We start from the raw sequence: 124,429 nt of genomic DNA on the forward strand, positions 1-124,429 counted from the left end.
CTACATTTAACTGAGACTAGTAACCCTAAACGATCTTTCAGCTTCATTATAAGGAAATTATCTTAACAAGTTTCACCCTTGTTGAAACAAATTAGCACTGTGCTTAATTGTAAACCTTAATTCTCATGAATATGTACTTTAAGTGCCCTAAATGTATTAATACTGTAATCATCAATGATCTATAATTTAAAACCACGAGTACCAACTAATACCATTAGCTGTAACTTAATAGGGTCTTTAAAAAGAACAGTTAGGTTGGACAAACTTTGTGTACTGGCTTTCTTGTCAAGGGTTAAATAAGAAAATCGATACTCAACTCTCAAACCAGTGTTTTCCCAAAAAGTCCAACTTTTCCTTTAAGTGTATAATAAGTTGTGCCACGTACATGTCTTAAATAAACCAAGTTTTAAAATTGGTATATAAAGAAACAGTTCAAGCACATAAATCATTTGAGTAACAAACCTTTGAGTACAATCACTATATATTTTTTACAATTTTATTTGAAAACAACCTAATTTAACCTTAATCTTCACCTTTCCTGAAGCCAATCTTAATTCTTTCTCTAACCTTAAACCCAAACCCGAGACTAACCTCTTACGGAAGTGAGGGTCAACAACGAGTCCTAATTTGGAAGGATTTTCAACCACGTAAGGTACCTTGTAATAAAAGAGCACACACCCAGTTGGAGGCTCCTAATGAGACCTGTCCTTGATAATGGAGGTAATCAGTGCAGCCTATCTGGCCTCTGCCCCTGCTGACATGCTGCCAGCCTTGTCGTGGTTTATTTATACGCGCCTGATCTATCAGCACTAGCGCAGCTTCCCGAAATAGAAATAATTAGAACAGGGCGGAAAAGGAGGAAAAGTGAAAACGTGTCTAAAAGCGCATAACCTCCAAGCAGACCCCCCACCCCATCCTCTCCATCCATCCCAGCGACTCCAGTGTCTCCACTTCTGCTTTGTTTTCTGGAGACAGAAGGCAGCAGGCAGGCAGGCAGGCCGGCGGGAGGAGGAGGGGTGGAGGGTGTTGTGTGTGGTCTGGATTGGGTGGTGATGTGCTGGTGAAGTCGGGCGAAGCAGAGTCTGCTAGATTACCACACACTGGGGTCCTGATAGGATCTCAGAGCTCTCTGTACGTGTGCTTTTCTTCAGGTCCTTTAAACCAAAACAGACTCAATTAGTGCAGAAACTGAATACTGGATCAATTGAGGAGTAAAGTGACTTCAGTTTGGGTGGTAAATCAATTGTTTATATCTTTACCACTTATCAATTATAAGATGCCAGATACATAGTTCCCTGCTTTTTTTTTTTTTTTTTTTTTTTTTCATACAAAGAGATACAAAACAACTGCAAAGACAAACAAAACAACTACAAATACAAACAAAAGAACTGCAAAGAGACACAAAACAACTGCAAAGACAAACAAAACAACTACAAATACAAACAAAAGAACTGCAAAGAGACACAAAACAACTGCAAAGACAAACAAAACAACTACAAATACAAACAAAAGAACTGCAAAGAGACACAAAACAACTGCAAAGACAAACAAAACAACTACAAATACAAACAAAAGAACTGCAGAGACACAAAACAACTGCAGAGACAAACAAAACAACTGCAGAGACAAACAAAACAACTGCAAAGACAAACAAAACAACTACAAAAAGACACAAAACAACTGCAAAGACAAACAAAACAACTGCAAAGACAAACAAAACAACTACAAAGACAAAACAACTGCAAAAAGTCACAAAAACTGCAAAAAGATGCAAAACAACTACAGTTGTATAAAGAAACAAAACTTTGAAGAAAGAAAACCCCAAAGAAACACAAACCAACCGCAAAGACTCAAAAGAGACAGAAATGTATGTCGTTCAAAGAAATGCAAAGTAAACCAACAGACAACATTGTGAATCTCTTTCAGTCTCGATGTCTCGCTTCCATGTTGGAGGGTATCTGCGTGCAGACACGTGTCGATGACCTGCTGCCTTACAATGATAAAAAAAACAAACTAAAAAAAAACATTTGATTTTATGAATGTTGTTTATGTTTACCACATTGTGATACATATTCTTTTATTCATATCGGGACGTTGGTTTCACTAATATTTCCCATCCTTAATTGAAGACAAAACTGCCTGCATCAATGATGAGGGGATGAAAAAGGAAAAGTTCAAACCAGCTGAAACCAGACGGAGGGTGATGGCTGTAAACAGTACAACATCCTCAGCAAAGTGGCCTTATCACGCTCCCATCTGTCCTCAGCGGCTACAAGGAAAGTGGAAGAGGGCGTGGGTGTGGGGGTGGTGGGTGGGTGGGGGGGCAGGGGGGGGCAGGGGGGGGGGGGGTAATGTGTATGTGCAGATGTATGTATGTATGTGTGTCACGGCATGTTGTCAGCACTTACAATCTCTTAAGAATGGCTTTAGATGTTTCACACTAATGATGACAATGCTGGGCAGCAAGGCGGCAGATGTAATTGGCGTGTCTGAGGTCACCGTCTTACACACACACACACACACACACACACACACACACACACACACACACACACACACACACACACACACACACACACACACACACACACATAGCCTAAACAGACACATAATAGTCCCATAATATAAACCCACCCTAGATGGTTGGCTACAAATACCCTGCACACCGGTTTAACAGCAGCTCAGAGTTGCAACCGAGATCTTTGAGGACAGAACTCCACAGAGAAAACAGGAGATTTAAGGTGAGCAGGTGGTTTTCTTTCCTTTTCTTTTCCTAACAGTGAATCAGAGGTTGAGCAACTAACTGTTCCCTGTTGTACTCTGCTCAGATGTTTTGTTCCAGGTGGATGCTACCTTTCCTGGCTGTGTACCTGCTGCTGAAGGAAATATCTGCTGCTGTCTTGCCATTCAAATTCAAGGACAAAAGGGTAATAAGCCTTTTACTCTCATCACCCTTGTCACCTCTTTGGCAAGCCAAGCAAACAGCTGATTGCTTTTAATCCTGTGCCGTCTTTGAAGGATCTGGATTTTTTTTTTTTTTTTGTCCTCAGGAAGTCAACTGGCTGGACCAAGAGGTCTTTTCTCACCTGTCTGATCGCACTGAAGCGGACGACCTCTCTGTGGGTGATGCCGGAGACATGGGCAGGGATGTGAACCATCACCCCTCTCACTCAGAGACTTTCATCGCCCCAACAGAGCACCTTTCTGTCCAGCGCCAGTACCAGAACCAGAACCAGTTCAACCGCAAAGCCAGTGAAAAGAGGTGAGGACAAATGAGTTGACCTCAGACTTGTATGGGATCATTTTTACAGTCACATATTGTAACATAAATGGAGGGAAAAAAATCTTGAAGGAATAACTGTAGCAAGCTCAAATAACTTTATGTCGGCTATCCTACCTGATATTATGGTGATAATTAATATTAGATGTTATATATCACCATGTAATGTAGTTTTTTAACAACAAATGTGTCAAAATTCATAAATATCAAGTAAAAAGTGAGACAATCTAGCAAGAAAAGTGAATGTTTGTTCATACTTTTGAAGATTTTGTAGTTCTTTTGAGTAAAACAGGTGTTAACGTCAGCAGCAGGACTGGAAAGATAAACTACAGAATGAACGACTGTAATCTAATCACATCTCCTGTCCATCTCAGACGTTACACGCCTGTTGAATTGAGCTCGTTTTTTTTCTCTTTTTCCTGCGTCTGCAGGAGGAAAGTCGCTCCTCTGGATTCCATCGGCAGCTTTCAAATGTCCAGTTCCCGAAACCGAAAGGTGAGAAATAACAGGAAGATTTCACTGGTCACTAACATGGAGAGAAGGTGGATTTATTCTCAAATGAAGGACTCTTATATCGCTCGCTTCCCGAGCGAGTGACCTGCAGCATAATGCCATTTTTACAGCGTTAATACATACAGAACACGTATAGGCCCGAAGCAGTGAAGGCACAAGTGTCACAGCTTTAATGATCAATTTAAATTTGTGTTTAAATTTTACAATTTAAATAGCAGACTTGCATTTTTCTTTCGTCATTGACTTTTATTTCCTGTCAATTAAATTTAAAAAAAAAAAAAACATCATTGCATTGCATGGCTTGACCATAGCATGACACCGGGAGTCATTTCTCGTCACTAGAACACAACAGAGGTCATTAAGGATTCATAAAGACTTTGTTCTCGTCCGCCATGAAAACCGAGCATTTCCATTTGTTCTGCAGGATCAGCCGGACGTCTCCAGGGAAAATTACAGGAACTAAAAAAGAGAAACTCCAACAACTGCACTCCCCTGTATTTGTTTAAAAATGTGTGAACTTCGTTTGTCTTGATATTTATTCATCAGCTCCGATTTAACGAGTGAGATGTCTGTCAACCATCGCCCTCTAGTGGTGAAAGACAAACATGACAAACACTTTGCAGTGTGCTGCCAACATTTAATAAAATCTGACAAATATTGGTTTCAAGTCTTCTTTATTTTAAAAGGGTCTTTTCAATAAGAAATAATTCAAAATGCGACTTTTAAGTTCCCAAAGACTTTTTTTTGTTTTATTTTTCAAGCTACAATTAAAGAAAACAATATCAGACTGCAGAAAATATAGAATTTGCTTGGGTATTATCTCTCTTCACTTTCACATATGTACAGTTGTCAAAGAACAGGATATGTACACAGAATTGAAGTTGTACAGAGAGTGCAACTGCTACTGGAGACTTACCAACACTCTCCCACCGACGAAAGAAAAAGCACATGGTAAAACCAAATAACAAACGAATGCCAACAACCTACGCAGCCTCAACTTATTGTCTGTACACTACAACTTTTGTTCTCAATGTCAGACAGTCTCATGTCCTTTCTCTGATGCGGGCGCATCTCTAATCCCGCCTTTCAGAAAGCTAAGAAATAAACAATGACATGAAATACAAAAGAAAAAAAAAGAAAAGAAAAATGAAAACCGAGATATTTTACAACCATTCAAAAACAAGCCTAAGCGCCTTTTTACCGTAAAGCACTGTAACCATTCGTCTTACAGCAACATTACCCCCATTGTATAAGATGTCTTGAATACAACAGAAAAAAAAAAAAAAAAAAAAAAAAAACACAAAACAAAAACATCAAAATTTTACTTTCAATGTAAATGTTGTTCATGGTAAATGGCTATCAATGATTGATTAACGAGCCCGACAGCGAGAAACATTAAGCATTGGATGGTGACTGTACAGTCGAGTACAGATTGAACCACCTGTAGCTCATCACATTGCCCAACTCCACCCACCTACGCGGCGGAGACGGTGCTTCCAAAGTTCACGGCTGAAAGAATTGTGTGTGTGTGTGTGCAACTTGAAACTACTCGGATGCATTTGCAGATGCAAACTAATAAATCCTAGCTGATTCTAGGAATTAAATTTTTTTTTTTTTTTTTTTAAATAACAAAATCGTGTTTGTCGCAGGAGGGAGATCTCCACAATTTTAAGCTCAGTGATCACCACTGACGACCAAAAACAAACTGCCAGAATACGTTCCAAAATAAAACGAGCTGCCCGTCGAGCATCATGACGTACTTCTAAACAAATAACAGGAGTGACACGTTCCACCTCTTAAGCTATACAATATATAAGTTAGACTTTAGTCAACGTGGAAATCTTGCATTGATTTAAAGTTGAGAAGAAATGGCTATCAAAACTGAGATTCGTACTCTTTCCTTTGTCACTGATTTGTCGACGTCCTCAAGAAATAATTTACAAGTCAAAATGCACCTTCAGTGAATGCATCAACAGCACAGTAAAGCCAATTAATGTAGGAATATATTTATGACACATAAATGAGTCTCAGCCGTCACTGTCGCCTTCTGTCCAGTTCTTCACAGTAGCCAAAGGAGGAAGAAATAATACCAAAAAAAAAAAAAGAAAAAAAAAAAGACGTGAGGGATAAATAAGAATGGTTGTGATTGTCAAAAAAGAAATCCTACAAACTGACAATACAGTTGCCGTCCAGTTGATAATTTAGGCTGTTTTGGCTGTAGGCATCAAAGAAAGTAAATGTCAGGACAGCAGAAAAAAAAAAAAAAAAAAAAAAATCTGGGTGAATATTCCTTGTCACTTCTAAGTGTCTTTTTTGTGGCCTGACCGCCGCACGTCCCTGCACTTGTGGCAGTAAAAGATGTCGGGAACGTTTGACTTCTTGATCTTTGCGCACGACAAGTGCACCCATATGCCGCACTGGTTGCACTCGATCATCGGCCGCCCCGCGAACGGCTTCCCACAGTAACAGGTGATCAAGTCCCACGAATCGTCCCCTGTGTTGACAAAGAAGTGAGAGTTAGAGGACGTTACAGCCGATAAACACACGTCAGTCGGTGCATTGAAAAAATAAAAACAAAAAAAGTTACGCATTAAACGTGTACATGTTAGAAAGCGCGACGTCATACCTGACTCCACCATGATGTCTTCGTCGGCGATCCAGGTCTCGCCCTCACTCGAGCTCATCTCCGCTTCCCTTAAGGATTCGTCGGTCTGCATCTTCCCCAAGCCCTGCATGCTGGAGGTGGAGCCCCCGTGCGCCGTCAGCTCCTCCCTGCCGGCTCGCGCCTCCGTGTGTGTACTCCGCGCCTCAGAGTCTGTCTCGCTTTGAGCGGCCGAGCTCTTGAGCTTCTTCGCTTTCGGCTGTTTGGAGTTTTTGCTGCGCTTGATGCGGGCCCTTTTCTCGCCCTCGCTGCTGCCGCTGTCCGCTGCCGCCATGGCAGAACCCAGCGACAGCTTTTTCAGCTTCTTGTCCTTCTTGCGCTCGACCTTCGTGCTGGCCTGGCTATCGTACAGCGAGTCTTTGAGGCGCATCTTGTCCAGCAGAGTGCTGTCCGAGTGCATGCGACGAATGTTTTTGCCCTTGTTTGCTCGGGCTTTGCGGACGAACGTGTGGATGGTGTGGATGTCGGAGCTCCCGTCGGCCCAAGTGGAGCTGCTGCCTCCGCCGCCTCCGTCTGCCGACAGCCCCGAGCTGTGTGCGGAGCTGGATGATGTCGGGGACCATGAACTTTCCTGCAAGATAAAACCGTATTTTCACAACTTGAGCAACGCGGGCAATAAACAGTAATAGCGCATTCTCTCATATCAACCATGAGATTAAAAGCAGCTTACCTCTTTTGGACTGGGGATGTAACCTGCATAAGCCAGGACGAAGCTGCAGAACTTGTTGAAGTCCTCTACGGTCCTCTTTTTCCTCTCTGGGGGCTACAGGAAACATGTGTTTTAGTTCAATAGGGTGAAGCTCATCTAAACGAGCCGACGACATCACCAAACAATTGGATGAACTACTCGGGGTATTCAAAGCAACACAAAGTGCTCACCAGAGGTTCCGTCTTGCACGTCAATAGTGAATCTGGTGGAGAACAAACACAACAACACGCGTGATCAGTCTCGATTGGACGATTACATTATCACAATCAAATCAGTGTAACTGCGTACTTTTACACAGGTACGGTCCTTCAGTAGTGCAAATTCATGGTACTTCCACTTTACTTGAGTATTGTTATTTTACACAACTTAATACTTTCACTGCTGCACTTTTTCCTCCATTACATTTATCTAACAGCTTCAGTTACTAGTTTCATTTAAAATTAGTTTTTACAACCGACATATCTCAAAATTGGTTGATTTTTTTTTTTTAATTTGAAAGTCTCCGCCAAACTAAACACTTAAATGTTCTTTTGCGGATTACAAAAACTTTTTTTTTTTTTTTACTTTTTCAGCATAAACAACCACCAAACATTTAAAAATCCTCTCGGATCGGCAGGGAAAATAACAGCGTCACAAAGCCGTTTCACTGTGTTTTTCTTAGCTTGTTGACTTTCTGGATGTACATAAACAGAACATAAACAGTACACACACACACACAATGAGCTAGATAAACTAACCATCAACACATAAAGCGACAAAAACATGACACGTGTTGGGGAAAAGAGCATTTTGATGCACAAGGTGTACTTCAGATACTTTTAAATGCATTTTGCTGATAATTACTTTGCATACTTTTACTTAAGGTTTTAAAAGAAAGAGGTTTTTGTTTTTTTTCTTGCAGCAGAGCACCACAGACTAACAGCACCCCCGTTGCAAGAAACCCAACGGATTTACTAACACGGCTCAGGGTCGATAATTTAATCTGGATTATTAGTGATGAGCATGTTGAGCTGATTCAAGAGCAAGTGTTAGTTGAGGTACGTTCATTTATCCAACTGGGTTTTATTATTATTATTTTTGGGACCGATGACGGCGGTTGTCCGCGTCCCACGGCAAACCGCAACCGGTGTGTGCCCCCCTCCTGCCTCCACCCCCCCCCCCCCCCTGAACACCGAGTGAAGTTTTTGCACTCATTCTCGATATCTAGGCATCAACCACGCAGGAATGCACGACAGTTTATAACCCGAAAACCCGAAACAAACAACAAAAAAGTTGTAGTTGTTGTTGTGAAAGCCTGGTTTGGCGGAGCTCCCCCCGTGCTAACGTTTAGCTCCCGTTCAACAACACGTTCTGCAGTTAAAGCAGCGCTAACGGAACAGATACGATTTGAATCCGAGAGTTTATTCGCAGCTTTCCGACTCGAAAGCCGGTTGTAAAAAAAAAACAAAAAAACTCCCGGACTCGAGTCCGACTCTCCGAGAAAAGTTAAACTTTTTTTTTAAATCGGCGGTTAAATCCACGCTAAGTTCGCCTCGAAATGGAAGTGGGAGGCTCGTTAGCCGAATTAGCTCCAGCGTTAGCACGTCCTTACAGTTAATCGGGCGTGTCGTTGTTTTTGTCCGTATTTTAAAAACGACGTTTTGCAGCCGACAGTCGAACTGATTCGTCTTAAATAAATGACGAGTTACAGATTTGTTTCTTTTGCACGACGCGTTTTGGTTTTGTTTTTAGTTGTTTTGTTTTTTTTAGGAAGCGTCCCGATACCCACGGCTACCACTTAGCTTCGAAGCTACAGCGGTTCGGCGCGTTAACTTGGACCCTCCCGGAGAAACACGTTCACATCCGCCGATAAAACACCAGAAACACGGCCGGAGCTCCACTTTAACGCGACTTTCGCGACAGTTTAACGAGATATTAATAACAGCAATTTAGCAATTTAACCCCCCTCCCTCCCCCTCATCCCCCTCCTCCACTACAAAAAAAAAAAAAAAAAAAAACACGCAGGGGCTACAACGTTAGCGGGTAACCCGCACATCGGAGCTCCAACGCCCGCAAAACGACAGTTAGCATCCCCCCCCCCCCCCGGTCTGTCCGGAGACACACGCCGACAACCAAACCCCCTCCGGACTGAAACGTTTACCTTGGTGTTCCGACATTACGTCGAGCATTGTCGCCTCACCGACGACGACGACGGGCCTCGATGGAAGAAGAAGAAGAAGAAGAAGAAGAAGCGGGCAAGGCGAGCTAGCCGGAGTGGCGGCCGTCGCTCTGTGCCTCTCTTCTCCTCCTTCCCCCCCCTCCCCTCCTCCTCCTCCCCCGGCGTGGCTGCGACTCACCGCCGGGCAACTTTTAGCAACAAGGACAAGAAGCCGCGGGGTGTTTTGGTCGGTGGTGGTGGTGGTAGGAGGAGGAGGAGGAGGAGGGGGGGAGGACTCTCGAAGTTGTAGCCGCACAGCCTCGATTGTTTTGGGGGTGGAGGAGGGTGGTGGTGGTGGTGGTGGTGCTCCGTAACCGAGGCTCCGAACTCTTCTTGTTGCCCCGCTACGGAGCTATGGAAGCCCGGTAAATACGAATTCCTCTGCCGCTTGAAGCTCCTTTCTTTTTTTTCTTTTTTTTTTTTTCTTTTTTTCTTTCTTTTTTTTTTACTCCGTCGATGCAATTATATAACCGTTGGTCCAGAAATATATATCCGAGAAAAAAAATGGAGGGAGGAGGAGAAAAAAAAAAAAAAACACTCTCCTCAAAACGAGCGCGCGGACGAAATGCGGTATCCGTTAATAGCAACTTGTTCTCGGGTGAAGTTTCTCCGAGTGTTCGCGGAACGACGGGAGGTGGTTGTTTTTTTTTTTTTTTTGGGGGGGGGGGGGGAGGGAGGGAGGGAGGAGGGCTTTTTATACCGCACGGTCCTCTTCTCCGTGCGCGGCAGAAGCCTCTTGAAGCTGCCAGCGAAGTGTTGCCTGCGGTGCATGCTGGGTAACGTAGTTTATGACGGTTGCCGTTCGCCCCCGACGACGGCGCCGAGTGACGGACGTGATGCACTACGTTTCCCTGCGATGACCCGCCAATTGCGGCGCCGGGGATTCTGGGATATGACGTTTTGTTTTGTTTTGGAGGAGGGGGAGGAGGGGGGATCACTTCCAACGCTAGCTACGGAAACATGCTGGATTCGGACCGGTCAGAGACGGCGTTATTTCCTGTGTAAAATAACTTTCAACGACTTTAGGTGCTCGTCAATCTACGTTTTGAGAGAGTTTAGTCTTCCCCTTTCTAAACTGGTGTGATTTATTCTCATAGTTTTAAATAAGGGGGGGTGTGTGTGTGAGTCAGAAGCATGCTAACTAGCTGAAAGCTACCTTGATTTTCCCACGGTTTACGTAGTACCATGCTGGCTGAACTACTGCAAGGCACTGAAACTGGAGGATTTCTGTTAATAAAAGGTAAAGGACCGTGCACGTGGCAGAAGTTTACGTCTAAATTGCAAACAATAACGCAACTGAAGTTGTGTAATTTCTTCCTTGCACTCAAGATTCTTGCAGTTATTCTGGTCGACGCCTCCTGAGGAGCTTCATCAAGGCTGCATTGAACAGGTAGGCGATTTAAAGAAACGGGGAGTGTGTCTTTAAGTTGTGTACTTTATAAAAGAATGATTAAAACAAAAATAAATAATAATAATAATAACAACCAACTGCTTGTACACGTGTTGTGACTTCAGGGAGGAACCTGTCCATGTCCTCGGTTTTGAGAACAGTGAGGAAGAGCTGAAAGATGAATTGAAAACCACTCAGAGGTAATTATATTAGTGTTAAAACAAAGAGGTTTTAAGTATCATTGCGTTAAAATACAAAGGCAAAAATACACAAAAGCGTATATAAGGCTAAATCTGCCCGAATTGCAAAACATTCTGTTGTGCAAAGAGCTCAATTTAAAAACAAGTTTAGTCCAGTTGAGTGTCCACAGTCTGCTATCACCTGGCAAGAATTACTTCCTGTATCGCTTGGATCAGCCTGCTGCTGACGGTGCTCTTTTAATATATCCAACATGTTGGGATGGGGGGGCGCATTGTCCGTGATTGTTAGCAGCTCTGCCAGCATCCTGTCGTCAACCACCTCCTCCAGCGCGACACGCTTCAGGACCAACAACAGACAAATGGAGATTTCTGTTTCAGAGTACAAGAACGATTAATAGTTTTGTCACACACACACACACAAAAAAAAAAAAGATTATTTAACCTGTAATTAAACTGACCAATAATCATGTTTGTTTGTTTGTTTGTTTGTGTTCCTTAAGGCTACACTTTCACAATGCTTATTCAGACCCTCTCGGCTGGACTGATAACCCAGCGTTCACAGTTCAGCGGTTCTGTTTTGAAGAACTCACACGTCTGGTCAGACAAACATCTCACCCCAAACCAGCCACGTTAGTAATCGACTCTCTGTCGTGGATACTAAGACACGTGGGTCCGCCTGCTGTCTGTCGGACTCTTCAGCAGCTTAAAAAAGGTGATGCGTTTTCTTCTTCTGTGTCAACGTGAGGAAAAGGCTTCAATGTACCACTTTAATGGTTTTTATCTTTATTTATATTTCATGATAAAATAAAATGTACATTAAAGCTTTTTCTGTGCGCACCTTTCATTATCAAACACACATTGTTGGTTGACTTATTTTAGTGTGAAGCGGATGCGTAAAACCGTGGCAGCACTGCCTGTGCTCAAGGATTATTTTCTGTGTTTTCATTAGGGGGAGCTGTGAGAGCTGTTATTGGTCTGCTCCATGCAGACGTGCATCAGAGGGGCACAGTGGGAAGTGTCTGCCACTTGGCCACTTCAGTCATCACCGTGGCACCTGGAATGAAGGGAGATGAAGCGGTGGCTAAAATAACGAGGCGCTCAAAATCGGGGAAAGTTACGCAAGATGTACGCGGCGTTTTCACCGGGACGACTCCCAACTTTTGTGTTCCAGCGCTGGTAGGCCTGATTGACAGTTCTGCTTTTTGTCCTTAGGGGGAAATATTCAGCATCAAAGAGGATCTTACAGTCACGGTACAGACCAAGGCCAGCCATCCTGCTCACAAACAGACCGACCCCGAGGAACAGCAGGTGCAATAGAACGACACGACACGCAGATGAACAGAGGAAAGAGAGACAAACATGGCCGGGCTGAAAATGTTCCTCTTTGTGTTTCTGTAGACGGACCCAACAGCTAACTTGACCTTCAACCTCAGACTGTCTGTTACAGAGCGTGAAGCCAAGGAGAAACTCGCACTTCCCTTTGTCTTCAGCAAGGAGAAGTCAGAAACTCATATTTTCACTGTTTACATTCTAGATATATATATTTTCTTTTTCTTTTTTACAAATAACCTGAAAACACTTTCCCCTTTTCATGATACAGGAAAACTGCTCTGCTCCACTCAGGCCAGGGATCAGGACAAATTCTGTACGAGCCAGATGCCAACGACGACTTTGACCAGGAGGACCCTGATGATGACCTTGATGTGTAGGGTGAAGGCGAAGAAGATCAACGTTTCACTTCCTTTACATCATCTTATTGAACTTTGACGATGTAAAATAATGCCCAATATGTCTGTAAGATATCTATAAAAGGGTTTAATCCAAACGTTTTTCTTAATATTACTGATCACCTCATTTTTTTTTTATCATTTTTTTTCTTACTGAATAAAGTTATGCTTTTATCTTACTTTTACTTTAAAGTACACTTTGCTTGGTCGTAAAATTGAATTTATATTGCACAATTTCATCCGTCGGACTCTTTACACAATGATTTATTGCAGCGGTCCAAACACACACAAAAAAGGGGTCACAAACATGATTAAAGTGATAAGGAAAGCAATCCTTTTATGTTATACAAAACAATATTCACTCTTTCGTATTGTTTTTCCAACTCTTTTTGTAACACGAGCGTCTAAGAATCCCACAGCACAAATTAAACGATCTGAGAGAAAAATACTGCTTACAACAAAAACATAATCACTCTAAAGTCAATCTGGACCTTTTTATAGCGTGACTGGAAGTATCATGACCTCTTGAAATTAATTTATGAGTACAATTTTCACATAATGTGTCATTTTAATTTTGAATTATGTTGATTTCCTAATGGGTTTCTTCATCACTTCCGTACTGATTGTTCAATTAACGCCTTAGGTCTATTTGCACAAAATGATAATTAGTTCCCAGTGACACCATTTCATATTAGAAACATCAATGGCATTGTCAGGGGAGATTTATTAGTTTCCTAAAAGTTTGTAATGATTAATTAGGTGGAAGAAACTTTTTAGCATTAATTGGCAGTTGTAATGCCCACGTGTCTAAATAAAGCTGCCAAATACTGTCTTATATGTGGCAATTGGTTTGGTTTTGTCATCAGAAAACCCCACAGAATAGTAAGATAGATAATAAAACAAATAAAAATAAAGTGCCTATAAAGAGTATTTACCTTCTCCCACGTTATATTGTTTTACAACGTTGAATCACGGTGGGATTATGGGGGTTTATTGACACCAATTAAAGCCACTGTCAACATCAGGAAAAAAAAAAAAAACCATTTACGTAACGTTAAACATACATTTCTTCATACATGTCCTGTTTGCGTTAAACTGAACGAGAACCGGCGGCCAATTTAACGATATACAAACGATAATATATGTGTTTAATTTGAGCAGACTTTTATGGGGCCCCGTAGTCGCTGTTTGTTTCCTTTCCACGTGGACGTGCTGCGCGCGACCCCACAATTCCTTGCGGAAGTGACGGCAAAGCGGCGATGGCGGCTCGCAGTTTCATTCCGGATTTCCACTGGACTACAAACTGATTTTTAACCGGGCCGGTTCGACTTTTTTTGGGGGCAACTTTTGCACACAACCCCCTCCCCCCCCTCTCCCCTCCCCGGTCTCTCTTCGGACGTCCGAGTCGCGTTGAGCCCGGTTGCTTTTGTGAGCGAGGCGGGGCCCCGGAGCCCTTTTCCTCGTTTGGGGGTGTTTTTTTTGGTTTTGTCCAAGGTTCAAGGTGGTCACCCCGTCGAGCTAGCGGTTAGCTCGGCGGCTACGAGCTAACGGTAGTTAGCGCACAACGAGCTGCGCGTTTCGGGTCCGACGACGGCGGCGGCGGCTTTTTTTTTTCTTTTTTTGTGTTATTATTTTGTTTTCTTTCGGAGACCGCGTCTGTCCGCCTTCCGCTGCGATGCGAATGCGCTCGATTTAACGCTAAATCGCGCCACAAGTGTGCAGAGCGAGGTCCTCACACACGGTTCGCGTGGCCTCCGGCTTGGTGTTTGAATCGCTAGTTTGGCGGCTGCGGCTAAAAAAAAAAAAAAGACGGGTTTTTGTTTTTTGGGGGGGGGACTCTCCACCTCCACCTCCACCACCTCCTCCTCCTCCACCTCCTCCTCCATCTCCGTGTGTGTGACCTCCTTGCGGTGGCCGCGGGGGGTCTCTGCGTGCCCGTCAACATGCTGAAGACCCGGCAGTGTTTACTCGGCATCCGCACTTTCCTCGGCGTAACGTCCAGAATATGGGGCTTCATCATGTACATCCTCAGGAAGCACCTCCGGACGGTGAGGGGGACACGACAAACAACAACAAACAACAACAACAACAACAAAAAAGTGATGTTTTGTGTCTGTGACAAGTGAACTTGAAGTCTTTTACGTTGCCATGACTCCCCATCTGCCTAAAATAATCTTTTTTGTTTTTAGATCACGTGGTTGGATTACCTGTGTTTCTCACCTGGGCTTTTTTTTTATTATTTTTTTTTTTTTTTTTTAATCTGTCTCATCACGTGCATGTTACAATAATTTTGCCAAATAATCTGTTAAAAAATATATATATAATCCCTCTGCCTGAGATGCCTCAACCTTCCCACTCAACAACACATCAACGTGTAATGTAATGCTTCATCATCCACAACATCTTTGCAAACTGTAAACACGTCTGCAACGAAAGAAGTTCGCAAATAATACCCCAAATTGTGCAACTGCCGATTAACCTTTTTTTTTTTTTTAATTAATTTTATTCACCGTTTTGTCTATAAAATATAAGAAAGTAGTGTAGTTCTTTTTTAAAATCTGCCAAATAGGTCATTTTGCTGAACAGTCGAGGATCTAAACGGACACCGAAGTCTCAAGAAAACCTAAATTCAAACAATGACGCTATTAAATCATAGAATAATTGGCATGTTGTTGCAGATTGTGTTTTCTTTCAGGCCTCAAAATAACACATCTAGCTGTCTTTTTGTGTGATAAGATTGCGTGAATGAACGGCTCATCAGGTGGAAACCTCCTACATTTAAGGAGAAAGGCTTAACGCAAGCCTGCAAGTCACCTCACAAATGCTCCCCCACGGTAAACATGGCATTTAAAGGTGGCCGAAGCCCCCCACAACCCCCCGCTTGTAACTTAGACATACACGCAGGTGTTTGTGGAGTCGTTAATAGACGTGCGTATGTGGTGTAATACGAGTGGACTTAGACTCTAGCTCCGAATCAGACCAACAAAGCTTGGACGAGCGCCCCGGTGTGCTGTAATCGTCTTGCTGTTTCGAGGTTTGTCTGCAGTTTATTGTGCGGCAGCAACACTTGCGGGTTGTCAGCGGGCCCTGAGAGTGAGTCGTTCAGTCCACGTTATGGCTGAAGTGAGAGGGATTATGTCAACACAAGAGAGTGCACTGTTCTCTTTCTCTCTCCCTCTGTTTCTCTCATTCTCACTCGCAGTTTAGCTCTCTTGTTTACTGTCTGTGATGCACTGGGACAGAGTCATGATCCGCCGAGTGCTCGCGTTCCCACTCATTGAAATGTCCATTACCCGATGGACAAACATGACAGGTGTGTTGAGGATGATCAAAAATATTTCAAGTGAGGATTTGAAGTCCTAAAATCCGTTTTAGTACCTTTTTAAGGAAGTAATAGCTATACGTGCCGTGGCTTGATACAACTAATTTATGTTTATCATCATAACCCCTTTTTATAAATCTATTAATCCCCTTTGTAACTCTCTCTGGTCAAAATCCCGTGCACACTACTCTGTGTCAACAACTGCCGAGATGGTTGCTTATCAATCTCACTGCCATCAGTGGTACATGACGGCTCTGCTTGTTATCCTGCAAGATATATTAACAGTGTGAGGTCGAATGTGGTGAAACAGTCAGCTAGTCGACACAAAACTCCCAACTTTAAGAGCTTACGGGGGAACGGAAAGGATTAGTTGATTAATCAACATTAATCTGCAACAATTTTCTTTAGTTGTAATTTGTTTCAAACCAAAATGCCCAACATTTTCTGACGTAAGCTTCTCAGTTTGGGGAAATCTACTGGCTCTTAGAAGTTCTTTGTTTCTCGGTACAGTCAAAGTGATGTATTTGGGGTTTTGACTTTTGGTTGGCCAGCGTGGGTTGTGGATCACGCAAGTATTTATCACACAAGTATTTATTTAATCAAGAAAGTAAAAGTGTTTGTTTGAGCTCTAGTATCTGATAGTTTATTTATAGGCATTTATTATGTTGTCCTGTTTACAGCTACCTGCTTATCTCCATTATGAACTAAGGATTTATGTTTTGGGTAATTGAAACATTAGTTGTAAAAACTCTGCGGGAGGCGTAGGACTCCATCTCAGTTTGCATGTTAGGGGTCCAGATGGACGTACAGAGAGCCGAGTCGAGGGTGAGGTCCCCCCGTGGTGCCCAGCAGCTGCTGCCCCCCAATAGGCTTCCCCCGAGCTCCCTCTGCCAGGCAGCGCTGGGAGGGGACACCGAGGGAGGCCCCGTCCAAGGGTTAGGTACCAAGCAGCAGCAGCAGCAGCCCAGGCTCTGTCAAAGTCACCCTGCAAGTCTCTCTTACTATGTGTGCCCCGTGCTCCGCTGACACCCGCTGACAGCTGGGGGGATAAAAATAGCCCCGTGAAGAAAAGTGTAGAGCCCCTGGGCGAGAGGATCCTCTGTAGTCACTCTGAGTGGAGTTAGAGAGGAAGAGCCGCGGGGCGGACACAACCGACTTCTTTTCATTATTTCAAAATTGTGTCCTCCTCTGTTCCCTTTTATTGATCTGGTTTCCGAACAATTCATCGTCTTAAACAGCTGAAATATGAGTTTTTAATCAACACATCGGGTTTTATAGAGCCTTCGTCGGGGTACTAGCCATCTTTCTGGCCCAAGTCATCCACGGCACAGTTAAGTTTTAGTCGTGATCCTTTTTAATGCCGAAACAAGATAACGGAAAGCAACTTTTCTTTGTGCCCCAAAGCATTTCCAAAAACACTTATATAAAATCCCACAAAAAGCTTCTGACTTGGAAAAGAACAGAAGCACTCATAGAGGACAGAAGCAAATGAAGCCTCTCGTGTGCCCGGTGTCAAAAAAAATGCAGTTTGGATAGTTTAAAATCTTGTCACGGCACAGTTATCTCATTATGGCTCAGTGTTTTGCATTTACCTTGTTGTTTTACGAACGTCCCGATCTGTCGAGGTTTGCCTGACTGTCTCATTTGCATTTTTTCATTTGCAGATAATCCAGTATCAGACGGTGCGATACGACACTTTGCCCCTGTCGCCCATCTCCAGAAACAGACTCAGTGAGTACACAATGGTTTTCATGATGTGACCAGACAGGAACCTTGTGAGGACACGGGAGGGGATATTAGCATTGGAATCGAAACACATTTTAATGTAGCGTAAGAACAAGTTAAAGGAGTTTGTTGAGCACAAAAGAGAAGTAAACCTTTCCAGCACAGACACTCTTCAGAGTTCATGACCACCAGTTCAGACAGACTTTATACCTATAATACTGTGTACGATGAGATAGCTCGGACATCCTGTCAGAAACGGTCATATATGTGGCTAAAGCTGTGTATGTTTATCAAGACGGATCAGATGTTACATGCACAGTTGTCTTGTATTTCCTTTCTTACTTGTGCCAGTAAACTTGTTGGACTACAATGTTGGCTGTTGTGTTCTCTCTGACTTTTTGCCAACAAAGAATAGTTTGCAAACAAAGAATAGTTTGCAAACAAGGTGTTTGGCTGCAGCATGGCTCCTCGACATATATTGAGACGTCATTACAATTGAAAGCCAATTATATTGTATGTATACGAAGGAGGACTTTGCTCAGAGTAAACCTGAATTTCCCCAAGATCAGCATCAGCCCTTTAAAATAAACCTCAGTGTTTAGCGCAGCTTTAAATGTGCAGAGAGAAACTTCAATAAAGCACACTAATAAATAATAAATTAAGTGTTCATTGCTAAAAATGCAGTATGAACACTGTCTAATGTAAACAATATCTGACGTTATAAGTTGCTTTGCACACCGAGCTTTTACTGAAAAAGAGGCAGCGTTCAGACTGAAGTGTTTCTCCAGAGCTCTAACCACAATGCTAAAATTAAAAGACTGCTTAATTAGGCTGGAGATGGTTAACCACCATGCTAAATAAACAGCTACTCCCCCCCCAAGAAACATCTACCTAAGAATAATAGCAGCAGGTAAAGTCAGAGGCTACTTAAGATGATGGCATGTTTCCGACCCTAAAGTAAAGTGCGACAGGACCTGCTCATGGTGATGGAAGTGGAGAGGAAATGCAAATGTTCAAAGGCCACGCTTGCAATAGTGAGTCAAGTGGTTTGTGTGCGCCGAACGAACTTCCTCTCTGCTTTTATCAGCAGACAGCCCGACGTAGAGGAGGGATTGTGTTTCAGTTTTACTTTACCTGCCTGGCACTCGGTCCAGAAGCAGAAGCAACGGTGTGAAAGGTCTTCTTTAAACATTCGGTTTCACATTGCTCACAATCTGCTCAAAGTTCACGAACAGAAGTTTAAGAAGAGCTCTCAGTATTATGATGTCACTATCTGTAATCGGCTGAATGTTCCCGCAAGAGCGTAAAGTAGCTTCAATTAGCCCCAAGAGCTGGAAATGTATTAAAGCAACGCATCAATTATGGTATCCGTACAGAAAGAGATGAGATAAATTGACATATGGAGGAACCCGTGTGATGGAAAATGTAATTTACATCGTTTACAAATGACAATGTGCCGTAATATCCATTATTTTCTTGACCATAAACCCAACTGTGAGGTCCCATTTACGTCCGAGATTGTTCCTGTTGACTATCTCCTTACCGGCAGTGTGGACACTTTGCTGTTTCTTTATAATGCACCTCACTGCATTTATTTCCAATTTAAGAGCAAGAATTTTGGTATATCGCATTACACACAGTGGTCTCCCCTTGTATTTAATGTCAAAGAAAGTGAAAATGGCATTTAGTAGCCTCTTTAAGTGTGAAGAAGTCGTTTCTGCTCCGAAACAGCTGATGATTTGCACACGTGCTGCGAGAAAATCCTGCGCTCCAGAGCCTCTGCTTTCTTTGTGCCGTCGAGATGTCCTGACTAAATAAAAGGGCTTAAAATAGCAAATCCTGGTTTCAAGATAAAGTCAGGAGTTAGAGAGAAATCTGATGATTTAATTAGGTGTATTGTATAATAGTCAGGTCACTTCAGTGCATGCGAGTTCATGTTATGAATTCCCATGGAACCAAATATCTCTCAATGATTTGAGTATTGTGTTGTTTGTAAATGCACTGAACGAATGTCCGAATTGTCCCGTAAACTCCAGATGCAGTAAAGAGGAAGATTCTGGTTCTGGACCTGGATGAGACGCTGATCCACTCTCACCATGACGGGGTCCTCAGGCCCACAGTGAGACCGGGCACGCCGCCGGACTTCATCCTCAAAGTACGTCCACAGTCGGACACACGAGAGCGTCCGTGTCTAAATACCGTTTTGGTGTAAATGAGCTGCGTCCATCTGTTTCTTCTTCTCTCACGCAGGTCGTCATCGACAAGCACCCAGTCAGATTCTTCGTACATAAAAGGCCGCATGTTGACTTCTTTTTAGAAGTGGTGAGTGTCGGTCAAACGAGCTGCTGTGATCAGTTTTACTGTCTGTGTGTGTTTCCATCTTAAATTAAAGCACACGAACATCGCTGCTCCGGTCAGGTCCATCTTTTCCATCCATCTCCGTTGCACTCTCACTCTAACGGATGTCATAAAACTGTATTTGTTCTGTATGGTGATTCTTACTGAGCACAGACTGTAACCGCTCTACTACTATTGTGTTTCCAATACACTGTGTGTGTGTGTGTGTGTGTGCGTACAGGTGAGCCAGTGGTATGAGCTGGTCGTTTTCACAGCCAGTATGGAAATCTATGGCTCGGCAGTGGCAGACAAGCTGGACAATAACAGGAACATCCTGAAACGCAGATACTACAGACAGGTACGTCTCTGCACTGTGTTTCTAAAGCGTGCGTTAAAGCTAATATTAAGCCGGTGACGTCTCTGCGTTCCCGCTCTCCGCTTTGTCTGTGACTTTTTGTGGTTTTCTTTCTTTTGCCAGCACTGTACATTGGATCTAGGTAGTTATATTAAAGACCTGTCCGTAGTACACGATGACATGTCCAGTATTGTTATCCTGGACAACTCGCCTGGTGCTTATCGCAGCCATCCAGGTAAGACTTCTGCACATCACGCTAACCGTTGTGTTTTACACTCTCGTGTTCAGAGCGGTGAAGTTGTGACTCGTTTTCTGAGATTGTGTAACCACTGTGGCGACCACTTCAATTATAATAGTTGAGTTAACGATGTATAGTCTATTTTCAATGGTCCTTCTCATCTAAAGTGTTATTGTCCGATTTAAGTCACAACACAGTCCTGCAAATATTTCACAATAAAAGCCTTGGTAAGAAATAAAGCTACAAGGCTTTTAATTTGAAATATATCCATGAAAGCGTAATGTGGTAACCTCAACAGGGCAAACGGGAGCAGATCAAAACGAGGCTTTCAGTTGACTTTGTCATTCAATCCATACACCCTTGTGTCAACATGACAACTTCAACCATTCCCATTGTTTTTTATTGGCTCTCTTACGTGACATACTTTAGAGATAATTGGATCTTCAAGCAATTAAAAAATGTAAATGAATTTCAACTTCATCAAGAAAACTGAACATTTTATTTATTCAAGCGGCGGAGCGTCGAGAAAATTCTCCACATACATTTTAAATATCCCAAATACTGTTTTTATTGTTGTTCATGTATTGTAATGTCGAGCTTCCACATCTCCACCTTGTAGTCACACATGACGGGAGGAAAAATGTGCAGAGAAACTTCAGACACCTTTTTTTTTTTGTATTTGTCAAACGCAGGTGTAACTTATCAGCTAACGAGCTGCTGATTGCGTCATTAGTGTTACGTCCACCTGCCAAGAACAAGAATCAAAAAGGGCCTCGCGAATATTATGGCCGTTTGGTTTATATGTTGTTGTTTTTTTATACTCCAGTTTCAGATCAAAACTATGAAGTTTAGAGTTAAAGCTTAAACCCATTCATATTGGTAACAGGTTTAAGTTTATTTTTGGCTGCTTGTATTCCAGTAACATTCATCCTCCTTGTGATGAGGCAGAAAAGAGTACAAATAACAGCAGTGGTTATTTTCCCAACAAGGCCTGTATTGTAAATGTTTTTACAATATGTTGAATGTGGAGCTCCTCGAACACTCGGTGACCTCCTTTTTAAAACGGCAGCAGAAACGTCTCAACCATGTCCGTTTCACCGACGCGACTGAATGCCTGTTTTCTGCCCTCCAGACAATGCAATACCCATCAAGTCCTGGTTCAGCGACCCTAGTGACACAGCACTTCTTAACTTGCTGCCTATGCTGGATGCACTAAGGTAAAAGGCATTATGAAGTTGGCACAGATGCAAATACACAATGTGAACACTTCCACTCGCGTCTTGCCGTCTCCACCGTTTAAAGTCACATTCAAACTTCCTGAATTCAAATGATCTGCGGTTGTTTAAGAGGACGGCCACAGCAGACCAACACGATTTATGTTGTCGGTACATGTTATCACCTGTCCTGATCCTCATTCGGCTCCGTTTAAACGGAGTGCATGTAACACCTACGAATGACACGGTAATTTAAGGCTGTTGACTCGTACCCCGTCTGGCTCACATGTTGCAACCACAAAATACTTGAAGGCACTTTTAGGAAAACAAAATTCCGAACACTGTGCCTCCAGTCGCTCTAAGGAATAGTTAGATGTTTTTGTAAAGAAAAATATGCTTGTTTACTTTATTTCTAACAGTGAGAAGATCAAAATTGCTGCAGCTTTCACGTCTATTCAGAACAAGACTGGAAGCAGCTGCAAACAGCTGAACAGTTTGTAACCCGCATAATTTTGTGTACATATATTTTTGTTGAAGTAGGGGTTAAGCAAAAGAGACGCAAAATGTTTAATAGTGAGCTTTTGAAGTATAAAAAGGTTTAGCCTTTAACTTGTGGGAGAGCTAGAATCGTTGTTCCACCTCCCAGAAGTGGGACTGATCTAAATCTTCTCATCTGGCGCTCTGCAATGAACTAAGCATATTTCCCATCGTGTTTAATATACCTTTAAAAATATGATATTATTACTATTTGATTTGTTGTTATAGTTTTATGTTACTCTAGGTTAACCCACATAATTATGTTGCATGGGCAGTAATGGAGCCCATGTGTCCGGGACAAGAAGGAAGGAAGGAAGAGGTTGGATCACAATTTGGTAAAAAAAAACAAACAGTGGAAAACAATGTTCTTGTTTAATGAAAGACAGGTGGGATACTTTCTGTAAGATCATCAGGGAGAAGCTCAGGAGGATGTATATTTAAACCTGTATTTGGATATTGATAAATAATGGAGGCCAGAACAGACCATTGCCTTTTTTTTTTATATACAATGTTTGAGTGTATAGAAAACTACAAATCTGCTATCCTTAACAAGAAGCTGCAATCTACTGGAATAGCTCACACAGCTTCTTTAAATGTCTGAGACGGTCGAGTCCAACTGTCCATCTCGCTCCTTCTCGCAGGTTCACTGCTGATGTCCGCTCCGTCCTCAGTCGAAACCTCCACCAGCACCGGCTTTGGTGATCGGCTGACAGCAGAGGGACGGGGCTTGTTGACCGGCCTCTTCCTCTCCGCCGGCCTCCATCCTGCCCTCCAGTCCCACGCAGACGACCCACCAGCCCTCTCTGAGCCTCTCAGACGTGTCCTGAGGAGACGAGGGTTGGGGCGAGCGCCTAACACGGGGATGAACAGTACGGGATCACCCAGAACCCACAAACTACTGGGGAGGGAGGGGGGAGCCAGCTTTTTTTTTTTTTTTTTTTTTTTTTTTTTTTTCTTTCCGTTTTTTCCTTCTCGATTCTTTATTTGTATTTTTTTTTTTTTTCCAAAACAAACGGAGCCTCTCTGCCTTATCGCTCCTGATACTGACTGTGCGTATGGAGGTGAGCTTGTGTACGTGAGTCGGAGTATGCTTGCTGAGTTCGTTAGTCCTTTTTAAACTTTTTTGACGATTGGGAGAGAGGGGGGGGGTGAAAGAGGAGGATCAGCTAAGCAACACAGACAATTCTACATTATTATTTCTTCTTCTTCTTCTTCTTCTTCTTCTTCTTGTTCTTATTCTTCGCCATCATCACCGGACATTAGACGTCAGCAGACAACTCAACAATTTGCCGTCTTAACCTCTTGGAACAACGGAGTTGGAGAAAATAGAAAACTGCGTCGTCTAGATCAACTTCATACCCCAGCGGTGATTCATTGATTCCTGAGGTACTTTGTATTTTTTTTTTTTCCTCCCCCAGCAAGAACGGATCAATTTAAATGATGTAATTGATGGACCTTGGCTTGCAACGTACCATCCACAGGCATTTTTCTGGACAAATAGCCTTGCAGTCAGGTTGTTGTTTTTTCCCCCCCCTGCCATAACCATCACTGTTTGCCCAAAGCTCCTCATGGGACTCAAGACTCGACTTCAAATTGTGAGAAAAGAAAAAAACCGAATGGCTTGTAAAGATATGTGGACTGCCGTGCCGCCTTTCCATATCTGATTGTTTCTCTGTCACCATAATATATGATAATATGACTTCTGCATACCATGACATTTTGCTCTCCCCTTTTTTGCCATTTGATGCCATCCTGATTTCATCTAATAGGAATTGCACTTCTCTTTTTTTTTTTCCCCCTTCTGTTTTTGTTGTAGTTGTTTTTTTTGTATTTGATTCAAACTTGCAGCCTTCCCCGTTCTGTTTTTACCCAACCCCCCCCGCCCCCCCCAACCCCCTTACTGTATGGGTTCAACTATTAAACCCTCCATCTTTAAATGCCTTCTGAACAATGTCGGTCTTGTCAAGGCTCACAGCGGCTTCTTATTGGCTCTGTCTCCAGGTCTGTGTTACTAATAAAACACTTGTCAGTATCGACCAGTTACTATTCAGCTTGTTTTTATTTTAATGCCAATAATTCTGCAGCCTTTTTGTTTTCCCTCCCCTCATGTTTGACACGTAACATTTTGTCTTAACTTCACTGTGATGAAGAACTGAAGGTCTGTTTCTATGCGAGGCACCCTTTGGCTTAATAACCTGCTGCCACCATGTGGTGTAACGGGAAACTATCAGTTTACTCCCCTTTTCTTTCTTCGTGAGTCAAAACTATCTCTAATTCAGGTAAGCCTTTTCTGAGCTAGAATAACCTTTTGCACACCAAAGCTACAGATTACAGGTTTTTTTTTTGTGTCATTGATGTCGTAACCTTCAGATCCAGACAAAGCCAAACGACAGCAAATGTACTTGTAGTTGTACTATGAGGCACTTTTCAGCACTGCTGCATATCTTGGCATGTTTTTTTTTTGAATGCGTGAGCAATATCTAAATTTTGTTTACATACTTTTAGTCGACAAAACAACCTCGCATCAAGATCCAATTATTAATCATACATGATCTTCAGCAGTGGTTGTCAGGAAATTGTGTATTTTTATATTCACCATTTTCTGAACGTTTTTAGCAGAGCTACAAACTTTCAAAAAATGATTTCCTGACCGGTAAATGTTGTGGACTTGCACCGTGATGGTCCCGTATACAAAAAAAACATACCGGCACGTCTCGGCGTTCACTGTTGGTGCACATCTCTGCATGTCATTTTTATGTTGGAGCAGTTTTTCAACAATTCAATTTTAGACATTAGATTTTAGAGGTAGCTGTGTCGTGTTTAGCCAGGAGTAAACTGCAATTTATAGAATTACCTAGTGGTTCCCAGCACGCCTCTGGTGATGCTGTTGTTTGAACTAAAAGACTACTCAGGCTTTCACTCCCACCTTCCTTGTGAAATCTCCCTCCCCCGTGTTGTCTTTGTCAGCAGTTCCTCAGAAAAAATGGCTCCCGGGGAAGACTGTTTCCTACACCTCGCTGTTGAAATCTATTATGCTGCAAGATAATGGTATGAGGAACACAATCTCCTCTAAACGGGAATGTTGCATGCTGGGAATCCCACAAACTTGTTGTCCTTTCTTATCGGTCTGTGGTCATTCCACAAATGCTTTTGTCCAGACAGCTCAGTTGCAGCAATATAAACAAATTCAGAGTGCTGCAACAGTATAGATAAGATCATCATCATCATAATATTCACCACAATATTATGGCATTGAAATCGAGTTTTAGATCAGATGGAGGGTTTGTGGTAGATGTTACTTTTTTTGTTTTTTCACTGAAGTTGGGAAAGAGGACGTATGACTTGGGCTAGAGAGAACATAACGCCCGGGCCACCCCACGCTCCTCGGTCATGAGGAAATTATTCCGAAGAGATGAAAGACGAAGAGCATGGTGCAACGGAAGCTGGTGTGTTTCAGATTAAAAAAAAATAAAATCTAAAATACATCTTTTGAACTCTGGGATGAGAAAAAAAAAAAAAAAAATCTCCACAACTGACTCAGCAAATTTAATCCCGTAGAAATTCCTTATACATGAGACTATAACGGTGCAGAGGTGTCACATGGGCATATGCAGAGTGAGTCACAGAGACCCACAGCTCTTGTGCAAGAGACGGCTTATTAACTTTTCCATTCTGGAAATGGACATATGAATGACAACCTAGCACTGAATTTGCTTAGAAAAGGTATATAAAGTAAAACAAAAAAAATAATAATAAAAAAAAGTAGTTATCTTAAAACCAGTATACATTTTTTTAGACCATTAAAGTGGTTTATAAAAAAAAAAGTCAGAAGCTTCAAGAAAATTAACCCCTTTTGATCAAATATTCTTGAGAGGTGTCCTTGAATTTAATTAAATCTATAATGTCAGGCCTACCTATCAAACTGATTGATTATTGTTCTATATTTAGCCGATGTTGTGACCACTTAATCATGAAACTTGAGACCCAGATTAGACTTTATTCATCTCGGATGGGTTCGGGATAACAACTGTCTAACATTTTTGTTGAATATCTTCAGCCGAGTTTGAATTGACCTTAGATTAAATCAGTAAAAACCTAATTTAACGTAAAAAACGTGGCATGTTTTCGAGTTTGCCGTCTGCGGCTCGGAACTACTGGGCCTCGGTCATATGACAAGGACAGATGCCTTCTCACTGCCCTGCCACTCGTCTGCATGCGCGGCGGTTCATAAAAATAAAATAGTTCCGCAGAAAAAAATGGCCTCTCAGACTCTAAATTTGCCCAAACACGTCTAACATTTCAAAGAGGGTAATTTTAATTCAAGTAAATACCGATTGTTAATGCGTTATTTACGTTAATATAGTCTAAACCGGTGAGGGAGTGTGGGGGGGGGGGGGAGAAGTACGCCCTTACGGACTAGCCTCCGCTCCACGTCACGTTGTTATTGTATCCATCCGCCGCAGTCGCACTAGGAAAACAGCTGTGGAGAGCTAGCGCTAGTTAGCGTCGTTCGTGTTTGTGTGTCAAACGCTTCCTCCCGCAAAAAGGAAAAAGAAAAAGACTGTATAACTCCGGAGTGACCGACTAGTTGTCAGTCATCTCTCTTTTTTTCTCCTCCCCACGATGAAGTTCCAGTACAAAGAGGAGCATCCCTTCGAGAAAAGGCGGTCCGAAGGCGAGAAGATAAGGAAGAAGTACCCGGACAGGGTTCCGGTGAGTAGCTAACGCGGCTAGCGCCTTTTCACGGCGAGCTGCCGCTGGAAGCGACGACGCTGAGTCGCTTGTGAGAACCGGACGAGTCAAATCGAAGCGTCATCGATAAGTCGTATCAAACACGTATTTGTTTGTTTGTTTGTTTTGTTTATTTTGTTGTGTTCCCGAACAGCGCGGCGCGGTTTAGCGAACAAGCGCCTAGAGGTTAACCGAGCTCGGCCTCACTGGGACGGGCCAATTATTGACAGCTTCCGCGTCTCGTTTATTTATATTTATATTTATATATATATAAAGCTTAAAAATAATAATAATAATAATGTGGAATCGGCACGAGGCCTCGCTGCTGGTGTTTAAACAGCTGTTATGGTCAGCTGGAGTGAAATACGTAGCACAGCTGGGTGTTGTTTTCAAGCCTGGATGTTGAAACACCTTCTTTCTTTTTTTTTTTTTTTTTTTTTTTTAAATAGTTGTCAACAAATATTTGTTTACGTATCTTGGAGACCGTTTAAAGTCCCACAGCTGACCTGGAGAACACCGTCCGGGCTCAGATCTGTCGTGACTTTGTGCCTCATTTGTGTATAAAGTGTGATTTCTCAAACGATCATTAATTAATTTAGTTTAATTAATTAATTTAGTTGTTTCTCGATTCATCAAACGCAAATTAAGACTATTAATTATAAGGAAATAGTCAAATAAGATAACAAGTGAAGATGGTATTTTACAGTCGCGATTAAACCACTAATTAATTAATAGGTCATTAAAAATAATTGCTGATTGATTTTCCATCCATCAATCAATGGTTTCAGCTTGACGTGTTGGCAGGTAGTATTTTATTAGTTCTTTCTATTTATAGACTGAGATACTTTAAATAGTTTTAACTTACTGATCCTTTCAATCCCCGGCTAAACCCCGGGGCACAATTGTTAACTATACAAATACTAGTTTCTTTCTAATAGGGATGCAGCTAATAATTATTTTTTTTTTATTATCTATTAATCTGTACACAAAAAAAAAAAAAATCTGCATAAATTGATAAATTGGTGTTTAAAATGTCCAAAGATGGTTTAAAATGTGTTTCCCATAGACAAAGAAGCTGCCCTGAAATGTATATTTAATATATTCAGTTTATTATCGTGAGGGATTAAAAGAAGCGGAAAATATTCACAATTAAGAAGCTGGAGTCATTTTAGTATTATTTTTTTTTCCCCCCCATTTTAAATATGACTCAAAACATTATCGATCGATTAATTTTCTCTCCATCAACTAATCGTTGCAGTTCAACTTTTCAACGACGAAATTCTCTTTCGAGGTTTCACAAAACTGGAAATGAAACACTCGCATTTGCATGAATATATTTCAACCCTCGCTTGACTGACATTTTGGTAAATTCTCAGATCCCTTTTTCTGAAATAGGTGAAACATACCAACACGCGCAGCCTTCGTTCAATGGAAAAAAAAATAAAAATGTGATATGTTAATTTGTTTAAAGACACACAGAAAACTTTCTTTCAGGTAATTGTGGAGAAAGCGCCCAAAGCCAGAATAGGAGATCTGGACAAGAAGAAATATCTTGTCCCCTCCGACCTGACAGGTAAACACCGCACTGTGTGAAAAGCCGCTTGACATTGAGAAACGTGAGTAATGTTACATGTGAAATTTGCTCTTTTTTTGTGGTTTTTTTTAAACCAGTGGGCCAGTTTTACTTCCTCATCCGGAAAAGAATCCACTTGCGAGCTGAGGACGCGCTCTTCTTCTTTGTAAACAACGTCATTCCACCCACCTCCGCCACCATGGGACTGTTGTACCAGGTAAGAGCCTCGCTCTGCTTCTCCCTCACTGACTCAACCAGTATATTATATATTGTTTAATTGTAATTTACTTACATCAAAACTGAGCCTCTACTTACATTTTTAATACGATAGTATTTAATGTGATTTTCTCTCTCTTGTTGTCTTTTATTTTTATTTTTTTAGGAGCATCATGAAGAGGACTTTTTCCTCTACATTGCCTACAGTGATGAGAGTGTGTACGGGAACAACCAAAGGGAAATCTGATCCCCCCCCCGCCCCACCCTCCTCCACCTCCCCCAACCCAACCAACCCCACCCTCCTCTCCACCCTCCAACCACTACCCACCTTTCTGAGACCTCCACCATCCATTCATTTAAATATTAAATCCAGCTCAGCAGCTTAGAGTTCCCAGAGTAAATATGTCAAATGCACTTTCACCGCCCCATTACATTACCCATCTCCCATCCATTTATGTCTTTATTATTCTGCAGTCTGAATTGTATTTGCCTCCCGCTTTTTTTTCTTTCCAATAGCAACTTTGGTTCAATGGTCTCGTGGCCAGTTTATTTTTCTGGTGTCATGTGATGATACTTTACTGGGAAAAAAAAACAACAACACTGAGAAACAATAATTAAATAATATTTAGAACGAGGCCATAACTATAGTTACTCCAGAGTTAAGGGAAAACAAAAAAAAGGCATGATATTTGATTTCACATCAGCTCTTATTGACAACGAACATGATTATTGGACGTCTAGTTTTGAGTTTAGGATAGAAATAAATAGCTTTCACCGGGTACTTCAGTCCCTGGCAGAGTAAAGAAAAACTTGTTTTGCAGCACTTATTTTCCGAGAAAAAAAAAAAAAAATCTAAAGTGGCTAGTGCTTTTTTTGTTTTAATTCACCAGCCAATAAAAGCCTGAATGAGAATTTAGCTCCCCCGCATCCGACCTTAGCACGGAGTTCAATAGGATTCAGACTAAACAATCATCCTCTGCTTTCAGTGGTAAGAATATTATGTTGACTGCTACTATAATTATTGTTGTTATTTTTGTTAATTTTGGATTGCTTACTTTTGAAAGGTATTGTAAAGCCGAGTACAATTTTTGTTGTTTTTCTTTTTTTCTTTTTTTTTTAAGTTTGTCTCCTTTTTTAAAAAACAACAACAACAATTTGAACTCTGTATACAGCTGCATTACTGGCTCTTTCTCTCCACTCATGACCATACATGATAAAACGTGATGAAAAGCTATCGGAGTTTCTTGTCTTTCTTCAATCTTACGGGATTACAAATGCCTCTTTTGTTTTTTTCTGGTTTTTGTCTTCCTTTTGAGCAGTTCATCTTCATTGTTTGCCATCTCGGAGGGCGTTACAATCTGCACAACATACAAAACCCTGAACTAGTTCAGCCAGCCGATCTATGTTTTGTTCCTTTATTTGCAGGGGGCTGCTTTCTCTTTATCAGCTACCGTGGCTGCGCAAATAAAATGTGCCGAGTCATGCTCGTACGCTTATATATATATATTTTTTTATGTTGCTGGTTTGATGCGACGTAAAATCTCCTTTTATTTTCCCATCAACTTATTTCAAGCATTACAAAAAAAAAAAGCAACTGGGTGGAAAAGGGAGCAACAATTGAATTAAAGAATTAAAATACTGTTTTTAATATAAAATTGCAACTGATATTCAAATTTTTTTTTTTTTTATCAAGATCTAGTTGATATGAATGTGCAAGAGACAACAAAGATTTTGTAGGAAGTAATTATCAAAAGTTTTTTTTTGTTGTTTGTTTTTTTGACGAGGAAATCGGAGCTCTGTTACGTCACGCGGAGAAACTACAAATCCCAGAATTCAATTCGGAGGGAAAAGTCGGGCGTCGTCCTTTTAAACCGGAAGTGCAACAGAAAACATTTCCGTCTGTTTATATTTTGATGAGAAGTTTTTTTTGGGGGTGTTATTTTTTTTTGCGGCCTCGTTGAACTGCTCCGGAAACAGCTACGTCGCCTCAATTTTGAAAACCTTCTTGTTAAACGACTCCTCAAGCACTAAAAGTAAGTTTCTGTGGATTTTTTTTAATATTTAAAGTAACAACAGATGACATAAAATTGCGTAACGTCGTTTAGCAGCTTAGCTGTCACGAGCTAACGTTTACTCTCGGGTATATATATAAAAAAATATATATATTTTTTTTACCACTGCTGCACATATTTAACCTCCACAAATCTTCAACTTAAATACTATACTCACACTTTTATTTATTATGACGGAAACAGACACTCTACAGCGAACAACGCTGACTTAGCTCGTTAGCAGCTAACGTAGCGAGGCCTCGGGCCGCCTCAACTATGAAACTCGCTGATTTTAACACACGTAGATTTATTATTATTATTATTATTATTATTATTATTATTTTAAATGTGCTTAAGATTACCCCACTCCCTTCCTCCTCCTCCTGCAACCTTGTAACCGGTCCACCCACACCAGCTGGCCCCTCCGCTGCCCGTCACCATGCCCGCCCTGCTGGAGAGACCCAAGCTGTCCAACGCGATGGCCAGAGCCCTCCACAAGCACATCATGAGGGAGAGGGAGCGCAAGAGACAAGGTGCCCATATCTTTATGTTTCTACATTTTAACTGTTGCTTTATTTATTTATTTTTTTCCCTGAAAGCTGTGTCAAAACCTCATGGTTTCCTTTTTTTTTTGTTTTTTTTTCTCTGGATGAATACATCGTGTTTCAGAGGAGGAAGAGGTGGACAAAATGATGGAGCAGAAGATGAAGGAGGAGGAAGAGAGAAAGAGGACGAAGGAAATAGAGGAGAGGATGTCGTTGGAGGAAACCAAAGAGCAGGTCGGTAAAGCGATGAAAAAGCGATTAAAAAAAAAAAAAAAAAAACACGGCGACGTGTTTTCTGAACGCTTTCCCGACTTTAATGTCAACATCAGGTCATGAAGATGGGAGAAAAACTTCAGGGACTTCAAGAAGAGAAACATCAGCTCTTTTTGCAGCTCAAGAAAGTTCTCCACGAAGAGGAAAAGCGACGCAGAAAGGAGCAGAGGTAACGTTTCTATTTATATACCTCCTTTTTTTTTATTGTGCTGGTCGTTGCGTTCATGCGCCTCTCCTGCCGTCTTCAGCGATATCACAACGTTGACATCAGCCAGCTACCAGGCCAGTCTGCCCATGCACACGGGACAGCACCTCCTCAGTATTCAAGGTGAGATACCTCATCTGGTTCTTGTGAAATATCCTGTTGACGCTGGTAGTTGTGGTCATTTATTTATTTTTTTTCTTCTGCTTTCTTATCTCAGGAAATCCAGTCGGCCACAGTCGACCGGGTCAGCTGCTCCAAGAACGCAGCAAACAGCTGTTCCCAGCCGCCGTGCTCCCTGTAAGTAAAAGGGGTGTTTCACTCTGAGAATTAATGTGTTTTCATAAAACATCTTCTTTTTTCTTTTTCTCCACAGATACTTCTTTGTAGCTCACATGTTTGAGTTTGAGACTTTTTTTTTTTACAATTTTGCCGATAGTCCTCGTCTTACACTTTTTAAACCATGAGCATTAGCAGAAGCTGATTGTAGACACCGGTACTGTGTATTACAGTGTTGACGCCTCCACCTCGTCCTCTCTCAGGCGCGTCACTATCAGACAGCCGGGTTCAGCTCAGGCTCCGCAGAGCATGGACAGTTCAGCGGAAGCCAGGGGGTCCATGAGACCTACGGGGTGTCTCAGGCCCAGCATCCCTCCACCTATGCCGCTGGACCTTCTGTGCCTGTCAGTTTCGCAAGCAGCTCTCAGATCAGAGGTAACGGATGTGTGCGTGTGTGTGTGTGTGTGTGTGCGTGTGCGTGTGTGTGTGTGCGTGTGTGCAGATCTCAAGTGCTTAGAACATTTGTTTTCGTTAAAAGTCGGACGGGCGAAGTTCTCATTGTGAACACGTCAGGTGGAGGTTTGAAAAGTGTCAGAAACCCGGCGATTGATCGTCACAGTGGGATGCAGTGATTGCATTGAGCTTCTTTCTTCCTTTTTCTTTTTTTTTTTTTCTTTTTTTTTCACACATCAAGGTGCGTCTGCATTTCAAGCAATGCAGTACCTGCCTCACCAGCAGGCTGGGTACCCCGTCCACAGTCACTTCACCTCCCAGCCAGGTGAGTTACATTGCTGTCATTGTCTTCATGCCCAGAGCTGTTTTCAGTCTTTTTACATATTAAGTTCTTCTGCCACAGACTCTCTAGCAATTATTGATAATCGTCATCCGCAGCCAAAATACATCTTAGAGTAAGTGTTAAGTAGCACAAATGGAGACTTTCCAGTTGCTGCACGTTACTGTCTGATTTTATGTAATTACCGGCATGTTGTGTGTGTCCTGCAGGATACATCCCTGGAGCAGGAATCCCGCTGCAGAAGCAGCTGGAACATGCCAACCAGCAGTCCGGCTTTACTGACGCCGTAAGAAAACTTCACTGTCAGATGCTCCCATGTTGTCATGGTTAAACCTGGAAAACAGAATATCAAGAACACGGATATACATCACACAGTGCATTAGCTTTATCTATTGTTGATGATTTTGATTTCTGACTTTTAACTATGACAGAAACTAATTGTTTCCCAAATCAAGCGTTTTCCAACACGTCACTGTTTAAATCGTCGAAGCAGCTCGACCTGCCTCCGTCCTACTTCCAACAATCGCTTCTTTTATCTGATCTCGGTTTTTTTTTGGTTCCGTGTCCCGTTGATGTTCTCTCAGGGAGCTCTGAGGCCGATGCACCCCCCCGCCATGCATCCCTCTGCTCCAGGCCTGCTGCCCACGCCATCAATGGCAGTCCAGATCCCCACTGCAAAGGTGAACGCCCAAAGCAAACACGCACAAACAGCTGTTTCCATTATCCCTGTCATTGATCTCCATCATTTCCTCCATGATTTGGAGCCGTCTAACTCCACTAAGCTGTCATTCAAAGTGGAAGAAAGAGTGGCGGTGTGTTTCTTTACTGAGCCTGTGACTTGTCTTTAGATTGTCATATGGCAGCATAACATTTCCTCTGGCGCCGCCCGGAGGTTAATTGTTTTAATACATTTGTCCCACTGAGGACAGACTGTAAAAGTTGCACGTTGCACAGCGGTTTTATTTTGTGGTGTAAAGACCTCTACAACCCGACAGGGCTGCGATCATGGCTGCCGACCGTCGAGCTGAATAACAACCAAGTCGCTGTTTTCCTATTTAGGAAGTTATGACGCTGCGCTGACCTTTCAAAGTGCGTCCAATCAGATTAGAGCTGAATGAAGAAGTTTAGAGATGGACTTGAACTGAATAATATGTTCATCTATTTCTTAAATAGTGTATTCTGGCGTGTCGTCACGTGATAACGTGCGTGAGGCTCAACTGGAGAATTTATTCTTCCAATGCTCTTAACGTTACTATTTCTATGCTGCAGCCACGTGTTCATAATGTACTCTTCATTTCCTGGAAGAAAAAAAAAACAAACCCACTGACTGTCGTCTTTTTGTTCTATCTCTCCACCATCAGGCCACGTTTCAGAGCTCTCCCCAGGGCGCTCCTCGTCACAGCTTCCTCCCCCACAGCCAGAGTGGGCAGAGGTTCTACCACCACAGCAAGTAGCTCGCAGCCACGTTTAAAAAAAAAAAAAAAAGTCACTGTCGCTGAGGTTTCACTGCTTCGCTCAACATTCTTGGACATCCTGATGGACGACTTTAAAAAAAGAAAAAAAAAGTGTTTTAATTCCTTGTATAGTATCTTTTCTCGAGCTTTGGTTCGACTTTGTTCATAAGTTCATAAGCAGTCCTCTTTATGGAAACCTACCTTTTGATTTTTTTTTTTTTTTTTTTTTTTTTTTTTTTTTTTTACAAGACTTCAAATCATATTAATTTGTAAAAGAGCTTTTTGTTCTGCCAACACTGTGAAGCCATTATGGAGGTGCTTATGTGCACAAAATTAGTATCTTCACCCACCTCAACATCGGCGGTGGCTCGAGTGTCTCTGCAGGGACTTTGTTCACTAAAAAGTACCGAAAAACCCTTCAGGAACATTTAGTGGGTTGATTGAAGAGTACGTGGATTAAATCACTGATTCTGGTCACACACATTGATGAACGCTGGTTCTGATTCTAGTTCAATGTGTTGCTGATTTCTAGTTAATTACATTAGACCCATTAGGATTGGTTAACACAAATAAGTGAAGATGACTAAAGCGGATGGAGGATTTCCGGTGTTTTCTGTCGTCCTCTGCAGCTGAAATCAAGTTTAGGTCTGGTCTCATTTTAAGCGTTTGATTAAGTGTTGCTCAATAAACAATAAGCCACATCCAACAGTTTGTGTCATCTTTATTTCTTTCGGCCATTGAGACATTCTGCTCGGTTCGAAGTGTCTGTATTAACACAAAGTTAAAGATGCCAAACTGCCACAGCCCGTCTTGCCTCCCGAATCGCTGCTCAAACTACGGGAGTTTCACCAAATAGTTCCCCCCGGTCTTTTTCTCTAAGCAGCTCCGTACGAGGGATTTAAAAATGAACCACTGAAGTTGAGTTGTAGTTTTAAAAAAAAAAAAAGAGAATTTGGACGTTCTTTAGCAGTTTATTTTAGTTTCTCTATCACAGCTTTCAACAAACAGAAACTGAACCTCGGTGTGCCGTGTTGGTGAACTGGACAAGTTTCAGGCGATAAAACGAAACAGCAGAAAGGGGGAGGGGCTTGTTCAGATCAACCGCACCAAAGAGTAGCACCATACAGAGATACAAAAATCGTGTCATGTCTTCCATCCCGTATGGCACACGCTGAACAAGCCTCGACAGGACAGTGCAGAGTTGAAGCCCTTGGAAAAAAAATCGGGAACATATTATTCAAAAAAACAAAAAACAACACCAAGCAGTTGTGACTTTATCAAAGGTTTCCCCCTGAAGGCAGGCAGCTACAGAATATTTGGCAGATCTAGCCGATCCTCAGCGAGACCTTCCACCACACGTCTTTCGCATCCGTACGCCCGCACTCACGTGTGGCTTTATCGTAAATGTACGTAGAGGATGTTTGGATTTTTTTTGTACCGTTTTTATATTTCCAATTATTGATGATTAAAGTTCTCTAATCGAGCCCCGAGGAGGGTCGGACAACAGAGAGAGGGAGAGAAAAGTATGAAAAACAAAGAGAAAGGGAAAAAAAAAAAAAGAGAAGAGCATTGACGAGGCAATATCCCCTCCTTTTCCTCAGGTCCGGTGCATCTCCATTCCCCCTGAAACAGAGTTACAAGGGGAGGGAGGAATGAGGAGAAAGAGGAAGGAAAAGGTCAGGAACGACAGGAAGAAGATGCTCAAAGAAACCACCAGATAAATATACTTTAATGAGCGTTTTAACTCGCCTCTGCAGAGGAAACATTGCAGCTTTAAAACATGTCTTTTTTTGTTTTTTTTCTTTTTTTTGTGTGGACACTTTGTTCCACAGTTTGCAGGTAAAGTGCAGGAAAGAAAAAGTGCATAGCACAGTTTGACAGTTTACAACGATCGCTGCAGGCGGTTTCTTAGAAACACGAGAGGGCTGGAAAAATGAAGCGCAAACCCACAGAGAAAAGACGGCAGCGCTCCAAAAATACAACATGAACCATGAGCTCTCATTTATACTCCACCGTGCGACATCGAAATATGATACACGCGCCTCATAACGGCGTTAAGGACGTTAAGGGGCAGGCAAATCCACAGTGGCACCGTCGCTTCATACAATCTGTTTCATTTTGAAATATCAATGTTGCATTTCAATTTTGACGTCTTAAAATTTCAGCTTACGCGTCCCAAATTCAAACTTTTCTCTCCACTCGTGAACGATATCTGTACATGACATCACACACACACACACACACACACACACACACACACACACACTCCTCTTCAGGCAGGCTTGGTGCAGGTGGGGGTGGGGGGGTGGGGTGGTGAGAGATCAGCTGCGTCTCTGTATTTACCTGCAGTGGTTTATTTACCCAAAGCTTTGATGCCAATCGCAGCTTCTTCATCCATCGCATTTAAAACGGTGACCTGAAGAGAAAAAAAAAACAGGTGGTTTATGTACGTCACACGGAAAAAAGATTTAGACTCTCAAACTACCAACGAGACAAGTTTTCTATGTATAAAATGATTTTTTTTTTTCGTATTAAATGTAATCATGTAAAAGTTACAGGGGAAAAGAAAAAAAAAAAGTAACTGTGGCTCTCCGCCCCGGTCTCCAGACGGAGAAGGACGGACACGTCCCCCCCCCCCCGTCCCCTCCCCGTCCTCACCAGGATCTCCTCTCCGGCTTCGTTCTTGCTCTCTATCTCTTTCCCCAGGTCTCCGTCGGGGATCTTCAGGTCCTCTCTCACCTCTCCGCTGTCCTGGAGCAGGGAGAGGTAGCCTTCTTGGATCCCGATCAGCTGGGAGAGGGGAGGAAACAGGCAGAGAAGAGCCAGCAGATACTCAGAATTACAAGAAACGACCGCGTGATATTTCATTTCCGTATATTCACACTAAACTACCTGCTCGTTTTCTCGCAGGTGCTTCATACTTCAATCTTTGTAAATCTATATATATATATATATATATTTTTTTTATGCTCTTCGTTTGAATGACGCAGATCGTTGAAGCTCTTATTGCTCGTTCAGCCCCAAACTATTTCCGTTATTATACTTTAGAGATTCGATGCTGTGACCTGTGTGGACTGAAGTGGGGGGGCTGAAGGGGGGGACGCTTTTTAAATGTGAATGACTGCAGACATGAACTTCCTCACATCAGTTATATGGGAGCATTGGGACTTTAAGTTTTCAGCTCTGGAGGAAATCCTGCATCGTTTGCTGGTGGGTTTAGTTTAGGCCACCTGGGGTTCAACGGAAAGGAGCTCGTTTTGTATTCAAATGTTTGTTTAACTTCAGCTGTGAGAAAGAGACATCAGCTCCATGTTGGGCTTGTTGATGCCTTTGGCTGGGCACTGTGCATCCATGAGTTTAGGGAGGAGGGGAGGGGGAGGGGGGCTAAGCTTTTGAAAGAGCACTGAAGTGAAGGGTGTGTTTGTTCAGCTGAGTTTTTAATATCAACAATGTTTCTAACTGAATTTCAGATTTCACCTTTAACTTATAATCATGCTGTTTTTAGGGATATCATTTTTTTTTAGCATCTTAAAACACGAGCGAGGACAGCGACAGTGAGCGACGGTTTTTTTCAGCATTTTTAGTTGTGATTAAAAACATTAAAAAAAAAAAATTAAAAAAAAACGAGTGTTGGGAATTTGGAGGCATCCGTGGGTGCTTCAATAAAACACCCAGGGGGCTTATGCAAATGAATGCAGTGAAATAGAGACAACACCCCCCCACCTCCTCCACTGTCAATTTCTCTGTCAGCAGCGCTCTCATTCAGAGATGATGGTGTCGTCTCTAACGAGCAGAAAAACACAAAACTGTCCCGCTGCATGTTCTCAAACTGCCCACGTGCAACCTGACAAGGAGCCGGATCAGCGAAACACTTTCATTTCGTCCCGAGTCTTTGTTTTGGACTTCGGGCTTGAAAAAGTAACTGCGCCTTTTATTTGTCTAAATATTCTGAGTATCGGTGCGGAGCTCCTCCGTCTCACCTGGTAATCCATCCTCTTGATGTTGGGGACGTCCATGTTGTGGGTGGAGGGACAAATATCTTCATACTTCTTGCCAGAGAAGATGTCGATCCCGACCAGGTGAACCTGCGCGAACACAAAAAACACACACGAGGAAGAAAAGTTCAGAGATTAAAAAAAAAAACACAAAAAAAACACGACTACGGATAAAAGTACTCGAGCTAAATAACATGAATGACTGTAACCTTGTGTCTGTTCCAGAGAACGGATGGAGAGTGCAGCGATGACTCACCCTCCGTCTGTGTTCCCTCTCAGGTGAGGCCGGAGTGAACGTTTTTATTTAAAAAAAAAACTGCACTACATTTTAATTATAAATTTACCTTCCCTTCATCAGCTTGAAAAAGTTTTGCGTCACAACAACCTGGACAATCAGCACCTCTTGTTGTCGGTGACCGACTGACCTTGGCGTGGCCGTGCTTGCCGGTCTTGGAAGTGGACATCTCGACGATCTTGCAGGGTCGCCCTTTCAGCACCACGAACCCGTTTTTGCGCAGGGCCGAGCACTGCATGGGGTAGGTGGCGGACGCCCCGGCGTCACCGGTCTGGAAGTCCAGCTCTGCATCTGCCATGCCTGCTGCGGAGGCCGAGACAACAGGACACACGGGTTCATATCTCCAGATGGGTTTATTTCATATTCAACCATGAGTGATGCTTGGATTCCCCCCCCTCCCCCTCCCTCCCCCCATTTTGCTGCTTCATTACCTACTTTCTTGTTTCCGACTGCTGTCATTGATATATTCACCCACGGTGACACTCATGATCAGGATAACGTTTTTTGTTGTTTTTTTTCCCCCTTCACACGACGTCACCGTAACATGAGCCTCGGTTTGGACTTTTCAGGTGTGAAAACACACTTAATGACGTCATCTCGCTGCAACCTTTTTCTTCCGCTGCAGTTTAATGGCACGTGAGTGGAAAAGTAACGTCCACCTCATTTCAATGAGCACCAGTTCTACGTTAACTTTACGGCTTCCTCCGCTGACCAGTGTTGGCTGGGCCCGGGTGAACTTGACGACCTGTCAGGTCAGATCCTGCTCTATTGTACGGATCTATACTTGGTGTTCCTTTCACGGATACTGAGTTTGGATCTAAGTTGGTCCATGAGGACAGACAAGCAGCCAAAGCTGCCTGCGGATTGTCACTATCTCAGCAGAACAAGATGGAAATGTGAGAGTTGGCTGGTGGTACCGACTATTACTTATGGAGGGGGGGGGGGCAATTCAATTCGGTGCTGATGACCACAGAGAGCAAAAAACCAGACTGTGCTAGATAAACCAACAGATGCATGGCACCTTTTCAACGGAGTCCAGGTCTACTGTAAAAAATAATAATCAGTATTTGTGGGAAACTATAAGTCACGACCAAACTTTTTTGCCACGAGTCCAGTGTAACTGACAGTTAACTACTAAGTTAGCCACGAACTCACCACAGCCTGAGAAATAAACACACTTTTTTTGTTTTATACCTATAACTCTAAATTGTGGGCTCGACTCCTCAATTAGGATGACCTGTCACCTGGTTAAAACTGGGGGGGGGGGGGGGGGCTAATCCGCACTAATAACTTCATATAATCTAATTTAAAGCGAGCGTGAGCTATTGACAGCCCCCAATGTTGCAGAAGTGATGATGAATAATTGAGAGAAGTATTGCGGTAAGTCACGCCCGGGCTGGAGGGTGTGGAGGGGTGTGGAGGGGGAGGAGGGGGGGGGGGGTGCTTTGGGTTTAAACTATGTCCGCAGTGTTGAGAGGACGCGTCCGCCTTGGTGACTGCTGCGGCCTAGTGCGCGCAGAGAGGGGACGTCTGACGGTTCGGTGTCCCCGTGTCCATGCGCACTGACTTGCACTCGGGCCGAGGCCCTCTTGTTTCAGGAAAGTCCAGCTTTACGAGGCAGAATTAGGACATTTAATGAACTTAAGAAAACAACTCTGTGACGGTGCCGCGTAAAGTACGCCGGTAACGCGCCCACGGACGCGGGGAGCGATTGAATGTCGGCCCGCTCCGACAGTAATGACTAAGCTAATACCCGCGATGGCTACGGCGCGCAATGAGGAGACAATGTTGATGAATCAAGTTGCGCGAAAGTCCTTTTAATTGGAGAAAAAGGACATTGCAGCCACGTCCGGCCAGCACCAGGACACTTAAAAACAATGATGAAGGCGAACGAGACTCTGGGTATTTTATTGGGTTTTTTTTTCCCATTTTGAACTAACTCCCCTCGTGATAAGTTGAAGGATGTGGAGGTCCTCGGATGTGGAGGTCCGTGGATGTGGAGGTCCGTGGATGTGGAGGTCCGTGGTGGGCGTTTAAAGGGAATATGTCACAATACAGCTTCAGCCCAGACATGTGCAGAGGATAAGTCACCTGCTGGGGCGCAAACACGCCCCGTGTCTTGGATGTTTTGAAAAGGAAACTTACCCTGGTGATAAAGGGTCTCCTTCTCTTGTGTTACTTATCAGCCTTTCTCCCTTTAATTCCTCTTCTTTTAGCCTCTCCGTGCAAACGGGGGGGGGGGGGGGGGGTCGTCTGGCCGGGGTCTGTTTCCTCCTCGGTTGGAGATGTCGCGCCCCCCTTTTTTTGTTGTTGTTGTTGTTGTTGTTTTTTCTTCTTCTTCTTCTTCTTCCTCCACGCTACCAGCTGCGTCTTTTATTCCTCCTCTTTCATCCCAGTCGCCTCTCCTCCTGTCCCCGCGGTGTCAAAATCCACAGTGCGGTTTACACCTCGTACACAAAACAAGGTGAAAGTCAGCCGCCGATCAGAGCCCTGAACCCCGCTGTGTCATGCACCGTCTGCACCCTCCACCTCCTGCGTCTCTCCCTCATCCAGCAGCTCCTCGCCGCCGGTCAGGACGTGAAAACGATCCGAACCACCGACTTCCCATCGGAGCTGCCACAATAAAATCCTCATCTATTTAAGACGATATTAAAATGTTATTATCATAATTATTATTATTATTATTATAATTATTATAATAATTATTATTATGATTATTATTATTATAAATGCAGCTTTCCTGGGATGGGAAAAAAAAAATTGTTTGACTACGAAAAGAAAAAGAAAAATGTTTCAGGGACTTTCAACAGGAGTTTCCGCGGTTGTCATGGAGACAGACGATGAAACCGACTGTCTGAAGCAATAAACATATACATAGGCCACATAAACAGTTGATAAGAATCGATTATTAAATAATTGTGACCGAGATTAGTTTGAGTGGGAAATTTTCTCTTTTCTCTTGTGGATAAATTATCTAATATTACATGTAAAAAAAAAAAAAAAACAATCTTAATGTGTGCTTGGCATTTCTGTTCAGCAGTTTACTGGCTGATACAGAATATATAGGCTGTATGGTACTCTACAGAGGTGATATAACATAATACATTTTGTAAAGGATGACCTCCCTTTGCAGGAACACAATTTGTTTTCTCCATTATTTTTTTTTTAACTGCTAAAAATCCGTTGTAAAATATGACCGTGTTAAATGTGTGCTTGCAACTATTTCCTTTCTCTTTCTGACACGACAAACTCTTTTATATTGAAAGTGAAGTTGGCAACTTTTCCGGTCTTCTCGTGACTAACTTCACGTGGCTTGATGCCTCTCTCATCCAGAAAGCCCACGATACAAACCTCGGCGATTCGGTGTAGCCTGCGCATGCGTAACTTCTCATTTCAGTGCAGCATGGACCACTCAGGTCTTCTTTTATTTACTTCGCTGGACAATAGACAATACAACCCCGATCTAATCAAGCAATTTACAACTATTTTCACCGTATTTTTTTTTTTATTTATTTTTTTATAAAACAATATTTACCATTGCGAAAAAAAAAATTCCTAAACATATTTAAATTTCACACATTATCATTAAACATAACACTGCTGATTTTCTGCCAAATTTCCAGTCCCTGCGTTATTAAAAACTCTCTTCATTCACAGTGTCAGTGCTGCCATCCTGTCAACGTACTTCTCTGCTTTCTGTGATCTCCTCTGTTACTAATAATTACTTCTAATTAGAGTCTTTTTTTTTTTTTTTTTCTGTCCAGAGACCAGTGGCCTCTGTGGTTTCGTTGAGCTTGGCACTTCTTTGAGCTGCAAGGTTAAATTTAGTGCTGTGAAACTGGAGTCCTGTGACCTACTGAAGGCTGCACACAAAGGCATAGTTGACCCCCAAAAAGAACATTAAGTTATTGCTGTCAGATGAAACCTTATTAAAAGTTCTCAGGGCCCACACATGACCCACGGTGAGCCGTAGCCATCGCATCAACCATCTTCAAAAGTTAAAGGGGCTGTTTATTTACCGGTCGAAATAATCACAAACGTCTCGAGACAGCTTATCCAGTCAGTCGAATGCAGTGTGGAAGTTCATTTTAGGAGGAACTTCCTTCAAAGCACAAAAGCAGGAAGTTGGGCTGAGGCTTTTTGATCAATAGAGTTATAACTCACCTGTCTTAACACTGTATAAATTACTTTGGAAAATATTCTTAAAAAAAAAAAAAAAAAAAAATTGGTCTTTCCAGGTTAGCCCATCATACAAAATTCTGAAATAAAAAATATTCCTATTCAGTGATTTTTAATTGGAAAAAATAACATGACTAAATTCAGCCTATCATGTTCGATGAAGTCACTTTGTCTCCCCCTACTGGCTGAAAACAGCCATCGTCTATAACAAAGCCATTCAACAGGTTGAGGCAAAATTACTTTGTCATGTCTGAAAAGGCTGATGCAGCTAAAAGAACTGGCATCTGTGTGCCAAAAACTTACTGTATTTTTTTTACAGAGAAATAACAAATTAGTATGAACAGGTCAACATTATTTAATTATTTGCAGTATAGTGGAAAGTAACAAAGTACATTTACTTAAGTACAATTTTGAGGTACTTGTAATTTATTTCCATGTGATGCTACATTTTAGAGAGAAATATTGACTTTTCTACTCCACTGTATTTATTTGACAGCTTTTAGTGACTTTAAAGAGGACACAATGGCTAATATAACAATAAGCTTTTCAAATATAACAACTTTTCCCACTGAATTTATCATTTTGATCAAATTTAAAATAAGCCAACATCTCACCAAAAAAAAAAAAAAAAAAAAAAAATCAAAGATGAGAAAAATCCCAAAAGCTGAAAACAGATTTGTGTTTTTTATTCTTTACTCTCCCAGTCATCATCTGACGACCCCTCAGATTGACCTGCTGTCCCCATTTGTAAAACAATTAGTGTAAAATCAGCTGCACCTGCAGCAAAAACAGTAACACGTTTCTTACACGCTGATGCTGCAGTATTAATACTTTAATGATATGCATTTACTTTACAATTTTAGCATTTTGCTGCTTCATTACCTACTTTTAGCACAAGATTTTGCATTGTAATGGAGTTAGTTTTTTGTTTTTTTTCATTGCTGTATTGGTACTTTTACTTAAGTATGGTTCTCAAGACCTCTTCCAGCCACATTGTTATATTTAAAAGCCTAAAATATGAGACCGATATGAGGCGTGTTGATACTCCAAAGGTCGATCAAATATGAAACAGACCATTCTTTAAAGCAGATTCTTCTAATATCATTATCTACCACGTCCTTTTTTTAAAAAAAAAATTCAAATTAAACACCTTCCCACCTTCTCTACCTGTCCTTCACCTGACAACCCCCCCCCCCTCCCTCCCAATTGCGCATCTCTCACAGCCAATCAGAGCCCTTCCGTAAGACCAATGAGGGCGCGGCTTCCGTCCGCCAGCCCGAGGGGACGTCGGGATAAAAACTTAGCCGAAGTGGAGACTTAAGTTTCGGGAAGAGCAGGAGGGAGGGGACTCAGGAGGCAAACTAATCCCACAGCGAGCATGACCGACGCCGAGGCGCAGAGCGCTCCACCATCGGCACCGGTGGAAGAGGAGCCACAGCCGGAGAGGAAAATCATAGGTGGGTTTGGAAACACGGCCACGTCTCAATTACAGCTTTTAAAAAAAAAAAAAATCGTCTTCTCAGACGCGTGAAATAAAGAAAATGTTGCAGCAGCAATAATTACCAACTTTAAACGTCAGTCAATCACTGTCACACTTCGGTGTGGTCGTTTTTTTTTGTTTTTTTTTGTTGGTACAAACACGTGTTGCATGGGTTTTACACAAGGTTTTGTGGGGAGTCACTATTTACGCCGTTGAAGTCAAATCTCTGAACAGAAAAATGGGAGCCATTTATTTGGCTCGCAGGAAATCTGAAATTGTTTAATTTGTGACTTAACAGAAAAATGTCTCTCGGGCACGTCTTGCTTTCCTTTAATGTCTTTTTAGTACATTTAAATCCACCGACTTCTTTGAGTTTATCACCGTTTTGTGCGTAATTAAACGGGGGGAAGAAGATTATTTGCGTGTTAAACTAACAGTGTGACCGAATGACCTAAATTTGCTCCTTATCAGCTGCCTCGCGCGGGGCGCGCGCGCACGCGCGCGACCTCAGCTGCAAATCATTTTCCTGAGAAGCAAACGCGCCAATTAAAAAAACAACAAAAAAACCGTCTGTTGGGCTTTTCGACCAGAAAACCCACTAATGTCTAGTCTCAGTGGAAATGATAAACCATCAGCTGTTTGTTGTGAATCGTATTTAACTTCATTTCGGGTGTAAAACATGGAGCCGTTTCCTCGTGACCTGGTACGGGCCTGGTTTCAAAGTCTTACCGTTAATGATTGATTAACTCTCTTTTTCTTGTTGTAATTGATGCAAAGCGAGATAAGAGGATGTTCTTTTTCTTTTGAATGTCTCTTTTAACGTCATTTCACGTGAAATGCAACTGGGATACCCAAATTTATCATGCGCTTCTGTTGCAGCCACGTCAGTCCAAGGCACAGTGAAATGGTTTAATGTGCGTAACGGATATGGCTTCATAAACAGGTGACGTTTCCTTTCCTTTACCTGCATTACATCATTTCAGTGCTTTTTTTTTTTTTAAAGCAACATCAGCAATGTTTTTTTTTTTTTTAATTTAATTTTTTTTTTACTAATGGTCAGGTTTTATTTCTCACAGAAATGACACCAAAGAAGATGTATTTGTTCATCAGGTAAGACGGAGCATTTTTTTTTTTTTTTTTTATTTTATTTTTAATGAATGTTTTTATGAGTTGATGGCATACATAGTTTTTCTCCACAGACTGCCATCAAGAAGAACAATCCTAGGAAATTTCTCCGCAGCGTAGGAGACGGCGAGGTCGTAGAGTTTGATGTGATAGAAGCGGCCAAGGTGAGAATCGGGCCGCAGTTACATTTTAAAGTGTCATTATTTCAACTGTTTAAAATCGGTTGTCGAACTTGGGTTTCAGGGCTCGGAGGCAGCCAACGTGACCGGTCCGGGCGGTGTTCCAGTAAAAGGCAGCCGCTACGCACCCAACAAACGTCGCTTCCGTCGACGGTTCTTCCCCCGCAGCCCTCAGCCCGGTGACAAGCCGGCCGACGGCGACGCGCCGGCTCCCGAGACCGACGGCTCGGTGGAGAACGGCGGAGTGAGGCCTCAGCAGCGCCGACGTCGGCCCCGCAGACCACCGCAAGAGGCGCAAGAAGTAAGAACCAAGCCCATGACGGAGCTTTTGATTTCGCCGCGATAGTTTCCCACCTTTTTTTTATTTTTTAATTTTATTTAACCGAGACGGAGTGAATGAAAATTTGATGGTGAAAATCTGAATACGCCAAAGAAAAAGTACATTGTGTTTTAGCGGTCAAGGGGAGCTGTACCGGAACAATCAGGGCTTCAGGGTAATCTGACATTTACAGCGGAGGATTATCAGATTATTATTATTGTTTGTTAAATTGATCAAATGTAGTTTAAAGCTATGGATCGAACTGGTCTCCTGTTTCTCTTTTGTTTTAGGGTGAAGTTGAGGAACAGAAGGATGGAGACGACCCGACGCAGCGGCCGCAACGGCGCAGATTCTGGCGTCCGTACCGCAGGTGACCCGACATCACTGCTCATAAATCCTGTTGATTTCATGAAGTATTTCCACCTCTGGATGGCAGAAGCCCAGGAGTTTATTTTTTTTAATGTGATTGACTTGAATTCAGACCGTTCCGCCCTCGCCCACCTCCTGAGCACTCGGCAGACGGCCAGCCGGCAGCTGCTCCGGAGGAGAGCAAGGAGCAGGAGCAGGACCAGGAGCAGGACCAGGAGCAGGACCAGGGCGAGGTGAAGCCGATCAAGGCCTCCGAAGGCCCCCAGACCAACGAAGAAACAGCCGAAACAGCCGAGGGCCCGAAACAAATCCGCCAGCCCAGAAGACGCAGGCAAAGAAACTCTGAATCTTCCGCCTCAAAAGTAAGTGATCACGGTTCATGAATAAAACTCCGAGAAGTGAAGTGCCGAGACCATTTACCAAACACGGCTGAATATTTATACGAAAAGGGAAGAACTCGCATTTGAGCTGTAAAGGTCGTTTAACTTGCCAGCAAAATCTTGCCCCAAGTCCTGAATCAGGATATGATGTCAACGATCGAATGTAGGTCATCAAGAAATGCTGACCAGAGCGTTTCTCACTGAAAGCAGTGTAGCAGAATGTAGAGCAAACTACTCAAATCTTAGCTTTTTTGTTTTTATTTCCCTCTACGCAGGAAATAGTTATTAGCATACCTCTAACCAAGCAGTCTAATGTTTATACTGTGCATTTTACAATAGTATTGGATTGTGTCTGTGGAACAAGTTTGTCCTCTCGGTCAACTTGAAGGCAATAAAAAAAAAAAAAGTCAATGCAACATTTTAAGATTTAAATTCAAACCCTTGTAACCACTCAAGATATGTTCATGTTTTTGAGGAAAAAAACCGAGACGGTTGTTTTTGCATGTTGTGGTTTACTGTTACATACTTAACACTTTAAAAAAAAAAAAAAAATGTATTCTGCTTGCATACCTTGAAGAATGATGCAGAGAAGTCTGCATCAGAGCCCGGGACCCCACCTCAGACCTCAAAACCAACTGACCTGAAATCAACATCTACATCAAAATCACCAAAGGCCTCCCCGAAAACCTCTCCAAAAACGCCCAAATCCCCCGAGGTAAAGGCGTCGCAGCCGACGGTATCCTTGACTTGTGGTTGACGCCGGTCTGAACCGTGTCCTTCCCTTCAGCAGGCAGCAGCCACCACAGAAGCCCCGGCACCGACAGAGTGACGTCCGTGAGAGGACAGTCACGTGACCCTTGGAAAGAGGTGGGACCCCACACTTAAAGTGGTGCAGCCCCGGGTCGGGTCGGGCGGGGTGGGAGATGCGGCGGGTAGCGTTTGTTTTGTGCCACATTGACGGACACTAACGGGCAGTTTAGTGAAGAAACTGAATTTAAGGTGCAATGATGGAATTAAAAGGGATGGGAAGGACTTTCTTTAAGGACTCGGTTTTATGTTTGACTTTTGTCTAATACAGGGAACATTTCGGCTCAGAAACTCTGGGACCCAGGATTTCAGACCTATCTATCTATATATAGATAGGTCTGAAATCCTGGGTCCCAGAGTTTCTATATAGATAGATATATCTATAGATATATCTATCTATATATAGATAGATATATCTATAGATCCATATCGATAGATAGATGGATAGATATAGATTATATATATGTGTATATATAATCCTCCTTTTAGGATTAGAGGTGTCTTTTTTGTTTCTTCACTGTCCCTGTGTCCTTTTTATTTGTCTTTGTTGTTTTGTTTCTCGTAGGTCCTCGGGTTGGAGGACTGGACCTATTTCACAACACATGCACTGCCCCCCTCACCCCACCCCACCCACCTGGTCTCGCTGTCGTCCCCCCAGAACTCCCCCCCCTCATCTTGTCTTGTGTTGTCCTGTCTGACATGTGGAGAGGGACGGGGCGGGGAAGAAGGGGGATCCAGGTGGGTGGTGGGTGCATATTTAGAAATTTAAAAAGTACATCTTTAAAGAAGAAACATGGGGAAAGAAATGGACAATCTACTTGGTAGCCCAGTTATTTCAACTGCCCCTTTAAAAACAATTTTTCTTTAACTGGAGCACATAAAAGTAGATTATATAGGAACCAGCCTTGTTTTTTATTTAGATTCTTTTAATTTGGTGGTGCATTATGGGAGTCAGTTTAGTTCTGTTACCACCTCAATCAAGTGTTGGAACTACTCCCTTCACCTCCTCAGTCTGAGGATGGATTGATGATATAAAAAAAAAAAGAAACTTTATTTCCTTTGTTTTACTTATTTGTGTGTGCTTTTGTTTGGAGGGGATTATGTGCAATGTCAGTACCTAAATGCTAATTAATAAATCATGTTTGCAAATCTCAGGATTCAGTCGTTTTTTTGTTTTTTTTCTTATGATGAACGGGGTGCAGATTAGATGATGCCGCTTTAGACCCAATATGCGTTTATTTTTTTTATTTTTTTTTTAAATCGGATTAAACTGTTTTCTAGAAATTATGAGGTCTTCGGATGTTGTCGGTAACATTATTTACCTTCCACAGCATCAATATTCACTCTATACAAATAACATGTCTTCTCTGAACAGTCTTGGTACAAATTATTATGATTTATTTTTTTTCTTTCAGAAGGTAGTGATACACACCATTAAAGAATAGACCGCAAACAGCACACATGACAGATGCCAAGAAAAATACACAAACCTGACGATTGTGATACAAAATTCATCCACAAGAACGCTTCACAGGCAGCCCTCATGATCACACATCTCGCTCTACTAATATCGGGCTTCTGTTCACAAAACCAAACACCAGCTGGAGTGCATCAACAATTTAAACTTTTTATACCATCATACTTTAATATGAACAAACATCACACCGTATGTACACATGAAGTAGTAAAATAGCGTCTTTTAAACGTAGCATTTCTGTAACTTGTGCAAGGAGTTTCTCATGAACAGAAAAATACTTGAGCTGGGAATACTCCTGAATGAAAGTCCAGTTTAAGAATGAAGAAGTTGAGGCTCCCCTCTTTACGAGAAGTCAGAGAGTCGTGGCTCATTATGGACAGATGGCATGTTACTGTTTCCTACACCGGTCCAACACCTGAGCTTTGGCTCTTGCACCAAAACTTGACACTTTTGACACGTGAATAAGGTCTTTCCTTAAAAAAAAAAAACAAAAAAAAAAAAACTCCTTTGAGAAAGAAGTCACTCTAAATGTGTTTTTAAACCCAAAATCTTTGGATAATCAATCTAAAATTCACATGAACTTCACTCCCAAGTCTGATCAAAGAACAAAAAGTACTCTGACCGCGCCACACCAGCTTTCAGTAGTAGAACCCTTTTCGGTGCTTCATGATACGTCGACATTTTAGTTTGAACCCAAAGAAGTGTTTTACCCCAAAGTATTTAGACCTCAAATCTTGTAGTTGGACTTTAGTTAAAAAAAAAAAAAAAAAAAAGCCACATTAGCCTCATGAATCCCATCTTTTAGTGTGTTCCCATCATCTTTAAAAAAAAAAACACAAAAAAAAACTTCATTGCTGTTCATCCTACTGTTTCTGTATCTGAAAACTTTGGACGTCTTTGTTTTATGAAGTGCAGGAATTCCAAAGTCTCTCCACCTCCGTCTGTCAATAATTGCCACCGAGTGCCTCACCATGGAATCAAATCCTACCGCACTGGCAGTCACCGCCTCAAAAGTCCAGACAGCCTTGAAACTACAGCAGTCAACCCCTAATCCAGAGGTTCACAGCCTTTGTCGAGGCAGAATTCATAACCATTAACTTGCAGTGGCACCGGCAATAGGACAATTCCAAAACACCCAAATTGTCACACACTTCAACACTGCTTTGGCACCACAATCTATATGAATACAACGATAGACCTCAATATACATGTCAGAAAATAAGAGTTGGGAGTCAGGCCCGTATACACTGCTCATCTCAAGTTGTAACCAGTTCCATTTTCCTTCGAAAGGGACTTTTCAGTTGATGCTTTCCTCCCCCAGGTAGTCCAACTCGGTGCTGGGCTTGTCCAGGTCCATGTCCATGTCCATGTCCATCATCCCTCCCGCTGAGTGCTGGTGGAAGTTGCCTGCGATCTGGTCAAAGGTTTTGCCCCGCGTCTCCGGCACCCGGAAGAACGTGAAGATGAGGAAGAAGAGGAGGAGTACCGCGAAGATCAGGAAGACGTACGGCCCGCAAAGTTCCTGGGGAAGGATGGGAGGAAGGTCAGGGGTTGAGGCAGAGACCTCGGAAACGTGTAAAAAGATCGTACCGAAGAATGGAAAACCATTGGTGGGCTGCTCATCCTCAACATCTATCGAAGGTACTCACAGCGACATATTGGAAGCACATGCCGATGATGAAGTTGGCCGTCCAGTTGGAGCAGCCTGCCACCGCCATGGCGGCCGGCCTCGGACCTTGAGAGAAGAGCTCGGCTACGAAGAACCAGGGGATGGGACCTGGACCGACCTCGAAGAAGGCAACGAAGCCAAAGATGGCCAGCATGCTGATGTAGCTCATCCAAGGAACACTCTCCTGTCAAGTGGAAGAAAACAAGTATTTTAGAGACTGGTAATTCATCATAGGTAAAAAAAAAAAAGAAGAGTCCTCGTGTCACTCACCAGTAAAGCGAGTGCCACGGTCATGATGATGGCGCAGATGCACATCCCTCCCAGTCCTAACATGTGGAGCGTCCGTCGACCCATCCTCTCTATGAGGAAGAGCTGTTTACAAGAAGAAAACGGGGTAACAGAGAGGCCGTTAATCCTCCGTGGCCGACTCGAACTAAAACCTACATGTTCTGCTTGAGTTACTTTAGATAGCAAATCACTGAATTTTGTAGGGAAGTCTGATTCTTTGTCAAATATACGATTCGACGTCATAACAGGACTAAAGGTTTACAGCCATCAGCAGCCCTGTGAGGCAGTATTGCTTTACTGAGGTAAAAGTACTTAATTATAGGTTAAGGTTCTGCATGAGACATCCTACTTCAGTAAAAGTACATAGCCAAAAAGTATTAGCAGTAAAAATATAGTTCAAGTATTACAGTAAAAGTACTGGACTGGTCCCTCTGACTGATATAATATTATATAGAGAACCTCATTAGATTGGTGATAGTGAAGCATCAGTGTGTAAGCAGCATGTTCGTCACGTATCAAATTTAATGGTGATTCAGTCAACAATTATTAGGATTGTTTGCGGATGGAGAGGAAGAATTTATAACATTTAGCAACAGCACTGTCCTAAATTTGTTCTAATACTTTAGTCTGGAGCAAAGTGGCTGACCATCCGACATCGTCACCCCTCGTGGCTAAAATCTGTTTCCTTGACCCATGAATGACATTGAAACACATTGACATGCCAAACTAAACTTGGCCTACGTGGATGCCGGAATATTTAAACAACCTCCTATTATCTTATTTACTCTTTGATAACAGTGTTAAACAGTAATAGAGACACGCCGTGGTACACGGCAGCAATGTCATCTTCATCGTTTTAGGTTTAAAAAATGATTTTAACACTTTAAATGGAACTCGTGTGAGAAAGGAGGAGAGTGTCAACAAGGATGAAGTTCTGTTGGTGTGACTGCTCACCGAGACCACGGTAAAGGCGCAGTTTACTACTCCGGCTCCGATGGTGGCGTAGACTGGACTCTGGACTCCTGCCTTCATGAAGATACTGGTGGAGTAGTAGAAAATCTGCCAGCGGGATACACAGATTTAGGTTAGGTTAATGTTACACCGCACTGATTACCCGTGTTTGAAAGACTCTCTGATGTCAAATGTGATGCCGAATGTAATGGATGATGTCGTTTCGTAGGTGTGACTCACGGCGTTGACCCCAGACAGCTGCTGGGAGAGCTGCAGCAGGATGGAGATGATGATGGGCTGGCGGTAAAATGGCGAGCGAAACAGCTCCAGGATGGACACCTTCCTCTCCATGTCCATCCTCCTCTTCTCCTCCTTCATCTCTGCCAGCATGTCGCCCACCTCCTGCCGACCCGTTAACCTCCTCAGGCCTGCACAGGGGAGAAAGGGAAAGAGTGAGAAGTGAGTTTTTTCATCGATGTATACTCGTACCAATTTGAGTTTTGAACCTTCCAAGAGAAGATATTTTGGATCCCCGATTTTTAAGGAATAGTCCTGATGAAGAGGCTCTATGAAGTTTCATGGGGCCGACTATATTTTATATACTTTAACTCAGTACATACATTTTACATAATGGGATCCAGGTACTTTACCACAAATACAAAGTACTGTAGGTTACTGTAAGTGGTTAGATAGTATAGAAAACTTCACCATTATTACTTTTTTACAGGTTAGTATTGGGAGTTACTTTGCATTTCTAAGGTAAATTGTGGGCACTGAGGGAATAGTTTACCCGACCATGAAAATTCAGCCTTGACTTCCTGTCAGTCAAACGTCCTGTGAGGTGACTAAAATGCAGAAATGGTCCCAATATCTCCTTGAGCCAACTTTTAAAACCCAAACTACAGCAGCAGGTACAATAGCCGAAGATGACACGCTGGATTTATGAAATGCTGTGGGAGGTAAATGGAGACATTTTAAAAACATTTTAAAAAGGGGTATACAAATGTTTTTTGTATTTAATTTCCCAAAATTAGGAAGAACTCACAAGAGATATATTTTTTTTAAAAGACTGAAGCAGTGGATATCCTGACTTTCAGTTTTTCATATGGGTCAAGCTCCAAAAACACCTGATGGATTTCCCATAAGATTAGGGTTAGCAGAAGTGTGGAGGTTGTGCATAATGTGCGTCCCTCCGGATGATCCAATCCAACTGTTTCATTAGACCCTCCCTGCCTTCCTAAATACCTACTTCTTTCAAACTCCTCAAACCCTGTTAGAAATGTTAAACCTGGAGATTTCAATAACCCCAGAGACATTACGAGGGTTATTGTTATAAGGTGACTCACCGCTCTTGGCGTGGTGCTCCTGCGAGCGGACGATGTAGAGGAAGCGGGGGCTCTCGGGGCAGAAGGGCAGCAGAGCCATCTGGAAAACAGTCGGCACGACCGTTAAGCCCAGCAGAACAGGCCACAAGTCCTCGCTGCCGAGTAACGACTCCAGACCGAGGATCTGCACGGGGAGAGGAACCAAACGATTAAAAATATGTGGAAAATATTCATGTAAAAGATCGAACGCAAGGAAAACACTTGTCATGTGAAGATAAGAAGAAGATGCTGAGAGGGAGAGTTGAAGGGAAAGGCCACACCTGAGCTATGAGAATACCGGTGACTATAGCCAGTTGGTGCAGCGTGCCCAGGGCCCCCCGAAGACTCGTTGGCGCTATCTCACCCACATACATCGGTGTCAGGCCAGAGGCCAACCCTGCACGGAGGGAAAGGTGGACGAAAGACAGAAATCGGACGTGAGAGAGCTGCAAAAACAACTGAGAACAACAACAGAAAACTGTGACTTTCTTGTGATTTCACATTTGTTTGGACGGCTCACCGCAGTAGGCACCAATGATGAAACGTCCCAGGATCATCATTTCAAAGGAGCGACAGAGCTTGGACAACCCCATCAGACTTCCACCAATGAATGCAAACAAGTTGTTTATGAGCATGGCTTTCCTCCTGGAGCAAACACAGACGAACATCTTTGGAATTATGGATCGCATCTAATATCATCTAAATGTGACCTATGTCATTATTAGAGAGTATAAGAGAAGAGACAGATGTTTGGCAGGATGCTGGGACAGTTTTTTTGTCCAGCTGAAGTTAGTGGTTTGAATGTGCACGGACAGGTTTATTTTAGCCTCCGGAGGGCGCTGTCATACAGAAACACCAAAAGGTTTTGTTTCCCTCCTTCACTCTTCAGTTAAACTACTTGCTGTACTTTACTTAAAATGTTAAATGTTTAAGAAGGCACAGATAAGATAGAAAAATAAGAAGAAATGTTTCATGGTAAATTATCTTCCAGAGAAACCTAAATATGACACATTTGTGGACTGAAAGAAGGAGCATTCCTGACTAGATTTTGCATTAATTCAGTGCATTTTAAACAACTTTTTAGAGCATGATCGTGACAAGTTTTGCCAAAAATATGTGTTTTCCACATCATTTTGAAGTAGCATCCAGCAGTCGTTACAGCATAGATAACAGCGGCAGGTACATAGGCCAAACAAGTAACATCAGGGTATTTTAAAGATCCCCTCAGGCATCTTTTAAGACATAAAAATAATCAGATTTGAATAATAACTTGGGTTATACATGTTTTTTTCCTCACAAAAAAGGTCAGTTAATTTCGACTAATTAAAAATCCAGAATCTCAAATATGTTAAATTCAGACATACGATGTCTCCTCCTCCTTCTCCTCAAATCCTCAAATCCTCACATAACAGTCCTATACTGATGTTTAAGTTGAGCACACATCAGCAGATAAATGTATAAAAAAAAAGTGTCATTCTGCACAGAGAAGGATAAACATTGAAGAAACAGAAGAAATATTTGGTATATTTTCAACAGAAGGAGGTTCTCTATGACCCACAAAATCTCCCGTCCTGACAAATGTTTCGAGGCAGGCTGCTCACGTCTGTCATTTTTCGCGCTCCGGTCCGCTTCCTCCACTGAACAATAAGATCTATTGTTAGAGAGGACGTCTGCCTTCGCAGGACACTTTGAGTTGCATCTAATAAATCACGTTGACCTCAGGTCACTGCCACTTGCACAAGTCTTCACCAGCCCCGTCGGTGACAGCTGCTTTTTTTTTTTAGGAAGGCCTTTTCCTGATTGCACCCACGCTGAACACCTCCACCCCTCCTGGCCCAGTGTCTCCGGCACTGTTTTGATCCCCTTTCGGTCGCTGGAAGCTGTGGGATGGGGGCCCAGCTTGCATCCCGACTTAGGTTACAGCGGGAAAACTGGGTCGACGTGTAACATCGTTGGCAGAGCTTCCCCTGAATGACTGAGACGAGATGCTGGGAGGCAACATAGGCAACTACAAGACCTCTAAATCTCTCCAGTAGTTGGTGCTTTTTCTCCCGTCCTCTCTCTTGTTATACCTTTCTATTTGTGGTTACTGGCCCCAGCAACCAGCCCATTGTTTGTCGTCTCTCTGTGCTGTTCTTTTCTGTTTCTGCTCTCCCCTCACCCCGACCAGCCGAGGCAAGTGGCTCCGAGTCTGCTTCTGTCGGAGGTTTTCTTCCTGTTAAAAGGCCATTTTTCCTTCCAGCTGTCACACACCAGCTGTGTGACCGTAACCAAAACCATGTCGCCTTGCTTTAATGGACAACACAGTGATCTGAGCAGCCAGCTGGAAACAAGCACCTGAATCTACAACTTCACAGTCAAAACATCATATTAATCAGCTCAGGCCTGGTGCATCTGTTTTTAAAAGTATTTTCCAAAGCTTTGGCTCATGTACCGTGCAGGACGCAGGCATCGTAATTAACCTTAAAACCGCTGGATATGTAACATCCTGTGTTCTCCTACCTTCCCAGCCACTCGGAGACAAAACCCACGCAGAAGGAGGAGAACATGCCGCCGATGGAGAAGATGGCCACGGACAGTGACCAGAGGGAGGTGAGGGTCCCCGAGGGGATGGGCTCTCCGTACCGGTGCACCCATGTCGCGTTGTAGTCCTCCTCGATGATCTGCAGGGGGCACGAAGACAAGTCACGCCATGTAATGAATTTCTTACAGGAACAGAACAATCTGCAGAACAAATTTGGAGCTTGGGGTCTGTTGCAGTAAAGATAATTTGCTTACAGATTCTATGGGACAGCAGGATTTTTTTTTTGGGGGGGGGAATAGGACACCATTTAAGTTATTGTTTGATCACTTAGTCCTTCATTTCAAAATGTTGCCAATTTTACACTTTTATTTGACTAAAGTTGCCTCATATTTACATTTTTGGGGCTTATAAAACAAGAGATTTGTAGAAAATAATGTTTATATTTCTCAAAGTCTCCAAAGTCAGCTCTTAGTGTGAGTATTAAAAAAATGTAAGTCGATATCCGGGATATCCGGGCCAGGATTTTAACATTTGATCTCTGAGATGGAACCACATTAATACAAATGTGAAGGGATCGTCAGCACAGCAGCAGAGGGAGATCTAAGTGAAGCATGCACATAAATGAAGGACCAGCCTGTCAGCAATATTCAGGATATAAAATACAACCAATACTTAATGGCCTCTTGCTATGACATCTCTTATGTAATGGCCAACAAAACTAAATGAAAATAACACACACACACACACACACACACACACACACACACACACACACACACACACACACACACACACACACACACATGAAACAGCTCAGCTTCTATTTTGGTTTTAGCACCTCTGTCATGTTTGCAGTAAATCAGGTCGCCCTGACTCGACCGAGTGAGACATACCGAAGAACACCGTCGGCTGTTGGGTTTGATGTAACATTGATACATGTGATTAAGGACGTAGCTGTAACAGAGTGTGATGTGCGCGGGTGCTTAGACACTCGTGAATCACTCCCGATGCATATTTTCCATGCTGTACCCAAGCGTGCCGCCTTGCTGGAGCACAATATGTGGCTGCAATATGAGCAGCAACTTATTGCATGACTACAGCAAGTCAGGTTTTAAAAAAATCACGTGCCTGCATCTAAATATATTTACATGTATGCAGCCAGTGTTTGTATTTGAAGGGTCCAGCACTAAGTTATAACCAATCACGTATCTCCTCCTTTCTCATAAAGCAAGCAGAAATATTCTCTGTTTTCCATGAGACGAGAGGCCGACTGGAGGCTGCCACCGGTGTGTTGACACAATGAAGATGTTGGCCAAACTGATCCGCCCCACGCTGCTCTCTCCTCCGACTCCCCTTCACCGAGCTCCTTCGCTTCCACGACTTCACAGCATCACACGCGAGGCTCTCGCTCTTCCTTGTTTATTTTCTAAACATCATCGGGCATCACGGCCGCGTGTTGTGGCGTCAAACACACCGCCTTGTAAAATCCGGAAATACTGACAAACAGCTGAGTTTGGTTAAATGTCGCTGTGTTTGCGTCATGCATCTTTCGCTTCTAATGCAGACTGACACCTGTTTTGCCACTTTTTTCAATTATTATGGGCTCGTTCCGAACATCAATGCTATGTTTTTTTTCTTTCTTTTCTTTTTCTTTTTTTTTACCTTCTGAGGTGCATTGATAACACCGATGTTGTAGCCGAACTCCAGAGATCCGAGGACAGCAGTGAAGACTGAGAGAGCGAGAGTTGAAGTCACTGTCTGGAGAAGAGACACACACACACAAAAAAACACACACAAAGAGAGGTGAATAACATGTCAATAACTCTGCTATTATTAGAGCGGTCAATAATGCTGACAAGTCTTTTCATAACAGTAATAATGGCAAATAATAAGAGAGCTTAAGTGGACGGCCAGGTTTGGTTTCACTGCTCCACTAACATCAACTATATATAACTGTGATTCGGAGGAGAGACAATCTCTTTAGTGGCGTCCATGACTTCACCGGCTACTTTACTGTTGACGCCTGAACTTTAGCTTTCCTCCCGTTTCCCATCAGGCCTCAGGCACCTGTCTCCACGGTGACAGATGAGATGACCTTGGGGAAATGAGGACCTCCCCTCCAGCAAAGTGTTTAAGTCTCCAAAAAAAAAAGATGAGTCATTTTGTAACTGGCCAATAAATTATAAAAGAGTCGAAAGATATTAAAACTCAAAACTGATATTATGACAATTTAATGGTGATTTTCATGCCTTTAAGAGCTGGTTGATAAACAGAAAAATACAGTCATTTTATTTTGAAATTTGGGCCAAATTTGTGTGAAATAACATTTTTATTGGAGGGAAAATATATGTACAACTGTTTGATGTGCATTATTTTATTTTGTAAAAAGGTGAACATTTGAATTTTTTTTATTTGAGCACATTTGATCCTGTGATTATTACCTCTGGATCCTTTAGCAAAGTTTGACCAATTGTTAGTTGTAAATCTGTAACTGCGTGTCTTGACCTTGCTGTGTTGGGTCTCTAGATAAGTGCTGTTTAGTATTCTTGAGCCAAAACAAAAGGGGGTGTGTTTCTGAGTGTGTGTGTCCTTGCAGAAAAGCTAAAGCACCAGAAGCAGCCAGTTATTCTTCATTACCCTTCACATTACCTGCGCTTACGGTGGACTACTTAGTAATTAATTTACTTTATTCACTGATTAATCTGTACCTACTTTTAATAACAGTAAGGTAAAACAGGAGGCCAAATGACGAGACTTTTCATCTTGTGACGTATAATTAATACAGATTTTAAGTTTTTACTTCCTGTTGTACCTGAACAAAATAAGACCTGACACGGATTCACTGACACTAACTATTTGACCTTATGTAGTGTTGTTCATTCTTTGCTTTTTTTTTTTGTATTTTACATTCAAGCTAAACTTTCTGAGTCATAAAAGTCCCCACATCCCTAGAACATCAACATACCAGAGTGCAGACTATGCACATACTGTAGTCTGTCTCCAGTTCACTAGCAGCAGCTTAAGGAGTTGTTGCCTTGATGGCATCACAGATAACAATCAACTCTTTTATATTTCAAGGTCTCCGAAAAGGCAAAATTATCCACAATAAGAGAAATAGAACTCACAACTTCCTGACCGAGAAATGATTCTTCCATAGAGCTGAAGGGAGCGCTAAACACAGGCACTGTTTATAAGGGTGGTGAGAAGGAACCAGTCAAACTAGATGGTCTGTGACCAACCCACAGGACTTAGCTCTGATCTGTAAACACAGATATTTGACTGGTCAAGGTCACCACTAAGGACTAATGCTATCCTCTATAAATGACACAATGACTGTTTGCTACTAAGGCCTTCATTATAGATTACTGGTATTCTCAACTGTTCATTGTTTTAGACTCTGTTTAAAGTACAACACAGGCCATTGGATTAGATTGCCTCAACAGTTGGGAGATTTTAGAGCTGAGAATCATGTAAATATGATTTCATATCCTTTTCTATTTGTCATTTTTTTCCCCGACCAATCAATGAGTTTATGCTTATTTATTGCATTTTACGAGACAATCTACAATTCTGCATATCAAACACGCAATCTGTCTTCCAATCTTTGTGATATACCCGTGCGTAAAATCTATCCATAGACGCCCATGCATTGAAAAGCGCACCGGGCTACGCTAGAAATAACAGCTTTTCCTGCAACACACAACTTTTCTAATCACTTTTGCGACTTAAAAACAAGCACAAACAGATTCACAAACTGTAAAAAAGCACGCTTGAAGAAATTACCTCCCCCCCGAGTTGATGAAACCCAGTCGGCATGATTTTGGCAGCTCCAGGCACCCAGTAGCAGTCGGTGACAGATGCCTCTGTTGCCAAATGGAGACAAACCCTGGCAGCTTAAACGTTGAACACTCTACTGTAGCACCAAAAAAAAAAACCAAAAAACGGGCAGACGTATTAAATCCAAACGAGTGATAAATCTGCTGCGTCCTGTCCTGCAGTTTGTCCTCCCTTCTTTGAAGTTTGTGTTGTCCGTCCAGCTGGGGATAAAATGACACCCGCACAACCACGTGCACGCCTCTCGTATCCACAGCAAAGAGGAGGAACGGGGAGGGGAGGGGGTGAGGCTGCTGCTCCTGAGAGGCCCCTGTAGGCTGATCTTGAGGTTCTGCAACAGAGGTCGAGACGCAAGCAGGAAGCTCTCTTGACCTTAACTACCATTGGCTGAACACGACAGGGGGACAGAGAGAGCATGTGGACAGGAAGAAGACCATGCAGGACAACAGAAAGACTGGGGTGCTACAGAGGAGGTATCTTTTTTTTAATTTTTTTTTATTGGAGATGAAGCACTGAATTGGAGGAGGTGTGATTACATTTTGAGATTCCTCTTTAAATCAACAGTCTTTAATCAATCTGGAGCTCATGAGGTTTTGAGGATTGCAGAAGGCCAAATTTGGTGTCAGGCCCCAGTTTTACGAGCTCTGTTACATAAAGTCAATGAGCCTTTTTGAAGTGTGATAAACTTATAGACAAAGATGTGAGTCATTTTTATGTTTTCCCATCGGAAAGAGCTGCCGCTTAAGATGAATAATTCAGTTTTCGGAAGTACAAATCTTTAAATAAAGGTACAATATGGAGATTAAATTGTTGCACAGGTGTTGGATGTCAGATGAACTGCGGTCAAAGTCTGCCACCATGACTCACCAATCCCATGCAGCAGAGAGGGGCTCGTCTTTGCCACTCTGGTGACCATTGTCTGTGTTCCCAACAGTCGTAAATCCCTTTCTATTTCAGATCACATGCCAAAGAGGTCACGCACCGCAGCCACACTCTCTTCCCCCTCTGTTCCACAAACCCTCCATACTCCCTCTCTGCTGCACACAACAAAGCAGCAGGCAACAGGTGGATCCTAAATTTGGGCAAGAGTCACCTGAGTTCGCAGTGTAGGTGTGTGTGGTCACGAGAAGTTTGGGGACAGACCGGGTGGTGGGACTGAGGGTGCAGATTAGAGGGGGTGTGTTGGGGGAGGGTTTGCATGTGCAGGCAGTGATTGGAAAAAATATTCTACTCTGGTTCTCTCGAAAAAAAACCTATCCATGCCCTCCCCTCGCGGACACACCCCCCGTCTCACTCCACCTTCTCCTTGGGAGCTGGCCGCCTTTGCCATTTCCTTTTGCTGCCCTAGTCGGCACATCGTGACACAGTGGGGGAACCTGACACCCTCCTACTCCTTGCCCCCCTCAACCTCATCCAAAGCCAGGGCCCCAAGCACAGTCATGTGTGAGTCTGACTAAATGTAGAGAAACGTTACACCATCAGAACAGTGGCGTAGAGCCCCTGCCAGCATATGTACGCAACCCCGGGGAGACAGATTATCTTACATTTCCAAAAAGTATCACATGAATTCATACAGACGGAGCCAAGAAGACAGAACTGCATGTACGGTCGTAAACTTGGTTAAATACGCTTGTTATGTCAACGTTTTTTCACCAAAATGCACTCGTTCAGCTGCTACTTCACAACACAAAATATCACCTGTGTTGTCCCCAAACTGGAGGGTGGCAGCCACTGTGTTTGTGTGTGTGTGTGTGTGTGTGTGTGTGTGTGTGTGTGTGTGTGTGTGTGTGTGTGTGTGTGTGTGTGTTACTGTTACCTGACCTAAAAAGTCACACCACCACAAAGACGCACACACACCATGTGACGGCTCTCTGCCACTCACTCAAGTGATAAAAAGAAGCAGCGAGTGTAAACACTGTTCTTCTTTGGAATGACCTGTTTATATATATGATACGTGTGTGTGTGTGTGTGTGTGTGTGTGTGTGTGTGTGTGTGTGTGTGTGTGTGTGTGTGTGTGTGTGTGGTCGGTGGGGTCAGCTGGTTCAAAATCACGCTACAGTAAATTGAGTCGCGTGATGACCGGCAGGTGTGTTGGTCACTCTCGGTGTGTGACGAGCCGACATCGTGGGTCCAGTTGTGTGCAGAGAGAGAAATGCAGGATTCATATGATCAAAAACGTTTTGAAACAAACATCAGCGACACGTTTTATTGAATAGATATCACGTAAAATATATATCAGGTTATGTGATCTGTTTTAAAGTGACACACTTCCAGGTTAGATATAACATGATCCAAGACACTAAAAAGGTGCTGAATAACTGTACAAATATAGATTAAACTACAGATTACCAACCATGATTTGGAGAAATGCATTCAGTTAACAAAAGTACCATTTTATTTGAATGAACATGTGAGTGAAGCACAAGCTCTAAACACTTATTTTCTTATTTGAATATGTGAAGATTTTTCTTCAATGGATCATGATTAAAGTCAATTTAACTCAAAATAAATCCCAAATTTATCCTGTGAAAGGGCACTTTCTGCAGGAAGACACCAAACTCAATCCTGAGGACACATCAAATGTGATTAAAAAAATAAATAAATGTCAAGCTTAAGAGAATAGTTATACATTTTGGGAAATTTGGTTATATTTGCCATAAACTCAAGAAAACAAATCAATGTATTTTCCAAAAAGTCAAGTTAATGGTTGATTATTTAGGTCCTCCCATCCCAGGTACAGTGAAGAGGGCCAGTTTCCATCTGCATGTCCCCGTGCTGCCTGCATGGGAAGACAGACACAAAAAAGAAATTGGTTATTTAATGATGGTGTCTATTTGTCAGCGGGCTGATTGGTAAGAAATCCTGCAAGTAATTCATGTCAGAAAATCTTAAAACAGTCGTGTAGGCGACAGACAAATTTGCAGCAAATAATACGAGCTACTGAGGCCAACCTTTTTCATCTATCTATCTGTCTATCTGTCTGTCTGTCTATCTGTCTATCTATCTATCTATTATCTATCTATCTATCTATCTATCTATCTATCTATCTATCTATCTATCTATCTATCTATCTATCTATCTATCTATCTGTCTATCTATCTATCTGTCTGTCTATCTATCTATCTATCTATCTATCTATCTATTATCTATCTATCTATCTATCTATCTATCTATCTATCTATCTATCTATTATCTATCTATCTATCTATCTATCTATCTATCTATCTATCTATCTATCTATCTATCTATCTATTATCTATCTATCTATCTATCTATCTATCTATCTATCTATCTATCTATCTATCTATCTATCTATCTGTCTGTCTATCTATCTATCTATCTATCTATCTATCTATCTATCTATCTGTCTGTCTATCTATCTATCTGTCTGTCTATCTATCTATCTATCTATCTATCTATTATCTATCTATCTATCTATCTATCTATCTATCTATCTATCTATCTATCTATCTATCTATCTATTATCTATCTATCTATCTATCTATCTATCTATCTATCTATCTATCTATCTATCTATCTATCTATCTATCTGTCTATCTATCTATCTATCTATCTATCTATTATCTATCTATCTATCTATCTATCTATCTATCTATCTATCTATCTATCTATCTATCTATCTATCTATCTATCTATCTATCTATCTATCTGTCTATCTGTCTGTCTGTCTATCTGTCTGTCTGTCTGTCTATCTATACTTGCACAACAACCTGCACGTAGCTCACGCTTGTGGCACGTTGGGAAAGTCTGGTTTAAAATTATGCTATGGGATGATACTGATTCTTTTCCCCTCTCTACCCTGATCCTGTTCTGTTCCACTATTGTATCTATATGCGGTGCCGCTGTGGAATCAAGTTCAGAGTGGACTCATTGGCCCCACCAGCACATTCATTCAAAGGTCAAACAGCCTCCTTTCCCCAAAGTGGCACCGATAACCGCGAAGCACTCCGAGAGGTGGACGAGAACCAACATTTGGGGAAGGGGAGAGCGGGTGGAGGGGGGGTAACCTTCGGACGTGGCTCCCAGCTGACAGTTCGTGACCAGACACCGGTGTGGAGTTTCTCTGCTGCTCCCAGACCCCCCAATGCTGCAGAAGTTGATCTCATCTGCAAAGAGCGAACGAGAGGTGACATCATTCATCCGGCCCGTTACGACCGATTGGGAAATGATTTCAGAGTGTTAACGTGTGAAATCAGCTGAACTGAACTCAAACTCTGGTTTCAGACCCCAGCAGGAGGAAACCACCTCCGACAGTCCTCGAGTGACACCCGGTTCCTCTAGGGACGCTCTCTTAAAGTTGACCTCTGACCTCGCTGGAGAGAATACGTGTTCACCTGTCAGAGATAAATCTGTCTCCTTCGACAGCTTTAACAGACCCGGGTTGTTTCCAATGTGCAATTTTGAGTCATGTAATTCTCTTAAGTAGGTCATGTGACTTTAATGGTTATTCACGTTTTGTATTTTACAGTTGACACTTTTATTTAATCAAATTTAAAAAGGAGGAAATTTTCTGAAAGAGTGACGCTCTGCATCTTAATTAGGGCCTGAGCACCAACAGATTTTGTCGGACCGACTTGGAATTTAGTGTAACGTTTAATTTCTCCAAACGTTTAAACTTCACTAAAAGTTGAATCACCGAGTTAACCAGACTGTCGGTTGAGTCTCTGGAAAGCTCTGAGTGACCTCTGTGAAACTCTTTCTCCTGCTACCATTCAGCAGCGACAAAGATAGTCCAGCGTCTACTACGCCGACACCGGAAATGACCTCGTGAAGTCACGGGTTCGAGTCCCGCAAAGGTAACACTCATGGTTTACAGAGGGCGAGTCCCCTTAATAAGCCACATGGTTCTTGGTGAGACCTCCTAAGGCAAGTCCCTCTAAGGGTAAGCCACACAGGTTCGGGTACGTGCAGTAATACTTATACCAAAGATCAACAATGATATAAAGCTAAAAAAAAGTCCAAAAGTGACTTTCTTTTTTTATTGTGCACTGGTTAGTTGAGTCACAGAGAAGTAACTTGATGCATGTCAGAAAAAGGTCATATTGTCCAGTGTGACAACACTAGTATGTTGCCCAAAAAGTGACCCAAAAGTCTTTTTTTTTTTTGTGCATACAGTAAAGCCAGGGCGACACAGGAAGTTGATGTTTAAGGTCAAACGATGCTCCAAACCTCACCGTGAATCGTAAGTAAAAAAAAAAATAAAAAAAAAAAAATCCACCTCTGTTTTTGTACCACCGTTCAAGAGTTGCAGTATTTCCGATTGTCAACGAAGGCAGCAGAGCTTATGTCGACGCAGTTCGCGTCCCTGATTGGCTCCCGCACGGTGTCAATCTACCAGACGCCCCGCCCCCCGGCCCCGCCCCCTCTCCCTTTCAACGGGAATCCCCGCAACGTGTTCGGCGCTAGCTCAAAATATTTGGGCTTTTTTTTAATTTATTTTTTTAAAGAAGCCTTTCACCGGTGACACATCTGGTCCGGACAGCGGTTGCGGGACACAAAAGGTATCTACGCGGGTCATACGCGCGTCACACGGAAAAGAAAACCGCTTATTTAAACACAATACGGAGAAAAGTTTTGACGGCGGGTTCAGCGAAACGTCACGCTAACGTAATTAGCTCGCTAAGCTAACACACAAAAGCCACGCTTTAGCCGCCGCGCAGAAAAAACAAAAACAAAAACAAACACCCGGTCGAGAGGAACTTGCCTGTAAAAAACGCAGTTTTCACTTCAAAATAGTTTCGTTCGTCGAGTTATCGATTATAAAGCGTCGACTCGCGGGTAATGAAGTTAGCTTCATTCAAATCCTGCGGGGCCTCCGGCTCGGCAGGAAATGGACGACAGCTGACGTTCAATAAAATAAAGTTAAATCTCACAACTTTATGAACGTGAGTTGTTCTTCAGGTGTTTAAATGTTTTATTAGGTGGTGGTTGTTCTGGTAAAAGGCCCGCTTTAGTTTGAACTCGCAATTTCCTGTGTTGTCAAATCTGCTGATTTTGCCCGGATTAATTTACGAATTTAAATTAAGATTTATTTTTATGTTCTTAATCCACGTTGTTGTTTTCCCTTTTAGGTAGATCTACTTGGTTATTTTTTTTATTTTTATTTTTTTTTGTAGTTTATTTTCTAAATTAAGTTTCTCACAAGTAAAAAAAAAATTAACGTTTCTTCTTTATTTATATCTAAATTAATTAAAACATCTTGTTTTTTGGTCTCTCGTTAAACCAAAAAAAATATATATATATAGACATACATTTGAGATTTGAAATTGTGATGATACTTGTAAACAAAAAAAATTAAGAAATTGAATAATTTTTTTTTTATCTCAAATTAGAAGTCATAGAAATGTATTAAACTTGTTGGAGACCGTGATTGTGCCTGATTTTTTTGGGGATTTTTTTAAATTTTTGCATGCCTCATCAGTAATGTCCTTTCACTTCCTGTTGACTCTAGCAGCACCTGCGTCTTGGCGCTTTAATGATGGAGGATCCGAGTTTTGACAGTCTGCAGCTGAGCCTGCCGCTGAGCCAGGACTCCTTCATACAGCTGTGGGACAGCGTGTAAGTCAAGTTTAAGTTTTTACAGTTCATGACTTTTTTTTTTTTTTTTTAAAGTTCAACTTTTGAAAAAGTGAACCGTTCTGGTGCATGTTTTTTATTTTATTTATTTTTTGTTTGCAGTGTAACTCCGCCTATCTCCACCATCCCAACTGCGGATAACGAGCCTCATCATCCATGGAGGCCACAAATGGACATTTTGGTAAACGTGCAATGAGCTGAATTGCTGCGGGAGAAAGCTTCCTGTTGGGAGATATTCGTCCATATAACCTCAATCCAAACATCTTCCTTCACAGCTCATCAATGACCAAGTGCTGACTGAGGGCTTTGACGAGAATCTGTTCGAGCTGCCTGCAGAGATCTTGGCGAAAGACGGCGTCACCCCTCCGTCCTCCACCGTCCCGGTTACAACCGACTATCCGGGGGAGTGCGGCTTCCAGCTTCGCTTTCAGAAGTCTGGCACAGCCAAGTCCGTCACTTCCACTGTAAGTTATATCTTTCACATGAATTCTCTAAAATATTGGATTCTACTTATTAGTTGATTTATTATATATATATATATATTTTGTTTTTAAATGGACTGGCAAGTCATAGGATCGTGGTACCGGATTTATCGATGTGAAACAAATCACCAACAATATTGGATCAGTCGTTATCTAAAGCTGTAACAGGACTTGCAGAAGATTATCACGCAACCAAACATGGCAAAGAGGAGAGACGTCTGATGTTTGAGCCTTTTCACCTGAGACAAAGAGGATTTCATTTTTGGGGCGACATTTGCTGTTCAAATTAATTTCCCTTCATCTGAAGTGTAATTTCTAAAAAAAAAAAGCCACTCCTCTTATTAGTTGTTCTTCAAATGACTATAAACGTCTCTACACAGACTTGAAACTACTTTAAAGTGTTGAAATTAAGATTTTTATGTAACTTCGCTGGTTTAAATATTCTTTTACCTACAAATTTATTCAAAGCGGGTAAAATATTAAAACCTTTTAGATTATATGTTAAAATATAATTTCTTACCTCGGCGCTGCGTTAAAAAAAAAAAAAAAAATCCCTCCTTTCGTATCTCTGCTGGTGGAAATCTTTTTCATTGAGGCGATTCATTTAAAATTTGAAGGTCCAGAGTCAGTCACTCAGTCTGAGCAGCCAATGGTGTCGACGTGTCCTCCACGAATCCCCCAGCGGTGCTGCGTGGTTGGCCAGCTGCGCTGAGGTTAGGGTGGTCTGCCCTGAAACTCCCGCCTCCTGCGACTTGCGCTCAGGTCTGCGAGAGAGGTGCAGTCGGGTTGTAAAGATCAGCCCTGACATGACGGGACATGTTCCTGCTCTGTCTTCTTTCAGAACAGGAAGTGTTGAAATAGACCACAGACAGGTTAAAAAAAAAAATTGTTTTTAATTTGTTAAATCGGAACATGAGATTTTGTTGTTTGATTCTTCAGAAAATACATTTTTGAACAATTAATGATCATTTTTGCGTTTTAAAATAGCCCTGAAACAGATCTCAGACCATCGTTTTTGGTATTTTAACTCCTCGTCCGTTTGCCTTGTTCAGATAAGTGCGCCGATAATAACACGGTGGGACTTTTTCTACCCGTCTTTTCTCTTTTAGTTCTCGGAGGTTCTCAACAAGCTGTACTGCCAGCTGGCGAAGACCAGTCCCGTCGAGGTGCTGGTGAGCAAGGAGCCTCCCCAGGGTGCTGTCCTCAGAGCCACCGCGGTTTACAAGAAGACGGAGCACGTGGCCGATGTGGTCCGCCGGTGTCCCCATCACCAGAACGAGGACAGTAAGTAGAATTGTTTTTGGCCTCGAGAGTAGTCTTACACTGTTGTGAGAAGTAGTAATTGGGTGAGGAGATTTTTTTTTATTTATTTGATCTAATCTGACTCAGCCGCGGAGCATCGCAGCCATCTGATCCGAGTGGAGGGCAGCCAGAGGGCTCAGTACTTCGAAGACCCGCACACTAAGAGGCAGAGTGTCACCGTCCCATACGAGCGCCCTCAGGTATGACCGCTGCACTCGTAGCTTTCCGAGGCAAACGTCCCATCGTCTACAGCGTTGTTGTTTTTTTTTTTTTCACCCTATTTTCTACAGTTCACCCTAACAGCATTTATGTGAGTATATGAACCGTGTCTGAATATAAATACCCGAAAGATGTGACACGTTTAGCGCTTTAACTTTGAAACGATCCAGAAATTTATTGAAAATACTGCAAAATTTTAAACTTGGGAAAACACAAAGTTTAGTGTAGAAAATGAATTCGTCACAATACATGTACTAATGCTTCATTTCATAACAAACGCAACTCTGATCTTGGAAAGTGGCACTCGTGTTCACAGCAGCATCTTCTTCAAAAAACTAAATCACGTTTCAATTTCATGTGATTTTTAATTTTTTTTTTACCACGTTGCCTCTTTGAGCCAAAGTCTGTTGACCTCAAGGCAGCCATTGAATTTACAATATTTGCTATGTTCCTGTTACAGCTGGGCTCAGAGATGACAACCTTCCTGCTGAGCTTCATGTGCAACAGCTCCTGCATGGGGGGCATGAACCGCCGGCCCATCCTCACCATCCTGACGCTGGAAACTCCAGAGTAAGTGCGGGTTGGGAGAGTGCCGAGGGGTCACGTGGTGTATTTGGACCATCTCGGATTACATTTCTAAAATTTCTCTGCAGTTTATTTTCTTGCTAAGGGAGCATTCGGAGGAGTCTCTATCTCGTAGCTTGTATTTGATATTGATTTTGTTGATGCAGCCCAGAAACGCCCTTTGACCCTCACCGCTGACCGTTTGCTTCTGTAGGGGTTTGGTTTTGGGCCGGAGGTGCTTTGAGGTTCGTGTCTGTGCATGTCCGGGCAGAGACCGCAAAACTGAGGAGGAAAATAACAGCAAGATGGGGAACGGGACCAAACAAACCAAAAAAAGAAGTATGTATTTTGTTGTTGTTGTTGCTTTACATTTGATTAAAGTTTCTTCCCTTTTCTAACCTCACTTTTATTTCTCAGAGAGCGCTCCCGCTCCCGCTCCCGCCACAACTTCTACGAAGAAGTCCAAATCTGCCTCGAGCACGGAGGAGGAGGACAAGGAGGAGTTTGTTCTCAATGTGAGTGGTTTTGTTTGCAGCTCCTGAGCTGGCTTCATCGTTCGCGATGTTTCCAGGCCGGTTGGGTAACTTTGATTTGTTTCTGCAGGTTCGTGGCCGTGAGCGTTATGAAATGTTGAAGAAAATCAACGACGGACTGGAGCTGCTGGACAAGGACGGGTAAGAGACGCCCCAAAAAGACTGAGCTGAAATCATTTTTTAGTAGAGTTTAAAAGTGCTATTGCAAAATGTCAGACTCAATTTGATCGGCAGATTTTGTTGACAAATACAAGTGATTAAAATACAGATATCAGCAAGGAGAGTCAGTCTCAACTTATTTCACACATCAACTGTAACTTTGTCTTTTGCTGAAGTTGAGTTTCAGCCGACGTGTATAATCTTTGTGTTACAACTGAGCAAACGTGTCTTTGCACACAGATACCATATTGTAAATATATTGTTGTTCCCACATTCACACACGTTGTATTAAGAAACAAAGTGGAACATTATTCAGTATTTGTCAAAACAAACATGTTTATATGCATTTCCCAGCAAAATATCAGGCTTGTAAGCAAAAGGCAAAATCTTGAGGCCCTTCTTATAAACACATGACAATTATCTTTTTTTTAATTTTTTTTTTACACATTTATTGCTTTCCTGTTTTCATTGTCATAAAATGTATTTCAGATAAACCCAAAATTGTCACGTGTGCTTTAAGTTGTCTCACTTTCTTTCCACAGAAAGTCCAAACCCAAAGTCTCGGTCAAAACCGAGCTTCCTCTGCCGTCCAGCGGAAAGCGTCTGCTGCACAAAGGAGAAAAGAGCGACAGCGACTGAAAGGCTTCTTCTGTTGCATGAAATCTAACGTCGCCTCGCTTCCCTCCGAGCCATCGGGGTTATTTCAGGTTTTTACTCGTCCTTGGAACAGCAAATCACCTCCTGCCTCAAAACAACAACTGTACTGCCTGATCATTTACTTTTAAGTACTGTACAGTGTTTTGCTGTTTCTTCTTTCTCTTTTCTTTTTTTTTTTTTGCTTATGCAAATAAATAAAGGCTGAGTAGATTATGCAAAGGAGAGCAGTACATAGTGTTAGCAAGTCTGCTTTCTCCTCACGGCTCCCGCTGGTTTTAAAGGCGCCGTGAAAACGGGCCTGTGATTCGATGTGTGGGCGGGATTTAAAACGGGGAAGAGGTTTGATTGACTCAGTGTTAAATTTTGCAGGGACATTTTATTTGACTTGTCATTATTCCTCTTGGACATTTATGTCAGTCATGTTGTCATATTACAAACAGTTTAGTTGGAATGAAAACTAAAGAGTGTTCTTGGATTTTCACAAAGGGTCCAAAATTGTTAACGAGTCACTGCCGTTGATTCGAAAAAAGTGCCGAGTCGCACTTTTAAAACTTGAATTGAGTTTACCTCCATTTATTTCGCTGTATTACTGCACCACATCCCCATCCAGTTACAGACACTGATGCCCCCGTCAGACAGTTGTGATTGTCGGTCAACTCTGTCCAACTTTGTGTCAGTCCTTCCGGGATTTTTTTTTTATTTTTTTTATTTGGAGATCAAAAATTAAAATTTTGTGGGGTCGGGCTTTCTTAAAAATTGCCGGAATTGGCAAAAATTGCAAGCTAGATAAAAACTGTTATCGAAAAAGATATCTGTTATGTTAAGCTTACTGCACAACACAGAAACAATTGGAAATATTTAAATTTATTTCATTTCCTTATCGGCAGAGAGGTTGAGGGGCCTTGCTGACTGAAAATGAGGATAACATTTTTGGTCCTAAAGTTTTGTTTGGAAAGGATTATCATGTGACATAATTCCTTCAGATGAACCCCTATCGAGCATTTTTGTGTTGCACAGAAATGAGCTCTTCTGAATTTGCATTAATTATTGATATCTCCTGGAGCGACTGACACGTGCTGTGTAAACATACATGAACTGAAAGATTAAAAATGACACAGGAGCCAGTGGAAAACAAAACTAACACACAATGCACTGCACAGTATTAACTAATATCTTCCATCAGTGGGGCCTTTATTTTTTTTTATATATATATTAGTGTCCCCTCTAGTTATGATGTTGTTTGTGGGAAAGGCGTCATAATTTTTCGTTAAGATTAACACTAGATTTGGTAGATAAGGGACTGGCTGGATCATCCCGTAAACTAATCGCTTTTTAGTGGGAAGTTTTATACGTAGAAAAATAAGGACAAGATAGTGAGAGAAGAGGGACTCATGTAAAAACACAGGATGCTGTAATAACAAAAACACTTTTCATTTTACGGGACCTTTTTAGAAAAATTATCAAGAGGATTTTTCAGTAAACTTGATAAAATTACTTATTACAACACCAGTTCTTATTTTTTAGTTTTCCTCTTTGACCAACCAATTTATCATTTCAGTCATCCGTATATCTGAAGGCATTTCTTTGTGTTTCTGTGTCTTTATAGATTGTTTTGGGAACTTAGTTTTGTATAAGAGGTTTATCATTCTATATTTTTCTGTCATTATTTTTTCACTTCTTTTTTTTTTTTTTTTACTAATTGGCATATTTGTTACGTGAAGCTTTAGACCAAAATAAAAGCGTTCTGTATCAATTTGTTCTCTTGTCAAATGATACACACACACATTATTATGTCTTATTAATGTGCTGATATTCACGACATTAAGGCCCTTTTTTGGTTTTACTTTGCATATCTGGAATATCAATGCAAAACCAGCTGTATATGAAGGTCTCATGTTGAATGAAGCTTTGTGTTGGCAGTCAAATGTGCTGTTTATGACCTGGTGGGGTTTTGTGAACCCATCACTCCCTTCTGGTCACAGGAAGCGTCGGTAGTCTGGGTGAGTAATGAGGCGTCAGCTGTTTCACCCGTTGAGTCTTGTTTTCAACGATTCAGAAGGTGTTTTCTTCCGTGTCCGCCGTGTTTTGTGTCTCCAATACAGGTCCAGCACTGTCGTGAACTTTCATCGGACTGCAGAGAGTCGGGACGCCGCAGGACGCTGAAATGAAAAACTTACAGGATCAAATCTGTATTTTAATATGTTTGGGTGAGTCTTAATATTTGCAGCTCTTTTTTTGTAATTTTTTTTTTTTATTGTAAAGCAAACAGATTAAAGCCACAAATAATTCACGTTACCTCTTAATAGGCTCATTTAAAAAAAAAAAAAAAAAAAATCTTTTGGGGTCTAAATTCAGTAAATGTTGATAAATTAACCAGAACTAAGATGATGTGTTTAAATCGTTGTTTTGTCTGACAGTAAACCCAAAATAAAAAAAAAGCATCAAGTCTGAACTTTTGAGAAGCTGGTAGTTGTAAATATAGATAGATACTTTATTAATCCCCAAGGGGAAATTCTTTGGGATTATTTTATTATTATTATTTTATTATTTAATATTATATTTGGGAGCTTCGTGTTGTAAAAGGCTAATCATTTATTTATTAATGAAAAAAAATAAGTCGGTGTCCAACTATACATTGAAGCACTATGCAGGTTTTAAGAGTGAAAAGCAAACGAAAACAGTAATTTAATTTATTTCAAATCTGACGTTTTAAAATGGAAAACAATGACGTGTACTCGTGTTATTACTGCTGAAATACACGCCGACCGAACGAAATATGTTTCTGTTTAAGTGCTGTTGCTGCTTCCTAATCGGTTTGTCTGTTAACATGAAAAACGGTCGGACTTCCTTTCTCCGCGTCTCTCCTCAGCGCCGATGTTGATGTACGGCGCCGCGGAGCGACAGTACTTCATCGTGCCCAGAAATCTCACCTGGGACGGCGCCAGGAGCCACTGCCAGGTTCGAGCTCACCCTCACGTATATGAACAAAACCAGACTACTTTCAGTTTAATGCTTTTATTTCATGTGTCACTTAAATAAAATAAATGTTGCTCGTGGATTTACACAAATCAGAACATCATTCGGTCCATTAAAACAAGTCTTCTGTTATTTATAGTTTAGTTGAAGACTGAAGACTTTTTTTGTTGTTGTAAATAACAGTTGTCATAAATAAACCGACACTGTCTGAAAGACTTCGATAATTCACAACTTAAAGGAATGTTTTGGGGAAATCGTCTTTGTTGCTGAGAGTTGGATGAGAGGATTATTATTATTATTTATTGCACCCTCGGTGTCAGTAGGTTGTAAATAAGACTACAGCCAGCGTAGCTTTTGCATAAATACTGCAAATGAAGAAGCCACTAATCTGCCAACTGGCAAAAAAACCCTCATATTTACATATTGTATCTCATTTGTTTAACGCTTACAAAAGCAGCAGTGTAGAAGAGGGACGTGGCGGTTCACTTGGAGGTGATGAGGACTTTCCCGAATATCTGACGGCTCGAGGAAATTACTGCTCGCTAAAATTATTCCGGCTGACTCGGTATAAACCTAAACTCTCCGTAGCAAACATCATGGCGATCTGTCTTGTAGTTTAGAAGATATTTTCCTTTGAAAAGTCAGGAGGCGGAGTCACCACGGTTGAGAGTGGTGATCCTCTGGGTACCATGAACGCCTTCTCTGTACCGGTGAGGACGTTTTACTCTGAATTGAGACTCAATGAGATGCTACTGAAAAACCAACACCGCCAGTATCTACTGGACTGATGTGAACTGACCAACTCCTATCATTGTTTGAGGAAACAATCAGCTGGATGCAGACAGGATCTCCGAGTAATTGTTTGCCCTTCGTGTCCGTTCAGGATTGCTTCAAGGAGCTGGTGACTCTGACCCCCGACAACGTCCAGGGCATCGCCAAGAGGCTCAACTCTGAACACTGGATCGGCCTTCGCAAGAACTTCGACTCCAACAATGCCACCAGCTACTCCACCAGCTACCCCACCAGCTACTCCACCAGCTACTCCACCAGGAACTCCACCAGCAACCGCAGCATGTCGTGGACCCGCTGGGCTAACGGGGACCCACTGGCCTTCCAGAACTGGTACCCCGGTTGGCCACTCCTTAAGCTCTCCTTCCCCAAGATAGACTGCTGCAGCTGCTCCTGCAGCTGCCCGTTGCCCGCGACCACGACCACGACCTTTGACCCGACGAGCTTCACCGACTTCGGAGAGAACGCGACGGGAAACTGGAGCTCCGACGACCTGACAGCGACTGAAAACATGACGGACGCGAGCGGCGTCACCGACCTCATGGGAAGCGTTGGACTGATGTGGAATAACATCAGCACCACAGCTGGACCCAGTATGGCCACGACGCTGGCGGTCGAGCCAACGTGCTCACGATCGCCGGCGGTGCTGCCGGAATTCCCGGAGAACTACATCGAAGACTCGTGCGTGGCGATGCTCGCCTTCGGGCTGTGGGTCGAGAAGAGCTGCTCGGACCTGCTGCCTTTCGTTTGCTATGAAGGTCAGACTTGCTTTGTTTTTTGTTTTTGTTTGTTTAACATTATTCTTTACATGTATATGAATTAGATTTATTATTATTTGAATATTTTACAGTTTATTCCAGTTTCAATCCACAAACTGAGTGTTGTTTTTGTTGATATGTTTGGCAGCCACACGACAAAATCCGACGAATATTTCTCCCTGGAGGAAAAAATATGATCATAGTGAAGGAATAGCAGACATGTTCAATGAAAACATATGACTTATTTGCTTTTGTATGCGGGACAATACGCTCAACTACCTTCCGAGATCTTGTGCGTTCTCACCGTAGCCGTCCACGCAATAATTTCACAACATCACGCTTCATCTCGGCATCGATCTTCATCGTCCAACAGATCGTTTCTTCGGCCGGGCCGTCGTGACCGACGTGGCCACGGAGAGCGCCATGCTGACGTGGCTCCCCGCGCTCGGTGACATCAGCTATTACCGCGTCGAGGTCCGAGGCAAAGACAACCAGACGGTCAACCAGACCGGACTGACCCACCGCCTCGGGAGCCTGACAGCCGGCAGCCTCTACTCCGTCCAGGTGTTCCCCGTCAAGTGCGAGAGAGACCTCAACCCCCAGAACGTCACCTTCTACACCGGTGGGTTTTTATTCACCTTCGTCTTTAGCAGATCTGCTGCGAGAGGAAAAGTGCATTTTTCAACCTGCTCCTGTGGTTTTAACACAAAGAGAACACATTCAAGACTACATGTACATTTATTTGTTGTATATAACCACAAATTATCTAAATCTGTGCCCGTGTGTATTGAGGTTTTTTTTTCCCTAAGTAGGAGCTCTGAAATCAAGATGTCCAACGGAAAACAGGGATTTTTACATGCTGCACATTTGGCATATAGATTATTAATTCATGATCTGATGTGGCTTCAAAAAATATGAAAGGTTATTAAATTGTCTTTTAAACAGTGTAAAATACTTTGATTCAATAATATCCAAATCTTTTTAAAAATGTAGATAAATTTGACCAGATTTTAGTTCAAAACAAGTGTTTTTCTGCCACAAGTGGGCATTTATATATTTATATAATTGTTTTAGAAGCACTTTTTAAAGCTCAGATTAAGTGCACATAACTTGATAAACAAATTAAAAAGTATTTCAAACACTTATAATTCTCCTTTTTTTTTTTCTTTCTTTTTTTCAGAACCTAACAAAGTCATAAAACTCACAGTCGACACGGTGACAGAAACCTCCATCTCTCTAAGCTGGAACAAACCAGCTGGAAACACCGATATCTACCGCATTAAAGTTGAGAGTCAAGTGTTTGAAACGGACATGACCGTCAGCAAGGTCGAAAGTTTGATTCCCGGGACACTATACACGTTCACCGTCCAGTCAGGAGTCCGGGACCGGTCCAAGTGGAGCGTGGAGTCCAGCACCACGGCGTACACCAGTGAGTTTCTAAAGGATTAAGACGCCGAGTAAACGTTTTTGTCCAACACGATGCCCTTTTCTCTGCAGACTTTTGTTTGTTTCTGTGTTTTCTTAGTTCTTCGAGGACATAAAATATGAAGCGCACAAAAAAAAAAAAAGATCCCAGTAAAAGCATGCGAGAGGCTCGTTCATATTTAAAAGGCGTTTACAGCTTCTCGCACACCGTATGAATGAAATTCAAATTGGCAAAGGCAAATTCGACCTGAACAGCGGTGATGTGGTTGTGTTTGTTTTGTGTTTTATCGGTTTGATCTTCCTTTCAGGGCCCGGCGCCGTGTCCGACCTCTCGGCGTCCGACATCACCAACGACTCGCTGTCTCTCACCTGGACGCCACCCGAAGGACGCTACACGGGGTTCAGGGTGAAGGCCTTCAGCACTGATCAGTACGTATCCGTCCACGACCTGCACACGCGGCGCTTTGTCGACTTTCTGCAAATATCTGCGCAGCTATTGGAAGACTCGTGATGAAATCGAACTCTCGAGCAGGGTGAAGAAGCAGCGTGTAGGATTTAGTGGCATCTAGTGGTGAAGCCGCAGAGTGCAACCGGCTGAACGCCCCCCTCGTCTTCCGCAGCGTGCAGGAGAACGGCGACAAAGTCCTTTTTTTTTTTTTTTTTTAGAGCCGGTGATTGGTTTGTTCATTCTGGGAAACATAGAGGTCGAGTGGAGGTCACAAGCTGACCTCCTCCTCCTCTTGTAGTTATAAGGAGCGCACCGTTTAACGGCCCCCTCGTTGCAGAGAAAACCTGCGGACGACTACGGCAGATGAAACCAGGAAGTCGTTACGTAAACTTTGATGGATAGTTTAACATTTTAATGTTGTTTTCTTGTCCAGCTCTTTAGCATCGATTTTGTCTCTTTTTTTTTTTTTTTTTGCTGATTTTTTTTTTTTTAACTGATTGCTGCTTTAAGATAATTTAACACGTTGATAATAGTTATAACTGGATGAAGTCCTAAACTGTCCAACTATGTTTTAAGCTGTAATAACCTGGTGTTATATTAGAATTTCTCACAATGTGTCCCCCTGTAGAAGTCGGTACATTTGCGAAGCAGCAGCAGTTGTCGTCTCTTAGTGGTGTGACTGTTTCTCTCTGTAACAGCGAGTACTTTAACAAAGTGGTGAGCCAAACCTCGACGCGGGTCGTAAATCTGCCGATGGGCAGCAAGATAAAGCTGGTCGTGACGGCGCTGGTCAATTACACCCTGGAGGGCGACAGTTTAACCATCTTCAACAACACCGGTAACTCCTTTTTGTTGATTGGCAGAAACGTCCTCTGCGCTGCGTTCACCGTCACTAATCTGACTCTGTGATGTGTCGCGTAGGTCCCGGACCGGTTTCAAAACTGACCGCGTTGTCCACAAAGAACACCTCCTTCTGCGCCTCCTGGACCCCTCCTCCGGGAAGCGACTTATCTTTCACCGTGGAGCTTACGTTGGACGGGAAGCCTGTAGAACGATTTGAAGGTGAAAAACAGCCTAAGAAGTGTTTCACCAAACTGAAGACTTCCTCCAAATACACCGTGGTCGTCCACGTTGTTAGCGGACATCTCGTCAGCCCGCCGATGACGCTCTCCGAGTTCACCTGTGAGTCGTCTCTCTGTGACTTAATACGACACTAAAGCTGTTATTATTACGACGGATTATGAATCCAAAGAGTCAGATGGACTTCAGATGAGCCGCTCAAAAGCAAGATGAAGCCAAAGTGAAGCACACAAGAATGTTGGAGCAGTAAATAATAAATTAGATGGAGGATAATGTGGAGGAAAAAAAGGAGAAAAGGATCCTGGAACGGTTAATAGCTCCTTTATAATAGCCATGAATAGTTTCAAAAACAGTTGGGTTGGATGAAAATCTGGATTATAATTTTTAAAGAAAATCTCATTATATTGGAAACTCCAAACGCCGATCGTGAACATTGTGTCCAAACTCTGATAAATGACTCTCGCTTCCTGTTTTCAGTGCCGTCTGAGCCCACTAACGTCAAAGGCGAAGGCAACCAAAACAGCATCACCTTCACGTGGACGGCTCCGGACAACATCGAAAAAGCCACGTACATCGTCAACATCAGCTCCAACTTCTGGGGCCAAAGCTGGAGCGACACCGTCCGCGACAGAACCACCCACACGTTTAACGACCTGAAGTCTGGATCCAGTTATCGTTTTCAGGTTTCCACGGTGGCGGGCGGTCTGACGAGTGTTCCAGGATCCGTCACGGTGCGCACAGGTGGGACGAAACACTCGGCAGGTTTGAATACTTTACATCCGCGCTGCTGTCGGAGCAAAAGAAAGGAATTTAAAACGCTATATAACCGATAACTGTTCGCTCCTCAGAGCCCGATCCGATAGAAGTCGGTCTGTCGATGATGTGCTCTTCATCCCGGTCCCTCCTCTGTGACAACAGCACCACCAGACAGACAGTATTTGAACAGGTGGGTCCGTCGCCGTGCGGTGGAGGGAAACAAATCAAGAAACACTCTTAGTTTCACAGTGAAGTTTATCAAATGTACAAACAAATATACGAAAACACGTTCGGCAGGTTTTTGGAGCCCGAAAAGGAAATGTTGATCTAAACGTGAATCTGTTTTGTGTTTCGTTGCAGTTGGAAGAACATTTTCGGGACCTTTTGAAGGAAGAGATTAAATGGGAACTCCAAAAAGTATGAAAAAAACACAGGAACCCGACACACACAACGCTTTTATTTTGTTGGTTTTGAAAGTTGTTTCGGTGAAATGTACATTTGCCAGAAGAGTTTTCTTTGTGGTGGGAATTCTGCAAACATATTAATTTTGTAAGCTCTGTGCTTTTAGGAAAATAGAATACGAAGCTGCTGTGAGTTGTTGTGTTATTCAGTCACAAGAATTAAAATGTTGTGATCCATTATAATGTACGCTGACTCGCGTCTTTTATAGTCTGAATTTTAGCAGTCAAAAATGTACGAAAATAACTAACACCAAAAAAATAGGAAGTGGAAAAATTTCTAAACAAGAATGTAGCAACTAATAATATTCGTTTTCTCAATTCGTCTTGTTTTTATTTATTTTTCCTCAATATTTTGCACATACTTTATATATAATCTCATTTCTACCCAAGAAAAGTAAGAATTTATGAAACATTATTTTAAAGGGATAACTAAAACAATTAACTCGTTATATCCACAATTTGATTTGTGACAAAACAGTCACATGATATGTTGACATGTATAATAAAAAAAAAAAATCTTCCCTTAATAAGACAATATTATCAAATTTGTATCTATTTTCTTTCTTAACAAAAATGTGGTATATTTGTGTCTGATGTTTTAAATGAATGAATTAAAATCTAAAACAACATTTTGAATTCTATAACTCAGATTTTCTTCAATTTTACTCTCGGCACAATTTAATACGCTACGGACAACTGAGTGACCAAAACTAGATTCCTTTTCTTTCCTAAAAACACGGAGGAGCATCTGAAAGTCACATCAAAACAAAAAAAAAGCATCTCAAAGACAAAGCTGTTGCGAACAGACTTAACACCTTCGACGCCTTCGGGCTGGGATCGTGAAGGCCTCCGTCGGCTGCTCGCTCCGCCAGCTTCCTCTTGAAAGTGTCAACTACTAATTCGGAGCTCCCGTGTTGAGAGGAAACGGTTCACGATATGAGGAAGAGGCGGGGCGCTCACATTTTATTCTGCTTAAAACGTGAGAAAATGAGAAGATGCTGCAAATACGAGTCAGAAACCGTTTGAAAGGGCGCCGAGCAGCAGCATGGATTCACCGCCGAGACGCCGAGAGGAGGAAGACGAGAGGGAAACACCTGCAGGTCAGTTTTAAAACGGCTTCTCGCCGCGCAATGACACACAAAAATCAAATCAAATAAAGCTTTAAAATGTGACAGTAAAAAGTGTCGCGTACTTTCGCAGTTTTTAAAATATACGTGTACGGTGACGTCGACGCATCGACAACGAGCGAAGCAGTTATTGTTTTGGAAGCGCAAGTTATCCGAGAGGTTCTCGGTTTTAATCTTAACGATTGTCGGGAGGTCAAATTGTAAAATGTACAGGCAAGTAAAAAAAATTAAAGAGTGCTTACAGACGAGGTTTTAAACCTGTGGATTTGTTCTTTATTAAGTTCTCAGTTGTCTCTTTTACTGACGTTTGAATAATAAATCCGAGTTAATGATTTGATTATTTAAATGCCTGCGTGGTGCCTTTAAAATTTAAAAAAAAAAAAAGCTTTTTGTCTCGTATATAAAGTTATAACTGAGAATATTTCTTAATTTTTTTTTTAACCATTACAGATGCAGGATCATGTCCAACGTGTCATGTGATGGCTGGGGTGGCCGTTGCCGTGGTAACAGTAGCCGTGGTCGCGGGACTCCTTTTGGCCTTCGTCTCATTTGGTGAGTCTGAATCTGGAGTTGAAAACATGCATTCGTATAAATCGTACGTTGGACGATCTGTATGTATGATTTACAATTAGCAGTTTATTTCTGTTTGTGTTCTTCGAATATGTAAACAGAGTTTTGCTGCTAACTTATTCCTCTCAAAACTCTTTCACAAAAATTAAATCTACAAAATCTATCAATTGTATTAAGATCTGTTATAGTTTCCATGTTTTCTTCCATCTACATTTCTTAAAATGATAAACAACCTTTTGTATTGTAGTTCCCTAAATAGTTTTAAAAAGATAATCCAGCGTTTGGACAATCTTTTCTTCATCATTTTAACTCGGTTGCTCTTCAGTTATGATCCGTTCATGAATATTTTGCCTTCGTCGGTCACACGGACGGCAGCGCCGGCGGCGGATCCGACCTCTGAAACACCGGACGAGAAGCTGCAGCGGTGCCGAGAAGAGCGCCACCGTCTGGACCTGATGCTCCTCGGCGTCACTGGAGGTGATTCGCCGAACATCCTGCGAACGGGGGCGTTTCCAGGTGAGATCTGTGGCGGCGTTTTTTTTTTCATTGGTTTGTATTTTCGTCCTCCACCCGCAGACTCCAGGTGCCGTCTGTGTCCCGCCGGCTGGCGCTGGTGGAGACGTCGCTGCTACTTCTTCTCACCGGGGCTGCAGGAGAACCGGCGGTGGAACGAGAGCGCCGAGTTCTGCCGGCGGCACGACGGCCGCCTGGCTGTCATCGAAGACTCTGCAGAGATGGTAACGGCGCGCTGTGGAGGGAATGTGTAGCTCTTACAAACGGAGGCCATGCGGGAACTACTGGAGCTGTTGAGAAACCCGAGTAGAGTGGACTTCCAGAGACTGAGTCCAAGAATACACAGAGAATAAATACTGAACAAGGAGGCGAGAGTAAACTCAACATCTAACTAATCAACAAAGATATTTGACCAACCAGCGCCACAAACACAGATAATAATGATATCAATAATAAACTTTATTTGTTTAGCATCTTTCATACAAGAAATGCAGCTCAAAGGGCTTCACAGCAGGACAATTACATGCAGTCCAAATACAAAGGAACATAAAATGGAATTTGAAAATAAAAATGAAAAAAAAAAAGATGCATTCGAAAAGATCAAACTAAACAAAAAGCCAAAAAGAGTTAATGTGGTTTAATTTGAGTTTGGCGCAAAAAAAAAAAAGGACATCAGAGACGTAAACTTAAAAACTTGCAGTTCTGGAAGTTTCAGCTCTCCATGAACTTGTCCTTAAATTTTAATGTTTATTAACTTAGTCGTGAACAATTAAGCCTCATCAAGTCCGTTTGATTTGAACTCAGATTCACAAAAATTAAAAAAAAAACTGCCCATTAAAAAAAACAACCTTGAATGAAATGAACGTTGTTTTTTTTTTTAAATGTTGCTTCCACCACAGGATTTTCTTCAAGGCGTGATGAGCACGTTCTCCCGGTTTCCCTTCCTGTGGGTGGGACTGACGGACGCCCAGCAGGAGGGTCGGTGGCTGTGGGGGGACGGGACGGACGTCCAGCACTACATGCCGTGAGTCCTGGATCTTTCCATACAGATCATGATTGACAGACATCAATTCACAGTACATCACGTTAGTCCAGCCAATCACAGCTCACCGTGTTTGTTTGTTTGTGCGCCGAAGTCTTTTATCGTTGAAAACTATTTTGTCAAAATACACACGTTGAAAATTTTTGGTATTTTCAGCTGACCTGCAACACACTGACTGAAATACTCTGTAGGATACAAATAACTTCAAAACAAACTGCACCAACAGCACTTTATATAAATTAGTATTACATGTTTGTTTTTTTCAGGAAACGTCCTAAAAAAAATTACAAACCTTTAAAATAAAGAGTTAAAAAAAAGAAGAAAAGAACTTTTAATTCTACAAAAAGCCGAACACAGAGGCTGAAAGTGTGAATAAAAAAAACCCCAAAGAATATTTAAGTTCAATTTACTTTTATTACAACATTATAATAAATATGCGCAGACATATACATATATACATTGACATACACAGACGTACGACAAAAAATTAGGGCTCGTTTTGTTTTGTTTTTTTGGTGTATTTTAAATATTTCACACATCATTCATCAAAACGTGTGCGTGTTTTTATAGGGTGAGGGTAGATTGGGACGCCGATCACAGGGACTGTGCGGACCTGAGGGGAGGTGGGAGTCTCTTCGCCGCCGACTGCGACGCGTACGGACCCTGGATTTGTAAGAAAGAGTCGTGACAACGCAGACGATCCAAACACGCCTCGCGTCTACAGTTTCAGCGGTTTTTGTTTCGGTCTGATAGAAATCTCAAAGTCTGACGTTGTTTCAAAGAAGGCTGCGTGTACGTTCAGAACGCCACGATCCGTCACTTCAATCTTCCTGTTAACGTCATTATCCGTTCTTTGTACATGTTGTTAACTGAAGCTTCAGATATTTTAGATCTGGTTTTTTTTTTTTTTTTCTGAAGAAAACAAAATTCCGTTTTATTTTGAAAGTTTAGATTTAACTGACGACGGTTGTTGTTTTTTTTTTCTTTGTCGAAGCCGTTTTAACTTCATTTTCCTCACGTTAAATTGAATTCTTCTGAAGCGTCAAGCGGGAGTTTTGACTTTTCACCCCTCTCATGTTGAGATTTCGTGCGGCTCGAGGACCGTCAGGAGCGCGCGGCCGTCCATCGGCGCCAGCAGCGGGTACAGCTTCTCCTTGAAGCTCCCTGTGAAGGTGTAGATGTGGAACTTGGTTTCCGCGTTGTAGAAGGAGATCTGGCCTCCCTCGTAGTCTAAGTAGATGCCCATGCGCCGGGGCACGAGGCTGACGGGCAGCTGAGTCTCCGGGTTGCTGCAGACGTAGAAGTGGAGCGTGCTGCGCCACAGCGTCCAGTAGCCCTGCTTCGGCGTCATGGGGAAGCGCCCCTCCCGCTTGGAGCTGCCGGAGGCCAATCCCACGCGCCAGTAGCCGTTGTTGGCTATGTTCACCTCCCAGTAGTGGCGGCCGCAGCTGTAGCCCTCCAAACCGAGCACGCAGGGCCAGCTGTCGAAGCGCTGGGTGCTGTGAGACGGCTCGGTCTCCGAGTGGCCCTCCTGGACCTGACGCTGGTCCTCCGAGAGCACCAGCCACGGGTGGTTGGTCATCGGGTCGAGAATCACATTGGCTGCAATAAAAAAAAATTAAAAAAAAAAAAGAGATAAATGAGCTAATTATCCTGCAGCTGTAATATTTGGTGTTTTTTCTGTCACGATTACAAAAGCAAAAGAAATTAATTTACCTGTTGCGCTGCAAATCCAGCTCCAAACTGAAAAACAGAGACACGGTGAGTTGGTTATAGTTGCAGTGGATGTGATGATTTCACACGGCCTGAACCGGGAGTTCCCAAAGATTAAGACTCCTATCTTTTAAGTTTTTGTATTTTTGTTTTGCATATATATCTTTTTTTTTTATATATACATATTTTCCTGGTCTCTGAAAACAAAAATCAACCGAACTGCTAATAGAAATACACCATGAGATGATCAAATTGCTTTATATCAGGAACTCGCAGGCAATAAAAGAAGCTTTCAGTCTTTTTTCTTTTAAGTAAAAAGGTACATTTGGGAAACACTCACCTGAGTTTGGGATGTATCGTTGAATTCCTGCTTTCCAGGTTCTTTGCTTTGCCAGTAACCATAACTGTGGAATCATTTTCTGGAAATGAAGAAAATAAATTCAAAATGTTATTCTCAGAACAGCATTATTTCTTTTTTTTTTTTTTACTCTTTTTTTCCCCCTCTTATGATAATGTTTGAAAATCCATAAACACTTTTTCCACACTGTTGGTGCAGAGCTAATCTGGTTGGGGTTTATGGCGAAACACAAGGCGGGTCATAAAGAGTCGACATCCACAGCAAAGCCCTTCACGTGTCAACCTTACGACACACCATCGTCGGCGAATGTGGTGATTTATTTATTAATTTATTTTTTATTTTTTTTATCAGCAGAATCTTCACTGCCGGCTGTAAAAACCACAGGTTGTTGAAGTTATCTGGTCAAAAGCAGATCTTGGTCGCGTAAACTGAAACAGAGTTCATTTATTGAAGCTCTGCACACACAAAAGGAGCAAAGTTCACTCAAATCACACATTATGTAAAATGGTTTCACGGCACTGAACACTAAAGACTTGGTTTTGATGTTGAACTCGTTGAGCTTCTCTTTTAGGGGCTTTAACTCTGGTTTATTTGTGCCATATCAAACCAATTAAAAAAAAAAATCGTTTAATTCAGATAGTTTTCCAGAGTTCGTTTCATTTCGGCCTCATTTTTCACTCAATTTGAAGTTAAACAAATGAGGTCGCCTGACATTTTACGTTTTCTTTTCTGAAAGTGCGGCTCTGATCCGGTAGAAACGTTTCCTCACCGCGCTGTCTTCCTTGAGCAGAGACCAGGTGATGAACTCCAGCAGAGGCAGCAGGTTGGCCAGCCGTTTCTTCTTCAGGCCGAGCAGCCTCAACACTTTCCCGACCTCCTCGCTCTGCACGCCGCAACTCTGCGCACAAATACCTCATTTCAGCCGTGACCTTCGCCGCTGTTTTCTGTCAAACCCTGGCACTTTATTTGGGCCTTTTTAGTTTTAGGTTTTGCGACTTCTCACCTCGGTCGCCTTCTGCAGCTCCTTTGCCCACTCCATGATCCTCAGATGCGCCTCCTCCTCGCCGTCCTCGTCCTCTTTACTTTCCCGTTCTTGACTGTCGGACGGCCGGCGCGTCCCCTTCAGCGGCTGAGGACGCCGAATCGGTGAGTAAACATTCACACGCTACGAGTTCGATCAGCAGTTGAGAGAAACCGGTGTGAGCGCTGCTGACCTGGTGGACATGATGGAACTCATTGGCCCACTCCAGGATCAGCTTCCTGCTCTCCTCGAGGCTGCGTTCGGTGCGCCGGTCTGAACTTTCGGCCTCCTTCTTACCGTCGTCTGGTTTGTCGCCGCCCTGCTGGAACACATCGCACACGGTCAGACACAATCCGGCACCACGAAGTCCTCCGGAGGCGATGACACCATTAAAAAGGTCTCGTGTGGGAAGTTATTCCATTCGCAGATGTCAAGTGGTTAAAGCGATACCCCCCCCCCCCCACACACACACACACACACAACACACACACACACACAACACACAACACACACACACACACATGCCCCGGCCCTGTGGTGGGTGTAAGTTCACGTAACCAGGCTGTAAAAGAGTCAATAAACACGTCTCCATTCAGCATCCACCCACCCAATTGACCTAGTCATCAGTTTCTTCATGAACAAGCAATGGTTCCCGTGGCAACGCTTGTACAATCATAACTTTGAAAAAAAACCATTCCTTTGTGACAAACTGTTCTCTCATTTTTCTTATAATATCAAAAGCCTTTAGTCTCACTTTATTTTTTTTATTTTTTTTTTTTAATCCCGAGTTGGCAAAAAAGCCCCAGCAGTAAAATGAGAGTTCAAAATGAGGCAGGCAAACCTTTAACATCACTTCCTCTTCTTGTCTACTTTATCTACCATTGAGCCACTTCTCTTTTTAAACACATTTCACTGAATTTATACTCTTGACATTTGTGATTGTCACTAAGTAATAACTTAGTGTGTGTGTGTGTGTGTGTGTGTGTGTGTGTGTGTGTGTGTGTGTGTGTGTGTCTTCCTTCCCTCAGGTCTCACCTTGCAGACCTGGTCCACCTGCTCCTTCCAGTGCTGGACGAACTGCACGCACTCCTGCAGGCTGCGGAGGTCCTTCATGCCGCTCTGACGAGGGTGCTGCTGCAGCAGACACAACAGGTCGCTCACAAACCTGAACAGCAAAACACTGAACAACAAGGGGACGAGACATTTGGGGTTTTAAACCCTGCGGGGGTTACCTGTGAGCTTTTGGGGGTGTCTTCGGCCCGTCGGCTGGGGGCCGAGCTGTGAACCTGGACGCTCTCGTCGGGCAGCGCCCAGCGTACGACCCCGATGGAGCTGCTCTGGGTGGTGCTGCCGTCCTCCGCCGGCAGCACTTTTTTCAACCCTAATATGGGAAATAACAAACGCCTGTTTGAGTCTCAGCTAATATCAGTTCATGCAACACACACGTTCACGTTTCCAACAGAGGAAGTAGATCAAACTTAAGAGTAACCGGTGCTTTTAAACAACCAACAGATCTCATCATTAGCTTTTGAAATAGTGTATTCGCTTGGATTTAATCTGGTACCGATGCGTCGGCGCTGTTCAGGAGCATCTGATTGAATCTAATGATGATTGAATTCCAATTATTTTTCCCACATCAGAAAAAAAAAAGATTGTAAATTCATGAATGAAACACACACATGATGAAAAGTGTCATCAGCGGTGACATTAATAAACCTACTTTTATCGGACTTCAGGATGCTTTTCACCTCCATGGTGGCTTCCTCGCTCCTCACTGTGTACAAGAGATCGCATGAAAAAAAAAGTTTGGTGTCCAGTGGTGGAAGAAGAAAAAAGTACCGAACTGCAGTGTGAATGTAGTCCATCAAAAAAGTAGAAAATTCAAAATAAGTAAAAAATAAAACTGTCAGTGGTAATTTGAAACACAAAAAACATCGATATTGAAATAAGTTGGAGCTAAAAATGTGGACGTGACTCACTGGCACACAAACATATCCAGTATATTCGCTCTGTAATGAGTTTATTTGATTGTAAATAATAATCAATAACTTTTTGTCCAGGTAGCTGTTTTTAAATGAACACAACATATAATATGATATATTATATTATAGAAATTCAATATAAAGTGCATAAACGTACATGCATTTGTACAATCCAACAATCAGTACTACAGTTTTCTGTAAAGTTTGTCGTACCTTCGGTGCAGCGGTGGTGATGCTCTGCCGGCTGAGAGGACTGGACGGACACCTCTGCTCGTCCAATCTATTTGTCTCGCTGCGCCTCCCTGATCTTTGGACTTTTTATGGCCTCCGAGGTGGCGAGGGAAACTTTACGCACAAATCTCTGATTTAAACCCTCGCCGGCTTCCTGGTCGCCGTGTCAACACGGGGGCAGACTCCCATAACTTTTATATAACGGCAATAAATTCTTGGCTATCAGCGGCAGTGACGCAAATCGACAGGTCTTACTGTAAAAGTGTGACTAAAGGAGGAGTGTTATCGTATGTAACATACAGGGAGGTACATGAGCGGGGAAAAAGTACCTGGGTAAATTGCAGCAGGGATTTCTACTGTAAGTTTTTATTGATTGATGTGACTGTGATAATTGTAAATTAGTGTTTGACAGCAGAGAGCGCCTGGTTTATAAAAGATCATGGAAAGACGTCCTGGGTTGACATGAGAAAAAAAAAAATCACAACAAGTAGCAAGCAGGTTCAGATTTATTCTTCAAATGGAGGCAAATCTATGACACTATTGAACAAATGTAAAAAAAAACAAATCCAACCTTTTTTTTTATGTGCATTTGTTTTGTTTTTTGTATATATTTCTTGTTATACCTTTTTATTCTCACCACAAGAAACTGGTTTGTTTTTATAAAAGTCTGATTCTACCAAAGCGAGCTGTCTGTACCCGACAAATATGTACATACAAGTAAATTGCATATAAAAAAAAAATGGAAATGTATTTTCTGCGGGATGCTGTCGGTCCTCTGAAGTGCAGGTTTTTTTTTTCCAAGGTTCCCGTGAAATGTTTAGTTCCAGTTCTTAAAGAACTGCTTGAAGATGATGGTCTCCTTCCCCTGAGGCAGAATCTCCACCTGATTATTGTAGACACAAAGGAGGTCAAGTAAAAGTCCTGGCGGTGATAATCCAGATTATTAAATCATCACAACAAACTGCTGCACGTTTATTGAGATATAGATATATTTCTAGAAAATGAAAGAAAGCTTTGACAGGTTTGTAATGTTTAATCTAAACCAAACAGTACCTGTGTCTTCATCCTGGGGTATTTCATCTGCTCGATGAAGTTGTCTGCTATCTCCATGGCGACCTTCTTCTCCTCAGCGTTCGCTCCGTTACCTGACGGTGAATCAGTGAATGTCATGAGGCGCTGGTATATCGGAGGCGCATCATAAACCCGTTTGATGTCTAATTTCCTCTCAAACTAGGTCACATGCTTTCAGCGTGGTTGTAGATGTCAGGGTAGCAAAATGAGACACGCCCGTGAATTTAAATTATCGGGTTCATTAAGAAACAATGATCTTTGGACCTCACAGATAAAAAAAAAAATACAGTCTTCTTCTGCTATATTTTATTTATTCTGCCTTCAAATAACCAAAATAAACCTTTAAACCTGCCGCCTTGAAATGATTTCTGTCACAATCATGTGTTTTCAGCTGAGTTCAGAGGCTGTTTACTTATTTCAAGTTACATTTGAGCCAACATTTTTATTTTAATAACAGATTTTCTATAATCATAAGTAATGAAATCCTCTGAGGACGTTATGGAGGTAAACAGTAACTCAAAATCTTGCTGTAGTTCTTTGATAAAATTCCTCCTCACATCTCAGTGTCCTCGGACTCACCTCTCCGTGTCGCTGTCAATCATTATTTTTCACCGTGGTCATTAAAATTTCATTTCATCAGATATCCAATATCTGCGGGCATCTAACAACTATCGCTTTCCCTCCGTGTGCATTTCAGGGTTTCGGGGCTGAGCAGGATTTCCGCACCTTTCCAGACGAAGATCTTTCCGTTGGCGCCGTTGTCCAGGATGAAGCAGTCGTCGCGGACCAGCAGCTCCTTGGCAAACGGGCTCTTCTCCACGACTATGGTCGTCGTCATGGAGCCCGTCGCGTCGGACACCTGAGGAGGGAGCAAAGATGAGTGTTGTTTTATGTTTGAGTTAGAAAAGAAGATCGGTGGTTTAAAAGGTGAAAGTGGTAAGTTACCTTGTAGAGGGAGGCGGAGTTGGAAACGTCCGCCTTGCTGTCCTCCTCCGGCGTGCTCTCCGCCAGCGCCGGCATCTTCCCCAAAACCTGCTCAGCAGCACAGCAAATATTCAAACAAGGGCCCCAAAAGATGCTGCGTTTATGGGGCCGATATTCATATTTACAGGTCGAAATAAAAATTCCAATATTGATATATTGGCCAATATTCTTTATATATTACTGTATAAAAATAGTAGGTACAAACATACATTTTTGTTTGCAATAAATCTTCAAATGTGGTGATCAAACACTTTTGACACTTAGAGGCAGGATTGTTTACGACTGTGTACTTCACTGTGGATTTAATCATTATAAATTACTATTAAAAAAACAACAACAACAAACACGTAGAACAAATTATAATTTAGCCCCACCATCTTTTTTAAAAATGATTTTCTGTAAAAAAATAAAAAGTTTTTTTTATATCAGGATATATCGGCCAACATACAGCAAGATATCTGTGAAAGGCATCGGTATCAGATCCTATTAAAGACAACCGAATTCTTGACTTGATTTCAGTTGATTTTTGATTGATCTGAAAATCTAAAATGCCTTCTTCTTCTGACACGTCGACTTGCAAACAGAATATAAAGACGTTGAAACTCATCACAGGTCTGCGTTTACCTTGAGCATCTCCTCCGACTCCTCCCCCTCGCTGGTGTCCAGGATGCGCGCTTTGCCGTGTCGGTCCGTGTCGCGGATCAGCGAGGCGATCTCGCGCACTTTCTGCTTCTCGAAGATGTTGGCCTGCGATCCGATCCACGACACGATCGTCTGGAGGGTTCGGCGAGTCGCATCGTCAACTTTATTTCACGCAGTTTGTGGTCGTAAAACGTGCTTAAACTTGTCTATTTCGCAGCTCCGTCACATTTCGATAAGGCGATTGATTTGGTCATTTGTTTTTTTTGTTGGTTTTTTTTGGGCTGCTTCGGACGGAGTATCTCACCTCTCCGAGGTCGAGGATGAAGCAGTCTCCCTTGTTGAAGCTGCTCCAGGACAGCTCCACCTCCTTGGCACGGATGTTGCGTTTCCCTTTGATCTGGTACAACCTTTGCACCGTCCCGCCGCCCTGAGGCCTCCTGAAGCCCGACTCCACTCCACCTTCCTGGGAAGGAAAGAGGAGCATTTTTTATTTACGTCTACTTTTCCTCGTGTTTTACGTTCGATGACTTTGCTCGGGAGATGTGACAGAGATTTCGGCTTTAACGTTCCCTGGATGTTTCAACAAGCCCGACCATTGTGAAAACACTTGAGGCATAAAATGTAATTTGTCGCATGATTTCATGATATTTCAGGTGCTATAAAATGATGAGGGATTTATCCAGCCATAAAAAGATACAAGATTAAATGTGAGATTTGTGTAAACTCTGCAGGCTTTTTTGTGTGCAAGGTAAATCAAATAAACTTTACTAAAACGCTGTTGGATCAAAATCTGTAAATCATTTCTAATTCATAGTAGGTTTAATAAAAAAAATAATGGATATACAAATATTGCAAATTGATTAATTCCAAGTAATTAATACTTTATGCAAAAATTAAATATGAAATTTCACACTTATAATAAAGTTTCAAATAACAAAGATGAAATGAATATTTACTGGGGTTTCAATTCATCTTTTCCTTTAAGAGAATATTCATAATGAACAACAAATTGTTTTGTACTTTGCAAGAATGTTTTTATTACAGGAAACCTGCAAACTTATCAAATAAATTCTCCAGTTAAAGTTTAATTTCCCTCGTATCTTCACAGCTACTTCCACTTCTCCAGCCTCCAGTCGGGGCTCCTCACCTTGTAGCTGACCCCTCGGGGGAAGAGCGCCATGAACTCCGGCGTCTCGTAGCCCTGAACCTGCCGGTGCTGGACGGGGTCACCGCCCAGGAAGTTGTCCAGCTGGGTCGCCAGCATGGCGCACGCTACCTGCTCGTCCCGGGAAGACTTCTCACCTGCCACAGAAGAGAAATTAACTGTCTGAGGGAAAAGAAGAAAAGGTACAAACGAAGAAACCAGAAATATATTTAAAATGTTGAGGAAAAAAAAAACTTTCTAGCTTTGACTTAAGTTCCGATTTAGTTGAGTTGGCACATCCAAGAAAACGTTTGTGCAATTGCTGGTTGAAGGTATGTTCCTCTTCAGGAAGCGAAACTGAAAACTACAAAAATGTTCTTCCTCTTTGAACCATGATTTACAAAAGACTTATAAATGATTTTTAAGGTCAAAATCATGTAGCCGAGCTTTACGCTTAAAAGCTGTAACTGTTTTTACATAAAAGATAACTGTTTAGCATAAAGCCAACAAACGAGCTAAAACGTTGGTTAACGTAAAACCACGTTAAAAAACGAGATAAAACGTTGGTTAACGTAAAACCACGTTAAAAACAAGCTAAAACGTTGGTTAACGTAAAACCACGTTAAAAAACGAGATAAAACGTTGGTTAATGTAAAACCACGTTAAAAACGAGCTGAAACGTTGGTTAACGTAAAACCACGTTAAAAAACGAGATAAAACGTTGGTTAACGTAAAACCACGTTAAAAACGAGCTGAAACGTTGGTTAACGTAAAACCACATTAAAAAAACGAGCTGAAACGTTGGTTAACGTAAAACCACGTTAAAAAATGAGATAGAACGTTGGTTAACGTAAAAACATGTTAAAAAACGAGATAAAACATTGGTTAACGTAAAACCACGTTAAAAAACGAGATAAAACGTTGGTTAACGTAAAACCACGTTAAAAAACGAGATAAAACGTTGGTTAACGTAAAACCACGTTAAAAAACGAGATAAAACGTTGGTTAACGTAAAACGTTAAAAAACGAGATAAAACGTTGGTTAACGTAAAACGTTAAAAAACGAGATAAAACGTTGGTTAACGTAAAACGTTAAAAAACGAGATAAAACGTTGGTTAACGTAAACCGTTAAAAAACGAGATAAAACGTTGGTTAACGTAAAACCACGTTAAAAAACGAGATAAAACGTTAAAAAACGAGATAAAACGTTAAAAAACGAGATAAAACGTTGGTTAACGTAAAACCACGTTAAAAAAACGAGATAAAACGTTGGTTAACGTAAAAACACGTTAAAAAACGAGACAAAACGTTGGTTAACGTAAAACAACGTTAAAAAACGAGATAAAACATTGGTTAACGTAAAACCACGTTAAAAAACGAGATAAAACGTTGGTTAACGTAAAACGTTAAAAAACGAGATAAAACGTTGGTTAACGTAAAACGTTAAAAAACGAGATAAAACGTTGGTTAACGTAAAACGTTAAAAAACGAGATAAAACGTTGGTTTACGTAAAACCACGTTAAAAAACGAGATAAAACGTTAAAAAACGAGATAAAACGTTGGTTACCGTAAAACTACGTTAAAAAACGAGATAAACCGTTAAAAAACGAGATACAACGTTGGTTAACGTAAAACCACGTTAAAAAACGAGATAAAACGTTGGTTAACGTAAAAACACGTTAAAAAACGAGACAAAACGTTGGTTAACGTAAAACAACGTTAAAAAACGAGATAAAACATTGGTTAACGTAAAAACACGTTAAAAAACGAGGTAAAACGGTTAACGTAAAACAACGTTAAAAAACGAGCTAAAACGTTGGTTAACGTAAAACCACGTTAAAAACGAGCTGAAACGTTGGTTAACGTAAAACCACGTTAAAAAACGAGATAAAACGTTGGTTAATGTAAAACCACGTTAAAAAACGAGATAAAACGTTGGTTCATGTAAAAACACGTCAACACGTAAAACTCGGCTACGTTAAAAAAATAAGCTAAATTTGTTTAACTTGAAACCACGTTAACGCAGTTTTGTTAGCTGGTAGTTCAAACAAAACATTTAAAGCACAAATTAAAGTGGAGACGTAAAAAATTAAAAAAAATGAGAAAAGAGGAACTATGTGGAATTTAGGGCCGGAAGTGTTTTGGATTTCAAAATAAAAGGGAACAGGGCAACGCAAAGTTTCATCAACTGTAAATAAGTTGGAGGAGGGGGGGGGAGGAGGAGGGGGGAGGAGGGGGGGAGGAGGAGGGGGGAGGAGGAGGGGTCAGAGATGCATGCTTGAGCTAAGAGAGCCTCTCCAAGTCGTGACAATCAGCTTAGTGTTACCTAAGCACCGGATACACGCTGGAAACAACGGCCACATTTGAGTACTGTAACCGTCCTCCTGCATTTTTAATGCTCCTCGCTCACGAACCGTCCCACCGCCTCCCCCCTTTTCTTTTCCCCCTCCGACTCGGGAGTCGAGGTTTTGACCCGCGTCGCTTCCTTTTAATCCGATTACCTCGATTACTCTGATTCAGATTACCGTCCTACTTTCTATCCCGGCTTCATGCTTCTAGAAAAAAAAAAAAAGACGTCAAGAGTAAAAGCAACAGCTGATGAGACGCCAGCGACGGGGTCATAAAGAGCTTTTTGTCCCGAGTTCAAGACAACCACTTCGGCTTCGTCTTGGCTTCCTATTAAAATGAGAATAAAGTTTATAATGAATGATCAGGCTCCATCCTACATTAAAAATCCAAATCTTCTTCCTTCTCCATTGAAATTCTACCGTTATTGATATTCGACATCTAATTTACGATTGTCTTTTATCTTATTCACATGTCTCTTTTAGTGTCTGCGTGCACTTTTCTGTTTGAACTTTTCCTTCGACGTTGATATTTCTTCACGTTTTGATGTGTTAATTCAGCACTAAGACGGCTGATGGGTCGCGTGCGCTTCGACAGCCTTCACACCTATCCACATGTGGAGGTCGGCTCCCTCGTCCCCGCGGTTCTCCAGCACCAGGTAGGAGTCCCCGTTGTAGAAAGCTCCCACCTCGGAGGGATCCAGCGGCACCGTCTTCATCTTTTCCACCCTCCACACCTGGAGACCCGGCTGCCGGACCTCCGGGCCGAACTGACCCGGCGCTGCGTGGAAGGAGAGCATGCTGCGGAGGGGAGAACGGACGGGTAAGACGGCGCGTGGACAGACGTTTGTCACGGTAAAACACTCAAAAGAGGCACACGGACGGGGAAAAGAAGTGGGTCACAGTTTGCGTTTGGGAAGATGCCCGGTTTTGTTGCATTACATCACTTTTATGCAACACAACACCCACTAACATCGGTGCCACTGATCCAGCTGGATCCTGTCACAGGTGGGAACGACTACCGGGAACATTAGTTTCACACAGGTAAAAAAAAAACAACCAACCAATGCATTGCGTCACTCAACCACACATCTGCCTCTTCCTGTCCTCTGATGCTTCGCTCTGCTGTATTTATAAAAGTAGGCCAACGAGTTTCTGTTTTAATGTCTCTCGCTCGCTTATGTGATAAAAAAAAAAAAAAAAAAAAAACTTAGTAGCAGACCTACATTCAGTTGCTTCTGTATTTGGTACACCTCGCAGACATTAATACAAACCTCCTGCGATATATATTCATGAAGGGTGTAATTTTCAGTATTTCAGTTCGGTCGCATATTTCTTCATCGTCAAATTAACCTCTGTTGTGCTTTTTATTGAACTGGTTCACTGTTTGGTCTATAAGATTTAAAAGATCAGTGAAAATACCCGTCACTAATTCCCAGAGTTTATTGTGGCGTCTGAAAAGTAACTTGTTTTTTTGTTTTTTACACCAATAATACTCCAAAATATTGAAATGAAATCGTGACCTCAGCAGTGGGTGAAAGCTCAGTTCATCACGAGAGAAGTCACATATAGTTTTGCTCTGTGCTCCAGTAATATAATAAATAGTAGGTAATAATTCCCGAGGGAAGTTTTTTTTAAATTTCAAAGATAAACTTTTTAATCACATTTCCAGCCCGATTAGCTGATGAAATATTTTTACTTCAGCACGAGAGGACAGAAGAAAATTACTCTTGTGAAATACATTTTTTTTTTTTTTTTTTATTCCGGTGTATTTGATGCGTAACCATAGCGACCAGCGTATGCAGTTTTGCTTCTAAAGATCGTAATCAGAAGTTTTTGTTTTTTTTTGAGAGAGATTCATAGATGTTGTAAAGTTTTTGCAGTAAACAGCTTCACTGTGTTTTAATTATGCTGCTCGAGAGGCGCCGCGGAAGATAATAAAAGGACTGGAAAAACAACACAAACAGCTCGATTTAAAGTCCTCCGAGTCAACTGAGGACATCGATCTAATATACGAGACACCGCCACCAACTCTTCTGTAATAAAGCGTCATAACTTACAGAAGAAAAGTGACACATTTATCAGCAATCAAACAGGATGTCAGCAGAAGCTCCACCCCTTTCCGTTTTTGCTTTAGTTTTTTTTTCCCCCCTTTTGGCAGCCTCTCCTCTCCCGATTATCGATCATCGGATGACGCCGTTACAAGTCACGCATCTCCGTGAAGCGCGATCGATAAACAGGCGAAGTTCACCGACCAAAACGAGCCGGTCGGAGAGGACGGTCGGTTATCTGAGCACGTAGAGAGGGAGCTGTGGGGGAGCCGAAGGAGCGGGGAGACGGAGCGAGCGACCCGAGGCCATGCGGAGGCTCTCGGGTCAAAGTTTCACTGCTCGCACCGACAGTGAGTAAAGGAGGCGCAGGAAAACTTAACTGTATGATCTCCTCCGGGACCTCCGGCATGCTGACCGACTCCGGCTCCATTCTGCCTGTCCACTGGAGTGTGTGTGTGTATGTGTGTGTGTGTGTGCGTGTGTGTGTGTGTGTGTGTGTGTGTGTGCGTGTGTGTGTGTGTGTGTGTGTGTGTGTGTGTGTGTGTGTGAGGTTGTAAGGTATGGAGAGGTCCGGCGTGGACGAGTGTTTGAGCTCACCTGGCCTGGTTAGCTTATATGTGGGAGGTAACTGGAGCCGGAGTGATGAAAGCCTGCCTGTGGACAGGGCGCCACGTGGGAGGGGAGGAGGAGGAGGAGGAGGAGGAGGAGGAGGAGGAGGAGGAGGAGGAGGATGAGGAGGAGAGTCGGGTTCCTGGTTTCTTGGCTAAAGCTAAACACCAAGCTGATAATTACTGTGAGAGAGCGAGATGTCTCCGTCGTCCCACTCTGTCCCCCCCCCCCCTCCCCGCGGCTTTACTCTAGTTCTGCACGAACGACAGCAGAGACACCAATCTGGTGACTCGTCTCTTCTGTCCTATCGTCTCTGCACCTCCATCCTTCCCGGATCATCTACGAGCCCCCGAATAAATAAAAATCACGACGCCTTTTTTTTTTTTTTTTTTTTTTTTTTTAAGTGTTGCAACGTGGTAAAAAAGTGATTCCCAAGCTTCGCTGATTCAACATGTTTCTTCCTGCCCAGTCCCCCCCCCCCCCTCCACCCCCCACAGACTGTGTGACATAACTCACTCAGCCGGTTGAGTAATAAGTTAATAAGTACAAAAACTAAATCTGAGATAAAGACACGAGCCCGTGTGCAGTGAAGGGGATCGTGTGTTTTAAAGGCCGGAGCTGAAAAGATTGAACTTGTGAAATCATTTAAATAAATAAAAACATAAAAAGTCATGTACTTCTGGACCACATGCACGTCACATACAGCTGAGACGACGGCGTTCTCGCAGCTCGGCTCAACAAACCAGTGAAATGTGGTCAACTAACAACTTATTTCTGATTGTGATGTATATATTTAGACGGAAATGAAAACTGAAGCTGTACTAGCTTTTAAGGGTGAGCCTGTGAAATCATTTCTACGCAGCTCTTGGTCAAATATACCATTTTGCCATTTGGGCATTTGTATGAAATGCAATAATATCGGAGAGGCCGGTTTATTTTATTATTTATGATAACTAATTTGCCATCCTGAAGCATTTTTTGTTGTTGTTGTTGTTTCCATACGAGGTGCAGGCATGATCATTAGATCAAACTATGGAAACAAACATGGAAAATGTGCAGTGTTAATAATTATTGATGCACGTGAGAATTCATGAACTCTTCCTCAGTTTAAAGGGTTCTTGGTCGTCCTGAAATCATTTGCCTCTGTAAGTAGATCTTCAGAAATATTACCGGATAATTGTTTTTACGGTTAGTTTATTATTGAGATCATTTCATTCACTGGAAATGGAAAATGGAAAACACTGGAAAACACTGGAAAACACTGGAAAACACTGGAAACGTCCGTCCGTTTTCAGACGGACGGAGGGTTTTAGATGGAGACGCGGGGTCACAGATCAGCTGCAGGGGTCACTGAGCCCGTCAGCCATTCATGCGATGTTCAGCAGACAGAATATGAGACAATATGCAGGCGAGGAGAGACCTGAGAGCAATCTGCAGTGCGTTTGTATGGCTGGATGCACTCCTTCATGAGAGTAAGAGGCTGAAGTCAACACCGAGGGAAGCCAGCGGGGAGAAATGAAAAAGAATTTTTTTTTAAAACAAAGAGGAATCATGTTAATGTTTAAAAATACAAAAAGTCGATTTTTGTGAATGCCACGCACGAGTCACAAGTTTGAGGCCGCTTTCAACACCCCGCTTTAACTTTAAGGAAGTTGTTAACACGGCTGCAAATAAAGACGCCGGGAAGGAAGCGAGACAGAAACAGGATGTAGGAACGAATTAAAGGCTGGGGTTCCTCAGGAAAGAGGTACAGAGAGTTAGAGCCGAGATTGACTGGATGAAACTTAAGATCCTTCGTCCCCGCTGAGAGATTCCTCCGCTGATGCCAGGAGAAGGAATGTGATGAGGAAAACAAACACACACACAAAAAAAAAAAAAAACAGTGCATGTAGGAGGAAAAAATAAGTGAGGAAAGAAAGAAGAAAAACAGCCCGTGGAGTAAAACAGATTTCGGTGAAGACTTACCTTATAGAGGCGGTGGGAAGAGACACGTCTGAACAGAGAGTGGACAGAAAAGCAGCGATGCGAAGACAAACACGTCCCTAAACACATAAATTCTTTCCCTCTAACGCACACTCGTGCGAGATGTTTCCTGCCTCGGTCTGTGGTGGATTTAGCCCGGCCCTCTGACTCAACCAACCAAAGAAAAAAAAAGAACGGAAACTTGATTGACTCAAGAACTAAAAGTCATGTGAAACTGGCATCACGGCCGCTTTTTAAACCAGATTTCTTCACTCGACTAGTGTTTTTGCAGACGTGAAAACCGGGCATGAAGTTGACATTGTTGTCGTGAAATCTTTCTAACTTGCATGTATCTTTAAGCAGAAGTTCCTTTCTAATGTGCCCTCGTACCATCGTGATCATCCAGGAAAAAAAACCTTTGAAAAGTCCACATTCTCCGTCTCTTTTAGCGTCAGTCACCCAACCTGTCACCATGGCAGCCGACCCAAACACAGTTATTAGTCATAACGTACATTTCTACATCTTTTCATACTAGTCACGTGGCAATTAATTTTATGGATCTATTTTTTTAATTTTATTTTTTATTTAGAGGTTGAATTTCTTGCTCAAAGCCATCAACAACACTTTGAACAGTTTGAACAGTTTAATGCCGTCTTCTTAATTTCAAGTTGATGAGGTGCGGAAGTTTTAGAATTGGTGACTGAAATTTTTTAATTCTTAAGTCCATCTGAATTCAAATAAACACATCGGATAACTTGAGTAACTATTTTAAGTTACAACCCCAAAATGTACGAGACAATACGAACTTAAATAGTTTCATGTATTTTGGACTCGTTCAGTTTTGCAGTGCAGTTAGTTGATATTAAATCTAACCTCAAAGGAGTGTGTGGGATTTAGTTCCATCTAGTGGTGAGGCTGAAAACTGCAACTGACTGAACACCCCCCCCCCCCCCCACCACCACCACCACCTAGTGTGGAGGAGAAACTATGGCTGCTGTGAAACTTGTGAAAAACCACAAAAGTCCCTCTCGACATCCACTTTTTTTTGGTTTGTCCCTTCCGAGCTCCTGTAGAAGACCTGTGTGGACATAAAAGGTAACAAAACCACACCTGTTCTTAATTTCAGGTGATTTTTACACATGAAAACACACGTAAGTGTAAATATTCAGTTCCATTGCTGCCAATAGATCTTTCAAAGTCATGCAGGCGTTACATGTGAGGCTATTTAAAGTGATTTGTTGATGCAGTGAGGTCCAAACGTGGCGAGACGGACTGAGGATGCTTCACTGTCTGTGGGAGAAAGGAAAGCCTGCACACAAGGTCCTCGGTTTAAAGCCTTTTCGTTTCAGGTAAAGTTGCTTTTCTCTCTTTAACTTCACTGAACAAAACCGAATGTCAGTTTTCCTTCTTGTTTTTTTTCATCCTGTCCTTTTTACTTGAACAATTCATTGTAATAATCCTAATTCTGATCTAAAACCGTTTCATTTTAGAGTCATTAAATTCACCCTCCTCTTTACATATTTTACCTGTAAATCTTCCAGGATGACAGCTGACATGTGACTCTCATGGTGATTGATGGGTGAACGTCCTGTCAGCGTGCAGAGAGCGCCCCCAAGAGGAAGGTGCGTGAACACAATTTAACAGTGATGAAGAACTACTAGTTATTAATTATATTTGAGTTCAACATATTAAAATAGCAATCATATTTGCTAATTTGCCCATTTAAAATATTTAAAATTGCAGAAGGTATACCCAATTATTAAATATATTTATTATTTATAATATATTATTGTGTAAGGGATATTTTATGTTCTAATTGTTAATAATAATGTTGCTGGATAATTTAACCTCGTTCTTTGAATATTAAATGTATATTGAGGAGTTAAAAAAATAAATAGGGAAACCCACAACTTTAGCTGTCAAATACATGTATTTGAATAAAACCTACAATATTCCCCCTGATGTGCAGTAGAATATTTATAAAATAGCATCACATGTCGAGACACATGTACAGTTAACTAAAACCTTTTGGACATTAACAAATAAAATACGGCCATAACTACAAAATATCGCATTTTCTTTTCCCTCCATGCTACAAGAAAAGGAAAAAAACCAAAACAAGACGTATAGTAAAACTTTTATTCGGTTTTTTCAAGTCAAAAAACAAACAGAACAAAGATACAGAGAATGAGATAATGACTTGATTTCTATACAGTGGCAACTTTTAAGTTAAACCTTCCTTTGCCCACGCACGTCTTTCCTCAGCTTGAAACCCTGCATCGCCCTCGGACACGCCGACCGTCGGCACACGCATACACACATTCAGACACTCATTCGCCACCGGGAGTCCCGACGTCCTGAATCGACTGGACAGCACGCGGTTAAAGACAGCAGGGTTGGATGCAAAGCTCAGTGGACAGAGCGTCACAAACGTCCACCACAATATATTTACCAAGTGCAGTCGCCACACCTGCCGCACGTTTAAAGGCCAAAAGGTGTCGTCCTTTCAATTCAAGACCAACTGGGAAGCCGTGTTTCACAAAATCAAGACGAATTATTGAAAGATTCTTCAGAACATAAACCCCGAAAGATTACTGGATGTGTTTCATCTACTCAGGACTCCCAGTCAGATCCAAAACCTTATCTCCCCCCCCGCCCGCCCGCCCCGCCCGCCCGCCCCATGATTCCCCTCATCACAGGTACATACACTGGTAGGAAAACAAAAAGAACATGGATTTCAGAAATGTGGATCATTTGTGGATGAAGAGGGGAAAAGGGAGGAGACCCGGCAAGTCCAATCAATCCAGAAATCGCGTTGGAACGAGGAGATTTGTGTAGTCATGTGAGAAAAAATTAAAATAAAAAAAAAACACCCATATTGAAAGAAAGTTCACACTAATGTAGTGGGTAAGGTTTTTTTTTTTTTTTTTTTTTTTTAATTGAGAGGCCAAAAGTCCTGTTTCTTTAGACGATCTCTGATTTAAAAAAAAAAAAAAAAAAAAAAAAAAAAAAAAAAGAAAGAAAAAAGAAAAGAAGTTTCACTGGTGAAGAAAACAGGCCACCAGGAGGACAAACGTTTCCCCTCCGGCATCCCGAGAAGTGAAAACTCACTTAACAGTGAATCTTTTGCTCTTCTACCTTTTAACTGAGGCCACGTCATGACTGTAAGAAAAAGAAAAAAAAAGAAGAAGAAAAAAAAAAAGAGCAGACGTGGCAAAACCTCTTGAGAAAAGGGGCGAAAATAATAAAAAAAAAATAATATAAAAAACGCACTCCCCTCCGTCCTCCTGCCCCTTCATCCACAGTATATATGAGCAACGAGCCTCCTGCAAACAGGTTTACGAAGTCACCAAAAGCAAACAAGAGAAAAGCCAAAATTATTTTTTTCTTCTTCTTCTCTATTGATATTCACATGTTAAATGTCTTCCTTAAATAAATTGAATATTCCAAATAAACCTGTGTACAGCTATCAGAAATGGGACGAAGATTAGCGAAAAAAGTGGGAGGGATTCGAAAAACAAAGTTCAACCTAACGCTTGATTAAAATGTATTAACATGTGCTACTCATGCAAACGATGACAGAAGCAGCAAACTAGTATTCCTCCTCCGTGTGTGTGTGTTTGCCCCATTTCCTCCTAAATTCAAAATTAAAGACAGAATAATCATTCGGACTATTTTTTTTTATTTTTTTTTTTTAATAGAAATCTTTTAAACTCCCAGTGTTAAGGGAAGAATATTATCTGGAAAAGGTTGGGGTTTTTTTTGTGTGTTTTTTTTTTTTTTTTTGCTTTTGATGCACAAGTCTCCAAAAAAATGGTAGGACAAGAGGATGCTGGTGGGTGTTTTTCATGACATCTTTCAGGTCTCTGGGGTGTGAAGGAGGAAGAGGGGAGGGCGATGGGTACATACAACTATGTAATCAGTGATGTTCAGAGGGGAAATGTCTTTTCCCTGCAAACCAGTTTCTCTCTCCTATAACGCATCTGCTGATGATCCGAGTTCTCTCTGTAGACAAATCTGACGTTTTTTTTTAATGTCACACTCAAGCGCCGTCTTCTTTCGTCCACAAAAACGCCCCCAAAACAGGCAGCAACTTTTACAAAAGCAGCAAAAAGGTCTAACAAGATACATCTTGGTGAAATATACAGTAAACAGAGTCTAAACCTTACCTCCTTGATTTTTCTTTAGAGCTTTAGAGGTGAATACAATCCACTTAAGCTTCTCAGAAAGGCTTTTGGCAATATATACGCTTCCCCAGGTACGACTACACGCCCAACACTCACGAGCATGAGAGAGAGGGAGAGAGAGACTGGATGCAGTACACTGTCAAGTTAAAAAGGGACTGGCTTTTTCCTCCCTCTTAAATGTTCACCACATCTTCCTCTCCTTTTCATTGCCTCTAGGGATTCTCAGTTTTGCTTCAACACCCCGTGTGAAAATTAAAAAACTATTTCGAAAGGCAACCTTTTTTTTTTGTTGTTTTTTTTTTTTTTCTTCCTTCAGGCAAAGCAGTTCAAGTCTTTCACATAATAGTTTTGAACATTTTGAGGGAGGGAGGGAGGGAGGGTGGGGTACAGGTGGGGAGGAGGCAGCTCCTTCAGGTGGGTCTCCCGTAGAAAGCGATCACGATCGGGACCCCCTGTGGCGAGAAGCGCCGCCACCTCCAGCTGGTTTTAAAGGTGCTGTCCTTCAGTTGTCTACCTTCGAGGTGACGGGGTTTCCTCAGCTGCCTCCCCTTCTCCTACTCCTCCTCCTCCTCCTCCTCTGCGGCCTTTCAGTTGTTCTCCTCATCGCTGTCGTCGGGGCTGATGGCCGGGCTGTAGGTGGGCGAGGTGGGGCTGTACCCCGGGGAGGTGGGGCTGTACGTGGAGCCTTTGGGACTAGTTGGCGAGTACGTAGGAGACGTGGGGGAGTATTTGGGCGAGGTTGGGGAGTAAGTAGGGGAGGTGGGGGAGTATTTGGGGCTGGTAGGGGTGTAGGTGGGAGAGGTGGGGGAGTAGGTTGGAGAGGTGGGGGAGTATTTCGGAGTCGTCGGGGAGTAGGTCGGCGAAGTGGGCGAGTACTTCGGCGACGTCGGGGAGTACTTTGGCGAGGTGGGGGAGTATTTGGGTGAGGTGGGGGTGTACTCCGGGGAGCTGGGGCTGTAGGAGGGGGAAGTTGGGGTGTATTTGGGTGAGGTTGGGGAGTAGGAGGGGGAGCTGGGGCTGTAGGAGGGCGAGCTGGGTGTGTAGGTGGGTGACTGCGGGGTGTAGCGCGGACTGGAGGGAGAGTAGGACGGAGAGGTTGGGGAGTACGAGGGGGAGGTGGGGGAGTAGTTGGGACTGGTAGGGGTGTAGTTGGGGGAGGTCGGGGAGTAAGAGGGCGACGTCGGGGAGTACGAGGGGGAGGTAGGGGAGTAACTGGGAGAGGTGGGGGTGTAGTTCGGCGACGTGGGGCTATAGCTGGGGCTGGTGGGGGAGTAGGAAGGAGAGGTGGGGGAGTATGAGGGGGAGGTGGGGGAGTAGGATGGAGACGTGGGGGAATAAGAAGGTGAGGTGGGTGAGTAGGAGGGGGAGGTGGGCGAATAGCTGGGCGACGTCGGGCTGTAGCTCGGCGACGTCGGGCTGTAGCTGGGCGAGGTGGGGGAGTAGGAGGGGGAGGTGGGGGAGTAAGACGGGGAGGTGGGAGAGTAGGAGGGGGACGTCGGGGAGTAAGAGGGAGACGTGGGCGAATAGGAAGGAGACGTCGGGGAGTAACTGGGCGAGGTGGGCGAGTAGGAGGGAGACGTCGGGCTGTAGTTGGGGCTGGTGGGGGAGTACGAGGGAGAGGTGGGGGAGTAGGAGGGGGAGGTTGGGGAGTAGCCCGGGCTCTGTGGGGTGTAGCCCCCCGGAGAACGAGGCTCGTAGGCGGGGGAGGTGGGGGAGTAGTTTGGTGACATGGCTCCACCTAAAAGAGGAAAACAGACATTTTAAAGAGTCAGAAAAACCCTTGAGGAGTTCCTCAGGGCTCCATGTTAGAGCCTCTCCTGTTTCTACTGGATCAGATCAATACATCAGAATGTGTCCAAATTAGCCGCTGCATTCAAATTTTGACTTTTTTATATAACAAAAACGTATGTATTTTTTTTTTGTTGGTGTTTTTCAAAAACATTGTGATTTATTAATAAGCCATTTTGTGTTTTCCCCTCTGCTGCACATCACTTTCTTCTGGTAGTATGTTTAATTTCAACAGTACTTTAAATCAATATTGTATTTTTTTTTTTTTTTTTTTTAAACGAACTAGTGTAAGAAAAGATTTCTGCGGTGTCTCACCTGGAGATGGGATGTACGGGCTGGCCGGTCCTGGAGATCCTGGAGAACCAGGAGTGGGAGACCAGGCCGGGGAATAACCCGGAGAGAAGCCGCTCGCATCCGATGCTGCGCTGGGAGAGAAACCTGCTGCTCCGGGGGTCATGCCACTTCCTGGAGGACGGGACAAAAAAAGAAAGAAAGAAGAAACAAAGGTCAGTGAATGAAGACCGTCAAAAAGAAAAAGAAGAGCCAAAGATACGTGGGCGTAAACTCACCAACGCTGGGGGACCAGGCGCCGTAGGCCGGGGTCGCTCCGGTGTTCCACGGGGTCATGGCAGGCGACATGCTGCTCATGGGACTCGGCACCGTGCCGAAGAACATGCCAGTGGCTGCAAATAGGACGCCGAATATTAATATCACACTTCCTACATTATATCCACTATATTGAACAACTCCAACGGGCTTTTCTCTCCACTTACGTCCCGCCACGCTGATGCCGGGTATGTTGGTTGGGATCTCCATGCCGTATTTACACTTCTCAGCATCCAGCAGGAGGTCGAAGCAGCCGGTCCCTGCTGGAGCCAGCTGGCCGAGCATGATGTTCTCCGACACGCCCTTCATGGGATCGCTCTCCCCGTGGGAGGACGCCTCCATCAACACATCCACCTACGGAGGAAACGCAAAAAAAAAACAAGGAGGGATTGAGGAGAAGAAATACAACCAATTCAACGGAGGATATATTCCGACGACTCGGACTGAAATCATCAAGTTAATTTTTCGACGTACCGTCTCCTCAAAGGAACACTTCATGAGCGGTCCGGTGTCTTGACGGTTGATGCCGTGACGCGTGATGGCCATCAGGTGACCGCGGCAGGTCATGGTGTCGCACAGCAGCGCCAAGTGACGGTAGTTGACGTAGGAACCGTCGAAGGAGATGACGTGGTACAACTCCCTCTCCAGGGCCTTTCGCACAGCCTCGATACCCAAGACCTGCGGTCGAGGAGACAAAAGGAATATTAAGAAACAAAAACAAAAAAAAGGCGTTATTTTGAATTTGAGATGGGACTATTTTTTACGCTTTCGTACCGTGAAGATCTCCACGATGTCGTTGGAGGTGGTCCTGACGGGGTCCACGTCCTTTTCGCTGAGAACTCTCATGAGGCTCACACCGTCCGTCTCGAGGATCCACTCCTGCAGGGCTTTGAACTCGCCGTCCTCCGTGATGATGATCTTCTTCTTGTTGTCCGTCTGGGGCAGGTGCATGTACACCTGAGGGAGAAGAGTTTGACCTTTGATTTATCACCGCACTTTGTCTATTGCCGCCGCGTTATCGTGTTCTTATCGTGTTCTCCGCTACCTTGCTGATCTGCTCGATGCCCTGCAGGGTCATGTCTGTCAGCATGTTGGACTCGATGCACCTCAAAAACACGTCGTCGTCCATTTTGTCCACCACCTCCTCATCCTGGACGAGGAAAACCGTTACTTAGAATTCAAAATACAAACAGTTTACGGTCCGTTTATAGCGTTGTTGAATATAATGTCGTCGCTCACCTCCTGGAACTTGTTTTCATCGCTGTTCATGATTCGGATTCGCAGCACGAGCTTCTCGGCGTTGTCGTCGTTGAAGATGCAGTTCAGGTCGTCTCCGAAACCTGGTGGAGAAACCGTCGCGTCACTTAACGGAAAAAAAAAAAAAAAGCTCCTCGTTTCGGTTCAAAACTCTGAAGAAGAGTACGTGTGCGAAAACCCACCTGCGTTGATCTTCTCTGCGATCTGCTCCATGGTCAGCTTGCGATCGGTCATGTGCTTGCGGTCGAGCTCGATGCGCAGCAGCCACGGCGAAATGCGCGTCACGTCAAAGTCGGGCATCTCGTAGTAGACGTTCACCCACTCCTGGTCCTCGGCCACCACCGTGTTCTGCGGGTTGGGGTCGTAGTAGATGGCGGTGTTGGCCGTCACCTGAGAGGAAAGGCTCAGTTTTTAATCCCAGTTTGTAAAGCAGGACTAAATTCTTTTGTTACATATGAAACAGAAAAGCCAGACAAGGCTGTGGATTCACGCAGGAAAATGTTCCTCGAAAAAAAACAACAACAACAACAAAAAAACGACATTAGGAGGAACTCATTTTCTCACTTTTCTGAGCGTGGTGTGCTCCAGTCGACAGAGGATGTCCTTCGCCCTCTCGGCGTCACGTGCTGCCTGACCCAGCAGGAAAACGGTCAGCGAGGGCGTCTTCGGCCTCTTCGAGATGTTGATCAACTCCTTCAGACGGGGCACGCCGAGTGTTACGTTCTTGGCCGACACGCCGGCGTAGTGGAAAGTGTTCAGGGTCATCTGGGTGGCTGGTTCTCCCAGCGACTGAGCGGCGAGAGCCCCGACCATTTCACCCGGGTGAGCCTTGGAGAGGAGGGGAACCGTGGTTTGATTAGGAGGTCCAACAAGAGCTCCGACAGCTCTTAGAACCGCATATTTAAATTTGCCAGACTTACGATGGACTGGTTGAACTTGGTCTCGATCTCTCCCAGCAGCCAGTCGAAGGCCTCGGTGGAGAGGCGGAACTCCTCCGTCATGCGCCTGGAGCAGAGCGTGGAGCGCAGGTGGATGTTGAAGAGCAGAGTGGCGTTCTGCTGCGCCTGTCGACTCAGCGGGTCCTCGCCGTTGACGATCACCAGCTTCTTACTCAGATCGTGAGTACCTGAGGACACAAAACAAACACAAGATTAAAATTTGTGCTACAACATAAAAAACAACAACACAGAGGTTGTGTCGGAGAAACAAGCTCTCCGTTTAAAAGTGATAATCATCTCTCTGGCAAAGATTTGAACCGCTCTGCTTGTTATACAACAGGTTTGGAAACCACCAGGTGGATTTAAGGAGCACCTGAAGCCAGGCCATGACTGCCGCAGTCACCGACACCCCTGCATGATTCACAAACTCTAAGTATCTGCTGAAGAAACTGAGAGCGCAGCACCTTTGCTTTTCAACTCAGCAGTGAGTTTTACAGAAAAAGAAACTGACTGGTGATCCTCTACTTTGATGAGCGAGCCCTGTTCATTTTTAACTTACCCTCAACCACCCTTAGAGGATTCAGGTCGGTCGGTGTGCGAATGTTGATCCGGAAGATCTTCTGAGCGTTCCAGATCATTCTGGCCAGGTTGCAGGGCAGCACCACCTGCAGGTGAAGAGCAGCATTGCAGAAGATTAGTTTTTTTTTTTCTTTTTTTTAATTATTTTTAACTTCACATGGTCGACGGGGCAGAGATGGTTTCTACAGTCGTGATCACACACACCTTACTGTCCCCGGTGGGGAAAATGGCTCGCAGGATCTCCCTGTCCTCCTTCATCTTTTCGAACTCCTTCTCCAGGGCACTCTGCACATGCGCGTTGGTCAGCACGTCTTTGACCACGTCTTCCTGCAGCGTTCGTCGCAGGGCTCGCTCATTGGTGCAATCAAACTTAAACCTGGACAGATGAGACGACGAAGCAGTGAGACCACATTAGAAAAACGAAGTACTGAACGTCATCAGTTCTGTGATGAATAACTCGGTATTTGTGTGTGACTCACTTCTTTTCGAAGGCTTTGTGTGACGGTTTCAATGTCGCCACGTTTTGGAACTCAACATTCTCTCCGGCCAGGCCGTCCTCGCCGTAGCGCAGCTGCACCACCTGGTTGATGGAGTTTCGCACGGTGCCATCGTACTTCACCATCACGGACTCCATAGATTTGATCAGACGACGCTGGATGTAACCTGGAAGTGGAGGTATTGGAATTTATTTGCTTGAACCCGAACGCCTTTTTGTGATTTTGAGTGACATTTTCTCCTCTACTGTTTCTTCTTCTTCTTTAGTCTCACCAGTTTCAGCCGTTTTCACAGCCGTGTCGATCAGACCCTCTCTGCCTCCCATGGCGTGGAAGAAGAACTCCGTTGGCGTCAGGCCGGCCAGGTAGGAGTTCTCCACAAACCCTCTACTCTCAGGGCCGTAGTCGTCTTTAATGAAGTGGGGCAGTGTGCGGTGTTTGAAGCCGAAGGGGATTCGTTTACCCTCAACGTTCTGCTGCCCCACCACGGCAATAACCTGAATGAGGACGAACGACAAGTCAGGTGACCTGTTGTCGGGTCAAACTCCAATCCATCTCATGTAATTAAAGTTAGGTGGCCTCTTCTTACCTGGGAGATGTTAATCTTGGAGCCTTTAGATCCCGCCACCACCATGGACTTGAAGTTGTTGTACTCAGACAGAGATTTCTGGGCGGAGGATCCCGTTTTGTCACGAGCGTCGTTGAGGATGCGGTTCACCTGGTTCTCAAAGGTCTGCCTCAGCGTGTTACCGGGGGTCGGCTCCAGCTCGTTGTTGTGAGCCTTCTCAATGACCTGGCAGGAGAAACCCAATGCGAAATTAGAACCAGTAAAACGTGAGCTGAAGTGACTAAATACGACCCCACAAATACTGTTCTTACTTCTATCACATCCTGTTTGGCTTTCTTGATGGTATTCTGGATGTCAAGGTATGTCTTGGCATCAGCGATGGAGTCACCAATACCAATGGAATGACCTGTTAAAATAACATCATTTAAAGATTTCAAACAAGAGAAAACGATGGCAAAAAAGAAATGAAAAATTCATTACAAAAAAACCTTTCACTTCGAATCTGGATAATAATTAATTGTTGCCTTGCGTTTCTTTAATAATAACACATTTCTATGTTTCACTTCAGGAATCTTACCCTCGATGAGCAGCCAGTTGTTGACCACAGTCTGAATGTTGGAGTAAAAGAGTCTGGTGATGTCGTGGCCCATCTCCAGGTAGGAGATGTGGACGAGAGAGCCGGCTGAAGTTCCCAGAGACTTCTTACACAGGATGCCCATGATCAGCTCACCATTCTCCACGATGACCTACGTGAAAGAGTTTGACAACAGGTTACTCGCGTTGTAGTCAGTTTCCATTCTTTAATCTATATATATATATATAACCACTCTGAGCTTTTTTTTACCTTCGTGTCTCCGGGTGAAATGTGTTTGTAAGGGCCGCTGTCCTCATCGTCGGGGTGGGTGCTGTGCGTGCGAATCACGTTAATGTGTCCTGGAACGATGAGGCTGAAGATCTGCTTGCCTGTCCACAGAGGACGAGGTTTGAGGATGGCTGGCTGCGGCATCTTTCCGTCCCAGGTGGAGAGGAACATGAGGAGGTTCATCACTTCACCCTGTGATACAGAAAAAGGTACATTTGATCATTTAAAACTCTTTCAGACCAGAAAAAAAGACTTCCGCTGCTGGCGATTCTGCAACAACCTCCTTACCCGCTCTAAGAAGACGTCTCTTTTGGTGAACTTGCGGACAGCTGTGAGGGTGTCCTGCACGATACCCATGACGGGCCTGTTGGACTGGGGTGTGACGATCATACGGGGCACCATGGCCAGCTCCTGGATCTCCGCTCTGGTCTCGAGGGACTGCGGCAGGTGGAGGTTCATCTCGTCCCCGTCAAAGTCAGCATTGTACGGGGTGGTGACACTGGACGGAGACGAGGCGATGGTAAGTCACAGATGCTACACCACATTTGTTTGCATTTCAAAATGGTTTTATATAAGGAGGTTCAGACATCCAAACTAAATCTTGACTTTAGTTTATTGTTAATATATGAGCTCGATAACCTGTTTTAAAGGAAACATTTATAAATAGCAGCGAGGTCTGTTTTTCCATTTGGTACCTGAGGTTGAGTCGAAACGTGGACCACGGCAGAATCCGAACCCTGTGCCCCATCATGGACATTTTATGTAGTGTAGGCTGCCGGTTGAAGATGACGATGTCCCCGTCACACATGTGTCTTTCCACCTACGCAGAGAAAAATAGTTTTTGGTCAGGACTGACATGAAATACAATAAAAGTAACAAATTATATATATTTTTCTTTTAAATCTTGCCTTGTAGCCAATTTGCAGATGAAGGTCGCTCGGTTTCGGGTGGAATCGTAGGTCAATTCTGTCTCCGTTGTCTCGGATGATGTATTTGGCTCCGGGATACTGGCTGTTGCCTCTTCGCACCAGCTCTTGCAATCTAATGAACATCAGCAGAGTGAATTAGCCGACGTCAAATATTTGTTAGAATACATGTTTTCAGTTTAATCTGCTGACTTCGCTTGTGTACCTGTCAATATTAAAGGGTGTGACAATTTCTGGGAAGGTCATGTTGGCTGCGATGGATCGTGGTACGCCCACTTGGTCGATTTGTAGGTTGGGGTCGGGGGTGATGACGGTTCGGGCTGAGAAGTCCACACGCTTGCCCATCAGGTTACCTCGCACTCGCCCCTCCTTCCCCTTTAGACGCTGTTTTAGGGATTTGAGAGGACGGCCAGACTTTTGCATTGCCTGGGAGAGAAGACCGTTGATTAGAATGGAGCACCGAGGCAGCTGAGACGGAGCTCACATTGACAGCAGCAACCGAACCGTGTATTTAAAGTACACACTTACCCTTGGCAGGCCTGGCAATTCATTGTCCACCATTGTGGCAACATGAAACTGGAGCAGCTTCACGTCCTCGGCTATGACGTGAGCGGCCGCACCGCTCTGCTCGTTTCTTCTCAGCTGGTTGTTGATCTTCACGATGTCCGCCAGCTTGTGGGTCAAGTCATCCTTTAAAAACACATGATTCATCAGGCCCAGAGCTTAATTTTGCAAAGGACACGCGTGCATTTTACATGTGAACTAACAAAATATACGTTGTCTAAAGAATCTTGGATGCCGTGTCTTTACCTGGTTGCGAGCCGAGCCCTGCATGACGACGGCAGGCCTCACAGCCAGCGGAGGCACCGGCAGCACCGTCACAATCATCCACTCTGGTCGGGCGAACTTGGGATCCATACCCAAGATGACATCTTCTTCATCCGAGATGCGCTTGAAGATCTCGTGCACGCGCTCGGGACTCAGCAAGATTTTCTTCTCCTGCGAATCCTCGTTGACGTGCTTCCACTCGGCGTACAGCTCCAAGCCGGAGCGTCTGATACGGGGCTGGTAGCGTCCGCAGCCGCCGTGGCCCTGCGTATCGCACAGAGAGGAGAGCGGAGGGATGAGCGTGAGAAAATGAGCTCAGCAGTGACATGAGTGTTGAGAGCAGACAAGCCCGTTTACTGTATCGTACCTTCTCCTTGCTGAGATCCTCCTCCGTCTCCTGCTGCTCCATCCCAAATTTGTTGTCCATCTCCTCCCCACCTTCACAGATATTTTTTCCTTTGCACAGCTCGTACACGTGAGTCAAACGCTTCCTGGGCTGCCCTTTGGACTTCACCAGGATGTCTTTGATTTTGGGATTGTTCTGGAGGGTAATGGTGATGAGAGCGATTTAAAGCAGCCGAACCGCAAAAGCCATTAGCCAAATTGAAATTATGCCTTAATGACGAAATATCAATTTTCATGAATAAGTACAACACTTACTGAATCCACTAGTAGCTTGGAGCAAAAGAAGCAGACGCATCGAAGAACCTTCATTATCTTTGTTACGAAGCCAACATGGAAAACTGGCTTTGCCAGCTCTATGTGCCCGAAGTGGCCTGGGCATTCGGTCATGTTGCCTGAGGAAACAAATAGTGTAAATGTTGTTAAGTCATGACTTGAGACAATCACCTAATTAATAATATATAATTGGCATTAAATGCTAACATGACACTGTACCTGCACATGTCTGACACCTTCCACTTCGCTCTATAACCCCTTGTCTCGGGTCCATTAGGCCGCCGAGTTTAGGACGTCCTCCTTCAGTTGTTTCGGGGTATTTGATTCCCCCTTCTGTGACGGACATCCGTTTCTGGGGAAGAAAGACAAAGACAATATAAGTTGATGCAGGAACAACCAGCTGTTAATCATTTACAGTAGGTTTTAAAATATAAATAGCTGCAATGATCACTGATCATATCTTCAAATCACAAAACCACTCAGTCAGAATAAATTACTGAAGCGAACACAAGGGGAAAAAGTCCAAATGTATTGAAATCAAAGTTTATCTAACGTGGATTAAAATAAAATCTACATACAATATCTTTAACTTTGATATGAAACTTGATGCTAAATTACATACAAAAATACAAAACTAAAAATGAACAAATCTGATATGCATTATACCTGATCAACATTAAGACTCGATTAAAAAATAAATAAAACATGCATTTCTGCCTTCATTGAATTTACCTTTTATTTATTTATTGTGCGAAAAAAAAATAAGACCAATGCCTTCATTGCTATCGGTGGTCAAATCAAACATGCCAAATCAACCTAAATCTTCACCTACTGGTGGCCTTAAATGGTACACAGCATTAATATAAAGGGGGTTTAATTCATGTGATAGCATGGATCCTTTAAGATTATGTTGTGCTTTAAGTTTTTCAAACTTCCTGCAACATGCTAGTTAGCTCAAGCTCCAGCCTGATACGGCTAGCTAGGCTAGGCTAACAGCAAGATTTCACCGTTGTAAACAGAACCATGTCTTTGCCGTACATGTTAAGTAACACGATTAGTCAGTAAACTGTAAGAGCAACGTGTGATCTGTCAGAGAATCAATAAAAGAAACCCCCCCACTCCCCCAAAAAGAGAACCTACAAGCTCATCTGGGCTGATGATGCCGAATTGAACTCTCTTGATCGTGCGCAATGGGCATGCGCTGTCGCCGGAGGGCGGTCCGTGCATCCTGTCTATTCAAAGAGACGCGTCCTTCCTCGGCACGCCGCTTTGTGAACAGGAACAGCCTTTAAATTGTCACCACGACTCTGGCCAGGCCGCCAACGGTGACCGGAAAGTCTCCGAAGGCGATATTCCACGGACCTCTGTTGTCGGTTGCCTCTGAAGCCCTATTATTTATGTTTTGGTCCCAAGTAAGCTGGCTACCGACTGTTCCCCTCCCTTTTTCTTGTCTTAACTCTGGAGCGCTCTGAGCGCTTCTGAGCGTGGAGGTGGCCAACGCTTGGTTTTATAGACTGGGTCCTTCTACGGGGTTGCACACTCACAAAGACAGGGGCTGACTCTTCGGTAGGTGGGACATGGATCTCCGTAGTAAAACGCTCATTGGCCATTCAAAGGAGTCACATGAATAATTAACGTTATCGCACGTACAGCCAATTAGAGCGCACGTTTATTTTTCTGACAAATCAGAACTGGAGGCGGGCGTTGATTTAATCTAAACTCGCTCCTATTGGCTTTATTGAAAAGGAGTAGGTGGTGCGGAGTCTGTTTTGCATGCAAGTTATAAATATTCAATTCAAATCTTCCGGATTGGTTCTTTTCCTCATTAATATTTAGTGACGGAAAGGAGACGACCAATGGCGATGGAGAAATGAAGCTTCTTAGAATAATTTTAACAAAACCCGCCCCGTTTCCGATGTTTGCCGAAAGTGTCCGATGTGAATTTCTTCCCTCAGAGCAAAAATAAAAAAAATCTCTGTTGTCTCGTTCGTCTCGCTCTGGATCAGCCTGGGCTCTAAGAAAAGAGGCTCAGAGCTGAGGCCTGTTCAGGTCGTTGATGAAACCGGGGAAAACTGTCGAAACACGTTATATTTTCATTTCAAAACATTCTGTAGCGGATTATTTTTCGACCTACTTCCCAAATAAGTGGACTTTTTGGTTTTTCGCCCGGCGTGTTTTTTGGATCTCTGGGACTTTATTGCGAGCCTCGGACTGGACTGCGACGGATGGCCGGCCGGCGGACCGGATTTTCCCGCACGCTCTTTAGGAAAGTGTGGGCGAAGCCTCGACCGCTCATTTATCGGTTATTTGTCAACGGGTTTTGGACTATTCTCACAAAGGCGTGTTGTGTGTGTTACGTAGGCCGGAATGTGTTGTTGAATTGTTGGTAAGGTTCGTTATTTTCTCGTTAAAAATGCGAAATGCTGCGACGGGCCACGTTTCGAAACTACTCTGAAATGCCATTGTTTTGGCGGTTAACGGACCTTTTATTTGACGTTTAATTTTACCGGAGCACCGACGTGAATTACTCGAAAGCGCCGCGGTCGTTGTTCATTTTAAAAGGCAATTTATAACGTTTAATTAGTTTTGCTTTCTTTACGTGAAGACTTCTTTTTTTTTTTTTTTTTTTTTTTTTTTTTTTTTTGGGTTCAGCGTTAACCGTCGGGACTCCTCGACCAGCGACGACGGTTCGTTTCCCCGCTGCTTTATTTTTTTTTTGTACACATCCTCCACGAATCGGTACACATCTAAAGTAGTTATAAAAGCGTTATTTTACGCTTTTTTTTATATATATATATAAATGTACGACTATTTATTTCACGCGGGTTTAAAGTAGCCCGACGGAGCCGCCTCGTACCGAAAAGCCTGCGGGACAAAAAAAAAAAAAAACGTTTCGGTGAGCTTCATACTAGTTTATTATTGTCGATTATTTGTTTAACGTTGTGTTCATTTAATAACGTTATAATTGTATTTTACAGTAAGAACTGACTTGTAACGTGAGCGTGTGGATTATAATTAAGGCTAACTCTCCGCTAGCGCTCAACATGGCGGCTTCTTGTTGTGAACGAGGAAAAGATGGAGTCCGGAATATTCTTGTTGGCTAACTTGGAAGAGTGAATAAACTACGCATTTAAAAAAAAAATGAAATAAAACGTCGAGAAGTCGTGGGGGGGAAAAAAACAACAAGGAACGGTCGTGTTTGTATATTTTTTTTGTTTGTTTTCGTTTTTTTTTTTTTTTAACCGTATCGTGATTATTAAGTGCCAGAACTGCTCGGAAGTTCGTTAGCCGGGATTTCGACGGCCTCGTCGGCGTCGTAAGTTGAAGCCATTTTGTTCGCAAACTCCGTGCACATTACTCCGTTACCGGAGAGATAAACCTGCCGTTTTACACACACAAATATCCGTCGGTGTGTGTTTATAGACGGTGGTTCTCGCATGCGGTCTTGCCGCGTTTTGTATGACGTTATTTTCCTCGAGTCTTTTTTTTTTTTTGCTTATTTTACAGGTTTTGTGTCCCCAGTTTTTTTTTTTTTTTTGTGTGTGTGTGTGTGTGTGACTTGTCAAGTCTTCTCTCCATAGACTTAGGACATGCCTTGAGCACGTTGTACAATAGCTGGTGACCAAGAGAAGGGACCGACAGCTGATTACTATCGGAATGTCCATACGCAGAGCAGGACACTGTTTATGAGGGTATAAGTCTCATCTCGTCCCCCCCCCCCCCAACCAACCAACCACCACCACCCCAAAAAACAAAAAAAAGGTAGGCAGGTCTGCTGAGTATGAGGTGCTGAAATGTGTTTTGTTCTGTTTTCATTCTTTTAAAAGAGAAAGTGGAAGCACACAGTGTTGGAAGCACCTTGGTTAAAATGGTTGCATAATGTCAGTCTGGTGTTTTGTTTACATGTAATAACCCCTAACGGAGCATCTTGTCCCATTGTATCACTATTTCTACTGTCTTTTTGTTTAAATAAAACAAAACTGAAGCAACATGATGGACTGTGGGTTGTTTTGTGCTTTTTGGGAATTTGCTCCCAAGTTCAATGTTGTATTTGCTGGATGGTTACAGGTGTCTCACCTGTCACCACTACAAACATGCTTGTTCTCCCATCTGTGTTTTCTTTGGCAGGTCCGTCTGAGGGAAGCATCACTGAAGCTCAGAAGAAAGGAAAGATGAAACGCACCCATGAACCATATAGACTCGCACCATGTTCTGTTTTGAGTTATTTTCATAAAATGGGTGGGGTGGGGGAACTCCTGCACTTCTGCCAGGTTTGAAATGGAGAAGAACGTGACAGTAAATCACTTTGTTCACCATGTGCCATGCCATACCATGCTTATACAAAGGATTCCTTATTGACCAGTTGGCTCCCTCCTCTGGCTTATAGTGAGAATGATCAGCATTGCAAAGACATTGCACAACCACACTTTTTGATGCGGAAGTGGGTCCCAGGCGGCAGTCACACGTGCTCCCTCTACTGCTCCAGGGTGGATAGTGCAGAGGCCTGCTGGCATCCCAAGTATCAGGTATGTTGTTTGACAACAATCAATCCAGTTGTCTTCAGCAGTTGTAAAGTCAGATTGTCGTAAAAGCATTTCCACAAAATTCAAGCATATTATGAGAAGCATCTCTGTATTTTTGGATCAATTAAGAGTGAAATTTACCGCGATCAGATTTATAGAGATCTCAGGACCTTGAAAAGACCCATGACAAAATTACTGTTTTATAAAGGAGTGTAGTTTAAACACACGTAAGTACTGCACTTAGTTGTTATTTTTAGCGACTTTTGTTTGTTTTTGTTTTTTTGCCTGAGTCCATTTTGTGCTTGTTTACACTGTGACACGGAACCTCAAAGATTAACATTGCATTTGCATTTCTTGTATGTTCAACACTTGTAAATATTACAAATTTAAATGTTGCGCATAAAACTTACTTGATCATAGATTGATTGAAATTGCTCAGCAGTGTCTAAATTCTGCTTATAAATGACTCCATTGATAATATGCATATGAAAATTAACAATCTTACAGACGCCATTTTGTGTCACGAGTACTTCTTATTCATAATTTCGCAAGTGAAACCTTTGTACTTTGACTTGATTATAATTTTAATGCAGGACCTTGTAATTCATTTCACACTTTTATGTTTGCTCAATTTGTTTTATTCCCATGTTTACTGCTCAATCTGAACGTATACTTTTAACTTGACGTTTGCGAGCCCTAAAAGGTTTAAAATATGTAAATTACCATCTTAATTTCAGGAACTTGACTGCTTCAAGTCATTTATCTTTAATGGAGAAGTCTTGACAAATTGTGTCTGCGGTTCTATCTGACTCCTCTTCTGATAATACAGTGATTTCATATTTTCATTGATATATTGAGTTATTCTAATTGGGATATAAAAGTTCTGAAAGAGTCTTAAATCCGTGATCGTCAATAGTTTTGGCAGCCGAACGTTCACTGCATGATCTGTGTGGGTGGATTACAGCCGGGTCACATTGGTCTGCTCCTTCCGAGAGGACGCTTCAGTGATGTTTGTGTTGCAAAATGAAGAAGTGTCAGTGTTGACATGGCAGGTTTCAATATAGCAGCGTGTGTTTGTCTTCCAGAGGAAATAAGTCCCGTAAAGGAGTGAAGATTGGTGTATCTAGGGGGAGCTCTTGCCTGGTGATGTCAGAGCCTGACGGTGAGTGTTTGTGTCTTCATGGGTCGGCGAGGCATTAAGGGGGAGGAGAGGGAGGGAGGGAGAGACACAGGCACATCTTGCATGCAAAATAAGAGGGAGGCTATTAATACATAAATAACGGCGGGGGGAAGAGAGAGAGAAAAAAAAAACGGTTTTATGCTGCATTTTCCCCTTAAGTTATGCACCAGGATGTTGCTCTGTAATAAAACTGGGTGACGCAGGGTCTGAGGCATGCTCTGAGAGCCCACTGGAACAGGCCGGCCCATTTCTGTCCGCAGGAGAATGTCCTGTTCTTTAGCTGTTTGTTTTGGCTGATGTCAGCTCCTGCTAAGCGTCTTCATCTTTCTTTCATCCTTCCTTTTTTTTATTTATTTTTTTTATCGTCCACGCACTCCTGGTTCTCCTTTCCTGCCTCGTACCCGGGGTTCTGTTGTTCAGGCGGCTCATTTGCGCAGACACAAGTAGGGAACGTTAAGTCAGCTCGTATTTGACTCACGGGTTGTTGTTTTTTTTTTTATTATTATTATTATTTATTTTTTTATTTTGCGGGAGATCTGTGTTTTTTATTCGGGCTTCTTTCAGCCTCGTCCTGGAACTATCTGGGTGCTAAATTAATTGCTCCTGATCCCACCTCGCGTTGCAATCGGCTTAGTGCTAATCTTGGGTTCTCAGTGCAGCCAAGTCTCGTCTGGGCGACGCTGCCGCACTGAGCTGTCCACTGCTCTCTCCTTCCAAGGTTTTGACCTCTGGCTCTGTCTTTCCTGCTCTCCTTTAACATACACCCTGGTTTTTTCCCCCCCTCCACTATCATGCTCCTCTCAGTCGTTGTGAATCTTCTTTTTTATTTTTCCTCTACGCTCTTTATTGTGGATCAACTTGGCCGGTCTACCTTTTAGTACAGTCACCCCTCGTAGTCACATGATAGCTTTTCCTCCCTCAAAGAATTGTCTCCCTAATTGTCAAGACAACTCGAGCCCTATTTTCTCTGCGTCCTCTTGCATACGTTCTCGTCTGTCTGCTTTCCCTTCCTCCCCTCTTAAACTTGAACACGAACCCTCAGAGATGGCCACATTGCCTGGACGTACCTCTTTTCTTTTTTTTTAATTTAGTTTCTCTGCTTTGCTGCTGTTGTGTTTCCCCTGGCATGATGCCATTCTCCTCCGACCATCTGCCTCGTTTTTCTTTTTCTTCCCTGCTTTCCTTTTTTCTTCTGATGTCAGTGCAACAGTCAGTTATTTTATTTTTGATTACAGGATACGATTACCTCATGTTGTCATAACTCAAAAGAAGAAGAAGAAGAAGAAAAAAACAACCCAAAAAAACCTTTGTATCTTTCTTTTCCCGTCTCTTTGCGAGACTTCGTCAGCTCCCTGTCTTTCCGGGAGGTTTCTGATTGAAGTGCCTGCGTGTCTATTTAAAGAGGCGTGCAGAAGAGCAGGGTTGTTTACAGTGCCCTTAAAATACAGGCTGTCTAGAAACAGGAAGTACCATCGCCCCTAAGCGCAGCAGCACACAGCGTCAGCCAACATGCAGCCACTTCCTCCTCCTCCTCCTCCTCCTCCTCTTCTTCCTCCTCCTCCTCCTCCTCACGGCTGAGCAGCGGCTCCGGCAAAACAACCCTCACGCTTATCAGAGAATTATGCGCCCCTCCCCTCTGCTGCCCGTCCTCCTGAATGGCGCACATACACAGCAGGCTTTTCACCCCTCCACCATGTCCTATCTCGCTTTCTCCCATTCTCCTCTGCCCACAGCCCCCCGTCCCCCTCCAACTGTCTCTCTGTGCCAGTACAGCATGCCTGAGTAGCTGCCTGGAGATGAAGGAGCTAATTAATTTGATTTAGCCTGTCTCTCTCTCTCTCTCTCTCTCTCTCTCTCTCTCTCTCTCTCTCTCTCTGGCAGTGGAAAAACCAGCCCCCCCCCCCCTCCTCCCCCCCACCTTCCTCCTCCCCACCATATCAAGCACCCCTCCCAGATGATTTTCCACCTATCCTCTCTAGTCTCCTTTGGCAACGTCCGCTCTCCGAACCCGCGCTTCCTCTTCTCTTTTTTTTTTTTTTTTTTAATTGTTTTTTTTTTCTTTCTTTCTCTTTTTTTTTAATTTTTCTTCTTCTTCTTTCCTGTTACACAACCATATTTTGCCAGCTGTTTATTGTTTTATAAACCGATTGTAGAAATTGATTGTAACGCTCTCATGTGGCCTACGCCCGTCTAAATCCTCCTCTTTTTTTGTGTGTGTCTTGTCGGCCCGGGGACAGTTTGTGTGACTCAGCAGCGTTTTCACCGCTCACACTAACGTGCTTGCTGTAGCGCCGGGGATCTGAAGCGGGCTCGTCTGACTTCGGCGCTTGAAACCCCATTTTCTGTCATTTGATACTCCGATGGATCCGCCTATTGAATTATATCAGGCAAGTCTAGCACAGCCGTACAACTGTCAAACTTAAAACTTGTCAACATAACTCCATAGATCCTCCCTGTGCTTCCATTATGCCTACGGGAACTGCAGAATGCAGGTTGCGGACATCTGCTGAGGACAGCCTCTGTGTAGTGTGTGTAGTGTGTGTGTTTTGCAGGCCTTCAGTGTTGTCTCGCAGGAAAAGGGGAGGTGCCGTGTTGAACTCCTTGACTGACACTAAAGGAGTTTCAGGCGCTCTGTGCTTTTTAAGTTTCCCCTCTGCTCGAACTTAAAGAGCCATGAATGGCTCCTCTGTTTTCACGAGATTGCATTATACAAATTATGTCAATTTCTAATCATGGTGTGCTTGTTGATTCGAGGTCTCAATGTTTTTGTGAGCAGCAGTTTTTGATCCCTTTGAAAGAGAAGCGGCGTGTCTCTGCGGTTCCTTGTCCTGGTTGTGACGACTTCAAGCAGAAGAGGGATTTATTTGGAGCTATAGCGGTAAAATCACCCAGTAGTTCACGAGATAAATCCGTGATTGGATGTAATTTTGAAAATATACCACCTTACGTTGCTGAATTTTTTTTGGTTTTGTGTTCCTATTGTGTCGATTATATTATGTGAGGAACATAATTGGAGAATTGAAGATTTTTTTTTTTGAAAAATTATAATTTTTTATTTTATTTTATTTTTTTTACATCAAATGCATCTAAATTATATTTGTATATTCTATTTAAGGTCTTTTTTTCCTAGTAGTGCTGGGAGGGGGGGAGGGGGGGGGGACGCCAATCTGCTTGAAAAAAATGCCACTCGTGCAGTAAAAGCTCATCATGTGGCAGCTGTTTGCTGCGAAGGATTTTCTGTTCCACAGAACTGGCTCGCTGCCACGATGTTGGTTTTGTAAACAGCAGAGAAGTGTTAGCGGAGGACGTGCTCCAACACGCTCGTCTCTCCCTGCCGTCTACCGAGGCTTCACCGAGTCACTGACAGTACAGTCCCTGTGTCTGTGACAATGCTGAGGGCTGCGACCCCCCCCCCCCCGACCGTCGCGTTTGTGTGTTCTGCAAATGTAAACATCTGTAACGCTCATCAGTTCTTGCAGAAAATGTGGAGTACGTGCTGCGGTTTGGTTCATCCTCATATTTCTCCTTCGCAGGCCGCAGAAACAAGACTTGCTGCGTTGTCCTTGTAAAGCCGCTACTTCCTCTTTAAGAAACCACTGACATTTGAACTCCTCGAACGTTGTTTGACTTCCCACTTTGATCTCGGTCCAAGTCAGCTGGAGAGCAGGTTAGTCATCCCTTTCGCTGAGATCACTGAGGATGTTTACTAGAGCTTTAACTTGCCTCGGGATATATTCAAACGCGCATCGATATCAGTGGGAACACGACTTGCTTGTTTCTAATCTGTTATCTTTACACTTTATATATATATTTTTTATTTTTTTTAATCGTTCAAGAATGTATCAAATAGACACCAAAACTAAAGATCTGATAGTTAATATGCACGACAAGCCACGCTTGAAATGGATTTAACACATGCGGCGCTCAGGTGCACCGAGAAGTAAACGCAGGTGTGACTTGGCATTTTTGGGGAACTGACGGGGACGATGATCTTTGGCCTCCCGGACTCACTCGGGCTTTTTACCGGAACCACCAACCACATTTAGCAGGTCGGCGCGGAGCAGATACGTGGTCTGAATCAGGCCGTTGTTAAAGGTAACCACGTGAAGTTTTCATTGTCAGCGAAAAGTCGAGGTGTCTGGCTGAAATGCTTTGTGCTTTCTCGAAAAGCCGATCGATATTTTTTGTGTCTTTAAATGAATAATACGCGTCGGTTTAGTGGCATCACAGCACACTCAAAGTAAGGAAATGAAATGCTCGCAGCGCTCTTGATCTGCTCACGTTGGCCTCGTTAAAGTTACTGCTTTACGCATTAATACAAACTCAACACTTCCTGTATCCATTTCAAATTAAAAGCCAGCGAGAGTTTAAGCAGACAGAAATCTTTACATTTCTTAACGAGGCTTTTATTGTGAAACATTTGCAGGAATGTTTTGGGATATTTTTAATGAGTTATCCAAAACAACCAACGAACATTTTCGTCATTGTATTGCTGATTTTTTTAATTTAAAAAAATTTTTTTTTTAGATTAAAACAACAGAAATATACATAGGTGATGATTGTATTCAAACTTTCCTCCGTCGGAGCGGTAAACGAGCCACAACTTAACCGTGCGAGTGCCCACATTTGCGCTCTCCGGTACTTAAACAAATAGCATTACACCCACGACTAAATGTAATATGTAAAAGGATAATTATAACCTCATAAACACAGTTGTGCAGCAAGGTGTTTCACAGTCGAGCTTTTACCGCTCTTGTTTGCTGCAGAAGTTTTTAAGCGACTCTGCTTGCCGAGCAGCACGGATAGCGACTTAGCTTAAATGGCTAAATTGCTCATTGTTTGCCAAAAAGTGTCAAAATAATTAATTATTGCAAATTTCATGCCTGACTGTTAATTGCTAAATTGAAGACTAAAAAGTGTATTTTTGGACCCCGCCTTAGAAGTGAAATTTTAATGGAAACCTCATGATTGAATTTAACGCCGATCTCACGACTCCGTTCAACCGTTTTTGAGAAAGGAAAAAAAAAAAAAAAAAAAAAAAAAAAAAAAAAAAAAATATATATATATATATATATATATATATATTAGAAGTCTTTGTAAAGCGAATGGTTTTGAATTTTCCACCGAGATGGCTTCCTTAGTTTCTCCGTCTTTGCGTATTCAGACGAGCGTGTCGCTCGGCAGCGCGGCGCGAAAAGCTGTGATCACGTTTGGCCAAACGGCCGTGAATGGGAACGGATGGACAACGGGGCGCCTCTGAATACAGAGTTGGTGGCTGGCTGCAGCCGCGGGACAATGCCGGTACACATGTGTGGAACGAGCCGCCCGCACTCCTGCAACACACACACACACACACACTATTGTCTTTGCCAACGGGCATTGTGCGTCTGAGACACACACACACACACACACACACACACACCCCGTCTTTTCACACGGGCGTAATTTTTATTTCCAGTTTTTCGTGTTCTCCTTCAACACACCCAGCATGCTTTGAAAACGTGCAGGAGTGCATGAGAGAGGACGGTGAAGGGAGTGGAGGAGGTGGGTGGGGGGGGAGAGGAGAGGAGAGGGAGGGAGGGAGGGAAGGAGGGAGGGGGGGAGAGAGGAAGGGAAAAAAAAAAAAAAGTTTGTCCAACTCCAAGAGCCAGAGAGGTCACAGGAACAACACCCAATCCCAGAGCGGTTCCCATGGTGACAAGTGTGGCAGCGTACAATGAGGGTGAGAGAGGGAGTGATGAAAGAGAGGGAGAGAGGGAAAGGGCAGGAGGAGGGCGGGTTGTTGGCGTCAAGGTTCAGTTGGTGGGGAGGAGGAGGGGGGGGTAGAGAGTCGCTGGGTGGAGGTGGGGGTGGGGGGAGGGTCTTCATTCAAAAGGACGGTGGGGAAGTATGATGGTGTTGCAGCTTCACCAGTACGAAAACATTCTCCCGTCCCAACTCCCGTTTTTCATGGCCTCTTGTTCCAGCTGAGAGGATCCCTCCTGCTCGGAGGCCGCTGAGGAGCTCACGGCTGACGGAGGAGGGGTGTTGGATGGGATGGGGTGGGGTGGTGTTGGCGGGGTGGGGTGGTGTCGGTGGGGTGGGGGAGGTCCACCGACCGTAACGAGTACAGAGTTGTTGCCGTGGGGCGTTTTGCACCGACACAGATGATTCACAAGTGACATCCAGCTGCAGGCCGATCTCTGTTCTCGCCGAGGGGAGCGCAGGCGTTACCGTCGAGCTGCCAAAACAAAACGGGAGGACCCCCCCCCACACACACACACACACACTTGTAGTTTTTCTGTTCCCCCCCCCCACCCCACCCCTCCTCCATACACCCGCTGACCTCAAAGCTCTTAATTGACAGGACCGGCATCATCGCTGAAAAAGCACTTGAACCCTTTTAGCGGAGGCCGTCGGACGGTCAGAGAGCGGCGCTGCCCTAGTTTCTGTCTTTTTAAAGCAGCACCCCACAGATTCTACAAGCGGCCATCTTGGGACGGCAAAACATAATTTCCGTCGCGGCGCGGCGTCGTACGGTAGATACCGACGCGTCGACGTTATTGTTCCGATGTAAACAAACAAACCACCGCGAAGCGTTCGGGGTTCAAACCTCGCGGCCTCGTTGAAGAAAACACGCCAGCGCGGCCCGGACGCTCTTCACGGTCAGAGACGAAGGTCATAAAGCGTTCGGGCCGACGTGGA

General features: G+C 43.0%; 15 protein-coding genes and 1 long non-coding RNA gene across 25 annotated transcripts in view; 9 read left to right on the forward strand and 7 right to left on the reverse strand.

The window, feature by feature from the left end:
• Positions 1–4,450: 4,450 nt before the first annotated feature.
• Positions 4,451–10,024, reverse strand: phf23b (PHD finger protein 23b). Its single transcript, XM_069169818.1, has 5 exons — positions 9,305–10,024; positions 7,335–7,366; positions 7,126–7,218; positions 6,420–7,026; positions 4,451–6,287 (listed from the first exon to the last, which is right to left on the reverse strand). The coding sequence occupies exons 1-5, from the start codon at positions 9,330–9,332 to the stop codon at positions 6,094–6,096; spliced, it is 954 nt and encodes a 317-aa protein (XP_069025919.1). The 5' UTR covers positions 9,333–10,024; the 3' UTR covers positions 4,451–6,093.
• A 50-nt stretch (positions 10,025–10,074) lies between these two features.
• Positions 10,075–12,863, forward strand: elp5 (elongator acetyltransferase complex subunit 5). The gene is made up of 8 exons (XM_069169819.1): positions 10,075–10,601; positions 10,691–10,751; positions 10,877–10,951; positions 11,452–11,663; positions 11,901–12,076; positions 12,164–12,259; positions 12,350–12,450; positions 12,552–12,863. The coding sequence occupies exons 1-8, from the start codon at positions 10,547–10,549 to the stop codon at positions 12,658–12,660; spliced, it is 885 nt and encodes a 294-aa protein (XP_069025920.1). The 5' UTR covers positions 10,075–10,546; the 3' UTR covers positions 12,661–12,863.
• Positions 12,864–13,922: 1,059 nt separating this feature from the next.
• On the forward strand, positions 13,923–24,442 carry LOC138210634 (CTD nuclear envelope phosphatase 1A). Of its 2 annotated transcripts, none has more exons than XM_069169898.1 (8): positions 13,923–14,726; positions 17,665–17,731; positions 19,762–19,880; positions 19,976–20,047; positions 20,304–20,420; positions 20,541–20,652; positions 21,788–21,872; positions 23,048–24,442. In XM_069169898.1, exons 1-8 carry the CDS (start codon positions 14,622–14,624, stop codon positions 23,106–23,108), a joined length of 738 nt encoding a protein of 245 aa, XP_069025999.1. In that variant the 5' UTR covers positions 13,923–14,621; the 3' UTR covers positions 23,109–24,442. The 2 variants fall into 2 exon arrangements, with proteins under 2 accessions (XP_069025999.1, XP_069025998.1); XM_069169897.1 differs by lacking the exon at positions 23,048–24,442 and adding an exon at positions 22,289–23,022.
• Positions 24,443–26,859: 2,417 nt separating this feature from the next.
• LOC138210567 (gamma-aminobutyric acid receptor-associated protein) lies at positions 26,860–30,160 on the forward strand. The gene is made up of 4 exons (XM_069169796.1): positions 26,860–27,119; positions 28,632–28,710; positions 28,809–28,927; positions 29,093–30,160. Exons 1-4 carry the CDS (start codon positions 27,030–27,032, stop codon positions 29,171–29,173), a joined length of 369 nt encoding a protein of 122 aa, XP_069025897.1. The 5' UTR covers positions 26,860–27,029; the 3' UTR covers positions 29,174–30,160.
• A 657-nt stretch (positions 30,161–30,817) lies between these two features.
• gps2 (G protein pathway suppressor 2) lies at positions 30,818–35,229 on the forward strand. Of its 3 annotated transcripts, none has more exons than XM_069169791.1 (11): positions 30,818–30,959; positions 31,335–31,510; positions 31,647–31,756; positions 31,852–31,964; positions 32,044–32,123; positions 32,218–32,297; positions 32,540–32,711; positions 32,971–33,054; positions 33,279–33,355; positions 33,654–33,749; positions 34,431–35,229. In XM_069169791.1, exons 2-11 carry the CDS (start codon positions 31,417–31,419, stop codon positions 34,521–34,523), a joined length of 999 nt encoding a protein of 332 aa, XP_069025892.1. In that variant the 5' UTR covers positions 30,818–30,959; positions 31,335–31,416; the 3' UTR covers positions 34,524–35,229. The 3 variants fall into 3 exon arrangements, with proteins under 3 accessions (XP_069025892.1, XP_069025891.1, XP_069025893.1); XM_069169790.1 differs by having other exon boundaries at positions 31,393–31,510; XM_069169792.1 differs by lacking the exon at positions 34,431–35,229 and adding an exon at positions 33,133–33,184 and having other exon boundaries at positions 31,393–31,510; positions 33,654–33,745.
• Positions 35,230–35,247: 18 nt separating this feature from the next.
• LOC138210565 (eukaryotic translation initiation factor 5A-1) lies at positions 35,248–41,375 on the reverse strand. 3 transcript variants are annotated; one of them, XM_069169795.1, is made up of 6 exons: positions 40,959–41,375; positions 38,944–39,113; positions 38,504–38,608; positions 37,182–37,313; positions 36,867–36,939; positions 35,248–36,146 (listed from the first exon to the last, which is right to left on the reverse strand). In XM_069169795.1, the coding sequence occupies exons 2-5, from the start codon at positions 39,109–39,111 to the stop codon at positions 36,877–36,879; spliced, it is 468 nt and encodes a 155-aa protein (XP_069025896.1). In that variant the 5' UTR covers positions 39,112–39,113; positions 40,959–41,375; the 3' UTR covers positions 35,248–36,146; positions 36,867–36,876. The 3 variants fall into 3 exon arrangements, with proteins under 3 accessions (XP_069025896.1, XP_069025895.1, XP_069025894.1); XM_069169794.1 differs by having other exon boundaries at positions 35,249–35,732; positions 38,944–39,116; XM_069169793.1 differs by having other exon boundaries at positions 35,250–36,146; positions 38,944–39,116.
• Positions 41,376–44,314: 2,939 nt separating this feature from the next.
• On the forward strand, positions 44,315–48,805 carry LOC138210563 (Y-box-binding protein 2-A-like). 2 transcript variants are annotated; one of them, XM_069169788.1, is made up of 10 exons: positions 44,315–44,449; positions 45,352–45,415; positions 45,549–45,582; positions 45,672–45,761; positions 45,841–46,077; positions 46,386–46,465; positions 46,577–46,826; positions 47,422–47,559; positions 47,632–47,711; positions 48,217–48,805. In XM_069169788.1, the coding sequence occupies exons 1-9, from the start codon at positions 44,371–44,373 to the stop codon at positions 47,671–47,673; spliced, it is 1,014 nt and encodes a 337-aa protein (XP_069025889.1). In that variant the 5' UTR covers positions 44,315–44,370; the 3' UTR covers positions 47,674–47,711; positions 48,217–48,805. The 2 variants fall into 2 exon arrangements, with proteins under 2 accessions (XP_069025889.1, XP_069025890.1); XM_069169789.1 differs by having other exon boundaries at positions 47,635–47,711.
• A 1,076-nt stretch (positions 48,806–49,881) lies between these two features.
• Positions 49,882–59,968, reverse strand: LOC138210561 (solute carrier family 2, facilitated glucose transporter member 4-like). Its single transcript, XM_069169784.1, has 11 exons — positions 59,708–59,968; positions 57,587–57,682; positions 55,903–56,063; positions 53,921–54,045; positions 53,682–53,797; positions 53,383–53,545; positions 52,277–52,464; positions 52,040–52,144; positions 51,068–51,169; positions 50,778–50,981; positions 49,882–50,650 (listed from the first exon to the last, which is right to left on the reverse strand). Exons 1-11 carry the CDS (start codon positions 59,738–59,740, stop codon positions 50,426–50,428), a joined length of 1,518 nt encoding a protein of 505 aa, XP_069025885.1. The 5' UTR covers positions 59,741–59,968; the 3' UTR covers positions 49,882–50,425.
• Positions 59,969–62,000: 2,032 nt separating this feature from the next.
• On the reverse strand, positions 62,001–67,622 carry LOC138210568 (uncharacterized). The gene is made up of 3 exons (XR_011179266.1): positions 67,358–67,622; positions 63,787–63,885; positions 62,001–62,537 (listed from the first exon to the last, which is right to left on the reverse strand). It is a non-coding gene; the product is annotated as an uncharacterized lncRNA (long non-coding RNA).
• tp53 (tumor protein p53) lies at positions 65,139–72,024 on the forward strand. Of its 2 annotated transcripts, none has more exons than XM_069169785.1 (11): positions 65,139–65,280; positions 66,231–66,337; positions 66,458–66,536; positions 66,631–66,819; positions 67,947–68,121; positions 68,227–68,339; positions 68,819–68,928; positions 69,137–69,261; positions 69,340–69,437; positions 69,526–69,596; positions 70,157–72,024. In XM_069169785.1, the coding sequence occupies exons 2-11, from the start codon at positions 66,255–66,257 to the stop codon at positions 70,251–70,253; spliced, it is 1,140 nt and encodes a 379-aa protein (XP_069025886.1). In that variant the 5' UTR covers positions 65,139–65,280; positions 66,231–66,254; the 3' UTR covers positions 70,254–72,024. The 2 variants fall into 2 exon arrangements, with proteins under 2 accessions (XP_069025886.1, XP_069025888.1); XM_069169787.1 differs by having other exon boundaries at positions 66,234–66,337.
• An 80-nt stretch (positions 72,025–72,104) lies between these two features.
• Positions 72,105–79,481, forward strand: LOC138210560 (receptor-type tyrosine-protein phosphatase eta). The gene is made up of 11 exons (XM_069169783.1): positions 72,105–72,478; positions 73,141–73,229; positions 74,131–74,794; positions 75,168–75,416; positions 75,975–76,223; positions 76,528–76,648; positions 77,366–77,505; positions 77,589–77,849; positions 78,225–78,488; positions 78,596–78,693; positions 78,864–79,481. The coding sequence occupies exons 1-11, from the start codon at positions 72,436–72,438 to the stop codon at positions 78,924–78,926; spliced, it is 2,241 nt and encodes a 746-aa protein (XP_069025884.1). The 5' UTR covers positions 72,105–72,435; the 3' UTR covers positions 78,927–79,481.
• A 1,080-nt stretch (positions 79,482–80,561) lies between these two features.
• On the forward strand, positions 80,562–83,658 carry LOC138210642 (CD209 antigen-like protein C). The gene is made up of 4 exons (XM_069169913.1): positions 80,562–80,643; positions 81,037–81,398; positions 82,074–82,198; positions 82,787–83,658. The coding sequence occupies exons 1-4, from the start codon at positions 80,571–80,573 to the stop codon at positions 82,902–82,904; spliced, it is 678 nt and encodes a 225-aa protein (XP_069026014.1). The 5' UTR covers positions 80,562–80,570; the 3' UTR covers positions 82,905–83,658.
• On the reverse strand, positions 83,235–87,062 carry LOC138210553 (zinc-binding protein A33). The gene is made up of 9 exons (XM_069169775.1): positions 87,029–87,062; positions 86,541–86,689; positions 86,344–86,442; positions 85,452–85,627; positions 85,291–85,384; positions 85,057–85,185; positions 84,270–84,348; positions 83,933–83,959; positions 83,235–83,818 (listed from the first exon to the last, which is right to left on the reverse strand). Exons 1-9 carry the CDS (start codon positions 87,060–87,062, stop codon positions 83,289–83,291), a joined length of 1,317 nt encoding a protein of 438 aa, XP_069025876.1. The 3' UTR covers positions 83,235–83,288.
• Positions 87,063–88,009: 947 nt separating this feature from the next.
• Positions 88,010–98,484, reverse strand: capgb (capping protein (actin filament), gelsolin-like b). 2 transcript variants are annotated; one of them, XM_069169912.1, is made up of 9 exons: positions 98,335–98,484; positions 94,317–94,510; positions 91,366–91,520; positions 90,523–90,681; positions 90,201–90,350; positions 89,538–89,624; positions 89,319–89,451; positions 88,575–88,666; positions 88,010–88,404 (listed from the first exon to the last, which is right to left on the reverse strand). In XM_069169912.1, the coding sequence occupies exons 2-9, from the start codon at positions 94,507–94,509 to the stop codon at positions 88,339–88,341; spliced, it is 1,035 nt and encodes a 344-aa protein (XP_069026013.1). In that variant the 5' UTR covers position 94,510; positions 98,335–98,484; the 3' UTR covers positions 88,010–88,338. The 2 variants fall into 2 exon arrangements, with proteins under 2 accessions (XP_069026013.1, XP_069026012.1); XM_069169911.1 differs by lacking the exon at positions 98,335–98,484 and adding an exon at positions 96,141–96,329.
• Positions 98,485–102,678: 4,194 nt separating this feature from the next.
• On the reverse strand, positions 102,679–113,509 carry polr2a (RNA polymerase II subunit A). The gene is made up of 29 exons (XM_069169755.1): positions 113,183–113,509; positions 112,262–112,394; positions 112,025–112,161; positions 111,732–111,905; positions 111,347–111,628; positions 111,065–111,226; positions 110,742–110,962; positions 110,519–110,651; positions 110,306–110,430; positions 109,899–110,109; positions 109,593–109,802; positions 109,326–109,494; positions 109,060–109,154; positions 108,770–108,973; positions 108,455–108,677; positions 108,166–108,349; positions 107,891–108,062; positions 107,667–107,772; positions 107,090–107,295; positions 106,734–106,997; positions 106,352–106,559; positions 106,152–106,252; positions 105,958–106,062; positions 105,687–105,869; positions 105,387–105,590; positions 105,080–105,266; positions 104,876–104,989; positions 104,622–104,771; positions 102,679–104,256 (listed from the first exon to the last, which is right to left on the reverse strand). Exons 1-29 carry the CDS (start codon positions 113,267–113,269, stop codon positions 103,106–103,108), a joined length of 5,901 nt encoding a protein of 1,966 aa, XP_069025856.1. The 5' UTR covers positions 113,270–113,509; the 3' UTR covers positions 102,679–103,105.
• Positions 113,510–117,650: 4,141 nt separating this feature from the next.
• zbtb4 (zinc finger and BTB domain containing 4) overlaps positions 117,651–124,429 on the forward strand; it is a 23,475-nt gene continuing 16,696 nt past the window's right edge. Inside the window, exon 1 of one of the 2 annotated variants that reach the window (XM_069169849.1) lies at positions 117,651–117,727. The gene's annotated coding sequence lies outside the window, so the exon portion shown is untranslated. Of the gene's footprint in view, positions 117,728–120,009; positions 120,133–124,429 lie in introns of those variants that run through there. The other variant, XM_069169850.1, reaches the window with a different exon arrangement.

Source organism: Embiotoca jacksoni, unplaced genomic scaffold (genome assembly GCF_022577435.1).
Source record: "Embiotoca jacksoni isolate LCO1_2020_lvr unplaced genomic scaffold, fEmbJac1.0.p SCAF_47, whole genome shotgun sequence".
In the NCBI taxonomy this organism is placed as follows: domain Eukaryota; kingdom Metazoa; phylum Chordata; class Actinopteri; family Embiotocidae; genus Embiotoca; species Embiotoca jacksoni.

Excerpts from the sequence above, each read along its gene's own strand:
- LOC138210567 (XM_069169796.1), top strand. The coding sequence starts at position 27,030 with ATGAAGTTCCAGTACAAAGAGGAGCATCCCTTCGAGAAAAGGCGGTCC. Across the intron at positions 27,120-28,631 it reads AGTACCCGGACAGGGTTCCG|GTAATTGTGGAGAAAGCGCC; the intron begins GTGAGTAGCTAA and ends ACTTTCTTTCAG. Across the intron at positions 28,928-29,092 it reads CCATGGGACTGTTGTACCAG|GAGCATCATGAAGAGGACTT; the intron begins GTAAGAGCCTCG and ends TTATTTTTTTAG.
- elp5 (XM_069169819.1), top strand. The coding sequence starts at position 10,547 with ATGCTGGCTGAACTACTGCAAGGCACTGAAACTGGAGGATTTCTGTTA. Across the intron at positions 10,952-11,451 it reads GAATTGAAAACCACTCAGAG|GCTACACTTTCACAATGCTT; the intron begins GTAATTATATTA and ends GTGTTCCTTAAG. Across the intron at positions 12,260-12,349 it reads CCGACCCCGAGGAACAGCAG|ACGGACCCAACAGCTAACTT; the intron begins GTGCAATAGAAC and ends GTGTTTCTGTAG.
- LOC138210565 (XM_069169795.1), bottom strand. The coding sequence starts at position 39,111 with ATGGCAGATGCAGAGCTGGACTTCCAGACCGGTGACGCCGGGGCGTCC. Across the intron at positions 38,609-38,943 it reads GCAAGCACGGCCACGCCAAG|GTTCACCTGGTCGGGATCGA; the intron begins GTCAGTCGGTCA and ends GTGTTCGCGCAG. Across the intron at positions 37,314-38,503 it reads TCAAGAGGATGGATTACCAG|CTGATCGGGATCCAAGAAGG; the intron begins GTGAGACGGAGG and ends CCCCTCTCCCAG.
- gps2 (XM_069169791.1), top strand. The coding sequence starts at position 31,417 with ATGCCCGCCCTGCTGGAGAGACCCAAGCTGTCCAACGCGATGGCCAGA. Across the intron at positions 31,511-31,646 it reads GAGGGAGCGCAAGAGACAAG|AGGAGGAAGAGGTGGACAAA; the intron begins GTGCCCATATCT and ends ATCGTGTTTCAG. Across the intron at positions 33,055-33,278 it reads TCACTTCACCTCCCAGCCAG|GATACATCCCTGGAGCAGGA; the intron begins GTGAGTTACATT and ends TGTGTCCTGCAG.
- LOC138210642 (XM_069169913.1), top strand. The coding sequence starts at position 80,571 with ATGGCTGGGGTGGCCGTTGCCGTGGTAACAGTAGCCGTGGTCGCGGGA. Across the intron at positions 80,644-81,036 it reads TTTGGCCTTCGTCTCATTTG|CGCCGGCGGCGGATCCGACC; the intron begins GTGAGTCTGAAT and ends CACGGACGGCAG. Across the intron at positions 81,399-82,073 it reads TCGAAGACTCTGCAGAGATG|GATTTTCTTCAAGGCGTGAT; the intron begins GTAACGGCGCGC and ends CTTCCACCACAG.
- LOC138210634 (XM_069169897.1), top strand. The coding sequence starts at position 14,622 with ATGCTGAAGACCCGGCAGTGTTTACTCGGCATCCGCACTTTCCTCGGC. Across the intron at positions 14,727-17,664 it reads TCAGGAAGCACCTCCGGACG|ATAATCCAGTATCAGACGGT; the intron begins GTGAGGGGGACA and ends TTTCATTTGCAG. Across the intron at positions 21,873-22,288 it reads CCTATGCTGGATGCACTAAG|TGAGAAGATCAAAATTGCTG; the intron begins GTAAAAGGCATT and ends TATTTCTAACAG.
- LOC138210553 (XM_069169775.1), bottom strand. The coding sequence starts at position 87,062 with ATGGAGGTGAAAAGCATCCTGAAGTCCGATAAAA. Across the intron at positions 85,385-85,451 it reads CTGCTGATCGAACTCGTAGC|TCAAGAACGGGAAAGTAAAG; the intron begins GTGTGAATGTTT and ends GCCGTCCGACAG. Across the intron at positions 83,960-84,269 it reads ACGATACATCCCAAACTCAG|TTTGGAGCTGGATTTGCAGC; the intron begins GTGAGTGTTTCC and ends TCTGTTTTTCAG.
- capgb (XM_069169911.1), bottom strand. The coding sequence starts at position 96,190 with ATGGAGCCGGAGTCGGTCAGCATGCCGGAGGTCCCGGAGGAGATCATA. Across the intron at positions 91,521-94,316 it reads CGACCTCCACATGTGGATAG|GTGAGAAGTCTTCCCGGGAC; the intron begins GTGTGAAGGCTG and ends CTTCTGTGGCAG. Across the intron at positions 88,405-88,574 it reads ACCCCAGGATGAAGACACAG|GTGGAGATTCTGCCTCAGGG; the intron begins GTACTGTTTGGT and ends TACAATAATCAG.
- LOC138210563 (XM_069169788.1), top strand. The coding sequence starts at position 44,371 with ATGACCGACGCCGAGGCGCAGAGCGCTCCACCATCGGCACCGGTGGAA. Across the intron at positions 45,416-45,548 it reads GGATATGGCTTCATAAACAG|AAATGACACCAAAGAAGATG; the intron begins GTGACGTTTCCT and ends TATTTCTCACAG. Across the intron at positions 46,827-47,421 it reads CTGAATCTTCCGCCTCAAAA|AATGATGCAGAGAAGTCTGC; the intron begins GTAAGTGATCAC and ends CATACCTTGAAG.
- tp53 (XM_069169785.1), top strand. The coding sequence starts at position 66,255 with ATGATGGAGGATCCGAGTTTTGACAGTCTGCAGCTGAGCCTGCCGCTG. Across the intron at positions 68,340-68,818 it reads TCCCATACGAGCGCCCTCAG|CTGGGCTCAGAGATGACAAC; the intron begins GTATGACCGCTG and ends TTCCTGTTACAG. Across the intron at positions 69,597-70,156 it reads GAGCTGCTGGACAAGGACGG|AAAGTCCAAACCCAAAGTCT; the intron begins GTAAGAGACGCC and ends TTCTTTCCACAG.
- LOC138210561 (XM_069169784.1), bottom strand. The coding sequence starts at position 59,740 with ATGCCGACTGGGTTTCATCAACTCGGGGGGGAG. Across the intron at positions 54,046-55,902 it reads GTCTCCGAGTGGCTGGGAAG|GAGGAAAGCCATGCTCATAA; the intron begins GTAGGAGAACAC and ends TGTTTGCTCCAG. Across the intron at positions 52,465-53,382 it reads GGAGCACCACGCCAAGAGCG|GCCTGAGGAGGTTAACGGGT; the intron begins GTGAGTCACCTT and ends TCCCCTGTGCAG.
- LOC138210560 (XM_069169783.1), top strand. The coding sequence starts at position 72,436 with ATGAAAAACTTACAGGATCAAATCTGTATTTTAATATGTTTGG. Across the intron at positions 78,489-78,595 it reads ATCCGTCACGGTGCGCACAG|AGCCCGATCCGATAGAAGTC; the intron begins GTGGGACGAAAC and ends TTCGCTCCTCAG. Across the intron at positions 78,694-78,863 it reads GACAGACAGTATTTGAACAG|TTGGAAGAACATTTTCGGGA; the intron begins GTGGGTCCGTCG and ends GTTTCGTTGCAG.
- phf23b (XM_069169818.1), bottom strand. The coding sequence starts at position 9,332 with ATGCTCGACGTAATGTCGGAACACCAAG. Across the intron at positions 7,367-9,304 it reads CGTAATGTCGGAACACCAAG|ATTCACTATTGACGTGCAAG; the intron begins GTAAACGTTTCA and ends GTTCTCCACCAG. Across the intron at positions 6,288-6,419 it reads AGACATCATGGTGGAGTCAG|GGGACGATTCGTGGGACTTG; the intron begins GTATGACGTCGC and ends TTGTCAACACAG.
- polr2a (XM_069169755.1), bottom strand. The coding sequence starts at position 113,269 with ATGCACGGACCGCCCTCCGGCGACAGCGCATGCCCATTGCGCACGATC. Across the intron at positions 111,227-111,346 it reads AGGGCTCGGCTCGCAACCAG|GATGACTTGACCCACAAGCT; the intron begins GTAAAGACACGG and ends GTGTTTTTAAAG. Across the intron at positions 107,296-107,666 it reads TCCTCTAAGGGTGGTTGAGG|GTACTCACGATCTGAGTAAG; the intron begins GTAAGTTAAAAA and ends TTGTGTCCTCAG.